Genomic DNA, 105,413 nt, shown 5'->3' with positions numbered 1-105,413 from the left:
GCTCCAGCAGCCAGGAGAGTCAAACCCCTGCTAAGGCCAGGCTGGGTCTGGACACCAGGCAGACTCGCTCTGCTCAACGCAATTAAGAGCTTGGGGTTAATTTGTGTTTAATTATCAAGGATAAGCCTTTAACCCTCGGCATCTGACGCCTCCGCCCGTGATTCCGCCTGCTGTCTACACATTCCCAGTTTCTGAGAGAAATCCAATGGGTCAGATTTGCAAGCCTTCTTCTGCACATACATCTCGTCTAGGTCCAATTCCAAACTTACTCAGTTGCCATCATTTCAAAGTGCAATTTCATAACATATTAAAAAAGGAACAAATATTAAGAAATTGTACCTATTTTTTTTGTTTGGATTTTTTTTTTGCTTTTGTTTTTTTTTTAAAGTTATACCTAGAATACGGTGGAATATTTTGGCTTTTTTTTTTTTCTTATAAATAATGAAGACACTGACATTTTGGTGTGTGTGTGTGTGTGTGTGTGTGTGTGTGTGGGGTGTGCTTGTGAAGCTAAAGATCATCTCCACGAGACAGCCAGCGATGATGAACTGCGATACGTTATTACGGAAAGGGGAAGGTTCAAGCCAATATTCACACTGCAGTCAATGAAGAGGACAGGGAGGGAAAGCAGTGATGTTCTGGAGAAAGGTGGAAGCCACATGGTATTAGCAGGAACAGCCTCCTTCACTGACAGGCTGCTCTTGAGGCTTTTCCAGTTTTATGTCAATCACTGGAAGGAGGAAGTTAAGGCAAACAGATCTCCAACTCTGTATCCCTACCGAGAGCAGGATTTTGAATGGCATTTTCAATGCTGAAATACTTGGAAAGACCAGCTCCAAACCGAAGGTTTTTCACCTGCCCTTTTTTTTTTCCCACCACTTCCTGGGCACATTGCTCACCTCCAGAGCTCTGGCCGTGCCATCCTGACCTCCTCACCAATCCTTGCTCAGTTCAACCTCTCTGCTCCCTCCAGCAGCCAGCAAAGCCCCGCCAGCAGCCTGAATTCCCCCTTCCAGTGACAGCTGATGTCCCACAAGGTCACTGCAGAGCTGGCTGCTCAGAACCTGCCTGTGATAAGCGACTCCCTCTGCAGCACTCCAATTCCCAGCGGATGCCCTACAGCTACAGCCTCACGGAGCCTTTCCCAGGAGGAGCTTTGAATGCTAATCCCCAGCTCAGAGCTGTTCACCACAAGTCTCCAGCATTCCCCTTATCAGAGAACACAGAGGCAAAGAGATCACGCAGCTGGTACTTCCAACTTATTTCTTTAGGGGGTTGAAGTTGCTTTTGAAAGAGGTCTGGAGAAAATAAACACGGAAATGGAAACACAAGACCAGCAATTCATCTCTAGTGTTTGGTCCATTTAAAGCTTGAAGTGTGTTTAAATTGGAGATGCCTGTCATGAGCCCTGCCAGCTTCGTCTCAGAGCCTGAATGGGTCAAGATCCTTGAACCCTCCATGTTTTGCAAAAGTGCAATTAATCCTAATGCAGCTGCCTGGGAGAGGATCCTATCCACCCCTGCTATCTGCAGGCTGCAGGAAGCCCAATTGCCAGTGCCCTAAATGCACTCCCATTTAGAGACCGGCGATCAAACTCCCTGCCACAGTCCCTGCCTGTGCACTCTACCCCGCCCCATTAATAAAGATGGATGCCCATTAACTTTTTGTGTAACAAAATATTTCTGATCACTCAAGTCCTATCACACAAAGCTTGTGCCTCAGCAGCTGAAATCCCCAGCTTCCCAAACCCTTATTTTCCCCATGTATCAGATGCTCTGACAGAATTCCAGGGCCAGGCTTGCCCCACACTCCCACAGTTCCTGGGACTTCGTTCCTCCAAGGCACAATTTCTCCTCTATCTACCAGCTCCATGATCCGTGCTGCAAATAAAACCAACAACCCTGGAAAAGCTGCTATTCCAAGCACACCCACCTGGCCAGGTCAGTGATTCCAGTGTAGCCATACTGTTTTCAAGACTTTTCCATCCCTTTTGGCACCTGCTTTCCCTTGGCTGAGACTGATCCCATCAGTTGAGTCTTCTCCCTCCCACCACAAAGATGCTGCTTGGGGTCCAGGGTGTGACAAGCTGCCCTGGGAGGTTATGGGATCTCCATCCTCGGAGATTTCCCAAGTTTCCCTGAATGTGACCTGGAGAAACTGGCTCAACACGGGAGCCAGCCCTGCTTTGAGCAGGAGGGTCAGAGAAGGGGCCTTCAGAGGTCCCATCCAGGACAGTTTGGTTTTGGATTCTGACGGTCAGATCTGCAAGAGCCACAGGGGTTTCTGTTCAGACCTCTTTGCAGCTGTTTTCTCCCACCTTCCACATGTTCAAACACCAAGCAAAGAATCCCTTTGGATCAGCATTCCTTCCCCTGCTGCCTCCACCCTCGACACCCCTGCTCCCAGCCTTCCAACCACCAATCCTCCTTCCTCAGCACTTCAAGCTCCAAGGTTACTTGCCCCTATTCCCTCTCTTTCCGGGCTGTCCACGAGGGCTGCAGCAGACTCTCCTCGTCCAGGGTAATGCCTGGCACAGGCACAGAAAGGATACTGTCTTCTCTACTTTTGTCTTGTGTGCTTTCCATCCCAGGCAAGGCAGCTGCCACGCGTCGGAAAAGCTGCAAAGAACCACACGGGGAACAGATGAAAACAACGGCTCCCCCCGGCTGAGACAGTTCAAACAATGATTCAACACATCCCCCGGCACTATTTACACTGCTCAGCCCCAAAATCCTGACACCAAATATAACCTTTATTCCTTGAAAAGGGCAACACACAGCTCTTGTTAGTGGACATCAGCAAAACTCCTGCACCCTCTCTGCAAATAGGAGGGGTAGGATCCAGCATTTCACCTCACACATGCCACAGAGGTCCGCAGACCCCAACAACCTCCCTGTGGCAGGTGGGAATTAGACTTTCCCCCTTCCCCAGAGGATGACAGAGGAGCACGGACACACTGATGAAGGCAAACACACCACCCAGAAGCCTGCCATTGCATCAGCCGAGCTGACACACATGGAAGAGTGTCAAAAAATGGGATGTATGGAAAGGATTTCTTCCAAGCCTCACCCATCTGTGGCCCTTCTCCTATGAAGCAGACAAAGGAAACGTGCCCAAACCTAATCTTCATCTTTTTTGGTGCCCACTCCATGGCTATCCTGTGTCCACATTCAGGGGATAAAGCACAGAACAAACGGATCCAAAGCCTCTCACTTGAACACCACCTCCAGTTTCCCAGCAAGGTCTGAGCTCCAAACTCTCCTCACGGTTTTATTCCACTTGAAGGAGGAGAGATGGAATGGGACCCATTCCCTCTCCCGCATTTCCCACCTTTTCCCCTGAGGTTCAGACTTGCAATTCCCACCACACGGCTTTTCCTCGGCCCTCTGGGTGAGGACCCTAGAGATGTGCCCACTATGAGTGCAGGAGAATTGCCCTGCATTCATCTGCCCGTTCCCCCCCGCACAGGAAGCTCTCCATCCACCACGCGTTCCCACAGCATCCCGTGCCGCGGGTCTGACGTCAGGCCCGGCGTGTTCCATTCCTGCACGTTTTCCTGCCTCTCCTCAAACGACACAAAGCTAAACCACTTATTCCCAGTGACCCACTTTCTACAGAAAAGCCAGCCAAGCCACTGCCAGCCTGTTTACATCAGGAGTGTGGGTACCCGAGCAGCCCCGCGGGTCCCTGCCCAAGGGCTCTCCCCACTTTGGCTCCCAGAGTCCCAGTGATGCTGCAGAGACAATTAATATTTTGTTGGCCTGACAGCCCCCTCCAAGCTCACCATGAGCAAGCCCCCAGGTCTGCCTGGGATCTCTCTTGGCAGGAATCTGGCACACACACTGGAATCTGAGCCAAGGACAGGGGTCTGAGAAGCTGGAACTTCGTGTAACTCCCTAATTTCAGCCAACAATTCCAAAGTAAAAAAGCTTAGAACATTTTCCCCCCGCCCCGCTCTGTGTTTCTGTGAACCTTTCCCATTAACCTGGACCTTCCAGCCTCCCTGAAAACCTCAGGGAAGTCCTCATAGGCCAAACAGGAAGTAACAAAATTCCAGATGCTAAACTCTACCTAAACCAACAGCAGGAATGCCCACACAGAGGAAGGGTGAGGAGTCTTTAAAAAATCCTCAGCTGATGGAACCAACTGGAATTGAAACCACACTGCTGACAGAAAGGCTGTTTAAAATACAGTAATCCTTTCTTTACATTAAGGCCGGGAATAAAACGATGCTTTTAGCAGTATTTCTCCACTAAATTATCAGAGTAAAACCAGGAATTTGGCAACTAAGAAAAATCAACTTTATTTCTTATTAACCTTCTGCTTATCAGCCCCAGCATATGCGAATAAATCCAATTAGGGAAACTTCCTGATGGTTGGAAAGCAGCCTTCCCACAGGGCCCTCTGAGCTTCCTGGTGCTGTCAGCCCCGAGCCAGTGTGTGTCTGTACACACATGTACATGTTTAAATGTTTGTGTGGATATAAAAACACAAGCATTGATGAGCATCCAGGACTTTTTTTCCAAGGCAGGAGTTAAATGCAGCAGCTGAAAGAGTAAAAGCCACACAAACTCCCTTTCAGCGTTCAACTCTGCAATCTGCTTCCTGATAGAAACTCTGGAAAAAAGCCTCATCTCTCACCATCAGTTTCAAGTCATTTGCCAAGCTGTGCCTTTCCTGCTACTCCAGCCAATAAATCCCAACAGATCAGGGTCACAAAGGACTGCAGGCACAAACCAGTTTTCAGCCACACTCCAGCAGCAATATGGAAAGGACAGAAGGATCACTGTCCAGATGGAAAAGCCGGGCAAGAAACCTGTTCCTCAACACAAGGCAATCAAAAATCTTTCCCCAGTTCTCATTCTCTGCAACTCTGAGGATAATTCTTGCCCATCAGATGGATAAGCATCAGAAGACAGGAGGAAGAGCCCAGCTCTGTGAGAACAGGGTCACAGAGGGGCTGTGCTCAGAGAGCCTACGCCGTGAGAAAGTTCTTCTGCCAAGGACCACATTCATCCCCTGGCTCTTTCCAGGGCCGGCGTGGAGTGTGCCAGGTACTGCTGGAGGGAGGAATTCAAGGGGTCTCCCTCCCCTCTCCTTCTACAAGACAGTAAAATGAACCCTGACATATTCTGGGCATGAAACCCAGGGACTAACAATAAGATTCCCTGAAATACAGACTGCTGAGACAGAGCAGGAATCGCAAAGTCTTTTAAAGCTTATTCAGAGCTGACAGAATGAATCACAGACTGCAGTTCTCTGCATTAAAAGGAGCAAGTTATCTACTTCCCTTCTCCAGCTTAAGGCTCCCCTGGCAATCAGTCTTTGCAGGATTCAAAAGCCAATCTTTTCCCCTCTGCTGCATCGGTTTAACCCCACAATAACACTACCACCACTTGCATTCCCTAATATCCACTCATTTTTCTTTAACATCCCTGGCCCTAAGCCAGAAGGAACAGCAAGAGTGAAGGACCTTGGGGACTGCAAACAGCTCTGCAGTCACACATCCACCAGCACCCAGCACTGAGGTGCCATCCTCAGAACTCTCTCCCCTTTCCTGATACAGGGAATGGCAGAAAAAGCCTGGCAGCAGCACGGTCCCCTCTGTTCCTCTGCTGGCAGAAGATCCTGGCAACACTGGAAAAAATGGGAATAGCTGCTGTTGGAAGTACAGAGCATCTCACCTACTGGGGTCCCAGCACAAAGCTAGGCCCCTTGGACCTGCAGGACAGCTGCAGGGAGCACAGAGCTGGAGGCAGTGCCCTTCTCTCTTATCCAAAAAGAATGACCCAGAAGCTAAAAGCAGCACCCAAGGACAAAAGTCCCCTGGATTCCCACTGACGAGGAGCAGCTGGAAAAGTCACAGCCGTTCCCTCCCCGAGCAGGACAAGAAATTCAGCTACTTCTGGATGAAAATTCTGTATGAAAATTGACGTAGACAGTGTTGTGCTCTCCACAACATATTCAGGATCAGAATATGTTGTGGAGAGCTGTTATCGGTTATGGGAAGGTCAAATTTGCATTCAGCTTATTAAGGATTTTACACAGGTTATGGGAAGGGGATCCATTCTGCAGTTTTACTTTCCTATTTCACTGGGAGAGAATTTATTGCTAAGCTAATAAAATATTGCTAAGCTAATTTAACAGAGAAGCTGCAAGGAAACAGGGAACTATCTAAATGGTAATATTAAAAGTCTCATCCTTTGATAATTGCTTAAACAACTACTTATTAAACTAATAAAAACCGAGAGTTACAAGTATTCTAGAATATAGAACAGTTTTGAAATCCTTGAGCATCCCAGTCCACGCCTGCAACACACGGATCAAAACTTGTTAGAAATATCCATTTTAAATTTTTTGAATATCCACTCAAGTCTTTGCACAGCATCAAATCCTCAGGGTTCCAGCTGGCCCTGAAAGCCACAACTCCCTCATAGGCTTGGCTACAGAACCTCTGGAAATATGTCAGGGCACAGAAACTCCCTCAAGGAAAGAAGGAGTGTAGAGCTCCTTCATCATCATCATCATCATCATCAGTCAGTGAGGCAACTGCTCTCAGTGCACACCCCCAGGTCTAAGCACTCATTAAAGACTGCAGCACAGAATCCAAACCTTAATTACCAGGCAAGCTGTGTTGTGGCAGGATAATTGGGGGACCCTGGAAGCCAACATGTCCATGGTGGGTGATGCAGTGAGGCTGCTCTGAGTTAACACTGCTATAATTATCCCATTACATAGGGAATCATTTTGCTACTTAGAGACAAAGTCAAGGGACATTTTAATAACAGACTCTTTAGTCCTGTCTAGAACGTGAAGTAGTTTATAACCCTATTTTATTACTCCTGGTACCCTTCTGCATAGAAACCATTTGTGTAACTACATATATAAAATATACATGGAATGTCATCCATACACAATGAATCTCTGATGGTTTGGGTGGGAAGGCAGCTTAAAGCCCATCCAGTGCCACCCCTGCCATGGGCAGGGACACCTTCCACTGTCCCAGGCTGCTCCAAGCCCCAGTGCCCAGCCTGGCCTTGGACACTGCCAGGGATGCAGGGGCAGCCACAGCTGCTCTGGGCACCCTGTGCCAGGGCCTGCCCACCCTCACAGGGAACAATTCCTTCCCCACATTCTATCTATCCCCCTGCCCTCTGGCAGTGGCAAGCCATTCCCAGTGTCCTGTCCCTCCATCCCTTGTCCCCAGTCCCTCTCCTGCTCTCCTGGAGCCCCTTCGGGCCCTGGAAGGGACTCTGAGCTCTCCCTGGATCCTTCTCCTCTCCAGGTGAGCACCCCCAGCTCTCCCAGCCTGGCTCCAGCCCTGGAGCAGCTCTGAGGTCTCCTATGGACTCTCTCCAGCAGCTCCAAGTCCTTCTATTCCTGGGGGACAGGGAGCTGAGCACAGCATTCCACATGTGTGTGTTTGCTCTGTGGAGACACCCGTGAATTTATGGCTTCTCCAGGTTTGAATTTAAAGAGCCCTATCTCATCTCAGGAAATCAAAACCCTCATTTATTCTGCAGTCCCATCAGTTCAAAAGACCTTTCACTGCTTTGCCCAATTCAAAAGCAACTCATCATCTACTAGAAATAAATAGCTCTGGCTGTCCAGGAACATTCGTTGGCACTTCCAGTGCCTTACAACAGAGTGGGAACAGCAGTTGCTCTGTCTCCCTGGGCACTGGAAGCATTTTAAGCCATCACGCTCCTCCTTCACTGCTTTGTTTCATTCACTGAAACAGAATCACAAACAGTCCTCAGACCTGTGCTCCCCCAGCCCTGTGTCCCAGTCTCAGTCTGAACAGCAGATCTGGATTACCAAAACCCCAGGATTCTGTACTCATAATGCTTCTTCCATAACCCCTCTGTTATATAAGGGGAAGGAAGCCCCAAATCATGTGATGCCAGGTCTGAGATCCTTCAGAACCTCAGCCAACAATTCAGCTCTGAGGTGCTGCTTGCTGTGTGTGGACTACAACTCCCACGGGCCCCTTTTGCCAAGGCCTCCCAAAATGCAGGGAAGTGCTCCTCCCACAAGGGTGTGTTATCAGCAGCCACTCACCTGTTTTACATTGTATCCTGCCTTTGCACTAGTCTCAATGAACATGACATTCAACTCTTTGGCTTTCCTTTCTCCTTCCTCAATGGACACTTGTCTGGGGAAGAAAACACAGAGTTAGGGGGGAAAAACCCCAAACCTGGACAAATACTTTATGATTATTTACACTTTAAAAAAAAAAAAAACCAAAAAACAAAAACATGCTTTATCTGAAAGCCCTTAAAGGTTTTTCTCCCTGCATGGAGTGTACAGCTGCTGACAGGTATCACCACTTCCATGGCACACCAGGCTCCCAAAGCAGAACTCAGCATTCCAGCAGAACAGCCAAGCGTTCAGCCCCAAATCCCAGGAAAAAAAAACCCAGCCCCTGTCCAGGAAACCGTGCTTTTATGTCTGAACGCAACAACAGTCCAAAAATAATCATCAACACCAAACTGTTTTAATAAAAGTCCAAGTATAACCATCTCATATAGGAGGAATGCTGTCCCATTTTTCCCTGGATACATGTTCCACCCAATAAGCAGAACATTGTTAAGAACAAATATTTGTAACCAGTTCATTCATTCAGTGGTGTGGGCTGTAATCAACAATCCCTTCTCTCCCGACATCTGTACAAGATGGTGATGGCTTTCCAACACATTCACAGCACTGTGATGGAAATTTGGCTTAGCCTAAAGAAAGAGGGTTTAAAACTGAGACTTCTCTATTCACAGCCATCTCGAGAAAAAAAAAAAAAAAACAAAACCAAAAACATTTATATACAGTCCTTAAAATAAGAGCAAACAGCAGCAGAGTAAGAACAGAGCATTTGAAAGCTGGATTATTCCTCCGTACCTCTTATCTGCTAGATCTGTTTTATTTCCCACCAGCATGATGATGACATCGCTGCCCCGTTCCGTTCTGACGTCATCGATCCACTTTGTGGTTTGCTGGAAGGAGTTTACATCTATCAGAGAACAGTGGAGAGGGTTATCACTGCAGGAGTCCCTCACAGCTCACCAGGAAATACATCTGGACTTGGAAAGAAAAGCTTCAAATTCTGTGGAGTCGGTGGAAGAGGGTGATGAAGAATCAGCGAGTGAAACCCTGAATGTCCCCCACTAAAGGACACGGAAACTCCGGCATTAATTTCACAGGGGCAACTGCTTCATTGCAGGTGGGTTCAAAGCCAGAGAGGGAACTGAGTCCGTCTATAACTTGGTTTTGACAGCACCTAAAATGAAAAGTCTTATCACTGTGTTTCAGTTCCTTATTTTTTAGTTCAACATAAAGTATTTTCTACAGGGATTGAGGATTAATTTTTGCACTCTACACTGCTTGTGGCCTGTGCACCTACAGAGGTACCTACAGTTCCACTGCTTCTCAAAATCCTCAATCCCAGCCTTGCATTTTGTACACTTGAATCAGTCACTTCTTATTTTCTCTAGGGAATCCTAGGGTTATACAACACAGCAGCAACTCCCGTGGCACTGAACGCTTGCCTTCAAAACAATTTCTAAATCTTTGCATAAAACCAGAAGCAGAAATTTAACCTCTTCACAGGCACTTAATGCTAAATCCTTAAAAGCTGCAAGGTAAGAATTCCAGACCGTATGGTGCTTGAGAAGTTGCAGCCCACAGGGAAAAGGGAGCTGGAGGGAAGCTGCCACAGAGCTCAGCATTTGCCAGTTAGTGACACAAAGAGCATCTGAGCAGCCAAAGCAGTTCCAGTACTTGAAAAGGGAGGGGGGGGCCTGTGCAGCAGTTCTTGAAAAGTATTGATTTTTTTTAATGGCTTTAACTGCAAAGTAATATATTGCGTGCTAGACAGCCAAGACTTGATCACTTGCCAGTCTTAATTCTCTTTACTGCTTGGCAATATTGAATCTGCTGGGTCAGGAAAAAATTCAGAGTTCACAGCTAGCTTGTAATTTTAGCTTGAAGGAAAGTGCCATTTTTAACAATTAGAGCTTTTCTAGGTAAAGCCCCTATTCCTGGCTGTAATCTTCCAGTACTTATAAATCAAAGGACAAGAATTTATGCATTTGTGTAGAATTAGGCCATTGTTCTCAGTCAATTCTGGTTCAGAACTGAAGTTATGGGACGGTTTAGTTCCCCTAAAACAGAGTTTCTGCTCTTTGCCAATGCAGGAACTGTACGTTAAAGGGTGTCTGGACTGAGGAGAGGGACAGAAGGAGCAGGGCTGAAGAAGCACTAATATTTTAGTTGACAAAAATGTACATACCTTAGTAAGAAATGAAAGAGCAATTGTTAAAGGGTAAGGGCTTAGTGCTAAGTTTTACATCTCGCAGCACGTGAGAGAGGCTGGTTCCAAGGAAAATGTGATGTTAATGCGTTCTCCCCACCAGCCCGTGCCCAGATTTCGTTTGGTGGGGGAGGGTGAATGAAGTGGAGCAAGCTACAAAAGTCTCCAGTTTGAGAATTCAGATACCCACGGACACAAAGCCCAAAAGTCACAGGTGATGTTACGACCGAAAGGCAGATGGAAGAGTGCAACGAGAGCAGGCAGGACTGGAGGACTGAAGAAAATGGGATAGGGAAGGGTTCAAATGGTATTTTTGAGACAGTCGATACATTACAACAGCAGCAACCACGGGGCTTGCGTAAAACAAGCAAAGAAACCACGTTTTTGTCATGCCAGGATGAAGCCCAAGCAGATGACGTGAGAGGACATGCAAAGCTAAGCTAGAGGATGAAAAGGGCAGAGTATTAGAAATGCAGAATTCCCCCCACTCACTTGTGATATCATAAACAACAACTGCAACAGTGGAGTCACGAATGTAGCTAGGAATCAAGCTCCTGAACCGCTCTTGACCTGCTGTGTCCCATAATTGCAACCGTACCTAACAAAATCAGTCAAACAAGCAAGAAAAATAAGAAAAAAGGTCAAACCCAGTGCAAAATACCTACTTGTGATATCGTAAACTACTACAGCAGCAGCAGAGTCACGGATGTAACTGGGAATGAGGCTACGGAAACGTTCCTGACCCGCAGTATCCCACAGCTGCAACCTGATCTGTGGGTGGGAGAAAATTAAAAGAGCCAAACTGCCACTAAAAATAAAAGAGTCAAGAAATGGTTTACTTTTTTCTTTTTTTCCAAAAAAGCTAAATAAAAAGGATGAACTCATGCAGGAGGTGCCTGGGGACTGGGAGCAGCAGGACAGTCTCCTTACAGCAATCTCTCCCGAGGGGTAATAGTAGCCAAACTGGGGGGGGAGGGGGGGGTGGGTGGTGCAGCTTCCCAAAAAAATGCTTCCCTTTCAAAAGGGGACGAGTGGACCGGCTCAGCTTCCAAGCTGAGAGGACCAACAAGAAAGCTACAGCTGAAGCGACGGAATTATCATCCCTGGAAGTGTTCAGAAGTGTGTGGATGTAGGCTAGTGGTGGCCTCGGCAGTGCTGGGGAATGGTTGGACTTGGTCTGGGAGGGCTTCTCCAGCCTCAGTGATTTTGTGAAATGTTCACCTGCAGTTCTCCCTACACGAGAGATTCATGCTCTGCTCTCCTTCTTCAGGACTCACACAGGCAACCTTCAGCAGCATGAAGGATGGCTGCTGGTGGAAAAGCTGGAAAAGCTACTCATGTCAGTTTTTTGAGGATAAAATGCTCGTTGTGACTCTAAACTGCAAAGTAATATGCACAGAGAGGCTGGATGGCTCTTACCAGCAAGGTTCTGGAAGAACAGGCAAGACACACTAAAAGCAATGTGTATGGCAAGGTGTGCAAGAGCCAGTTTGGCCATGGAAAGCACATCTCATCCCTCAAGCACTTCCCATGAAATCCCATTTAATGGGGGTTTATCCAATCCCATTTATTGGGAGTTTATCCAGTACCAGAAGCTTCCGCAGCACTGCAGTTTTGTTTCTGCAAATAGCTCAACTGAGGCTGAATTTCTTAATTAAGAATCTGAGCTCATTTTAAACCACAGCTTTGCTTGCACAGAGCAGCGATTTCACTTGATGAGCTAAAACTGCACCAGGCAAGGAAACGAGTCTCATTTGTGAACTCATCAGCGGCCACCTTCTTTTTAAACAAGGAGCATGAAGAAGACAGAGCCAGCTATTAACTGGCCACATCTGGCAATTTGTGTTTTACCTTTCTGTCTCGTGGCATCAAAAGCTGAAGGGGTTAAGCATGGCTCCCCTTTCTCCAAATTCCCACCGTCATTCACCCCTCAAATTATTTGTACCACCTCTTTCTTCCCAGAGGATGACACTAAAGCACCTTGTGCCACTCCCAAACTGCACCTGAGAGCTCTGCACACACGAACCAAATGATGACTTCCCAATCCCCATTCCCCACTGCTGTGTCTCCACAGCACTTGTCAGTCTGGAAGCAGCTGGGAGATGAAGGCTCAGCCTGTGCTTCTGAGTGATCTCAGAAGTGTGGGCTGCACAAAACCAGATGCTGGTCCTCATTCCTACTGTTCACAGAGAAAAGCAACAAAATCTTACTCACTGTTCGATCCTCCAAGTACATGGTTTTCGATAAGAAGTCAATGCCAATTGTTGCCTGTAAAGAGATGAAAAAACCAAGAGCTCTTACAAAAAATGTCGTAACACCTGCAGTGATTTTCAGGGGAGCAGCAGCAGCTGCAACAGAAACAGGCCGGGTTTCCTATTTTTAAGATACAGCTTTATTCAATAAGCAACTTGTTTAATATCTCCATGACTAGAACAATTCCTTGAAGCCCAAAAGGTTTTAAGCCCGACTCCAGTTCATGCATACTGACAGTTTAATCCACACATTTATTTGGGTAGAGGCAGGGATTATTATGCCGTTGACAAATTGGTGTCCCTCAGTTCAACCAGGATATGTGGGCACACTGTCTTCTTCCCAACTGCCAGGTATCTCCATGGATCTTCACTTTTCTAGGCAGGTTAAGGGCAGACACCTACATGATGCCTAACAACCACTAAAGCTTGGCTCATCCTAAAGCAGCATAGCTGCACCCCAACTTCCCAACACCAGTGGGAGCTCCCTGAAGAACATCTTAATGGCAGTGGGAAGCCATTCCCTGTGACCTGTCCCTCCATCCCTTGTCCCCAGTCCCTCTCCAGCTCTCCTGGAGCCCCTTTGGGCCCTGGAAGGGGCTCTGAGCTCTCCCTGGAGCCTTCTCCTCTCCCAGCCTGTCCTATCACAACACAGGGAAGCAGCACTATCAAGGAATGGATTCCAGCATGTTCTATATAACAGACTTTTACTAAAATAGATCTTCTTATGATACGTGACATGTGGGGCCGCAGCACAAAGGAAATCATTCCCACCATGTCCATGGAGGAGAATCACTCCTGGTAAAATAAACACCTCCAACCACAAGGTTTTATTCCAGGTGTTTGGGTTTCTGACACAGTACAGCAAGTTCTTACTGATAAGGCAGAGGAACACAGCTGAATTCCTCTCATCCAGCAGTGAGCAAAAGGAATCCAATGCACAGCACGGATTTTATTAAATGGCAGCTTTCTATTTTTAACAGCTGAACATAAAAACCCCATGTTCAAATGATAGGTTTCAGAAAAATGTGCATTCAAAATCTGCCAGAAATGTCCGGAACAAGCAGATCGTCCCTGAACTCACCTCCCGCTCCATTTACCCATGATCAGGGTGTGATGTGCACTGGCATTAAATACTGGCTTCTCAGGGGTCTCTAGAGAACCCTGGGCATCCAAAAATGCCTGCTTTGGGTTGACAACAACAGGCAGTGTGATTTTGGCCAAATTCCTGGACCTCTTGTGACTGATTCCTTCTTCCAGCTACAGCACAACAGGAGGAGGTACGGCCCCACCTCAGTCACAGCTCCAGGAAAATGAAGAGGTTTGCATGAATGGCTCTGACCCAAGTCCACTGACACCCAAACTGGGCAGGCAGCACTGATGCCTAAATCCAAGTTATCTTGGAAGCCCTTAGGATTTCTCACTGTTTTAAGTGCCACTCAGTGATTTTGCAATAATTTTATGTATTACATCAGACCACTTTTCCACGGTGGCACCCATATCATCCTAAAGCACATAGGGTGAAACCTCCTCAAGGAAGAACTGGGACACAAAGTCAATAAGGCAAAGGAGCAGTCCTAAAAGAAAAACATGGGGGGTGGGAAGGGGGAAATCCCATCTTAAATAAAAGAACTGCCTTCAGTGTCCATGTAATTACAGTGGGAGGAGAGCAGTGATGTGGGCTCCAGCCCTCCCACATTGTGCAAGTGGGGCCCTTCCCCCAGCTCAGGGAGAACCTCCCAACTCGTTTTTCCTAGCAGCAGCAAGGAAGAGTTACTGAAGGAGGCAGGAGGGAAATCTCTCCATTCAATGAGATCCTTGGGTACACACCGAGGAACAGGAGAATCACAACGTTTTCTTTTAATTCTTTTTTTTTTTTCTATTACCTCCTCTTCCCACCCCCCTAAAAAAAAAAAGCTTTCCCAGGCACCAGGGAACATATTTTCTCAGTTTCATGTGTCCAGAACATCACCAACTGTAACCAAGCCATGAAACATATTCTGCTTGGAGGAGACACACTTCAAGAAACTGAAGTACTTTTGTATCTCACATTTTGAGCTCACGCTAAATTCTGGAAGTGGGCAACACTGTTCTCTTAACAACTGCTATTCCCTGGCAGTGCCTTGGGTATTCCTTTAGAACCACAGCTCATCCTGCTGCAAGCAGCAGGTAAACTCCTGGAGCAGAATCCAACCCAGAAGCGGCACTCTGGCAGGTGGTAAAATTAAGATTTCACAATTGGGAATTCCATGGTCAGTGCCCCAACTTGTCTGGAATGACTTTTCCTGCAATCAAAGACACAGCAGCAGAGGAGTCTTACACAAGATAAAAAATATGGATTATTTTACCTGGTAGGTGTTGTCAAAGCTGTCATACATGAACCTGGTGATCAAGGAAGTCTTCCCCACTAGAAGAAGAAGAAAAAAACATGGATTCAAGGACCAATTCCAGAGCAAGTTTTAAGCAAGTGATTTAAAAATGGTTTACTGTGTCCAACAGATCCACAGTGTGCATTCAAACTTCCTGCAAGGACAAGAGCAGTTATTTGACTTTACAATTGGAAAGTCCCTTTTTCCCCCTGTACCATTCCCAAGCATCAATTTTACTCTTAAATTTTTGTGATTTGAGATGAAAATTAATTTCATTGCTTTCTTTTCACTAAGTCATGCAGTAATTTTAGTTGAACTGAATGATTTAACAGCCCCCATAACTAATTATGAGCAACAAAAACCTTTTCTCACTCATAAAACACAGGAATCATTCACTTTCAGACCCCATCATCCTCACAACACTTCCTTTCTACTCTTTTAAGACCAACAGCAGAGCAGAGCTAGGCCAAAGCCAAACTCATCATTTACAGGCTTTTTCCTTCTTCTACATCCTCACCTGGAGGGATCAGCAAGACACACAGGAACTGGAACATCTCCAGCTGCCTCATTTTGATATGTATAAATCCTCTTAATTGTAGGCCAGTTATTTAGGAAGCAACTGAAGTTACTCAGGGCTGCATCACCCTCCAGTGTTTTTTCCAACCTCCTTGCAGCTGGAATTTGCCATCTCTCAGTGGCAGAGGAGAGGACCTGTGTGACTTGTGCTGGACACCGAGCACTGCACGTGCTGATAAAAGGTAAGGAGGAGTGCTCGGGGCAGAGCTTATGTTCTCCAAGCAATATTCCAAGGATTTCAGCTCTTTGCCAGAGTGACCATCCAGTGAACACAGGGATTTAAGGCAAGATTAAGGTCCCTTCCAACCCAAACCATTCTATGATTTCTGGAGTAAGTTTTGGGGGGGTTGTCTGTTTGCTCTAGATCTTAACAGAGTCACCAAAAACTCCAGTTTAATCCCAATTAAGCAGCATTTTCATCTTTGGTCAACTCGGAAAAAGGGGCTAAACAAACAGGAACCCAGCAGACAGCCTCGGAGAGATGAGAATTTCCCCAGTCAATACCTGAATTCCCACGTGAATTTCTAATATATTCTGCTCTGGAGGCAGAATCAGGTTTCCCACAAAGTTAAAAAGCTGCATCCACAAGGGTAGAGCAGGCTTTTGGGAGCAGTGCACCCCAAATGGAATGATTCCTGAATCCCTGACTCAGATTTGTCCCACGGACGTGCTGAACAGCTCGAGCTGGTGCAGGACAAACAGTGAGGGGAGGAGGGATTCATTCCAGACCCAGTGACAATCCTCAGGAGATAGAGACAGGCAAAGCCAATCCCTTCCCACTGCAGCAGCAGAATCCTGGGAATTGATTTGCAGCATCACAAACAAGCTGGTTTTCCTCACTTGGCCACTGATGCAAACAGCCACATTTAACTCTTCACAGGTCCAATCTACCCCAGGAAATTATTTTTTTTGGTAACTCATGACCCCTTGAAGGACAATGAAGTGTTCCAGAAATTTTTTCCCTTCTGAGTGACATGTCTTGGATGGCATCAGTCCACAAATCACAAAATATGAAAATATTCTGTTTATTCCTGGAGCCTCACTAACCTACCTTCACTCATTTCACAGAAGGAGGGGGGAAATAAGGTACTGCTTGGCTTGTTTATCTTTAAATATCTGCCTCAGCCAACAGTTGGAGAGAGCATCCTAAAGGACTTAGTTCCAAGACATTTCTTCTCCCAACAGACCCAGGTTTATGTTGACAGGCACCAGATCAAGATGGTATTAACACCAACTGCTCACAGTTTTAATTCCATGAATACTGAGGCATTGCTGTTCCTCCTTTCAAAAACCCCAAACTGACTCCTTTTTAGAAATCCTGGCAGGAATGAAAGCCCACAGTTCCCACTGTATCTCTAATTTCTGTTCTGTCTTGCTGGCTGTATGTTTCTTGAATTCCCACAAGGCATTAATTTGGGAGTGACTGCAAGCAAAGGAGAGGACAGATTCAGAATTCAAATTCATTTTGGAAAATGCCCTCAGCAGGGAGAAGCAGAACAAGGTAATACATGGAGACAAGAACAATCAGCTGCTTAAAATCCAGATGGGAAACAACTGGATAAGTAATCCAGGGGTTATAGCCCAAGGAACAGATAAGACACTTAAGACTTCAGCTTTGTTTCATTAAGATGTTGGTTTGGGGTTTTTTTTTAATCTAGTGAGTTAATTTAATCTCTTGGAAAAATTTCCACACACAAGTACATCCAGGGCAGCACTAGTCAGCAATGCAATATCCTTTAGGCCAAAATATTCCTGGTACGCTGCTGGAACCACTCCACAAAAAAAGGCAGTATCACACCCTTGGAGGGACAGAGGTGGGGGAGGAAATGCTGGGAATGGGGTTTGCTTTGGCTGGACACACTGACAGCTCTGCTACAGGAAGCGAGGGCCAGTCTCAAACAATTCAGGAGCTGAGAAGGAACTTTTTTGGCAAAAAAAACAGGCAGCTTGCAGAGTTCACAGCAAGCAGCTGAAAGGTGAGGGGCTGAAGTGACTTACTATTCAGAAAAAGTTGTCTCCAGCCACTTTTCCCTCTGTAGATCAAGATCTAACAGCTGAGTCCAACCACAATCTGAGCAGGAAGGGCATGGAACTGGGAAACTGAGGCAATTAAACGTCAAAATAACTTATTCAGCTGGGCAGCAGATTCTCCTCCCTCCCTTGGCACGCAGAACTGTCAGATGTCATTCCACTCCAGGAATTTACATCCAAGGCATCTGAGAATCTTTTGAAGAGGAGGGAAGCCATGTAAGAAAAGAAACCATTTATTTCAACACCAACCTGGACATTTTTCTGTCTTTAAGGGGTTGAACAATGACTTCACCTGATGAGTTCTTGGGTCCTTCCAACTTTCCATCCAAGGAAATCTCTACAACAAACAGCTCCTAATCACGCAGTTGTGCCTCAGACACCACTGCTCAAGTAATTGCTGTGATTATAAAATCCTAGAAGGTTTTGGGTTGGAAGGAACCTTGAAGACCAGCTCATTCCAACACCCTGCCGTGGGCAGGGACACCTCCCACTATCCCAGGCTGCTCCAAGCCCCAGTGTCCAGCCTGGCCTTGGACACTGCCAGGGATGCAGGGGCAGCCACAGCTGCTCTGGGCACCCTGTGCCAGGGCCTGCCCACCCTCACAGGGAACAATTCCTTCCCCACATTCCATCTATCCCCCTGCCCTCTGGCAGTGGCAAGCCATTCCCTGTGTCCTGTCCCAGCTCTCCTGGAGCCTCTTTAGGCCCTGGAAGGGGCTCTGAGGTCACCCTGGAGCCTTCTCTTCTCCAAGTGAGCACCCCCATCTCTCCCAGCCCTCAGAGCACCTTCTATCATCTAATTATCGATGTACACTTCTGAAGGGGTCCAGCTCCAACAGGAATTTTTAAGCTCAGATCTGTCTTGCTCAGATGGTTTTCTTCCCTGGATCAGCTCTGGAAGAATCTGGACGTGGTGGCTCCCATCATGAACTGTCTGCTCACCTCAACCACATGAATTCTGGAAGGCTGCAGTGTTTTCCTAAGTTCTGGGACAAGAAGAAGTTGACTTTTCCGATACACAAAATTGGGAAAACTCCTAAAAGGAAAGGTTTGATCCCTGGTTCAGCACAGAAAGCAGCAGATGCCCAAACGCCAACACGCTCCTGAATCAGCAGCTGAATGGTGGCAGCAAACAGCCCAATCACGACTGAGTGAGAAGACAGGACTCAGCGGAACTGCCCTGAACCGGGAGAGACTGAATTCCAAGCCATCAATCAGCTCATGGAGTCATCCTGATCGATGCCCTTTGTCTGGGAGCCTTGAGCCAGTGCCCGGCAGGGATTTCACAGCAGGAATTCAGCCGCAAGACGGAATCAATACGCTGATCTCGTGCTTCCAGCCACTTTGATCTGACGGCGGCCGCTGGAGAGATTCCAAGGTCACTCCAGCTGATTCTCGCAGTCCGCCTTTTCCCAGCTCCCGGGGAGATCTGTGTGTCCAGCAGCATCCCCCAGGACCGACACTGATTGATGGTGGGCTCGCACAGCTCCCGGCGCCGGCGGAACGGCAGCAGCGCTGGGCTCTAACCGGGGAGCAGAGCACAGACCCATCACATAACACAAATCACCTCCCTGCCGGCACTGCATTACGAGGTCATTTGCTGCCAGAGTCTGCAAAGGGCTCGGGCACCAGCCAGGAGTGACCTGCAAGGAAAAGTAGTTGGGATTGTGCCACTTGTGATGCGCGAGGAGCAGCTCTGACATCCCCCTGTCGTTTTCTTAGGCATATCATAGCAGAGATTCACATCTTGTGCAAGCACTCTTCTGGAGGATTTATCCACATTTAGATCACTGATTTCATCCTAGTCCTTCGTCACCCATTTCAAAACATCAGCAATCAGGAAAAAAATACCGAGAAATACTCTGAAAGCAAAATAACCTTAAAGGTAATCAACACGTCCAGCCTATTTAACTGGAAAACTGTACTTGGCCTCTCCCAGCTCTCAGAAACAGCCTTGGCTAAGAGATCCAACCTGCTGACAGCCAGAGGTAAAGGGAAGAAGATGAGGAAAGCCTTCTCCTCACATAAGCAGATAACTCACACAGTAATCCCAAAATTTCACTTGCCCTTTGCATGACTCCTTTCAGATTTGATTGAAGGATTGACACCAGTGACTACAGCTTTATTTCATGGATAAACCTCACCTCAAAATCTTCACTGGAATTATTTTGCAGGGAAAAAAAAAAAGAAACCAAAGCAACGCAAGGCACCAAAAGGAAAAGCATTGCTAAGAACAATATACTGAATTATGAATGCCTCAAACCCAATTTTAGATTTGTGTTTAAAAAGAAGCCCCAAAAGGAAAATGCACAGAGTTGGCTTTAAATGATCTGTATCAGCCAGTAAGAATATTTTTAGGTGTGTCATTCCCAGCACTGGAAACAAATGCTGTATTAAAGTGATTGAAGCAGCTTCTTTAAAATATAATAAAAACGTCCCCCATCCTCCTCTGCTCTTTGCTGTCAAACTATGGAAATTTCACCTGGCTGCCTCAAAACAAGAAACAAAATTCATTCATTATCCGACAGAGCCGGGAGACTGCATCAATCCAAGGAACTCTCAGTCAGGGGAAGTTTGTTCCAGTCTCAGTGAGGAACTCGGAGGATGGAGCCCAGTCTAGTCCCAGGGAGCAGAGGCAAAAGCCACAGTCAAGGAGGTCTCATCTCTTCACTCTAATTAAAGGATATTTTACCCTGATTTTTTCCCCCTATTGATTCCACTCCTGCTGAATTGTCAAACCTATTTTCTATTTTATTCTGCCATTTCTTTCCTGATGGGAGATGTGATGAGACCAAAGGACCACCTGAGCCAATTTCTTACAGTTTTAAGTCATCAATACATTAAAAAAAAAAAAGCAAGAAAAACTAAGATTAGTAGAAAGCCTTCAAAATATAAACCTTCTTGAAATCCATATGTGGACCCCTCTAAGCAGTATAAACAAAATGGTATAAAACAGTCCCTTTTAAGATAATTTATTCCCAGCCTAGTTAAAGATCTAGGTTATAAGTTGTACTGTGGTCCTATTATATGGATGTGCTTCTTTAAGAAGGAATTTAAGATTCTCTTTAGGAAGTTAATGCAGAATATCCAGAGAGCTACAGGGAAACAAGACCCAGAAAAACACGGAACAATTCAGGCTTGTTTTACTTTGTCCTTAGAATTCAAGAGATACTCCATCATTTTCTACCTTAAATATATTTCACTTCATTCCTCCTAGAGAACAAGTCACCTTGACTTCAGCTGATTCTGGGTTTGATACTCATTCCAAGCAGAGCAAACAATGGCCTGGAGCTCGAGGCAGAGATCAAACACGGAGATCAGGCAAGGGAAATTAAAGCAGTGACAGTGAATCTGCCGGCTGGGGGGGGGGAGCGGAGTGCAGAGCACCCTCTGAACACAAAGCCCCCTCAACACTTCATTCCAGTTTTATTCCTTCTGTTTCACTGGCAACTCCTCTGACAAAGGACATCTGCAGCTGCATTGCTACCCACACAACCACAGCCCAGCACACAGCGAGCTGATGCCAAATACTGGTGCTCAGGTATTTCTTTGGCAGTTCAGGACACATTTTGTATTATCCACAAGGATACTTCTAAAATGGAAGAAAACAAACCATAGAATCGTAGAACCATCTCCCTCCAAGATCATGGAGTCCAACCATTCCTCCAGCACTGCCAAGAACATCACTAACCCGTGGCCCCCGAGTGCTGCATCCACAGGGCTTTAAATCCCTCCAGTACAGGGATCCAGCAGCTCTCACAGGGCTACAACACAACACCCACATGACAAACCTCAGCCCCAAAATAAGCTAAAGCCCCCCAAGAACCTCCAACTCAAACTGCTGGCAGCAGATTGTCCATGATTTTAAGCGAAAGGAGGACAAACAGCAGAGCAGCCACCTCCAAAAGGGGTTTTTGGCATTTATTTGTGGTTTTATGGCATCCTATCTCGAAAAGGAACTCTAGAAAGGCAGACACAATCAATAAGAATGTCAGACAACTGCAGCTGGCCTTTTTAGACCAGTGAATCCCTGCCAATCCTTCATTTCTTTTCAGGTCACCACCACAACAAAGCTTTTATTTTGCCTTTTAATTAAAAGCACTACTGAAAACTGTTTGATATAGTCCTGGATCAATTACTTTGGCTTCAGGGATTGCTGGCAGCCTGGAGCTCTCAGTTTGAGAATTGCTGGCCTGTACCCACAGAGCAGAGGAGAAAACACACAGAAATGCAGGCACTGGCAGTGGAGGATTCCCACAGCCCACTTCCATTGCCAGAGCAGCCTGTCCAGCCTTGGTGAAGTACAGGAAAAGGTGGACTTGGCCTTTTCCTATTTTCCATTTCCATTTCCTAGCCAGCCCTTGACAACACCACAGTAATTCCAAGACTATTTATGGAAGAAACAATCAAAATTTAAAACTCTACAGAAACTCACCAGCGAACAAGGAGACTTTTGGAAGCTCAAGATAATCCTGAAGCATATGGATACCCTGGAAGTGTCCAAGGCCAGGCTGGACAGGGCTTGGGATAGTGGAAGGTGTCTCTGCCCATGGCAGGGGTAGGAATGGATGGGTTTTAAGGTCCTTTCCAACCCAAACCATTTTGGGATTCTGTGATTAGTGGGAGAATGTTGAGCCTCTTAACATTCTTTTTTTTAACCCAAGTTTTAACCACTTTCCAGCTGATCAGTAATAGCACTGTCCCAGTGCTCCATACAAAATGAGGATGAATTTAATGAGATGCAACATGTGATCAATGAACCAATGGAATAACCAAATTGGCCTCTTTCCTCTGCCCTCTATACACAGCGATGAGTATTTTAAAGTACTGAGAGATCCTGAACAAAAAGTTGATTATTTGCTCACTGTAAATTCAATTCCCTTAGTCCTTGCAAAGATTCTATATGGACTGGACTTTTCAAGGCAAGATGAGACAGTTTTATTAGAGCTGAAGGTAGAGAGACGAGTTTTAGTCATTTATTGAAGTAAGAAACAGCACGGCCAGAATTTTGCTGCTGCTGAGAAAATTTCCATTTTCCTTTTACCCTGTGACAATCAGGTGCCTTGAACCTCAGTCAGCTCTTTGTGATGGGAGAATTTCTGAGCAAAACCTTCTGAAGCCTTAACATCCCAGCAACTTCCCAAAGCAGAAAGTGTGACATCAGCCTTCAGCTCCCCAGCCAGCCCTCAGCACTGGTAAAAAAAGCTGCACTTAGCAAACTGGAACAGACCCTAAGCCAGGGATAGGAGCCTAAATGGATGGTGGGAAGCGTACATGAATATTTATGAGTGTCTGGTGCAGAGCAGCAGGAAGGCAAGCATGGAGTGAACTGGCATGATGTAACAGGGAATAACAAGGAATGACACCTACCCAGCAGATGAACACACAGAAGGCTGTTCAGGGAATGGCTGGGATCATCTGCAGCTCGTTCCCACGTGCTTCAAGAACAGGGACACAAAGGAAGGAGCCAGGCTCTTTGCACAGGAGCACCACTTTAAACTCCAACGATGTAAAAAAACAGCTGTGGTAACCCTGCATTTCACATGCTTTTTCTTCCCGAGACAGATGGTATAACTTGCTTTTCCTAAGAGATGCACCAAAAAATATCTGCTCTGTTCCTTACTCAGCCCTTCTCCCTGGCCCCTCATTTGTAATGGTTTCTAAAAGGAATTCGTAACACTCATTTCAAGCCACGCCAAAAATTAAGTTTCACACACATCTGGGATCCTGTTTAAAGACCTGCCCTTGCTACTGAGAAGCAAAGAGGAAAGAGAATTTTGTTGCAACCCAGTTGTCATTAGAGCAAAGGGGTTTTAGTTCTAGTCAATCTCTCTGGGCAATAATCCATGGAAACAAGAGTTTCACGCCTGCCCCTTCCTGTCAGGCATTTCCACCATTTACAAAATGGACCAATTACTCCTTTATCTACAACAACCAGTAATCAAATGATTAACACTTCAGTAACTTCCTTATAAAAAAGATAACTGTGAAAATAAGTGTTAGCCTGAAAAGCTCATTAATTCTCATTCCTTCTTCCCTTTGGTCACCTCAGAGCACGTCCACAGCGCTGTTTTCCACAACAACTCATCCAAGACAGAAGGAAAGGGAGGCTGATGCACTTTTCTGACCTAGAAAGTGTTTATTCCCAGGGTGTTGCTGACAGCAGTGCCCAGCAAGGCCTATAAATCCACTCCCCAACTTTTCAGTCAAACTCAATACAATGCAGAAATCAAGGATTTTCTTTCTTTCTTTCCACGAGATGCTTTTCAAAACCTTGCTTTAGATCAGATGTACATCTGGATAGAGACAGACACTTGGGATTAAACCTAGTTGAACATTAGTCTCTGTAACTAGGAATGCAGAGCTAGTTATATAAAAAACCTGCTCTCTTTTTTCCTTAAATGAGAGGATTTTCATTTTATTCCTAATCTTGCAGTATACATTTTCCTGGTCTAATTCCTGCTGTACACTACTGCAGTTTCCTTCAAATATTTTGATAAAAAAGTTATCACAGAATGGGAAAGGAGCTCTAAAGATCATCCTCTCCAAGCTCCCTGCTGTGGTTTTCATTCTAAACAGTTCAGGTGAAACTTCCCTTCCTCAAGGGAACCCGAACGGTATTTCTGACATTGCAAAAGATGTGAGCAGACAGTGCCAAGTGGCCAAGTCCCTTGTTCCTCACGGCCACATCTCACCTGAAGATTCCTCCTCCCATTCAGACAGCTGAGCTGGCTCACTGGTATTTACTGGTCCATCTCCAGAGGACAAGAAATTGTCTCTAACAGGCAGGGCAGCAATTCTCCCAAAGGATCCTTCTTTTTACGCAACCAGTCCCAGGCATGCTATGTAAAAACCCAGGAGGGTTTCACAGCTGTCAGCTACACAGTGAAGGACAACCAGAAAAAAGCCTGCTGTGCCACTGATCCAAGTATTCAGTGCCATATGGATGTATTTTATGCAGTCCCCGGGCATTTTAAAACCAGCAAGAGAAGCAAAGAATTGTCACTTGTATTTAAAGCTCGGCAGTAGCTAAAGGGAAAAGGAAGAGGCAGAAGAGAGAATTTTCTATTATCCATCTTTTTCTAAGGCAACATCAGCCTGTTAGCTGTCTGTAGGCAATTTAGAATCCTATTTTATTTAGCACCACGCTTTCTTCTTGAGGGAGATGCCAGTTAGGTTTACCTGGTATCTGTATTTCTCAGAAATAAAATAAGGCACAAGTTAAGACTGATCATGACTGGCCCCAAGGTAGAAGGCACAGCCTGGACACAAAAATCTGGAAAAAGCTCCCCTTCGAATTTTGAGATGTGAAAGGATTGCACAGATCAATAAAAATGTGGAGACTCATAACAAGTTTAATGACAAACTCAGAACTCCTTCCCACTAAGCAAATCCTAATCAGCACTGGCAGAGTTGATAAAAGTGGAACAATATCCCTGATTATTAATGCACAGGCAAGATTTCCTTTGGGATCCGCACCAAGCCTTGTGACGGGGACAAAAATACCCAGTGATAAATAGCTTCATTAACTCTTGTGGGTTTTGTCAGTAATTAGCTTGACTCTTCCTCCCAAAATGGGAAATAAATGAAAGAGCACAATGCAAACAAATCTTGCTCTGTTTGCTCAGTCACAGCCACAAAGAAATGAAACAGTAAAAACGGGTCAGCCCCTGGTTCTGTCTCAAAATCACACTTTGGAGGGTTTTTTTTAAACGATGAAGCTGCACACTGGAAAGTTTTCATACATAAACTGGGGTATTTTTACTATCCCATTGTAGAAAATAATAAGCAAGAGTAAACCCCTCACTGCTGAACAGGAAGGAGCAGATTTATAAAATATAATAATTCAATTACTCTGTCAGTATAGTAAAATTAAAAAAAAACATGGAAATGGTACCTCCTAAGCACAGCTATAAAAACTCATTTTAAAATCTACGCCTTATGTTCTGGAGATGAAACCTCTTGTCTGGTTTTCTGCAGAGGAATTCCAAGCCAAGCCTGTAACATAACCAGTGCTATTTTCACAGTCTGAAAGGTTTTTAAAAGCAACAGAGCCAAAATAAGTGTCACAAGTGGAGGACCTCCAGGCAATCCCAGCTCTCCTCCCCCAGGATAACACCAAGCCTCTGGGAAGTGACACAGTGCCACGTGAGGAGCCAGACTCCCAGCTCTCTGTTGGAGGAACAGCTGTCACCTCTCGTGTTCTCATGGGAGAATGCTGAATCTCCCATCATTTCATACAGAAAGGGGCAAATATTCTGATTAAATATGGATGAAGGTAACTGAGGTCTGCAGAAGTCAAGTCCTGCCCATTTCTGAATGCCGGATGGGTTGTTTTAATTTAATTTAGGTTAAACTGGTGTGGAAACCAGAAACTGTCTTCAACTTCCTATAGCCAAGCAAAGTAGGAGTTTTGGCTTGGAGGAAGAGCCTTGGAATTCTGTGAAGAGCTGAAACCAAAATGCTGCAATGGAGTAAATGAAACATGTACAGGAAGACCTGGAAAAACAGGGAACAGCAGGAGCAGGAAGGGAATCTCACCTTGCCAATTGCTGCACAGCATGGTGGTTTCATTCAAATGAGGAAGAACAAACCCAAGATAAGGTAACCAGAAGATCAAGATTTGGAGTAGCTGCACAGATAAGGAAAACAAAAGAACAGGGAGACACGAGAATTTTTCCCAAGCCATAAGGGATGAAACAAATCACCTAAAGGAAAGGACTGGAGCAGTTTTGACTCCTAAGAGGTGCAGGACAAGTGTCGCAAAAGCATGGAAAGCCCAAAAGACAGGAAGGGCACCCAGCTGTGTCCCATCCTGTGTCACAGCATCGGGGCAGGAATCACGGCCCTTTGGAGGACAGGGATCAGAGTGAACAGTTAAGATCTACACTGCAGTGGCCATGAGGGAAATCCAGCTTAGGATGCCTTTCACTTCCATGTGCATGAGTTTAACACCAACCAGAGAACAGCAATTGTGGATGATGCACTCATGTTTTCATGGATATCGAGCTTGCTTAATTAACTAAAGGGTACTCACAGGCCACCTTTACATTTCAAAGACTTCTGTGCTGTCTCTCATTATTTTCCAGGAATGGAAAAAAAAAAAAAAAAAACTTCAGAATTTACAGACTCACGAGGGTATTTTTTCCGTGTAGCCTGAGGATTTTGCTTTCCTTCATATCTTACATAGTTAAGGTTTTTAAAATAGTTTCCAATGAGGTTTCAAATATTCTCCAAAGGACTTTACTGCTCAGAAAATGCCTCTGAACCCTCAGCCATAAACACCGCTAGCACAAAGCAGCACTTGGAAATATTGCAAAGCATATCCCAGGGACCTTCTGACCAGGAGTGGATGACCATGGAGCTAAGAAAGAAGGAAGATTCAGTAGTCCAGAAGTCCATGTGACCACAGCCTCTGCCCAAAACTTCTTAGGAACGAGGCACAGCGAGCCGAGGAAGGAGCCCTGAGCTGTGGGAATTCCAGGCGGACCTGATGAACAACTCAGCTGGCATGTGCAGCACAAACTGGAAAGAGGAAGACATTCCATGCAGGAGATGTTATTGGGAAGCTGCTCTTACATCTCAGAAATTCTTTTTTCTAAACGTGATGAACATCAGCAGGTCTTGCAAAGTCACCTCTTTTGGACTCTTCACTCTGGTTTTAAACACTGGGTTTTTCACCCTGGAAAGACATATTCCACAACTGGACCAGATCCTATCCCCAATATTTAGCTAGGTGGTATTTCTAAGTACATTTCTGAGAAAAAAAACCCCACATTTAAGAACATATTTGTGAGGCAGAGGAGTTGGAAGATGACTGGGAAAAGGAAGGAGGAACAGCGTCAGATTCTGGCTAGTGACATCCTCTTCGTTCCAGCTGCAGTTTAGTTGGGAATGGCTCCCTGCCCCTGAGCCAGAGTACAAGGATTCACAAGACTCAGTTTAAAATCAAAGAACAAACAAATCTTATGCACCCCATTAATACAGACAGGCACAGAGAGAAGCACATGGAAAAAAAGCTCCAGGAAATCCCAGTGGAGAAAGTTTAAATGTACTTCATATTCCCAGCAAGTCAGTGACCAAAAGTTAATTGAGGCTCCAAAACGACACCCGGATGCTGAGGCAAAATATGGCAGGCTCTGGTACTGCACAGCTGTCTCCTGGCTGCAATTCCAGTGTCCTCCAAGTGGGAAGGGCTGAGCCATAACCAAGAGTTCAAGGGGTCAGGTGACATTCACTATTTCCTTCTTCCCAAAACAGCCTGCTCATTACTGCTCCAATAATCCCAACAGCACCACTCCAGACAAACATCGTCTTAGTAACTCAATTTTTGGATAAAGTATCAATTCTGGATTGTGGTGTTCGGGTTGAAATTTCAGAAAAACTCAACTTTATCCCAGGTTATTACACCTTTGCTACGAGCACAATGAGACAAATTAAATGGTTTTAGAGATACCTCCAAAAATTCCATTCCATTCCATTCCATTCCATTCCATTCCATTCCATTCCATTCCATTCCATTCCATTCTCACACAAAAATCTGACCTACCAAGTTTCAGAGCCCGATACTGAAGTTTTATTATTGTCATGCAAGGGTGGCTCAATAGTCACTTTATATATGATGGCAGTTAAAGCCCATGGGGGTTGAAATCACTTTTTGAAGCATCTACTGCTTCCAGGTTCTATCATTCCAATATTCCATTAAAAACCAGTGCAGGTCTGAGCAAAAACCCACCAGGAGACCTTCAGTAATTAATCATTCATAAGATCCAATTTTTACATCCCAGTATTTTATTTTTAAACACCTAATTATCTGCTTGTAAAAGGCTTGAAAGAAGTAAAATGCCACATATGGAGATCAAAAGTAATTAAGCCACTCTGGACAGAGATTAGGTTGGAAGGGTGGATCTGTTCTGCCAGGAGTGGTTCTGGGAAATGCAACTCCCACATGGGCGAAGGGGAAGGATGCAAGAGCTCCTCCATCATCTTAAGCACAGGGGATCCCTTCAATTGATTTACAGCCACTTGAAGTCCTCATGTAAGTCAGAAACTAAGTGCTACCAAACCATTTGGGAAAGAAGCAGCAGACATCAAAACCATAATAGTGAATTTCTGGTTTAAATACCTTTAACACGGTATTTGTTCCCATAACAAACCATATACTTGAGCAGTTTAGACAAAAATCTGCATAAAAATCCTCAAACAGAACGATGTTTCCCAAAAGTAACTTTTGTTAAATAAACTGAAAATGATAGGCTATTGCACCATCTAATATGGAAAGTCTCCTGGATTCCTCAGAGTGATATTCCTGAGGCAGGAGAGAGAGAGGCAGCAGAGAGCAGCCACCTGAGGATGCATTTCTGGAGGGAAGCATCCCCTGCTTTGAGCACTGAGCATTATCCCCATGCAAGCTAAACCAGCAGATGCCAGCATCCAGCTGAGGGAATCCAGGCATCGCTTCCCTGAATCATGTGCCAAATGGAGCCCTTGGAACAAGCTCCTGCTCTCTTCCCAAAGATGTTTTGCCCTTGAAAGCACAACAAGAACTGCTAAGTCAGCCATTTCCAGCAAGGAATTAGAGAAGTTTCAGGAGACCTATTAAAATGCAAGGGATTACCAATCCCCTTCCCTCCCCTCCATCCTTTGACTCAGTTAAATTTTGCCTAATGTTTTCTCAGTACCATTATCCCATTGGACAAACAAGCAAATTCTTCCTCCTGCTCCCTCCTCTCCTGACTCCCTGCACTGCCACGAAGAAATTTCTGCTCTCTCACACTGCGGTGACAATTTTCCTGCTGGGGGAAGGAGAAAAGGGAAAGAAGGAAAAGGAGGAGATAAAGAAGAAAAGGAAGAAGGGGGCAAGAGCTCCATATAGCATTCTACTCAGTGATTCCATCTTATTCCCACAGGTTACCATCTCCTGTCCTCTGCTCTTCCCACACAGGAGATGCAGAACAACTTCCACAGGAGCTCCCTCAAACTCACTCTCCAGGCAGACACACAGGGGAGTGTTTCTTCCCAAACGAGTTCGGACAAAACCCTAAAATAATCCTGATTTAAGGTCGATGCAGCCTGGCTTAACTTGCAAGGAAAGAACTGCCCAGAGTACACTGATGAAGCACAGCTCTCTTCCAGGCATCTGCTGATCTGAGCTGACAGGGATGGCTGTGGAGGACACCTGGAGACTGCTACAAAAATAACGGGAGCTGCACGGACACAAAGGGCTGTGTGCACATGATGCAACTCCCCGGCCAGGCAGAGGGAAAACAGCTGGTGTAAAATACAGGACATGGACACCTGAGCAGCACAGAACGGTGGGGCTTTGCACAGGGAAAAAAAATAAATAAATAAAAAAAACCTCAACCACAATTTGGTTTTTAGCAACAGAAACCCAAACCATGTAGAAACTGAGATCAGCACAGCTGAAGGAGCTGCAGGCTCTGGGCTCCTCAGACATTGGTGTGGGTCCAGGCAGCACATGGCTACAAATCCCTGGCATTAAGGATATCCTGACACCACACCATCCTTTTGTCCTTCACATCTCCTGCTCCTGAGCTGTCCCAGCTCTTCTGCTGGGAACTGGGACATGACAGAGGCCATTAGACACTCGATGCTCCTGCTGCCTGCACTGCAAATTAGCAACTCCAAGCTTAAGGGATATTAAACCATTACATCAGTTCCCAACTTTTCAATGGGATACTTTTTCTCCAAAATCTTCCTCTTTCCCCCTAGCTTCTTCCTAACTGAGACACTGACCTCTCCATATGGAGTTTCAGCCAGCTGACAAAAAAATTGCTCCTTCCCAGCTGCGCTTCACAAGTGCCTTGGAAAGAGGCCATGGAGCCTGAAGGGTCTGCAAACCCAAGGGCTGATATTCATCTGTATGAATTTCAAAAAAATAAAAATAGCTAGTTTTTAAGAGGTAGAAATTTGGCTCCAAATAGTAAATGGAACAAGTTCTGTAGGTGTTTTATTCTGATCTTTTCTAGATGAATGGATATTCCAGAAGGAATTGTGAGATTCAACTACAGAAAAAAAAAAAGCCTTTATATGAGAAAGTGGGTTCAGAGCAGAAAATTCTTTAGACAAGAATTATCTACATTCCAACTGGAATACAGTATCTTGAAATAAATACTCTCCTCCAGCATTATTTTCCAGAAGAATAATTCCTTCATGTTAAGGACATATACTAGTTAAGCTCCTATTTAATTCTGATATTTATTCTCTAAGACTTGTTTCTGACTTGAGCAATTCCTTGCATAAACATGCACAGAAAATCTTTTGGGGTCTTCAGGCTGCCCTACCCAAAACCAGCTTTAAGTGCACCACAGGGTTGGCTCAGATTTTTAGGCAAGCAGCTGAGAAGCATCAAATCCAGGGAAAAGCACAGAGCTGTTTGGAGCCATCTTAAAAACATCCCATGTAGGACACTTCTTCCTCTCCTCCAGTTTCAAAAGGTAAAGCTAAAAAGCCTTTGCTCTTCCTGGGATCTGGAACCGGGCAGGCAAAGCCAGATCTCAAATCTCTGCCTTGCTCTCAGCCATGCAAGGCTTGTACAGACTAAACAACCATTTAAAACATCAGCCATGCAATCCCCCAGGGAAATTTTTCTCTAGATGGCAGAATTTACTGGAGGCAATGTGTAGTAATTCACACAAGGTTCCTTCTCAGGCTCCTAAAGCTCTCTCACATTTTTTGGTGAAAATGTAGAATTCCTAAGGCCAAGGAAATTATTTTTAACTGTAAATTACTCACTGTGACAGTACAGAGTCCACCAAGCCTAAAAACAGAGGCAACCTGTGAGCCCTTTGCATTTCACCAGAGAGGAGGGAAATGTTTTAACACCAAACCAGCTGATGAGTCAAGATTGGAAAAGCTTTTTTCAAGTCTGCTGTTGCACTACAGCATCCAAATAAAGAGGTCAATTTTATGGGACATGAGTGTTTGATCTGCCTCCTGTTTATGCAATGTCAGGGAAAAAAACCAACCCATCCTCTTCTCCAAGTCACACTGTGGTTTAAGAACAACTAAAAATAAATTTTAAAAAAGTGGAAGAGAATTTTGGTCACGATTGCACAGTGGTGGATAAAAGCCACTCTGATGACTGCCCAGTGAAAGAAGACCAGATAACTCAGCTAGGGAAGAAAAGTGGGAAGCTGGAAGAACAGAAAGAATAGGAACATAATTATGATTTGAATACATAAATATTGAATATTAAGAGGCAGCTGGAAAAGCTGAGAAGAGATTACAAGAACCAGTGAATGAGTCTGGCAGTGAGAGACTAGAATAGACCAACACTGTGAAAACCCTCTTTGTAAAGCATTCCAAGGTCAGAAGAAAAAAAAAAAAAAAGGAAAAAAAAACAAAAAAGGTTGGGATTTCCTTGTGATGATACTCCCACTGTCTTCAGCCATCAGGCTCTCCTCCAGCTGTGTCCAGCTGCTCTGCTGAAGGATTCACCTCTGGCTTTATCCCAACCAGCAGCACCAGCTCAGCTCCATGAAAGCCATCCTGGGTTTTATGTGGACACAAGTGACTTTTCAGCCATTTTGAGTAAGCCAAAGACAAAATGTCCAAAAGCTGCTCCAGAAGCAAGTAAGGGGAAGGCAGGGAAAAAAAAATAATGAGGTACTATAGACAAGACAAAGAAGGCAGCAAACCTCTAGCATGAAGACCTGCCTGCTGCGGCCAAGGAAAAGTCAGAAAGGAGTCAGAACTTCCTTCCAAGGAGAATGCTCTCCATCTCCTCCACCACTCAGACATCCACTGGATGATTCCATCACCCAGTCAGTACAGACTTCTCTGCTAAGACTTCCTTCCACCAGGCCATTCCAAAAAGCCCTCCTGTCACTGACACCAAGGGTTCTCACAGCCAATTCTGCACCAGCAGAGAAGGACATGAACGAGTGAATATTTTGTACTCCCAGAAAATGCAACATCTCCATTAAAAAAAAGGAAGCTGCAGAGAAACTCCTCCACTCACATTAATCCAGTGCCGTCTGCCCTCTCCTGTGCAGCACCAGAGCCTCGGCAGGACTGAAGTCCCAACCTGTGAACAGGAATTCTCTTTTCCCAACTCCAGCAGCAGCTACCTACACCCCTTGGCAAAGCCCACACTTGCCAATCTTGCATCAGCCACTGCTTGGAGCTTTGCCACGGATGCAAGGACCCCTCTCCTTTTAGCCACACATCTATTCCAGTTTTAATCCCCCTTCTCTTTGTGTTGGACATATCAAGAACATTATGAAAATTAACTTGCTGTAACTCAAACCTAGACAGGGGCACGGACAGGAAGCACAGCAGGAAGCATTTAGTGGAATGGAATAAACTGGCCCTTGCATTAATTACAGAAACGCTGGAGTGGGTTGTTTTTTACTGCAGCAATTGCTGATTTCTCCTGAAGAAGCAAACCATTAAAGGAAAGTCACTTAGAAGGATAAATGGCACTCGTCTATATGGTGGAAATGTTAATAGTACAGAGGTTTAAAGGGTCACAATTCAAGGCAGAGAAAAGACCAACTGAAAGTTAAGACATTTTCTCATTAGCAGGTTTAGCTGCCCCTTCCTGGTTCTGGCCATGTCTGAAGACAGCACACTGCTCGTCAGTATTGCTCCAGTATTTCTTCCCAACTCTTTCAATTCTGGGAAAATGTGCTTTAGAGTTAAGGCAAAGCCTTAACTCAGTGTGTTGGTAACACCTACACATGTCTGGACGAGAGAACACCACGAGCCTGCGAAATCTCAGAATAGCTGGGTGGCATCTCCAGGGGATACTGGCAGCCACTCAAGGCACAGAGACTCTCCCAAGTGAGCCCCAAAAACCCTGCTCGTTCAAATGGCAGGGTGACATCAGCATGTGCCCATCCTGGTTTACAGGGGGCCAGCAGAAACGACACTCAAACCAGGGACAGAAACAGGCAAGTTACACCCTCACCCTAAGAAGTCAAATTCATTGACATTTAATTTTGCACAATAGCTGCTTCCCAGATTTTTATTTTTTTTTGGGATGCAGTAGGCTTCATTTGGAAAAGAGTTAAATAGTACTGAAGCACACAAAAACGTCTTTTTTTTTTTCCAGTTAATATCACTCAAATATTCCAGAACATGCTTTGAACATAAAAGGAAAATATCTGACATAAAATAATTGATGGAATTGTTCACTGTCCCTGGGCCTTTCATTATATTCGAGTCAGAAGAGTTGGGTTTATGCTTAGGGGAAAACAAAGAATTCATTTAGCTTTCCCACTTTGTGTGAGCTCAGTAAATAAATCAAGAAAAGAGACCTGAAAAATTTGACTTTCACTGCAAGTCCACATTTTCGCTGCTGTTTGTTTGCCAAGACACACATTTTTCACTTAAACTACTTCCATAAATAATTTATATTAACATGTCAAACCCATCATCATTTTGATGGTATCTGTTAATTTTCAAAACAGTGCTTTTATAGAAGCTCAGGAGCATCTAGGCTGGAAAAGACCCCTGAGATCACCAAGTCCTTGATCAGCCAAGGGTTGGACCCAGTGATCTCGGAGGTCTTTTCCCTGCTCCATACTGGGAGAGATGCATCAGCATTTCTATACCTGTTCAGAAACATTCCCGTATCACAGGCTTACGGGTTACAGGCCTTACAGGTAAATTTTAGAGGTTGACTTGAAAAATCTGATGGTGTTGATGTCAAGACAGCAACGTGGGGGTTTTTCTGAGCCACGTTTCAAAGAAGGGAAGGGTTTAGCTGGCGTGTTTTGGTTGGTTCGTTTGGGGTTTTATAATCAGTGTACACAACAGGTACTCGTATACGCATGAACACAACAAAATGCCTTTAAACATCTGGACTAAATTAGCAGGTAACTAAAAGGCAGCTATTTCTTCACAGACTGATTACAGAAGACAGATTTTTAACCATCACTGAAGCTGATAGAAATGGCTGCTGGCTCTGATAATTCCCAAATGCCACATTATCTGCTAAGGTGGGCTCAGATGAGCTTCCCTGCCTTTGTTTCTCCATTAGTCCCACTTACAGCTTCAGCAAAAGCTTTCAGACATCTGCTTTGCAGAACCTGGATCCAGTGCCAGGTACCACCACCACCCCAAGAGCTGCAGACAGCAAATCCATTATGCCACATCAAGGAAAAAGATGATTATTTCCTTCCAAATCACAGATTATTTCTGAGATGCAGGGAGAAAAGCACAGCAGAGTTCAGAAAGGCACAGTTATTCCTCCTTTCAAGAACAGACACGGCTCCTTCAGAGGCTTCCACAAATAGACAGGGATCAAAAGGCAGTGTGAGAACAGGCATCACAAAACACTGATGTCTTTTTCTCTGTGCTTCTTCCACACATTGCTGCAGGAAGGGATTTTTCCAGCAATAGGAGAAGAGAAAGAAAAGAAATGGTGGAGTTCAAGATCTTCATGACAGCCAGGAAGCATCAGACACCAAGCACATTGTGCTATGAAAGAATCCCAGAGTAGTTTGGGTGGGAAGGGACCTGTCACCAAAAAAGATGTTCAACAGTGCTGACCCCACGACTGACCCCTGGAGAACACAGGTGAAGACTGAGGCAAAGGAAGCCACTGAGTACCTCGGCCTTCTCCCTGTCCTGGGTAACCAGCTCTCCTGTTTCCTTCCAGAGAGACCCCACACTTTTCCTGGTCTTCCTCTATCGCTACAGAAGCTTTTCTTGTTGCCCCTGATGACTGGCCAGACTTAATTCTATCATGGCTTTGGGTTTCCCAACGTGATCTCTGGCTGCTCAGACAACTTCTGTATGTTCCTCCCAGGCTGCCTGTCCCCACTTCCAGCCTTCCAGGCTTCCACTTTGCATTTGAGGCTGTCCAGGAGTTCCTTGTTCATCCACGCGGGCCTCCTGGTGTTCCTGCCTGAGCTCCCCTTTGCTGGGATGCACTGCTGATACTCCACTTCCAGATGTGAAGCCCAAGTTTAGAAACTCATTGAACATTGATACAGTCCAAACAGAACCCCAAATATCTGAAGGCCCAGCCACAGGTAAACCACAGTGTTAGGAAATTACTGAGAGGGGAGAGGATAAGCTTTTAAACCACCAGTGCAACAAGGTGATAGCTCCCTGGAGTTTGTGAAGCTGAGAATTCCTCAGAAACATTCCTGGAGTTTTAGGCAGCACAGGGATGAGTCTATGCCTACTGTGAGCAGTGCTACATGAGCCTCATGTCACACATGAAGCACCTGCAGCTCCCCACTTATCTAATGAGACACATCACACTGCTCAGCAGTGCCTGTACCAACATCGTTATGCAACAGAACAGCTCATTAGTGCTTTCCAAACAGTTATATTCCAGAAGTTATTACACTGCACTTATCAGTGGGTTTTCAGTATTAAAAATCTCTTTTATCTCCCGATTAAAAAAAAAACAACAAAATGCAACTAGTTCTCATTTCCTTCAAGATCTTATGCAGAAATGCTGGCACAGAGAGACAAAAGGGAGCTCTTTTGCTTTCTGTACATGTTGGTGCCCTTCGGACCCGCTCGCCAATGAAAGCTGCTGTAGAAACTCATGTGATGAGTGTGCCTCAGCATCTCAATTAAAAAAAAAAAACATTTATTAAGAAGTAGAGGTGTCCCTGTGCTAAGGAGAACTTAAGAGGTTATTAATATTTGAATGTGTGTCGTATTTACCACAAGTTACTCCAATGTAGGTGATGTGTCCACTCCCTGATGTGACCCAGAAATCAGAATTCCTTAAACTTGATGTATTAGGACTGATGAAAATCACCAGATAAAACCAGATCAAAAGCAGTAAGAAACATACTTCCCCACACACAATAGCTCCATCTAATCCCTCAGCACAGAGCTCTCCCTGCCTTTTTAGCAAAGATTAGCATATTTAAAACTGCTAAACTCTGTATAATCTTCAATCATTGAGAAAAGTAATTCAATTAAAGAGAATGCTGGTGTAGTTGCCTTCTTGCTAGCCAGCTAATGCTGCTTCCCTGCACAAGTTAAGAAAAACAGAGATGGAAAGAGAGGAGAAGATTCTTCTGGCTGGGCACAGATGATGTTGCAGGCTCATGATGCACCCACAGCACATGCAGCAAGTCCCCAGGCTGGGCCGGGGAGGGGTGTGGGGGACACAAGCCCCAGAGACAAGGAGATTTCAGGGATTGTGGAGCGAGGAAAATCAGCATCTTAGCATGGGAAAGAGCATCTGCAGCTAGTGATGAACAGCACGAGGCAGAGCCACTGCAGTCCATGCGAATGCTGAGGGATACGGCACTGAACTCCCACAATATGGCTGAGGAGAGCGGAGAGAAAACCACACACTGCATCCACTGTGCAATCCCACTCTCAAACGGAAATAAAACGCCAGGGATGCTTCTAGATTTGCCACGGAAGGGCTGCAATGCCTGCCCAGTAAGGAACTGCAGTTTAGATTTCCTCAGCCCTAAGACACACGTTTATTGGCGAGGCTGTGTACAGTCAGCACAGCTCTGCCATCAGCCAGCTCGAGATGCTGAGGCAGCTAATGGCCATCGCAGCCCTTTGTACCATTTCATTTGTCATCCTGAAATCCCTGGATGCAAATGAACCCAGAGCACTCAGCCTCCCCACCAGCAGCAAGATATCTTTAATTATGGCCTTCCAACAGGGCAGAGAACCTTTCATCTGAACAGGAAGCAAACGCAGCAATCCAGCGCAACAGTTGTACAAAGATCTCCTGGCTTATGAAAGCTGCTATCCTAAAAACTTTTATTTCTGCACCTCCCTCAACCTTCCAGACAAAGAACAACAAGGTGTGAGCGGAGCCCACTCCAGCTCCCTTTCTGCAACACCAGATTCTTCCGCAGTTTTCTCCAAACATTACGAGGGCGTTTATTCCTCCAGGAGCCACTTGGAACGAGAGCTCTGCATCCTTTGGGTGGTAAAAAAAAAATAAATAAATAAAAAAATGACAGGGAATGACATCATGACAGAGACATCTGAAGAGCTTCAATCCAGGAAGGGACGTGTCTCCATCAGAGGCAGAGGCAGACTCAGGGAGCGCCGTGTTGGAGCATGCCCACGCTGCAGCATCCCGGACACGGAGCTGGCACCGAGTCATCGCCCAGCATCCCAGACAAAGGCAAAGGCAGGGCTGGAGCCCACCCTGCAGCTGCCAGCCCGGCCCTGGATTCCAGTCAGCTCCCACCCATGCCTAAGCCCCAGCCCAGGCAGCAGTTGCAGGGCTGAGAACATTCAGTCAGGAGGATTTCGCTGTGCTGTACCCACAGAATCCCTTCTCTCCTCCTTAGCTTTGATGCTATGACTGGGAATTATCTAAAACCTTCCAGTATAAAAACAGATTATTAGCTGAGAGAGGAAAGAAAAAAATTCCTAGAGAAAGCAGATATCTGATGTTACATCTGCTAGAACAGACAAGAAATCGACATGTAAATGAAGAGATGCTGAGATTTAAGATCTGCACCAGGTGCCACAACCTTCCATGGAGGTATTTGAAAAGCTCTGTGATACTGAAGCTCAGAAATACAGGTAAACAAGCCAAGGATTTTGCAAAAGCATTGCAAATATTTCAGATTCCTGTTACCAAACACCTGGGGGAAAAAAATAGCCCAAAAAAACCCCCCAGCATTTTCCACACATGACCCTCATCCAAAATCCTCATAAAATGGCTGGCCAAATAGCACCTTACCAAACAGATCAGGTGACTTACCCAAAAAATAATAAATAATCAAGTTGCATTCGTGCTCCCCAAATCCCTGACACGCAAAGAGCTGTTTCAACCCCAAAAACACCAAATAAAAAGAGAATGATTCAAGGAACAGACTAAAGGAAATTGCCAATGTACAGATAAATAATTTCAACAGCAGCCTTATCACCAAGCTCATCCACATCTGAGTGAGGAAACACCAGGATACAACTAATTTGGCCAAAAAAAAAAAAGTAGTATTTCATCATGTCCTACCACAGGGAGCAAAGGTGGCTGAGGGAGCAAACACCCCGCCCTGAGACAGAAAATATTTTGTATCTATTCATCATGTCATAGATCACTCAGTATCTACCCAGGATTACACAAAGCACCTCATAAAGGAGCTTTCTTTTTTTCAGACAACTCTTCCAAGGGGAAGCTTTGGAATGCAGTACTGGAGATAGAGGCCTTCCACTAAGGAAGGAGGAGAAGACATTGTTTAGGTTTTTATGGTTTTTGTTTTTTTTTTTCATTCCAAACACAGGGAAGAAAACCTCATTGACTGAATTAAATATTCAGAACATCGCTCTGCCAAGACACAACTCTATTATGGAAAAACGCTCTATTTACACAGTAAACACTGCAGATTGAGACTCCTGCCCCCCAAAAAACCAGAGGAGCTGGGATTGAATGAATCAGCAACTGTTTCTGGAGATGGGCTGTGGTGGATGGGGGGGTAAAGACCAGAGCTGAACCCCACGCACCCCCACGAGGGTGGGTGGGTGTCAGGGACTCTCATAAGAGAGGCTGGGGAAGGGTGAGGAGGGGGATCCCATCAGACCCCATGACAGTGGGTGGGTGCAGGAAGGGTGAGGAGGGGGATCCGACCCCATCAGACCCCATGAGGGTGGGTGGGTGCTGGAAGGGTGAGGAGGGGGATCCGACCCCATCAGACCCCATGAGGGTGGGTGGGTGCTGGAAGGGTGAGGAGGGGGATCCGACCCCATCAGACCCCATGAGGGTGGGTGGGTGCTGGAAGGGTGAGGAGGGGGATCCGACCCCATCAGACCCCATGAGGGTGGGTGGGTGCTGGAAGGGTGAGGAGGGGGATCCGACCCCATCAGACCCCATGAGGGTGGGTGGGTGCTGGAAGGGTGAGGAGGGGGATCCGACCCCATCAGACCCCATGAGGGTGGGTGGGTGCTGGAAGGGTGAGGAGGGGGATCCGACCCCATCAGACCCCATGAGGGTGGGTGCCAGAGACGCTCATGAGGATATCGGGGAGGATGACGAGGGGGCCCCTTCGTGCCTCCAGGAGTGTCGGGGTGAGGGTCCCGGCCCGAGCCGGGCGGTGACTCACCGCTCTGCTCGCCCAGGAACACCAGCTTGAATTTCCGCAGCGGGTTCCCGAAGTCCCCGCCCGACGACATGATGGAGGAGCCGCCGCCGCCGCCGCCGCCGCCCCGCGCTCGCTCCGCTCCCCGCGGCGGCACCCGCGACCGCGACCGCTCCCGCTTCTCTCCGCCTCCGCCTGCTCCTGCTTCTCCTCGTCCTCCTCCCGCCCGGCGAAGGCTGCGAGTCCCGGTGAGCTGCCGGTGCCGGCGCCGCCGCTTCGCCCCCCCCTCCCCGCGCTCCCGGAGCCGGCGCTCCGCCCGCCCCGCGCACGCGCTGTGGGCGCTTCCCTCCCCTACGGGCCGGGAATGGTTTGGGTTGGGTCGGGAGAGTTATCCAGTTCCACCCCCTGCCGCGGGCCGGGGCGCCTTCCGCTGCCCCCAGCTCCATCCGGCCTGGCCCGTGGACACTGCCAGGGATCCGGGGGCAGCCACAGCTTCGCTGGGCACAGGGCCTCGCCAGCCTCATCTCCGCAGCTTCGGGGTAAGGGCCGCAGGATGCGCCCAGCCCGCCGCACGGCCGTGAGGGAGGAACCAGCGAAGCCCTTAAAACCAAAGGCTGAATCCCGAACCGATACAGATACTCCTTTCGGAGGAGCATGTGTGGGGAGCAGATCCCTCGCAACAGGGCGATGTTTCCCAGGAAGGTCTGTGATCCCCGCTGTCATCCCTTGACAGTGGCTGAGGGCCCTCCACCTCCAGCTTTCCCTTCCACCATTTTTTGCCCGTCTTTCCCCGCTCTGTTTCAGTGCTCTAGGAGGTTCCCAGGTGCATCCTGGCCCCTCCAGTTTAAACCTTGGCTGGTAGATTGTTCAGCGCGTCTCTGCTCTAACAGTCAGGGAAATGGCATCTGTACGTGTTTAGTTTTGAAAACCTTTCTATTTTGATAGTTTCATTTATACTCCCTCAATGCAATTGACTGTTTCACCAAGGGCTGGGTTTTTTTCACCCAGGCCTTGAAGTATCAGAGAACTAAAAGAAGAAAATGTATCCTTAAACAGGTGATTAAATTTAAGCAAGTTTTCATAGATATGAGCAGAATCTCCCATCCAGCTATGCACCTGGTATCTGGGATGCTTCCACATTGGTTGTGTGGCTGCTCCCCTGCACCATGGAGAAGGGGAATCCAGACTGGCAGAGACTGGCCTGACGTTATTTCAAATATTAAATACAGATATTGTCCTTGTTTTTGTGTCAGGGTGCATTCCAGGATCTTTCCCACAGGTCCCAGGGAAAAACAACAGCTGAAGGCAGAGGAGCAGACATGCAAAACAGATTTTCTTCTAAGGTCTATTTGAACACTTCTTGATTGTTTCATCACTGGATAGGTCTGAAAAGAAGTGGAGGCAAGGCATGGGAAGACTTAAAAAGGAGGAAAAGCTTCCTGGAGGTTTAGTTTTGGTTTTTGTTTATTTTTTGGTGTGTCTGGTACAGAGAAAGGGAGTCATCAAGTCACCTCAGCTTCTCCATGTAAATGTCACAAAAACGTTTGGAAGTTCTGGTCCTGCAACAGGGATTTGGATCCTTGGCTTTGAAAGGATGCAAAAGGCAAAGAATGGAAAAATTCCAGTTGGAAGTAAGAACTGTCGAGTGGACCCTTTGTGAGAAAAACTCTTTCACAGAGAGAGGAGTGATCTGCTTCCACAAAGCTATAAGTCACTGGAAACCTATCAGCTGCAACGTGCAGGAGAGTGAATTTCCTGATCTAACAGTCCCTTTTGGCCTTTAAATGTATCCATCTATGATAGATGCCGGAGACATTCCTCAGTGGAGAGGTGGACTCCTTTCTCACTGAGACACAGAGGACAACAGCTTGTTGAGAGGGGGGATCCCTGCAATCTGTTACTGCTGTACCCCAGACTCAGCCTGGGGCAACGCTCCCTCCTCAGCCACCTTTTGTGGGTGGAAGAAAGGTGAGTCCTCAGGAGGGGCAGAGGGGATTAAGGGGTGCGGTCCCACTCCATGGGCACACAGCGTTGGAGGGCAGGGAATTAGGAGTCATCCTCGAGCTGCTCTTAATTGTGATGCTCATCACAGCTTCCCCTACAAATACAGGACCAGCCAGTCCCCTCCAGTCACAGCAGCCCCTCCTTATTTTCCTCTGTGGCTTCAAAGATCATGGGAGGAAAAGCCCAGGTTTCCTGGAGCTGGAGTGCCGGCCTTAACCCAGCTCAGACTCCCACAGTGATCCTTAGTCAAGTGTCATTCCCAGGCTGGCCCTGCCTGGGGCCCGCCAGGCAGGATCAAAGGGCAGGATAACATCCACGTGGGCAGTTCTGTCACATCCTGAGAGCACCAGGAAAACACAGCTTGGAGCTGGGAACATGTGTCCTTGCATTGTGGAGCAAAGGTGCCATGCATGGATCCCCTCTGCTCTCTCCATGTGCTGGGAAGGTGGAGACACAAACCTTGTCCTTTCACATTCTTTCTGTCCCCTCTGCGTGCCAGTGCAGATGGACATCAAGGGTATCCAATGCGTCTCCAGGCGCTCAGAAATGCAGGACAGGGCTGGATGTCAGAGCAGGAAATGAACTTGCCACGTGGATGAACTGGAGGGAGAAAGTCCATCAGGAGCTGTGACAGCTCCGGCAAAAGCAATTGGAGTGGCGATCAGTCAGCAGAGCAGGAAATCTTGACTCAAAATCCATCCCCAGGGCAGGGAACAGCTCTAAGAAGGGGGGCTCAGGGATGTGGGCTTTCTGCTGTGGAATAAGGGGGAAACTGGAGCCAGACTGGAGAGAAGGGAGCCAGGAGGAGGGAGAAGAACCTGTGGGAAATTAAGGTTTTTGTGGAAGAAGTAGTTGGACACGGAATGGGTTTTCCTGAGCCAACTCCAGACAGTCGGGCCCGGCAGGCAGAGGCCCACAGGCCCATCTCTTCCCAGACAGACCTCGTGCCCACCTGCTCTCCCCCTGGGAAATCAGGGAGGAGATCCTCGCCAGCCCAGCCTTCCTACGCTTATGATTTCATTACTGTAATTTTTAAATTATTATTTTACTAAAGAACTAAGTAAATCCCCTAAGTAAATGGCCGCCGCGACGGCACTCTCAAGGTGGCCGCTGCACCAGGCCGGGGCGGTGCTCTCGGCCCCGCCACGTGGCCGTGCCACACTCAACATGGCCGCCGGGCCGTGACGGGCGGGCCGTGCGGGGATAGGCCCAGGGCAGGGCGCGCTGTGCAGCCGCTGCCGCGTGGGGGCGCTGCCCGCTGCGTATGGGCGGGCAGGAACGAGGAGTCCGCCATTACCGCCCGCACCCCGGTGTCCACCCCGGTGTCCTCCCCGCTCTCCTCGTTGCCTCCTTCAGGCCACCAGGGCCCCGCCAGTACCGCGGGTTGTCCAAAAGTTGCTGCCTATGGGAGTCCTCGGATGGCGGATTGGGGAGCTGTCCGAAAATTAGAATTCCCGGGAAGCATAGGTGGTTGGAACGTGGGGAGGGAGCCGCGGGACCGGGGGGGGAGTCGAGTGGGGCCGTACCGATGCGCGGAGGGGGAACGCTTTGAGCGCCGGACCGCGTCGGATGATGGCGGCGGTGCCGAAGGTACCGGGGATGGCCACGGGGAAGGACGGGGGGGACAGCGGGAAGGAGAGGAACAGGAACGGAAGAGCAGCCCTGGGACAGCTGAGGCAGCCCCAGCCCTACTGCTGGAGGCCTTGATCCGACTCTAGATTGGTTTCGGAAGGAAGTGTGGGGTGGAAATTCCCAGTTGATCTGCCCCCTGTTGTGTTTTAACCATTGCAGGTTCTGTGCTCGGAGAAGGGAGTGTTGCTCAGGCAGGTGTTTGCCCTCAGCAGGTGAGAAAACACACATGACCAAAACTCTGTTGGGTTTGGGATTTTTTTTTTCCCTAGGTCTTCTAATAGTGGTGGTAGGACTTTGAGCTGGGAGCTGAAAGGGCTGTGGGATAAGAAAAAGGGGTAGTCTTTGTGCTGGTGGGATTAGGCCGTGCTTCTGCAACAGCCTTTGCAAAAGGACATTGGCCACACATTTTTCTGTGAGTTGTTAATTACTATCTTGTTTCTTACAGATTTTTAAGTCATGATCTTGTTTCTTACAGAGCAGCAACAGCTAGAGAAAACCGCCTGTGTGCTGCAGGTAAGATCTGTTGTCAGTGTAGCTTTGAGGCAAAAATTCACTTCCCTCAAATAAATATTAAACATTGGAGCACGTGTGTTTTGTTTTGGTTTTTTTAGCCAATTTTGGACTGGTTAAATAACCAGAGCTCTGTCACTTCCATGTTTTTTAATAAGATTTTTTTTTTTTGCCTTGTTCTTGGGTAAGTGAATGACACCACCTGTGGTTTTAGGTGACCATGATTTGGGGCTCTCAAAGCACCTACAGATGTTTGTTTTCAGCTGGAAACACGTTTGCTCTGCTTTCATTTTCAGGTGATGCATTCCTGGGTTGCCACAGATCCTACAGGTCCCGACCTACACATGGAATTGGGAGGTTTAAATACCTGCTCCCAAAGGAGGTAGGCAGAAGGACTCCTCTCTGTGCTTGCTTCCCTAAAGCATATGGATGGCCCATCTCAGAAGTTCAGGTTGGATGAGGTTTGGAGAACTCTGGAATAGTGGAAGGTGTGCCTTCTCAACAGCACAGGGTTGGAGTGGGATGAGATTTGAGGTTCCTTCCAATCCAAACTATTCCATGAAGTACCCACTCACCACACTGCAGTACTGCTTCCTTTTGTCCAGTACATTCCTGTGGAAGTGAGTGAGTAGCTTTGGAAGGGAGGAACCTCTTCCTGATGCAGAATTTAACACCTGAACTATTCCAGAATATTGTGAGCAGATGTTACTTATATGTAACCTTTCCACACTCCCTGAGATTTGGAAAGACATACATTTGTGTGGAAGGAGGAAACAACAAGGGGTCAGCTGCCTTCTAGGCAGGAACTGAAATAAACAGCAGGTTTATTTCTACTGGTTTAACTCCTTTCTTTCTCCCTCTGGAAGAAATTAATCACAGCACAATTGTGTTTTCTGTGTGATGCCATCCAAGAGCTGAACCTTTCTTTACTCCCAACCCTTCCTATTTTATTTTATTGTCTTTTCCTTTGGAAAACAGGTTCCAAAGAGGAAAAAGGAAAAAGTGCAGATGAAAGAGATCAGTACTGGCACTGAGTACCAGTATGGAGATATCAACATCCAGATGACTTCCTATGATCTGTGCCTGGTGGAGCATTTTGCTCAGTATGTCCATAGACTCTGCAACCGTCTCTCCATCCGAGTCAATGAGAGGTATGAGGAAATCTGTCCCTCTGGATTATGACACCCTGCACATCAGGGCACGCTCCAATCTCCCTGAGAGATTCCCATTGGGATGTAAATCCGAGCCTCTCCCCTGCCCTGTGTTCTCCTTTTGTGTAGATGTACAGTTTTGGATGCTCTATTTACACCAGGAAGGCTGAAGTTGAGTTTTTCAGGCACTGACTCGAGCAGATTCCAAGGAAGAAAATAGCTGTTACATCTCTTTGCTCTGAGGAAAAGGCTTTAAGCCTGTGGGTGCAGAGCCTGGGAATTGCTGACATTAGCTGCTGGTTTTCCTTCGTGGTCTGTGATCCAGGCTCTGCACGCCACCCTGGTTATCCAAACTGGAATGAGCTTGGGAAGGCCCTGAAGGTGCTGGGTCAGCTTCCTGCTACTTCAGTTTAGGAGGAGAGGATGCTTCAGGAGCACGCTGGTTCTCCAAAACAGGTGTATTCCAGCAGCCACTCCACTGGTTTTAATGCCTGAGCAATGTCAGGCAGCACCTTGGTGCCTGAAGTGCTCCCAGGGAGCTGCAGGCACTGGGAAAAGCACTGAGCTGCCACCAGGGAATAAAACCAGTGGTGACTCTCTAAAAGGTGAGGTTTTCACTTGTACCCTCTGAGGCTGGACACGGTTCAGTTTGTAAAGGAAGGATTTGCCCTTCAGACTGGACAATGAGGGGAAGAGGCAGGCAGTAGGATGGAGCTTGGATGGAGCTGTGGGAATGGGGATGAGGAGGCTGAGATCTCCGAGTACCGATCCGCTCCCAGTCACGTTCCCATTAAATTTGAGGTGTAAACAATGTATTTGGAGTGGTGCATTGCAGTACCGTTGCAGATTTTAGCTCTGTCCCAAAAGACAGAACAAGTTAGAACTGTTGCTTTACTTGAACTATGAAGAAGTTAAAACTTCTCAGGCTGGTGTTTGGAGCTAATCCATGTTTTTTTAGGGAGCAGTGCTGCAGAGCTTCGCCTTATCTCCTTCCAGCAGAACACTGGCCTCTGCCAGTGCCTGATTTGCAAGATACGTCCTTTGCATAATTAATTTCCCATGACAAGTTCATCTCCTTCCCCGTTCTCTGCTGTAAAGGTTGATTCATCCCTGTAAAATGGTGCCAATATCCTGCATGTCCTAAGCACTGCCCTCTGGCTCCTGCAGCTATGCCATGCCCACCAAAACCAACGAGGTGCTGTTCCTGGAAGAGAGGGGATCCAAAATGCAGCTGGATGCAGTCCTTACCACCCACCAGAGGGTTATCCAGGTAAGAGCTGGAGTTTGCTGCGTGTGCTGCAGCACTTCCCATCACAGGCTCCCCAGACCCCTCAAACATTTAACAGATGAAAGGCATCATTTGGGCATAAATGGAAGCAAGAAGTCTAATTACGTTTTCTGCTGAATATTGCTCCTAAACTAGAAGCCCAGGAGGATTTCCTGGCTCTGTGTTTCATGCAGAAGATTTATTACCTATTTTCTGCAGAGTAATTGATATGAGGGGTAGAAAAGTCGTGTTTGGGGATGAGTGATTGGACAAACTCACAGGATTAGATGGGACATTGGGAAGGAATTGTTCCCTGTGAGGCTGGCAAAACCTGGCACAGGCTGCCCAGAGTAGCTGTGGCTGCCACTGGATCCCTGGCACTGTCCAAGACCAGGGTGGACACTGGGGCTTGGAGCAGCCTGGGGTAGTAGAAGGTGTCCTTGTCCATGTCAGGGGTGGGACTGGATGAACTTTCAGGTCCCTTCCAGCCCAGAGTGTCCTGGGATTGTTCTCCTGCAGCTGTGTCATTTCTGCTTTCAGATCCGTGGTTTGAGTTCGACGTTTGCTCCCATACTGCTGGAAGTCATTCAGAGTAACCAGCCTGAGGGGGTCCATCTGTTGATGAAACAGGTAGGGTTCCATTTCCCAATGCTTTCCTTCCCTTTAGGAAGCAGGGAAAGGGTTTGTGTCATCCTGATTCGTGGTGCTTTTCCCTCCCTCCACAGCACACGGAAGCCGATTTCAAGAGCCGACTGAAGTCTCGACCAGAGCTGGAAGAGCTGCTGGCAGAGATCTCCTGAGGTGAGGAACAACAGTGTGCCCTCCATGGGCTGTTCCAGCCTCCAGAGGGTGCTTCCATGAGCTCTGTGCTGATAACTCAGTGAATTGGATGGAATTCCCACTGCTGGCAACCAGCTTGTCTCAATAAAAATAAGTAATATGTTTATATCTGACGGGTTTGTACTGGGAGCGAAGGTGCCACAGTGGAATGTGGGTTTGCCTTCCTTCGGTTTTGTTTTCAATTCCTGCCTATTTTGCTTTTGATTGGTGGTAATTTCTGCAGAAAGCTCTGTGCATGAATAATGCTGTGCTGCGATCCCAGGAATTGTTATAACCAAATTTGATGGATGCCAAGAGAAACTGTTCCAGAAACTGGTTTGTTTGGAGGCTTCTTCTCCCTGTTTCTAAGGACCAGCTTGTGAAAAAGAGGGAAAGTTCATTTATTCCCCCCCAGCTGGGGCTGTCCAGGTGTTGCTTTTGCTTCCCTGCCCAGCCCCATGGTGTTCCCAGGACCCACATCCCTGGGAAATAATCTGGAACATTCTTTCTGGCAAAAGCCGTGCAAAAAGCAATTTTCTTTCTCAGGGCTCATTTGCCATCACAGGGTGGTCAGATGAGAATACCTTTTTCTCCCATTCCTAATTTTTCTGTGGCTTCCCAGGAGATAAATCCCATCTTGTGGGACATGAAGTTATCACTGCTGGGAAAAGCCTTAGGATGGCACAGACGACAAAGAGTAAAAATCCCCATAGCAGGGCTGTTCTGGACCCAGCCTGAGTGCTGTGTATGCTCCTGGATGGGGATGTTTTGGGCTGGAAATGCACAACCACAGAAGCATTTGGGTTGGAAAAGACCTCTGGAGTCATTGAGTCCAAACTGTGCCCAGTCCCACCTTGGCACCAGCCTAGAGGACTGAATGCCATGTCCAGTTCTTGGACACCTGCAGGGATGGGACTCCCTGAGCAGTCACTTCCAATGTTTAACAAATTCCTCCTGATATCCAACCTCAACCTTCCATGGCACAGCTTGACACTGTATCCTCCAACCCCGCCACCCCCTCCAACTTGCAGTTGTCCCACTGGCACAGATGGATGACAAATTCCAGGTTTAATTCCCCAACAATTCCACAAGCAGCTGGCTAGAAATAAACCCGAAAAGGGGGCGGTCCGGGCGGTGTCAGTCCGTGGGCTGGTCCGGGCCGGGCCCTCGATGCTGCCGCTGCCGCTGCGCCATGCAGGCTCCGAAGGCGCGGAGCTCTGCCTGGCAGTGCCGCCAGTCCCGCCGCTCCGCCATGCACTCCTGCAGCTGCCGGTGCTGCTCCAGGCACCCGGTCCGAGCGATCATGGCATCCAGGGGATCCTCGCCCTCCTCGGCCTCGCCCTGCTCCGCCGCCGCGCGGCTCCAGGCGTGCCCGGCCTTCGCCATGGGCAGCTGGGCAAGAGGGGCGCGGTGTCCTTCGGGGGCACCCGGGGCCCTCCGCACGCTCCCAATGCCCCTGACCCAGCCGTGCCCTCACCTCCGCAGGGTGCCCAATCCCCCGTGCATGTCCAGCACCCTCCTCAGTCCCATCCCTCACCTCCGCAGGGTGCCCAATCCCCCATGGATGTCCAGCACCCTCCTCAGTCCCATCCCTCACCTCCGCAGGGTGCCCAATCCCCCGTGCATGTCCAGCACCCTCCTCAGTCCCATCCCTCACCTCCGCAGGGTGCCCAATCCCCCGTGCATGTCCAGCACCCTCCTCAGTCCCATCCCTCACCTCCGCAGGGTGCCCAATCCCCCGTGCATGTCCAGCACCCTCCTCAGTCCCATCCCTCACCTCCGCAGGGTGCCCAATCCCCCATGGATGTCCAGCACCCTCCTCAGTCCCATCCCTCACCTCCGCAGGGTGCCCAATCCCCCATGGATGTCCAGCACCCTCCTCAGTCCCATCCCTCACCTCCGCAGGGTGCCCAATCCCCCGTGCATGTCCAGCACCCTCCTCAGTCCCATCCCTCACCTCCCCAGGGTGCCCAATCCCCCATGGATGTCCAGCACCCTCCGCGATCCCCACCCATGGGTGCTTCCCCTCCCCAGTAGGCAGCCCCCGTACCAGCGCAGCGCGGGCCCTTTAAGGCGGGAGAGCGGCACGGCACTTCCGGTACGTGGCTCGGCAGCGGCGGCCCTCGTTGATTGGCGGGTTTCTCCCCTTCCGCTCGCGCGGGGGTCGGCGGGAAGTAAGGAGGCGGAAGTGTGTGCGGTTACCGCGACAACGATGGCGGCGACGCTGCGGATCCAGAGCGACTGGAGCCGGGCGTTGAGGTGGGAACAGAGCGGTCCCTTTCTTTGTCTCTTGTCTCTCTTGTCCCGCTCCCTGCCCCGCTCACGGCCGCTTCTCTCTGCAGCAGGGACGAGGGCGAGGCCTGGCTGAGCTGCCGCAGCCCTGGTGAGTGGCCTGAAGAGGCCTGGAGGGAGCCGTGGGGATGAGAGAGGATCGGGGAGGATCGAGAGCGTTCTGGGGATGAAAGGTGTTTAAGGAGCCTGTGGAGCAGAAACAGGGGCGGGTGATTGGGGGACCCTGTGGGATAGGGGCTGGTGGGGGTGTGCCTTGTGGTTCAAACGGGTGTGCAGGTCCCTTGGTTTAAAAGGGATTAGAGTGGTTTAGGGATTCCTATGGTCTTCAAGGGGATGGGGTCATTTGGGGCCCTGTGGGGGGTTAGGAGGGGATGGGGGTGTTTGAATTCTTTGTGGGCAAGAAGGAGGTGAGGGTGGTTGGGGTTCCTCTGAGCTGGGAGGGGACAAGGACGAGGTTTGGGGTCCCTGTGGGTGTCGGGGCTCTGGGCTGTGAGGATTCTGGAGCTGACGGCTGCCGTCCCCCAGGGAAGCCCACCCTGTATGGCAGCGTCACCCGGCGTGGGCTCAGCTCCGACGGCATCCCAGACATCGTGGCCTCCGAGGGATTCGTGGTCGGGGAAGTCACCAAGGTGCCAGGGCTGGGGGGAGAGGGGTTGGTGAACAAAGGGGGTCGCTCTGACAGCCTGAGCTGTCACCCTGCACAGTCCTGTCCCGCTATCCCAGCTTCCTGCAGTGCAGAGCCCTTGAGCTGCTCCCTGCCACCCCCCAGGGCTGTGGCTGGCCAGGATGGAACAGCCATCCCTTCCCACCTGCATCCTGAGCAGATGAGCCCCACGCTGACCCTCCCATCAATGTTCAGGCTCTGGGATCTCACAGCTGAGTCCAGGCCACAATTCTACCTTGGCTACTTCTGTTTCAGGACTGAAAGCACTTCTAATTCCTTTTTTTCCCCCTGGTTTCCTCCCCTAGAAAAGCATCCTCATTTCCTGTCCTCATGAAAATGTGTCCACAAAGTTCCTGGCTCCATACACAAGTTTTTCTAGGATTCATCAGAAAAGTGTGAGTAGCCTTGTGAGGTGGGATTCTCCGCGTGTGGTTGGCAGCTCTCACATCCCTCTCTGGTGTCCTTGCAGCGAGGGGTTGGAATGGAGATGGAACTAAGATCTTGTGGTTTAGGAATGGTGAAACACCCTGGACCACGTGCCATTCCCTCTCCCTCCTCCCCCTGCAATGGGATGGAAAGGAGGACTGGGGGCACAAAAGACAAAGCTCAAGGCTGAGATAAGAGCAATTTCCTGAAAATAGCAATGGAGTAAGAAAATAAACAGTGACAACAATATTAATTGACAAAATGTACAGGATAGGGAAGAGATCAGCTCACCACAAGGAGCCCAAAACCTGTGCCACCAAGTATCCCAAATGCACATGCATTTGCAGAGATACTTCAGACATACACAGTGAAATGTAACACATTCAAGTAATTTCCATCCACGTTACATGAGCCCCTTTCCCAGCTCCCTCAGCTTCTCCAGGGGCTCCAGCCCCTTCCCCAGCTCTGTTCTCTTCCCTGGACACACTCCAGCCCCTCCATATCCTTTTTTCTGAGGGGCCCCAAGTTTGTATAAAGAACTAGTTTTGGTTCAGTGTTTCAGCAAATTTAGGCTGTGAATTTGGCTTCATAAATATCTGAACTTTTTCTTGTGGGCTTGTGAGTCAAGCTACTTACCATAAACTCTTTTTTTATTTTTCATCTGTTTACAGGAACTGTTAGAAAAGTCCAGATTTCTATTCCACTTGGGATAAACCTGGAATTCAGCTGCTGCTTGTGCAGGCTTCTGCCTCAGCATTCCTTTTTCTCCTTGCCTTGCAAAGTCACAGGCAGAGAATGTACTTAGCAGCTCTCCCCCTGTGCAGAATTAGGCTCTCGAGCAGAAATATTTATATACAGAATTATATAAAGCTAATTCTTGGCGCTTTTACCTTCCTGCAGATTACCTGCCTTGATATTTCCAGTGGTGGAGGACTCGGTGTGTCTACCAGCACGGATGGGACCATGAAAATATGGCAGGCTGCAAATGGAGAAATAAGAGTAAGAGCATCTGGCTTGGATGTTTTGTGTTGTCTGTGACATTCCTAAAGGCCATGACTTCAGTCAGACTGCCCACACCCTGTAAAGAATCTGGCTTTTTAATGAAAAGCTAATTGAAATTTGGCATCTAGGAGGCTTTAAGTCATCTCTGTTGGAAAAGGTGGCTTCTCCCGAGGGGGGTATTGCTCAGAGAGGTACTCGGGAATAACAGGTCACTGACAGCCCCTATCCTGCATGGTCAAAGCAATGAATTTCTTGTGAAACAGTGAAGAGGGGAGGAAAAGAGATTTTGGTGCTGCATTAGCTGCATCCTGGCTTGTGGCCTTCCCAGTAAAGGGGGAAAGCTCCTTCTTGTGGAGCTTGGCCTGCCAGCTCAGTTTGGCAGAGGATAAAGACATTTAACTTGTAATAGAAGCAAAGTTTTGGGGTTTTTTTTTTGCTGTACAATTAGCTGCTCAACTGGTAGAGGGAGGCCAAAGTCACTTCTTTGACTGCCCCAAATTCAGACCAGTCCATTCCAGCAATGCAGACCCAGAGGATTTGAGTTTAATCCTTTGGCCATGTGAGAATGCCAAGTTTTCCAGTGTCATAACTCAACAGCTGCTCGGCACGAGGATGGTGACAATGGAACTAGCACGTAGTTCTTTGTTTTTCCAGAGACTTTTGGAAGGCCATGTGTATGATGTGAATTGTTGCAGGTTTTTCCCATCGGGCCTCGTGGTTCTGAGTGGGGGAATGGATGCCCAGCTAAAGATCTGGTCAGCAGAAGATGCCAGCTGTGTAGTAACATTTAAAGGTCACAAAGCAGGTACAGAGCCCTTAAAATGCTTCATTTGCTGCCTGTGTACTTGCCTTGCGCTCCAGGACTGATGTCCAGGCAGCAGCGTGCTGCACTCTGTGTTTGATGTCTGGAATGTGGCATCAGATGCCCCAAACACTACCCCAAATTCTCTCTTTCCCAAGCTACCAATTGCTGTGTCCAGGCTCTGGTTTTCCCTGTCCCATGAGGTGCTGGACTTCACTGAGTGGTTAATAAACCCTATGGCTGGCTGCCCTCAACTTGATTAACTCAAAAAACCATCTTGTGCTGAACCTGCCATTGTTCTTACACGATTTGGGGGATGGAATTTGATCTTTGAGGTCCCTTCCCACCCAAGCCATTCTATAATCTGTTTGTGTGCATTGAAAATGCTTTTGCAGCAATGTCCCCTAACCAAACCAGGTGGTGTGGCAGAACCTTGGTCAGAGTGGTGCTGCCAGTCACTCTTTAGGTGACTTTAGTCACTGCTTATTCCTCCAGCCCAAACTGCTGCAGTCTGTTTGCTTGGCTTATCCTGTCCTTTGAGCTTCTGTAGGGAGAAGTGCCTGTTAAATCTTCTGACTACCTCTGCTAAGAAAACCACTGTCATTTTTCAGATCCAAATTTGACAGCCCACAGCAAAATAAAGTAGTTAAGGGATCTTAGTGCCAGCAGACACTGCTCTTTGGATGTTGTTCTAGATGGATAACAGGGATGCTGCTTTTGGGATTATCCAGGGGTGGACATGGGAATGTTTTAAAATGCCAGGCTCTTTTCTGCCCAAATTAGAGATTAATTTTGTGTGGCACCAGCTTGGTTGCTGATCATTGATGATACTTTCCTTTTGTGCCAGATGGTGGTTCTGCTCTGTGAGGTTTTCTGGGAGCTGCTGCCTTCCACAGGCACTTTTTCCTAGAAGCACGACTTGTCTGTGTGTCACTGCTGTCACTGGGGACAGTGGCCTGGAGCCAGTGGTCGAGTTCAGCTTGGGAAATCAGGTGCTTTGTGAGTCTGTATGAACACAGTCTTTGGTTTCACGCAGGTATTTTGGACACTGCCATTGTGGATCGGGGAAGAAATGTCCTGTCCTGCTCCAGGGATGGCACTGCCCGTCTCTGGGACTGTGGGAAATCTGCCTGCCTGGGCGTCATTGCTGACTCTGGCTCTCCCATCAATGGCATTGCTGTGGGCACTGCTGACAACTCCCTGAACCTGGGCACACCTGAGAAACCTCCCAGTAAGGGCCTTTCCCTTAAAATCCCCCTTCTTTTCCCTGTCCCAAACTGCTTAGCTTTGTCACCAGTCATCCCAAGTGTCTGGAATGCTGCTTTGTGTCCTTGTACCACCTTGGGAAGGGAGAAGAGCACTCCAGTCCTGGGTGGAATTCAGCCCTATCAAGTAGTTTAAGTGATGAGCTCTGCTTGGTTACTGGCCTTTCTGGTGTCTTGGGAACTGGAGGAATCTTGCCACAATTCAGCTGGGGTGATCCAAGATGTTGGCTTCTGATCCCACCACGATTTGTTGTGTAGCTACTGCTGGAATTACCTGTTGTCCTTCTGCCAGGTGAACGTGAGGTCGGGACAGAAGGGAAAATCCTGCTGCTGGCTCGAGAGGACAAGAAGCTTCAAGGAGTGGGACTGCAGAGCAGGCAGCCAGTAAGGATCTGGGACTGTCAAGACCACTGGGATGGGGAATTGAGCCAGGTTAAACCTAAACTGGAGGAAAGGCCAAAGCCTGGTGCAATAAAGGGATGCTCTCTCTCCTTCCTCCGGGACAGATTTTATGTGACGAGTAAAAATTGCTCAGGATTTAACTTGGGGACGTGGAAGACAGTATTTAAAATGAAACAGTGGCAGCTGTACCATCTTCTAAATAAACTGGTGCTTCCCTCTTGTGAGTGTCCCACATGTCTGACACTTGGTTTGTTCCCAAATCCTCAGGTGTTCCTCTTTGTTGGATCTGATGCCTTCAACTGCTGCACGTTCCTGTCAAGCACCTACTTTCTGGCAGGGACTCAGGATGGGAACATCTACCAGCTGGATGTGAGAAACACAAAGTGAGTGAGTACCTGGGGCAATCAGCCAGTGTTTTGGTTGGAAAAGAGAGTCAGGCAGAGAGAGTGCTGCCAGGCAGTGCCATTTCCAAGGGGTGCATCCCATTGCACCAGGAGCTCCTGAGCATCTTGCATTGTGTTGATGTGCTGTGTGTAGTCTTGTATAAACATTTTTATTATTTTATATTTACATAATCTGTGTGGAGATAAATTCGGCAGTAAACTTCTTAACATCAATATTCCCCCCTCCCACGCAGCTCATTTCTTTCCCTTACGTGCGTGTCTTCGTAGGACCCTGACATTTACCCTGTTCCTCATTCCAGCATAGAACTGGAACTGAGCTGTGTGTTTTTTCTGCTGTTCCCTGCTAACTCAGTCCATAGGAAAGAACCATGGAGTGATTTGGGTTGGAAGGGACCTTAAAGCCCATCTAGTTCCACCCCTTCCCACCTTTCACTGCCCATGGTTGCTCCACGCTCTGTCCAGCCTGGCCTTGAACATTCCCAGGGATCCAGGGGCAGCCACAGCTTCTCCGAACAGCAATCCTCATCCCTTGTTCCTGCTCTTTTTCCTAGTACTCCAATCCAGGTGATCCATAGATCAGGAGCACCAGTGCTTTCCCTGCTCCCATACCGAGATGGATTTGTTGCCAGCCAAGGTAATTCCAGGGCTGTTTTGTGCCCATAGAAATTGTATAATCAAGTCAAGGAGCTTTGTGGTCCTTGGGCATTGTCCTCTTGTGCCTTTGCTTTGGGATTTCCACATCCCTCATGTCCCTCCAAAACGGGGCCTCCAAGGCACCGTCTCACCCACTGGAGCCTTTTCCCAATGGAATTTCTGTTCTCAGTTAAGAGTGTGGCTTGTTTCACCAATGGGCTGCTGTGCCTTCCTTGCAGGGGATGGCACCTGCTTCATTGTTCAGCAAGACCTGGATTATGTCCTGGATCTCACCGAGGCTGACTGCGACCCCGTGTACAAGGTGAGGCTCTTGGGGGTTCCCTGAGGAGAAAGTGGGCAGGGAAAGCTGGTGCCAGGCAGGAGGCAGCTGCCTTCACTTCAGGTGTTTCACTTCAGCAGGCTCCTTCACGCAGTTGACTTTTGACTTTTGTTTTGTCTTTTTTTTTTTTCTACCTGAATAATCCTAATATTTTGCACAAGCCAATCCTTTGCGGAATTCCCTGGCTTTATCTCCGTTGTGCAGGAGCTGACTGGAATGGTGAAGTTGGAGCAGCTCTGGCATAGCTGTGTTCCTACGGAAAGTGTGGATAAAGGGTGTTGGGAGAATCCTGAGGGTAAAAGCGATGGTGCTGCCTGACCCATCTTGTTCCCTGGGGATTTGGGGCCAGGAATGGGGTTTTGCTGTGTGTCGCAGACATCCCACTGTGCTTGCACACATCAGGGAGTGCAGCCTGGACTTTCAGCCTGGGGATGGACTCTCGTTTTTAACCCATCCTAGCTCCACCGTCCAGTTCTCCGTTTCCCAGCCAACACAGCCCCTCAGATGAACACACAGGGCAGGACTGAGGTTTGGCCTGCGCAACTCAAAGCGGGAGAAACTCTTTTCCACGCTTTTTTTCCCCTTTGGATCTGCTGGAAGAACGCTTGTGTGAGGACACATGTGCTCCCTAAACTCTGGTGAAAGCTGGAAATGCCCTTTAAAACCTGCTAGTGGTGTTCCAGGAGGAATTCCCTCTGTGGGAGTCCAGAAGGAAAGCTCATCTCTGAGGATTTCACTGGCAACCGTCACTTGGAAAAAAACTTTGTGTAACAAACACTGCTTTTTTTCCTTCTTCAGGTGGCTTCTTGGGAGAAGGAAATCTACACGTGCTGCAGGGATGGGATAGTGAGGAGATACCAACTTTCTGACCTTTAAGTGGTTGAAGGGGCCATATAAAGGAGAATCGTGTCGGAAAGGCTCTTCCAGGCTCATTTTCCCAGGATGTGTATGTACGAGTTTGAGGTGGTTGTCATGATCAGGCTCCGTACACAGTGTTTTTGTAGCAGGTCGTATTTTTTTTTTCCTACTGCACAACTGGGATCAATTTTTAATGTGGAGAGGATCTTGTGTTGCAATGATGTTGTGGTTGCATTTCTAGTGCTGAAAAAAATGCTGTTTGTACTGGGGGGAAATAAATAAATTAAGGGGAAGAGGGGCGTGCAGTGAAAGTGACTGTCACAGTATGGAGTGAAATAAACCGCTGCTTTGATACCACCTGTGTCCATACATGTGTTTCCATGAAAAGTTAGGGATTTTGAAGGAAAAAAGAGATGAAGGGCGCGGGTTGAGCCGGTCCGGCAGAGTGCGGAAGTGAGCGGGAGAACTACGTTTCCCGTGATGCCCCGCGCGGTGCCGACCGGAAGCCCTGCGGCTATAGCAACGGGACGCCATGGGGCTGGACTACTACGCCGTGCTGGAGCTGGACCGCGGGGCCACCGCCGACGACATCAAGAAGGCGTGAGGGACCCCCCCGGCAGCAGAGAGAGCCCCTGGGCCGGGAGAGGGGGGGGGGGAAGGGTCTGGGGGCTGTGCGGGGCCGCCCGGGCTAGAGGGGGGAATGGGGTGTCTTCTGTCCCCGTCGGTGGGTCTGGAGGGGCCGTGGAGATACTCTGAGGGCTGGAGCCCCTCTGCTCAGTGGAGCCACGCTGGGACAGCTGGGCGTGCTCACCTGAAGAGGAGAGGAGACCTCGGAGCCCCTTGCAGGGACTGAAGGGGCTCCAGGAGAGCTGGAGAGGGACTGGGGACGAGGGATGGAGGGACAGGACGCAGGGAATGGCTTCCCACTGACAGAGGGCAGGATTAGGATGGGATATTGGGAAAGAAATCGTGGCTGTGGGGGTGGTGAGGGCCTGGAACAGGGTGCCCAGAGAAGCTGTGGCTGCCCCTGGATTCCTGGAAGTTGCTCCAAGCCCCCTCCAACCCGGGACAGTGGAAAGCTTTCAAGTTCCCCCAGCCCAAACCATGCTGTGATCCTTAGTTATCGGAAGTTGGCCCTGAAGTACCATCCATTAAAATGCAAGCAGCCCTGGGGGCCGAAGAGGTTCCAGCAGCTGGCAGAGGCCTACGATGTGCTCAGCGACCGTAAGTGGGGAGTGTCCCCTTCTCCTTGACTGGGAGGGGTTGTGAATTCCTGCTCCCTGGCAGGACCAGCTCTGGGACCCACAGCCCAGCTGGGAACTGGCATGCACTGTCATGTCTATCCCCCCTGCTCCTGGGAACCTTCTTCTCCAGCCAAACAAAACCTGGGGCGCTCCCTCAATTCCCAACACTTCCTTGATTCCTAAGCTATGAAGAAAGGCATCTATGACAAATTTGGGGAAGAGGGGCTCAAAGGTGGCATCCCCTTGGAGTTTGCAAGCGACAACCCTTGGAGCGTCGGATACGTGTTCCACAACAACCCTGAAAAGGTCTTCAGGGAGTTCTTTGGAGGGGACAACCCCTTTGCAGGTAGGCTGGGAGATTTGGGGGTGGCTGCTGTGATTCCATGGCAGCTGCCAGCTCAGAACATGAAGATTTCCAGGAATGCTTTCCTGCCCAACTGCTCTCAGATCCCTCTGGTGCTTGGAGGAGAGATGCTGACTTCCCCTAGTCCTGGGTGTGGGGGAGGCCTGGAGGTGCATGGTCAGGCTTTCCCCAGCTGCTCCTGTGACTCTTTCTGAGATTCCCATAGAAAAGAGGGATTAGGGAGGCGAGGCTGCCATAAACACTCCTGGAAAGAAAACACTTGGGCTGGTTCCGCGTGGGAGAAGATGGGAGGTAAAGAGCCCGGAGCTCTGACCCCAGGGAGGGGCTGTCCCTGTGCTCCCTCACACAGAGTTCTTTGCTGAGGATGGCTCGGAGGTGCTGCTGCCCTTCGGAGGGCCCCGAGGCCGGGGGGCCCTGCAGCGGGACCCCCCCATCGTGCGGGACCTCTACGTGTCCCTCGAGGACCTGTTCCATGGCTGCACCAAGAAGATTAAGATCTCCCGCAGGGTAGGGGCTGTGGGGTGAAAGGGGAGGACTTTGGGGTGAGCTTTGCCCTCAGTGTGGTACATCGAGGATTTGGGGATGGCCCTGCCTCAGGAGCTTCTCGCGGGGGGGGGATTAGCACCAAACCCAGAAGGACCCGAGCCACTGTTCTCTCCCACAGCTTGGTGAAGGGAATTCAGTATGGGAGGCAATGTGGGAAGCGAGGGTTGATCTCAGAGAGGGGTGGAGAAGGAGCTCAGCATGTTCTGGGCTCCCTCTGTTCCCCTCCTTGTTGTCCCAATCTCCTGGACCCAGCCCAAAGACATGAGGAAACACCTCAAGCTGTGCCAGGGTAGGTTTAGGTTGGACATTAGGGAAAATTCCTGCACTGAAAGGGGGGTCAGGTATTGGAATAGGCTGCCCAGGGCAACAGTGGAGTCCTCATTCCTAGAGGGATTTAAAGCTGCGTGGCTGTAGCACCTGGGGATATGGGTTAGAGGTGGCCTGGCAGTGCTGGGGGGAACTATTGGACTCCACGATCTCGGGGGTCTTTTCTGACCTAAATGATCCCACGATTCTATGATCTGATCCTATTTGTACCCACAGCCACTTTGGTGTGGAGTACAAGCCACCCTGAGCACTCCTGAGCCTCCCACTTTGGGCCCCTGACTGTGCACTGCAGGTGATGAACCAGGATGGCCAAACGAGCACCATCAGGGATAAAATCCTAACCATTGATGTGCAGCCCGGCTGGAAGCGTGGCACCAGGATCACCTTTGAGAAGGAAGGGGACCAGGTAAGCACAGAACCACAGGAGTCAGGTTTGGAAGGCGCCTCTGGAGATCACCATATCCAACTTGTCCAGGTGGCTTTGGGATGTCTCCAGAGAGGGAGACTCCATGCTCCCCTCCCTGGGCAGCTGTTCCAGTCCTGTGCCCACTCCATGGAAAACGTTCTTCCACAAAGAAATTCTGGTTTCCCATTGCTGAGGGCACTTGGTAACATGACCAACAGAGAGACTCAGCATTACTGTGCTCAGAAGCTCTGAGGAGCCATCCCTGCCTGGATTTTCCTTAGAACAGGTTAAAGGAAAAATAGTTGAGAAAGGGGTGGTTTTCTTCCTGGCAGAAACACAGTTTTGGATTTGCCCTTGGCTGAGCAGGTGTCTTGCATAAAAGACTCCTTTCTCTCTTAAGGGAAGAAAATACCTTTCCTTTCTTTCTAGCCAGGAGGAATTTGTGTCAGTTTTCCATGTATAAAATAACTTTCAGGTTTCCAAGTACAGGTTTGATGTGGCTTGGGGCAACCTGGTCGAGTGGCAGGTGTTCCTGCCCGTGGGAAAGGGTGACACCGAGTGAGTTTTTAATGTCCCTTCTATCCCAAACCATCCTGGCATTCCATGATTCTGTGATCCTTTTTCCCCTCCATTAGGGCCCGAACATCATTCCAGCTGACATCACCTTTGTTGTCCAGGAGAAGCTTCACCCAAGGTTCAAAAGAATCGACAACAACCTCCTTTATGTTGCCACCATCCCCCTGTCAAAGGTAAAGGTCCCGGTGAGGGGACAGAGCCTCACCTCTGGGCTCTGAGGCTGCAGCAGCAGCTCCTGGTGCCACTCTATGCCCAGCAGGCACTGACTGGATGCAGCCTGGATGTGTGGACACTGGATGGGAGGCTGCTGAACATCCCCATCAACGACATAGTGGAGTAAGTGCCAGGGGAAAACAGGGCTCAGAGGTGAGAAGGCACTTGGCAGGAACTTGGGGGTGCTCCAAAGCCTTTTCCAGCAGGCTTGGGGCTGCAGGAGGAGGAAGAGGATGCCCACAGTGATTGACTCTTCTGGTCTGGGAGCAGAGGCAAGGAGAGGGCTGGCTGTGGGTGGATGAGGGTGGATGCTGGAGCCTGGAAGAGGAGGACAGACCCTGGTTGAAACTGGAGGAGCAGAAAACCTGAGAAACCTACATGGGGCTGTGCAGGTGGGGCTGGGGACCATGGCTCCCACGCGGGGGCCATCCCACAGCTCCTCTCAGCCCTGTCCTTTGCTTGGCAGCCCCAAGTACTACAAGATGGTGCCAGGGGAGGGAATGCCGCTGGCCCAGGACCCCCAGCGCAAGGGGGACCTCTACATCTACTTTGACATCCTCTTCCCCAAGAGGCTCAGCCCTGAGGTGAAAACACTCTTGAGAAGCATCCTCCAGCCCTAGGGACAGTGACCTTCCCCCTCTCCCCCTGCCATTATCCCCCCAATAAAGCTTTGTAGCCTGGGTCTGGGCAGAAGTTCTTCCAAATGCTGGGAACCCCAAGATACCCTAAAACAACTCTAGGATCACCCTAAAACAATGGCCCCGAGGCCTGGCCTGGGTCCTGCTGTCTTTGTGGTCTCTGCTTTCCAGCTCCCACCCTGCAGCAGCAGCTCCACAGCCGTGAGGAGGCTGAGGGAGGATTTGGGGTGTGTGGAGGGAGGCAGCCATGGCAAAGACCCCACGCACCAGCCTCAGCGCTTTACTTTCTAAATCCCAGAATCTGTCCCTGCTGAAGCTGAGCCCTGACAGCACAGGGAGAGGTCAGATAACATTTGTGTTGCCTTTTCCAATGGCGCTCCAGGGCTGGGAGGATGCCCTAAAGAGGGAAGGAACCCCTGACCCCGCTGCAATCAAACCCCATAGGGGTGGTTTACTGCAAATGCCAGTAAGGAATGATGGGAAGCTGTGCTGAAGGGAAAATGTCGGGGATATCCCCATCTCAAAGCCAACGTGGGTTGGGATATTTGGGGTTTAGTCAGCACAGTGAGGGTGTGGGTGCTCAGTGGGGCATCCCCCGTTCACCCTTCGGAGACGCCATCCTGGGTGAGGGATAAAGGCACCTGGGCGCAGGGGCTGCCTCGTCACCAGGCAGGAGCACGTCCAGCCACCACCTTCTCCTGCTTTAGAGTATCAGCTGGAGCCCGAGCTCAGGGTGGGTGAAATCAGCTCCGTTCCAGGGAATTCCCTCAAGTCTCCCACAGGGGTATCAGCGGGGCTTGTGGGCATGAGGGTTGTAAGTAGCCAATTGTATGGGGCATAAACCTGTCATTGTCCTGATCCCGGCTGAGAGCTCAGATCCCCAAACACCACAACTCCGTCATCCCAAAGGAACTCTGGCATTCACCACTTCACCTCTGCTCTTTCCCAGCAGCCACAGGCAGGCGCAGGCTGTTAGAAATGCCTTTTCCCAGGGAGTTAATCCCAGCAGAGAGGAAGGAGGAGCCCCGTCTCCCCGTGCCTGACCCCCCAGCGGCTGTCGGTGATGCTGGGGAGGTTTCGGGCGCGTTCTCCACTCGGGAATCCCTCGGGAATCCCTCGGCGAGGGTCCCGGCACCGCCGGGGCTGCAGTACCGGCCTTTGGCCACGGGAGGGCGGCACCGGGCTGTGCCCGCTCCGGTCCCGGCTCCGACCCGCGTTCTGCCCCAGTTCTGACCCAGTGCTGTCCCAGTTCTGCCCCAGATCCACTCCCGCTTCTTTACAAAGTTCATCTCAGCCCGGAAAAAAACAGCCCCTGCTGCACCCAGCACCAGCCCGCAGTGATCTCCAGTTCCCTGGAAAACACGCTCCAGCCCCGGTCTGTAGCAAGGTGCGCACGTCTGGAAAGGTCAGAACCCTCACCTGGACTGCTGCACTTGGAGCCAGATCCAGCTACCAACGGAATTCCAGAAACAGCCTCCAAAATGTTCTATAATCATATCTTGAAAATGGCTCCAAAGGGCAGCTGCTCCTGTTCAAGGCCAGTACCTGCACAAGTCCTCGTGCCAGCCCTGGCTCACTGAAAAACACAATAAATCAACCACCACACAGGTATTTTTTTAGCAAAATTCCCAGTCCAAACCCTCGCATGTCCTGCCCAGCACCAAGGGAAATCTGACACAGTATTAATAAATAACCTTTGCTGAGAGCAGTTGTCAGCCCAGTCCTCCAGCCTTGGCAAGTTTTTGCGGTGAATTGACCCAAATGCTAATCCTAAATCTAAACTTCTAACAGATTTTGTTAGAAAGACACTGGATAGGAAATCCTACAGCAGAGTGAAAACATTGCACGAGAAATAATAGGAGATCTTCTGTGAATAACCAAGCCCTCCATCACTGCTCCACTCCCAATTTGGGTGAAATATTGATATAGGATTTGTGAAAATGACTGGAACCAAGAGAGGCAAGTTAACCGAGTATTCCAGGCTGACTGGAATTAAAAGACGCTGGCCAGAGCATTCTGACTGGGAATTTCATGCAAGAACCTGAGGAACATGAGACACACACTGGAATGGGTTGAACATGGATAATCCAGCCAGGAGAGGGCAGTGAGACCCAGCTCGTAGTGAAAAAGCATTCACTTAGAGAATGTCTAAAAGCACTTTGGGCTTTGGCCCTGCCAGTCTGTCCAGTAAGAAATTGCTTCAAAATTCCCACGACCTCTCTCTGCTGCGGGGCAAATCAATAAAAGGGCTTGCTCCTGCTCGTGCTGGGAGGGGAAATGAATCCCAAGGCAAGAAGCCTTTACAGCTGATGGGAAAGGTTAAAAACAAGTAGACAACACTGCCCTGTGTGTTGCTTGTTATTGCAGCCATGCCACAGAACCTCTTCCAAAATATCAGAGAGCACCCCAAAACCGTAAGCAGGCGAACTTCAAGGGCTCCCCATTCACTCCTAGCTCAAATTGCTTTCCTTGACATACATTTTATGACCAAGAGACCCCATAATTAACTATCTTATCCCCAGAATGTTTTTTCTCTCCTCTCTGGATCACATCAGATTTTCCACTCCAAAATGTTTATTGTAGCTTTATAGAGCTACTCAAGTTTTACTCACAAATTTTCCCTATCTCTCCACTACTGATCACCTTGGTTTACCTCAAAATATTAATTCTCTACCGTGCAGATTACCTCAGATTTTACCATAATAATTTTCACTACCTGTCAACTTCTAATTACCTCATTTTTACTTTGATATCTTCATTGTCTCCCCTACAGACTCTCTCAGATTTTAGGCCCAAAATGTTCATTTTGTCCCCAATAGATTACCTGAGTTTTTTCCTACAAGATGTTCCTTGTCTCTTACACTTTACAAAAAAAAAAAAAAGTATATATATATTCCATCATTAAAAAGAGGAAGTTGCTGAAAAGCAGTCAAAATTCTCAGTGAAAAAAAAAAGAAAAAAAAATAAAAACAAGATGGAAATAGCAAAAGGAGGATCTAAGTGTTGAAGATAATTTTTGGCTCCAAGTCCTTACGATCTACAAGAACTGATAAGTTTTCACTGGGAATGAACACTTGGTTCCTCCTAAAGGGAGGACAGAGTTGCAATGTATTGTCACTGTCACGAACTGTTTTACCACTCTAAAACCTTCCCAATTCTCTCAGTATGGCAAGCAGAAGGTTCAGACGAGGAGCTAAAAACCCAGAAATGCATTTTGCTTTTGTACCTCGCCATCTAGCTGTGCCAGAGTGCCAAAACGCCATCACGTTCACCTGGGTTCTGCTCTGTTGGTTGAGCTGCGTCACTTGAAACCTCCCAAAATAATTTTCCTTTTTGCACCTGTGTCACTTCAGGCGTTCCCAGGGAGGCCGGGGGAGGGCACATCTCCACAAGGGATTTATTTCACTGCTGCTCAGCAGTGCCAATGAGGATTTTCCAGCTCGCTCTGCTCACTCAGGACCTTGGGGTTTCACCACGTAATGCTGAGGGGGTTTTTGTTGTTTGTTTTTTTTTGGTTTTTTTTTTTTTTTTTGCTTTCCTTTCTCCCCTTCTTTGCTCCTCAGTATGAATTTTCAGCTCTGCTTTGCCACTTGGAAGCAGGAGGTTTCTGGAATAAAGTCTGTTTGGACTCCAAATTGTTCAGATGGGGCCACAAAGGAGCCTGCAGGACTCTGATCTGTTCCTTTCCCGAGGTTCCTTCCTGCGGGATGATGTGCCATTATTACTGGGATGCTGTCTATGAAAGCCTCAAAACCCTAAAAAAAGGACATTTTTTCTGATCTTGCGAGCGCATGGGAACTCACATCTGTCTCTCGTTTCTGATACATGTTATAGAAGTAATAAAACGTAGCAAGCATTCATTTAAGCCGTACTGAGAAGCAAATTTTCCTGATTTGACAGAAACTCAAACCATTGCACTTATCTTTACGGAGTGAGGTCGGAAACATGAAAACTTTCCTATTAAAAGCTTTTATAAATAAACCCTAATTGAGTTTTCAGTGGCGCTGCGACGCTGTAGGAATGGAGCCTAAATGTGGAATGGCAAACTGCACAGCCTTCAGCAGATGACCAGTCCTGGTGAATCTCAACCAGACCCTAAGAGAACCAAATCATCTGCCCGCTGAGGAGCTATTTAAAAACACCTGGGACAAATCACAGCGAGTTCCCGCAGTGATTCCTGTGCGAGTAACAATCTTTCCCAATTGTTCGCTGCGATTCTCTTCCGAATCACCCGTTTCTCGAGCTGGGAGCAGCACACATCCAGAGGGGAATGCTAGGGTTAGGGGGTTTATCTGAAAGCCCCACCGCGTTTTGCTGGCTGCTCTCTAAACCCCGCCTAAGCGGAGCTCCGCTTTGCGCCACACCAGAGGGGCTGCTGAGAAAGGAGAGATCATCTTACAAAGCTCCGTGTTTGAGCGGGGATTAACAAGGCTTGGAGGCGATTTGCAAACAGACCAACTCTTGCTGGCTGCTGCTTTCTGAAACCTTTTCTTAGAGCGTCTCCTGGCCAGCCCCAGGGACGCAGAGGGCTTGGCTTAAGCTGTGCCAGTCCCCCTTCACAGGCTGCTGTGAAATTCCAGGCTGTCCCTTCCTTAACCCCCTTGCTGGGGTACAAACCCAGCCCCTGGCAAACCCTTTCCTACTCTGGAGTTTTGACTGCAGTGCCTGTGAGCCCCAAAGGTTTTATTTAGAAACAACCCACCAAAAGGTGTTGGTGCCACATTCCCTTCAGGGCACTTTTCCTTAACACAACTCTCAAAAAATTCCATTAAGCTGAGTGGAAAAGCCTTTGGATCAGCAAGAAAGGGGTCCACAAGGCCCCAGATAATTCAAGGCTGTGTGGGCCTGTCATTCAGATAAGGCAGACCCATTTCAACGCTGGCAGGAGGAAATGCAATTTAAAGTTTATTAAACAACACGGCGTGTGTAAATGTGGTCAGGAAACACAGAAACACATCACCCTGCCAGGACACAGAGCAGAGCTGTCCAAAGCAGAGAGAGCAGCAATGGAAAGTCAGAGATAGGGTTGTTAACTAATCCAGATAGCTCAGAAAACAGAAACCCCAAATAGTTTAAATGCCAGGGAAATCACACTGTTTCCCTGATTTTTTTGTTTTGTTTTGGTTTTGGTTTTGTTTTGTTTTGTTTTTACGTCTTGGAAAGCCAGACAAGGATGTGGCTGCTACACACAGGGCAGGAGATAGTGAATCTGCCGGTGAAGTTTTATTCAAAACCAAAATGCTAATCTAAAAGTCTCCTCCTAGCTTCTGCTTCCTCTTTTGTTTCTCGAGTAAACTCCTGGACATTTGCCTCAGGAACTACAGTGACTCTGAAACTGCTACCTTTTCCTCTGAAGAGATTTATCTGTCTGTCCTGGTGACATGTGCCAGTTTTTTGGGGGGGCACGATCACATCTTTCTCCTTGAAGACTGCTCTGCTTTGTTTTCCTGCTCTGCTTGGAAGAAAGGGATGTTATGTTTGAGGACGGACAATGCTGTGTCAGTGAACAGTCTCACATCATTTGGGAGCCCACAGCTGGCTGCTCTTATCTACAGGAAGGAGAACTGAAATTCCTGAGAATGGATCCCGGAGCCTGACTGGGACATCCTGAGGCTGCTTTACCAGAGGTCACGTTGATGCTGATCAAAGCACACAGAGGGACAGAGTGCCAAAACTCTCAAATGTCCTGTGTGAAACTGGACTAAAACTTACCTAATTTTCATCAGCATTGAACAGTGCAGTGCCTCCACGTACTTGTCTCTGCTTGGCTGTGTCTTTTGCTCAGTTTAGCCTGGCTTAAGTCTGCTTTTCCATAGGCTTGTCCCTGTTTTCTCACGGTAACTTAGGTCCGAGGTTTTTGAGGCATCAGCTCTGAAGCTCTGCTCCTGTTGTCACCAAATTTAGTGGGGATGTTGCCAGTGGTGGCAGAGGAGCAGGGATCAAACACTTTGAGCCTTCTGCTGAAGTGAACTTTGAAACTGCTCCCTAGTTCAATCATTTAATGCCCTCTGGTTTCTAGCACAGCCCTCCCTCCCTCCCTTCCTTCCTTCCTTCCTTCCTGGTGAAAACCAGGACACTCGGACAATCCGATGCCTTCCAGATAAACTGGCATCACACAGCAAAGTAATTGCTTTGTAAAAAGTCTCTCTGCTTGGCGTGCTAGGAAGTCTTGGAAGCACCCAGGAGCCCAAGGAGATGCTCAGCACTCGGCGCCACGTGTCAGGCAGCAGGAGAGCAGCACGAGCTGCCTTTTCCTCTGGGATCTTCTGTACATCACAGCCATCATGTTTCATCAGGCTGCTGGAGCTGCTCCAAGCTGCAGGGAAGGTGTCCTCCCCTGGATGTTTTCTTAGCAGAACAGAGCATGTTCTGAGTGTACAGCTTCCAGCTGGGTGCTCCCCGAGGTGAACTCCTGACCAGGAGGGAACAAGGAGGCAGTTTCCTTCCAGGCTGCTCGACTTTTGTCTGCAGCAACCCCAGGGCCTCCCTCTGGAAGTGTGGGGGTGGCTTTTTCACGGGACACTGGTGGCCCTGCCTTGTCACACGGCTTTGGGTCCCCTCCAGTTCTGGCCTTCGGAGGTGTTTCACGTGCACCGTGCCAGTCCTGCCCTGGGATTTATTTGGCCTTACCCATGGAGATGGGCTTGCCTGTCTGCCTGTTGATTTGTTTCTCCCTGCAGGAACTTCTGATGGGAATTTCAGCCAGGTTTCAGGAGTCTCCGAGGTAACCAAGGGCTTTGTGAAACTCAGCAGTGCAGCGAGGAAATTACACGGTGTCCTATCGAGGGAAAAGTGGGCAGAATTAAATTGTTATACATTCTGCACCCATGGAGCCTCAGAGGAGCTGCAGCACATGACAGATTTCATCTGCTGCGGGTGTGATGTGGGATATGGAGCAGCTGGAGCTGCTGCAGCATCAGCAAAGGGAGTGGGGATCAGGAGCTTTGCTCCATGAGAAATCCTGCAGTTTTTATAACTGTGTTTGGGTTTGTGGCCCCTGTTGCCTTCCATTCAAGCCCAAAGCCTTTTGTTTAGCTTATCACTAAACAATGTGGCAAGGCAATTAAAGATTTTAATAAGTCAACTTGGTTCGGTGGCTGCATTCTCAGATGCCATCTCAGTTCTCGTACTAAAGGAAATTAATAACTTCATGTAAAAAAAAAAATTAAAAAAAAAAAAATCAGCCACCCACGTCCTAGGGGTTTTCCTCAAGCAGAACTTGCTTTCCTTTCCTCTCCAGGCTCAGGGACCTGGAGCTGCAGAGCCTGGTGTAACACAAGCTTGGTCACAAAGAGCAGTTTTTTTCCCTCTGGAAAGGGGGGGCACAGGGGAACCACAGCCAGTTCTCATGTCTCCTATCTGTCTCTGTGGAAAATGTGAGGTTCCTGTCAGCGGTTTAATCAATAAGCTAAATAAACACCCTTCATCTGGAAAGAGTTAGCAGCTCCACGGAGCAGAGGTGAGCGGGGAGCAGAGAGTTCAGTGCTGCTGTGCGAGCTGAAGGGCTCAGCAGCGACTTGAGGAGAGCTTCCCTGACCCCCTCTCTCCATGGAATGGGAGCTCCTGCTGTTCATTCCCGCTCCCAGGGACTCCAGCTGCCCCAAAACCCGGTTGCTGTCTCTGTCTGACCAAGCCTGTGGAGGTGTGGCAGCTCTGAGAGCAGCCTTTTGTTCAGCAAATCCCCTCCCAAAACCACCCCGGGGCTGGGACGATTCCATTACTCCAACGCGAGAAGGTACAAAAGGGGAACCTTTTTTTACCAGACAAAAGCTGACAGCCCTGAGAGGTATCAAAGAGGGACCCAGCCCCGTTTCATCCTCAAACCAATCCCTTCAGGTGAACCCCAGTAACAGAAGGATTTGGCTACTCTATCTCCGAGTGAAGCTGATGCACCTCAGCTGACTTTGATGGGGTTTTGCTTCTGCCCACAGGGCTGGTTACATCAAAGCAAACAAAGCAAACTCCCTTCTGTGTCTTTTCAAAATCCTGCTGATATGTCCCATGACTGCTACTCACTCCCAGTGAGCACACATGAGGCTGATATTTTTAGTATCATTTATAATTTCCAACTTTTTTTACGTATCCAATTAAGAGATGAAATCTAGTTAACCCAATTTACGCCCTGAAGGAGAAAACAAACCTCAGTTTATTGGACAAGCACCAGTATTGTACAAGTACCATTTCCCAAATCTGAAATAAAACCAGAAGGGATTATCACACAGCCTTGGCTGAGAATTATAGACCCCATCTAATGAAAAGCAAAATAGCCATTCAATAGTCATTCTTGAGCTGGTTTTGGTTGGGGTTTTTTGGTACAGTTTCAGTCCCAAAAAAATGCACCACATGAGAATGGATGTAAATATGAGTTAGTAAAACTGTCATCATCAGCTTCCGTTATGAGGAGAGGGTTCTGGAAGCATCCAGGTGTGATACAAAACCCTTGGGAAATAATAATTCAAACAAACCAGCAAGTAAAAAAAAAAAAAAAAATCGTAGCAGATACTTGGATTGCTTATCTGGGGATACTTTCATTAAGCTTGCTCCATATTTATATGATCCTTTTTTTTTTAATCCAGATGGAACAAATAAATTTATAGGAAAATAACAAGTATTTTACAGACGAGTTCACCAGAAGGTGATGGGTGAAGACCATTTGCAGTCTTAGCTAGAAGTGAATCAGAGAAACATTATGAACAGAAGGGTCATTGAAAGTCTGTACATTTGACAATCCTCTCTGCAGCAGGATTGTTTTGTTTTCAGTTCATGCTCAGGGGCTGAAAATCAAACACAAATGTCAAAGGTTCACCTGGTTCTTCAGTCTGCTGTTTTGTTTTGTTTTGTTTCTTAAATGCTAAAACAAAAAATGACAAAAAGAAAGAGAGAACAGCTGTCAGAAAGCATCTGTGAGCATGCACCATCCTTTTCAGTCAGGTATTTTTCCTTCAGACATCCGAAGCTTTTCTTCCTGCTCGGATGTCATTAGCATATAATTAAGGTGCCAGATCTGTGCCATTTTCCTGCATGCTTAATGGGGTGAGTTCCTGAGGTTTCCTGGGAGGTTTCTTCCTCCCAAACTGAGGTCAAACAGTTAACCAGTCATTCCTTCCCTCCTTCTATTTATAAGCCATAAGGAGCAGGATGTAGTAACATTCTCCTGTGGTTCACCATAAGGAAAAAGATTCCATTTCCCTCCGGAGACAATCCTCAAGAGCCCCCGTGGCAGAACTTCTTTTTGTGGTGTGTGTGTGTGTGCCCTGCCTGCCCGGCAGGGCCAGCAGTCCCTGGTGAGAGCCATCCTCCCCTTCTGCCCTACCCCACCTCTCCTTCCTCCTGTCCCTCTGTCTCATCCCTCGCTTCCACACGCAAGCTCTTGCTCAAATCCAACTCCGTGTTTTCCCCCCCAAATCTATGCCCTGGTCCTGAGGATTGCAGTGCTGGGAGAGCTCTGGCCAGAAGTTTTAGCCAAGTGTTCGAGCATCCACAGAAGTTCTAGAGAGGAATGACTGCAAGGGCACCTGGAATTCTTGCAGAGTTTCTGTCAGAGACCTGCCAGGGCCGTGTCAATGTCCTGGCCCTTCTCTGAGTGACTCTGTGTCCAGGGTGAGTAAACAAAGGAGCCATGAAGGGCTCCATAAAGTCTCCTGCTTCACAGTGTTCCTGGGAAGAGCAGGGGATGCTGCCGGGCAGTCTGGCTGGAAAAGCAATTACTGCCTTGCCCAGCAAAGGAGCTCAGGGCTCCTCTTCAGCTGCAGACAAAGGGACAGACTAGAGGCTCTCTGAGCCCCAAATGCCTTTTCAGTGGTGAGGAGGAAACGTCCCATGGGTTTTGGTTTTCCCTTTGGGACGTCAGCATCCCGTCCTTTTGACATCTTTGTGTTTTGTGTTGGAGCTGTAGTCCCCACCTCCACTCAGCACTGCTTTTCTCTGGGAAGAACTGGGGGGAGGAAGGAGCACAAAACATCACTGGTTTTCAGAAGACATGACCTCCCCCGAGGTTGAACAGCCTCTTGAGATCACAGACTTCAGGCTGTCCAGCACTTGAAGCTCTCCTGATTTCTTTTTTCCCCTTCCAAGATGCTCCTTGATGTCTGTGTCCACCCCTCTCCCTTTATTTAAAACTTGAGGTCTTGCAAACCACAGCAGCTCAGAAAGGAGCTGGTGTGTCCAAAGAAGGAGCAATTTGCTTTAATCTTGCATTTCAATATCTGTGGCATTAACTTTGGAACCTCACAATGAAAACGCAAATACTGGCACTTTTCACTCTTTAGCTGCTTCTAGTTTTAATGGGAGAATCTAAAGTATGGGCTCATTCCAGATATATTCTTATGTTCTCGCAGTTAAAATAAATCTCAACCTTTCCCTCGTTGCTAGGCTAAACATCCAACTCTGCGTGGCTCTTTTCCATGCAATATCCAGCAGCATGTTGAATACAAAACATGAGGGGGGGAACTTTCAATGAATGCAATTAAATAAGACACAGAATCATGTTTAATGCTAATCATTTCTGTAATCCAACAAAAGCCTGCCCCACTTTTTAATTTTTTTTTTTTTTTTTTTTCTTCAAATCTGGAGCTGCCACCGACTTTCCAGTCTGCTGCACCAGAGCCATTCAAAATGTAGGTCAGGCTTGCCAAGACCACTTCTGCATGAAACAAGGCGTGTTCCCTCCCGGGGGGAAGAATCCTCTCCACCTCTCCTGCTGCCAGGATTCGTCCTGTGACAATTCCTCTTGGCCAGTGGCTGCTTTCCTCTGTTTTTTCAGTGGGAGGTCGCATCCCTGCGGTGGCCTGGCTGGGTTTTGGCAGCAGCACCCTCAGGAGGGTGGCCATCCATCTCCAAACCCGAGCCTGCTGGTACCAAAGAGGGGCCAGGTGACACAGTGGCAGCAGCTCCAGTGATCCCAGTTGGGCACATGGCACGCCATCCTCCCAAAGGTTTGAGTGCAGGTGTTAAAATCACCCACCAGATGGTCTAAAGTGGTTCCTGGCAGCAGCAGGGAAGGGGATGAGGACTCCTCCTCAGCCTCACTGCTCGTAGCAAGGAAAGAGGGGAAGCTGGAGAGGAAAAGGCCAAGGGCAGGTCAGCCCAAGCACTCCAGGGAGGAGGCACCTGCGGTTTGGGAAGCTCGATGGGAGCTCAGGCACTGGGGAAGCACACAGGGAACAAGCAGGATACCTGATGTGCGGGATGTGTGCGCTGCCTCTCGGTGCCACAGCAGGCTTGGGATCCTGGCAAGCCTTGGACAAGGACAGGGAGATCCACAGCTGTGCCAGCACCCCCAGAGACCCCGGGGTAGCTCAGCAGGTTTGGGTTGGTGTGCCTGGAGGGACAGGGCTGTGCCACCCCCCAGCTGTGTGCAGCAAAGTTTCTCTGCCTCCAGGAGGAATTTGCCTGGCTGGAAAAGGGGAGGCTCACTCACATTTTAATCCCTTTTCATGGAGCGATGCAAACTGTAATAACTCCCTTGTGAGTGATGTCATGTCCAGACTCCCGTTTCCCAAGACAGGGGGTTGGTTCCTGGGATGGATTTTCCACACTGGTTGTGAGGTAATCAGGGGTGCCCTGAGGTCAGCTCTGAGCACCACGTCCTCCTAAAAGCCCCATTAATCAGCTGGAGCCTTTGGAATTCTGTCAAGTACAGAGATCATGTTGAGCAGCTGCAAAACCCAGGTAAGCCATTAATGCTGGGAAGGAGGGGCAGGACAAGGGGGAATGGCTTCAAAGTGACAGAGTAGGTTTAGATTGGACATTAGGAAGGAATTCCTGGCTCTGAGGATGGGCAGGCCCTGGCACAGGGTGCCCAGAGAAGCTGCGGCTGCCCCTGGATCCCTGGCAGTGTCCAAGGACAGGCTGGATGAGGCTTGGAGCACCCTGGAGGTGTCCATGCCCCATGGCAGGGGGAGGGATGAGATGAACTTTAAGGTCCATTCCAACCCAAACCATTCTGGAATTCCATGATTTAACTCTAAGGAATCATTGAAAATCCCTCTCGCGTGGCTGGGAAACTTTACAAACCAGCCTGAATTTCCTGGAGTGCATCTGTGGGGAGGGCACAAGCCCGAAGGGAGCACCAGCTCCAGGGAAATGCTGGGAGGCTGACCCAGGTCCTGTGCACTGGAGTGGATAATGAGCTCACTGAAGCTGCTTGTTTCAGACAAAATGTTCCTTATCCAGTGAGTCGGCAACATCAGGCTGTTTCCACGTGGGGCTGGAAAGCTCATCTGCACGGGCTGGGAGAGGCCAAAGTGACAGACAGCTCTGATGATGGTGCAGAAGGGAAAAAGAATAAAAATAAAGAGGGATGGGAGTTCGGGGAAAGTCCCAAATCGAACAAGCGGCCAATCTGAGAAATCCACACAGCAACTGACTTGCTCCCCTTGTCCTGTGGACTTGGATGTGACGTTGGAAGAAAAAGTGAGATGTCTTTTCTGCCTGCTCTGTTCTTCTCTATTCATCACCCTCAGCTTTGGGGCTGGAGTGCTCAGGCTTGTGGAAAGAGGAGCTGTCCTGATACTCCAGAGCAGGACCTGGAGAGGGAGCAGCATTCCCAAGGCAGCTGCTGCTGCACCTCTGGGCTGGTAACTGATGAAACACTCCACAAGAACGAGCTGCTCTTAATTAGCAATGCGTTTGTCACACGATGTGCAGAGATCATGGAGAAGCCTCAGAAAGTCTGAGACTTAGCCCAGAAGTGGCTGTGGGCTGTATTAGTAACCACGTCGTGAGGTGAGTTTTTATTACGTGTCTTTAAGCTCGTTGCAACTTCTCTCAAAATTTCCTGGAAAAGGCATAATCCCATCTGTTGGATCATCCAGCACAGGCCAATGAAGGAATGCTGAGCCTTCACAGCATTCTTTACACCGTTTCTAAGCAGACTGCAAAGTTCTCCATCGCTGGTTTTGACTGGCTGAGGTCAACAAACACATCCCGAGGAGCTGCTCTCCATGGAATCCATGCCTTGGAGCAGACAGCCATTTACAGAGCTCCAGAAAAGACCAGAACTGCTGTGGGTTATCAGTGTCCCCGAATACCCTTCGTTCACAGGACACCGGAGTCACCTTTGCAGCGGCAGGGCAGTGGTGAGTGTCACTGGAAGCCCAGGAGCAAAGCACACACTGCTCACGTGGGAGCTGGCAGAAAGCTTCCCCGGGCCTTTGTGCACATCCCGGGATCCCATCCCTGCACACGTCTGCGTCTCCATCCCTGTGCACGCCTGTGTGCCTTCAGTGCTGCAATCCTGTGCCTAATAAATCCCCGTGGCCCCGTAAAACCCAATTACTAATGTGTTTAAAATAAAAGATGAATGTGTATTTATAACCACGTGTAATATTTTGCATAACACTCTACGACAGATGTCCAGGGAGCAGCAAAATTTTAATTAAGGTTTTCTCATTGCTTTTCCTAAGGAGTCCAGTCAAAGTCCCACTGAAAGACAGGAGCGAGACATTAAAAAAAAAACCCACACAGTGACAAATGTTTATATGTATTTTATAACTTATTCTGTAAAGGACATCTGTGGCTCATCTAGAGCAAAAAAAAAAAAAAAAAAAAAAATATATATATATATATATATATATATATATATAAAAGCCAAGACTGTGTGGTATGAGGCTTTGCTATACTTATGCTTCTGTAATGATCATGCCATGAGTAGTGTGGAAAAACCTTCAGCATCCTGGACTTTTTTCATGTTTGTCACATGATTTATCAGCACTTTATGAAGAGGCAGAAACACATTTGGTCTCTAGGCTGATGCATTTTTAAGGTGGTCTCTCAGCAACTCCAGCTCTGCTGGCTGAGGGCCTTGCAAGCTCCACTGAATTTAAACCACCTTTTGGGCACAAATAAACCTCATGCCCGGTTTGAAAAAGAGGGACTTGAAGGACAAAAGTTTTTGGGGAGTTGCTCGCTGTCCCTGGGGGTGCCCCTGAGTGGACAGCGCGGTGCTCTTGCTCCTGGGAGCTCCCCGAGTCAGGTCAGAGGTGGGAAACAGGGGACTCCTTCTTCTCATGGAAAAGGAGATTTTCCTGAGTGCCAGGGGATTGCCCAGATGATCCTAGAGGCTGGAATAGTGCTGCTGGTTAACAGGTTATCTCCAGAGCCTTGACCCCTTCTCCCCCACTCCATACTCAGTCTGGGAGCTCTCCTGGTTCCCTGGGGCTGGAGACGGGACAAAGCAAAAGAGGGACAACCAGACTGCTCCCACATGAATTTTCCTTGCACGCTGCAGCAGATCCAGTCTGCCTGTGAGCCAGGCTCCCCAGGAGAGCCATCAGCTCCAAGTGGAGTGGGAGAGCACAGGAATAATTTGTTTGCTGCCCTAGTGCAGTGCCTGCTCCATTATATTTAGGTATTATTAACTGTGATTAAGTGCGCGATCAGGAGACAGAGCTGCTTTCATGAATTGCATTTAATATTCAGAGAAGGCTGCTGTGATGGTGCTGGAACATCACGGTGTGAGTGATGGGATGGAAATCCATTAACAGGTGGAAAAATAGGCTGGTACATGCAAAACTCTCTGAAAAGGGCACCCACTTCTTCCTTGGGATCTTACTCATGAGACAACAAAAGGGAACCCACACAGATGAAGGCTGTACCATTCATTTGGAAGTTTTTAATTTCTTCCCTGAGGGAAGCTGAAGAATATTTTTAAAGTGTCTACAGTGTTATAAACGCTCCTTTCTTGGTCTCAAGCACTTGTTTTTATAGTACCTTTTATATGCTAGGTGCTGGTTTCCCAGGATGGCTGCACCTCACATCCTGGTGGGGCTCAGGGAAGGCACCTGTGGTGTGACCCTTTCCAGTGAGATGGACAATCTTTTCTGAAAACTGCTGTTTTTAGGTGGGGACCCTAAAGTTTCCCTTCATTGTTTTTTCCTTTTTTTGGCTCCTGTGCTTGAACTCGTTCCACAAATTGGGCTGCTTTATGAAGAAAGCAACTTCCAGACCTGTCCTCAGCTGCCTTTCTTTCCAAACTCCTCTCCACTGCTTGTTCTCCATGCTAACCTGGGAAGTCAAGGTTCTGAGTTCCTTTCCTAACGACAGACAAGGTGACAAACGCCTCCTGAGATGCTCTGGGTGCTGCCCTTCCAGACCACTTCCCTCTCTTCCTAATATTTTTATTGCTGCTTCTTTTCTTTAGCCCGTCTCCTGCCCTGAGAGCTGCAGTCGTTCCCGGCTGGTGGAGTCTGTGCACCTGGAAATCACCTGGAAATCGGCCCTGGGGCACATTTGGAGGCAGTTTGTCACTTCCAAGGCACACACAGGATGCGGTGCACACCTTGCAGATAGTTCTGACAGAAACTCTGGAGTTCGGTCCAGGTTTCCCAGGCAGGAAACCACCAGGAATTCAGTATCCCAGCAGGTTATCTGGGAAAACTGTTCTCATTCAGGCAGGGTTATCAGAGCTGAACACGTCCCAAGAACGAGAGACATCAGGCACCATGAGGACACGGGGATGCCACTTCCCTGAGGAGCAGCTGTGTCCCGCAGGGAATTTCCACAGCCTTGCTTCCCTGTCACCTCTGGCTGTGACAGAATCATTGGTGCTGATGTCTGCAGAGAGAGAGAGAGAGAGAGAGAGAGAGAGAGAGGGTTGACATTTCTCTGGCAGAAACAGGCCACATCCACCCGGTAGGAAAAAGAGTGGCATTTCCCCATGCCTGGAAATGGGAATGCTTGGAGGAAAGCGGATCTGCAGCACTGAGGATCTGTGGCAAAATCCCCTCTGTGCACCCATTCCTGCCTTTTCCCCTCTGAGCCCTGCTGCTCCTGCCCCTCCCGGAGGCAGGGATGACTCCCGGACACAGCTCCACATCCCTGTGACTTCCCAAGCGCGCGACTCCTGACAAAGCAAGAGGGAAAACCCTAAAAAATGAATGGGAGGCAGATGGCCCGGCAGGACAAAGCCGAATCTGAGGATTAACCAGACCATAACAAAAGCTGTCAGTACAGGTTGTCATCATTGGTGAGTTATTTATTAGCTCTAAACAGCGCTCCCCTCAGACACCAAATGTCAAATGGTTTAATATGTAGGACCCAAATCTTCCCCTTCCAGCTGCTCCCATTCCGTCCCGCCAGCTGCACCGTCTCATCTTCCAAGGCCTGCCAAAGAGCCCAACATTAACATACCTTATTATGCACATTATTTTGCCAGTAGAGGCCAGATGAGGCCAAATCATGCTGGTAATAAGCCCTGCTGTCATTAAATGCTTTTATACATGCTGCTGTTGATCCCCAAGCCTTCATGGAATATTAATAAGGGCATGCTTGGCATTTGCTGCGAGGATTCTGGAGTGGATGAGTTTGGCATTTATGGGCTCTGTCCACAGTCCGAAGGGATCTGTGGCTACACCAGTCACTTCTGGAACTCAGGAGAAAAAGATGAGGTGCCTGGTAAGCAAAATACTCCCAGGAAAAGGAATCGTGGTTCGGGGTTTGATTTGGACACTTAGAAGGGAAGAAAGGAAGGAAGGAAAAAGGAGGGAATTGCCTGAGGATGACCCAAGCATTTCATTGTCCTTTTTTGAAAACCTTTTTTAAGGTCAATTTAAAATGAAAATGTCATTGCGAAATGAGGAGCTGAAAAATACCAGTGTGAAAATAGAAGCTGAAACATTTCAAATCCTCTGATGTTTTTTTGACCTGAAGCTGTGACTAGCTTTGGTTAACCTAGGACTAGATTTTTCTGTCATTTTACTGCTTGGGGAAAAAAAGTAGTCACCTGCTTTAAGTGCTCTGGCTTTTGAGGAGGAGTTATTTATGTTATAAAGTTCTTTTGACTGAAGGTTTCAGCTGTTGTTGGAATATTCTGATTTCTTTTCTTTAAGGTATTTATACTGCTAAAATAGAATTGTTTTTCCTTTTTCCTGTCCGTTCTCTGCAAGTATTTTGACAGCTTTTATGCAGCATGATTTCAACAGGGCAGTAGCACATAAAAATGGTGGGGGAGAAGTTCCACAAGCTCTCCATTGTAATATGACCATAAATTCAAGCCTCATTTCAGTTATGGGTGACCTACCACTTCTGGTACCTAAAGGTTAAAGCCTCCCTGGCAGTGATTAACTAGTCAGGATCTCAGCCAGATTTCAGTACTTGAGCAGTCACTACTGTGGAAAATAACCTGAAATCCTTCCCCTGACCCTTTTGTCAAGCTGTCACTGCCAGGGATTGATTTGAGCTGGTGCAGAGCCCGGGGCTGTCCCCAGGCTGTAATTGTGCCTTAATGTGCAGCACTGGACAAGTCAAGATGTATCTGTGCATTTCCTGGTCTCCTCCACGGCCAAAGGCACAGGGAATTGGGCAGAACTCACGGGGACGCAGCACTGAGCTGTAGAGGGGCTTTTGAGAGTCTCGGAGAGTTCGAGAACTCTCTGACCTAAGTGAGAATTAACTGAGAGCTAGCCTTTGGAAAGATGAGGGCAGGGCAGCCCTGGGAGATGGCAGCACTGCACATTCACACACATCAGCCCGGTGGAAAGCAGAGCTCCTTTTGTTAGTGCGCTCCTTCTGCTCAAAGAGAAAATTTGGGTGTTAACGCTTTTGGGACCTCTTTGCAGAAGCTGAACTGATGGCATCGTGCTGGAAAAAGGCAGGGTAAGAGTTTTTGCTTCAGCTAGCCTGCAGTCTAAAAAAATCCCACCGGAAAGCAGGCACCTGTGTTGTTTGGGTTTTTTTTTCAACAGACAAATGGTTATAGGTTAGAACATACCTTTAAAAAGCCCAACAACCCCTTAGGTAACATTTTCTGTCGCAAAAAAAAAAAAAAAAAAAAAAAGGCCTAAAATCAGAGGAAAGGACCAAAGTATTTTTAGATTGCCCGGGCTCCCAGCTGAAGCGAGGGAACGACTTTAATGAAATTTAGCCAAGCCCCAGCCACTCTCTGCGTGGCTGGTTTCAGCTGCACATGTCCCATGTTGGAGCAGCCCTTCCCAGCTGCACACAGGCAGCTTTGTTTGCAGCCTGGGAAGGATCAAATGGTCCCCACTGGAGGGAAGGGAGAGCAAAGGAAGGCGTTTTCCTCTGAGTGATCCTTGCCTACAGAGGAAGCTTTGTAACTTCACAAGCCAGGGTACAATATGCTCAACATATGTCAGTCTTTCCTCCCAGCGAGAGAGATGAATCACCTGTTTTCTCCAGAAGGGAGATGTTTAAATCCTCTCTGCTCATGGGGAAGAGGGAGCAGTTTCCTCATTGTGATGCATATTAGTAACAATCCCAGCAAGGAGTGTAGCCCCGTGCAGTTGATGCTTCACCACTGCTGCTGGCAGGAGGGATCTTGAGGAAAGGCCTGTTTTCCATGAATAATGCAAATTGTTTGCAGTTCCAGTAATTCAAAGCCCAGGGTAGGAAGCTTGCTTCATTCTGCAATGGGGTCACACTTCCTCCCCACGGGGCACTGATGGCTCCAGGGGAACTGTGTCGCCCGAGGGGGGGGAACAATCTGGCTCAGAAACACGTGGAAATTTGGGTCTGGAGAGGGGTAAGATGGGCAACACATCTCCCAGGGAAGGGGGACTTAAAAGGGGGACACCTACAGCAAGACATGCATGTGTGGGCTGCAGTCCCCCCACTGCTCGGGGAAGCGTTTCCATCCAGTGGAACAGCAACAACTCATGGGCTTCAGTGCTTGCTAAAAGCCAAGTTTCTGTCAGGAGCTCCCCAGGATAAGCGTGGTTTGCACATCAGGCTGCAGAGCTAAGGGAAACATTGCTGTGTAACCTCAAGAACAGCTATGGAGGCTCCACTGCAAATCTGATCCTTGCAATTATTTCCACGATGACAACACCCACCAGCCTTAGGTGGGACCGCTTTGTGCTGGGGACGCTGCAAAGGGGGGTAAAAAAAAAAAAAACAACCAACCAACCAAACAAACAAAATGAACAAAAAAAAAGCTCCTTCCTCCAGAGAATTTGTGAGATAAGTACGTGACAAGGCGGTGAAGGAGCCCAAGGAAACCTGAAATGAATTGTCCTGTGGAGGGTTTCATCCTTTAGGCCACTTGTTGATTCTTACAAATTGCAGCTCTTTCAGCTGGCTACACACAGCATTCTGTGATAGAGCCCGGGAGGCCCCCAGACTTATTTTACTGTTTGCTTTGAACCAGCTTCTGTTAAAATTGTCATATAAAGGGGGATATAATTCTCCCCCTGCCTGGCAGGAGCAGGGAGAAATATTACTTTGAAAAGGCCAAATGTTTTAAGCTGCTTTTGCAGCCAGCTTTTCTGGGTGCACGAATTAGTCACTCACACAGGGGGGAAACGTCCTGCTTTCGCTGAGGTGAGCACACAGCCCAAGGCAGGCTCCCTCAGAGAGAAGGTCTGTCCTTCATTTTTGTGTGAACAAGGAATAAAAACTGCCCAAAAGAGCACACCGGGTGCTCAATATCGCAGTTTGCCTCTGGTCACGGGGTGTGGAGAAGAACTGGGTGTGGAGCGCAAAAGACAAGTTGTTGTTCTAAACTCAGGTTGAACCGAAGTAGTTCAACAAGTGAAAAATAATGGAGTGTCCCGAGAATAAAAACACGGAAGGATTTATCGGGGAAGCAAGTAGTTAGTGCAAGCTTCAAAGGAAATCCATGCTTTGTGATTTAAATTGTGCCCCATACTCCCCTAACCCTCAGATCCCTGGGAGCAGAGGTGGTTTCTGGGGATGGAGCACATTTCCCCACCCTGTTCTGTGCGTGCCTTCCCCACTCACCCGTGGACAGGCAGGGTGAGCCCCTGGAGAGCCTCCAAGTGTGGATATTCAGCTGCCCAGCTGCCTCATCTCACAAACATCCCCGTGGTGCTGGGCATCAGGGCAGTCCTCCTCTCCACCCTGCTGGCAAATACTGAAAGCTCTTCCCACCCCTTGCCCTCGGTTTCATTCATTTAATGACCGATTAGCCCAAGTGTTGATTAGGCTGAAAGCTTTCCTCAACTCTCAAAGTATTTCACTGTGCTCAGGAAAAAGGGCAGATAGACCAGCACTGGTCCATCAGCACCAAGCTCCTGCTGATGCCTTCCTTTTACCCATCTGCAGCACATCCTGCTCGCGTCAGCAACTTCTAACATCTCCCGCCTGTTTTAATCCTGTGTCAAGCATTCGAGGCAGTATGGTGTACATAATGCATGACCTAGACGGTTAAAGTGTTAGGAATTCTGTTCCGATCTGAGCTCTGAGATCTTAGCAAATCCATTTGCTGCGGGCAGAAGAAAATCAATCTTTCCCCTGCCTAATTCCACCGTGTCCCTCTGCTTGTCACTGGGACACTCCCCACGCTGCCCTGGCCCGAATGCTGGAGGTGGCAAATTTCTCCCAGCACTCTGAATCCTGTCTTGAAAAGTCCAGAAGTACTCCAGAAATGTGCGAAGTAAATATGCTAGCTTGTGTCAGCATCGTTTAGAGGGTTATTCTTGTTTTCAAAACTATTCCTTCTTTGAAGGTGAAAAGTTTAATTGCAGCCCCAAGCACAGGAGTTGTGGCAGACCTTGAGGCTGAGTGTTCTGCCTCTGGATGTCAGACAGCCTGGTTTATACACATGGTGTTTTCCTTTCACCACCTCGACGTGGAGAGCTAAGGTTATGGGAGTCTGCTTCGGAATTAAATAAAACATTTTGCCTTTGCAGCCTGACAGTTTACGAGCATTGAGGTAAATGCATAGGCAGCACTTCAGATTAATACCTTTGTTATCAGCTGGGATGTTCAACCTGCCCCTGGCCCCACTGCGGCCCCAGATGGCTCTGAGCCCGTGGTGGGGAAGGAGGGAATTTAGGTTGCTTAAAAATCCTTTTCAAGATTAATTTTAGTCCATCGGTGCAGCACAGCCAACGTGATCTCTATCTTCAGAGGAATCCCAGATACATTAATTTAAAGCTGGGCTGTTTGTTTAAAAAGCCACGGTTTGACTTTTTAGGCTTCTTCAGTCCTGCTTCCTCTTCATGTAAAATTCATGGCAGGATACTTTAAAACACTGCCTTGTACCCAGGTGTGTGATTCTCATGCATTTCAATGTATAGGGGATATTTTTCTGTATGGAAAATCAGTTGAGCTCCCTACAGAAAAGTCCCAGGTTTGACACCGACCCTTGCTGTCCGTGGAGGTAGCGCAGCAGGAACGGAAAATCCTGGAATGCGTCGCAGGGATGTGGTCTTAGGTGCTTGCTGGGACAGAATTGGTGCTGGCTGCAGAGTCAGGCTCTCGGCAGGCAAAGGGTGCAACCCAGAAACCACAGGCTCAGAAATTCTCCAGGAATTATCCGGATTTACCACACCGCATTTGCTCAAGCTGATGAAGGGCTCCATTTGCAAACCCGACTTTTAGTGTCAAAATCTTCTGCGTCTGCTAATTCACTTCATGGGCACACACCAACGTTTTATGGAGTTGTAGCTTCTCCCGCTTGCTATAAATCTCCTTAGAAGGGATCAAGTCATACATGCTGAGAATTCACAAAGCGTGTTGAAATGTTGGCCCGGCTAAACTGAGTGGGAGACTTGCCTTTGGCTTCTGCGAGTCCAAGACTTTACCCATAGGACACAAAGAACAAGAGGATTTCTTTAGGCTTTAAAGTGTTTTTCTTCTCCTTACTGGCATTTAGAGTTCTACAGCACTTTTTGATTCTTCTTCTTCTTTTTTATTTTTTTTAAGCCTGATTTTGCCTTGCTTCAGGAGCAAGCAAAGGCAGTGCTCTGAAGGGTGTTCTCTAAAGAGAGCTGAGTGCCTAATCTACTAATGAACTGTAATTATCCTTTTCTTCAGTAGAAATTGCACTTAGCCCTGAGCCTTGTGGGTTGCTGATTCAGAGAAGAAACGGGTTCTGGGCGAGTTTGTACATTAGTACAAACAATGTACAATTAGCACAGCAATGCCTATACGTGCACACGGACTGGCAAAAATGGCTTTTCCTCATTTGTCTGACTTGTAGAGCAGCAGAGCAAAAATGAAGTAGAACTCGTAGCAATCTGGCTTTACCACAAATTCCTGTCAGTCTGCTCATCATGTATTTTTGTCCGTTTTTCTCTGTTTTCCATGGCTTGCACATTCTTGGTGTCAGCCCTCACTTTGGGAAGACATTGATGTGAGTCCTCAGTCACTAGATTAGACATCTTTGTCACGTGTGTAAGGCTAGGAAACACCCAGGAACATCACTCTACGCAACCAATTTCTACACTGTGCTCATCCTGAGCTCCTGTTACACGTCTAGATAATCTAATTTGCTCTAGGAGTTCTCTTCAAGAGAAATTCGATTGAGTCGTTGCGTAGTCCGGGTACAAAATTCTCTGCCCCGAGTTGGACTGGCAGGTTGAATTAGCTGGTTTTCCTCAGAGGAGAGAGGCTGAAATCAGGTCAGATCTGCATTGTGTGGAGCTCAGGAATGCACTGGACCCGCTGGGGTGCTGGAGGAAAGATCTCCAAGGTCTCTGGTTCCCTTTGATGTGCCCAGTATCCCTGGGAGAAAGGCATCACTTCCTTTCGGGGAGCCCTGCCCTTTCCTGTTACAGATGCCCACTTCCCAATAAATCCCTAGTTCTGCCACTCAAAATCCCTCACTGCCAATCCAGAGAGGTGCACTGCAGTCGCAGCCAGATTCATCTTTTGTTGCCAGTCCCTCTGTGCCTATTGCACAAGACAAAAATGAGGATTTCCAACACCAAAAGCGGCCTCAGGAGTAATTTTGTCTTCTTTTTTTTTTTTTTTTTTCCCAGAGGCAGTGGCGCTACGTGCTCATTTATGCGGCCCCTCCCAAAAACTCTCTCTAGTCCTCATTCCTCATAAAACATTACAAGGGGCAGGGATGAGCTGGACAGATTTTTGGAGGTTTTCATCTGCTTCAGACCCTTTGTGAGAATGTTGGCAGAGGGGCCTTGCTGTGCCACTGAAGATGAGCCCTTTTTCCTCCCTGCGGGAGAATGATTTCTGTAACAGGAGGACACTCATCCACAAAGTGATGCGCTTCCTATTTTATTCCCTTTGTCCTCAAATTAACTCTCACAGAGAGGCCTCAAGCTGGCTTTAAAGGCCAGCCAGCCAGGGCTGTGACTTCCCGGGGCTGTGTGCTCAGAAATTGGAGTCACTATTCATTTGCTTGTGATCAGCCCAGCCTAAAGGGGGGCTTCATTGCTTATTGAGTCCTTAAAACAACCCTCTTTATTCGCAGTCCCCTTCTCCCTGCCTGCAGAGATCACTCGGACCCATTTGCAGCACTGTTTGGTTTTAAGTTTCCGTTTTGTTTTTAAGAAGGAGAAGTCCCACATGCCTAAAACAACCTCTTTCCCCTCCCTGCTCTCATTAAACCAACTGACAATTGACAGGTTTAATTTTGTCAGTGTTAATTTTTTTTTTTTAAATCATAAAGTTCAAGGCAGGTTTATGTGTGGAAAGACTCTCCTTTCCTCAGAGAGCCAGCTGGACCAAAGCCATATCAAAAACTTCCTGTAAGGAAGACATAACTAGAAAAGAGAGAGGAATTTCTCAGTGCCCCTTTCTGCATTAAAAGCAGCAGCCCTGCAGCTGAGCTGGGCTCTGCAATGTCACAGCTGTCACTGAAAAGCCTTGAAAGGACTTCCACAGGGACATTTCTGCAGGCATGCAGAGCTGGATGCGGAGCAGGGCTGTGGATGGAGAGCAGGAGGCTCCTGGGAACTCCACGTCCATCACAGAGTGGAGAGCGCACGTGTGGTACCCGGCCTGGGATGGGACACTCGGACCCTCCTGTTGGGGAAATTCCCCTCTGCACCCCCTCATCTCCTGTGAGGACTCTGCCAGGGATGCTCCGAGCCGAGGATGCCAGCCTGGATCCCACCCCTGCTCCAAACACTGATGTGCAGCTGCATCCTTTCCACCAGGCATTTGTGCTGTCTGCAAGGATGCTCCATCCGAGCCAGGGGGAGACTTTTCAGCAGTCTCTGAGGTTTTAATCAGCCCCAGGGTGAAAAGCAGAACTCGTGACCTGAGACACAGGAAAACATCCCCTGTGTCCTTCCTGCAGCGGGGAACTCACTGCAGAACAGGGACAGAGGAGGCCTCAGCTTTGTGCAGGACATCTACACACTGTGTTCTGTGTGTTGGCTGGCTCCTAAAGCACAGGGCTCCAGCCAGCCAAACACAGAACAAATCCTTCCTGTGAACGACCTCCTCAGCCTGGTATTTGAATCACACCAGGGAGGAAGAAAAAAAAGAAGAAAAAAAAGAAAAAAAAACCCACCAAAAAGGAGCCAGTTAAAATTTGCCTGGAAAAGGAAAATAAAAGTGTGATGTAACACGTGTGCTGACTGAGCTGCTCCTCCCCAAGTCCTCACTGCAGGTGTCAGCACACACAGCAAGGCCAGCAGTGTCTGTCTGTGTGTCCGTGCGTCTGTGTGTCTGTGTGCTCCCTTGGCATAGCCAGCAGCACACTGACACTCTGATTTCCCCAGCTGCCCCTCCAGTGCCTGGACCTCAACACCTGGTGCAGCTTTAGGGTGTCCCTGGTGCTCCCCATCACAGCCTGAGGTGTGCAGGCTCTCTGTGTAGGATCTGTGCTCCTCCAGCAGAGTGCTGGGCTCACTCTGACTGCCCCCAACACCTCCCTGCTTGTGGACAGCAGACGGGGTGGGATCTCAACTTTCTGGGCTGCCTGAGATGGGTGATGCCCTGCTGGGCAGCAGAACCACAGCAGCTCTGGGGTGAAGCCACAGCTCCAGAGCAGGACAGGGCACTTGGAGGCCCCAGAGCGGGAAGGAACGTGCGAGGTGCAGCAAAGGTTTCCTGCTGGGTGAATCCGTGCCCTGGACTCCTGGTGGGAGTTTCAGCCTCGAGCAGCTGCCTTTGGACTGACTGGCACCGTTCCTGGTGGTGACACCATTTCTCCCCCAGACCAGCTTTCAGGACTGCATTCTTGGTGCTGCTGCAAATGTTCCTTTCTCCGGAAGTCACAGCAGGGATCGCAGTGGAATTCCTGGCATCCACACCAAGATCCTCAGTTGACTCAAGGAAACCATTTAAAAGTCCCGCGTTATCTCATCCTGTCATTCGCCAGAAGTTTTCAAACACAATGAGAGGTCGTGGGTCTGAATCTGTTCCTTCCTATTAGCTGGAGACACCGGTGGGGCAATCTGTTGTCTCTGATAGGTGGAAATTAATTCAAAACTACCCAAAAGCTCTTCTCCCTCTGTCTGGAAAAACCTGAATGAAAAATCTGTTCGGACGTCTGAACGGTGCATCCCCTGCAATTTCTTCTTCCCCCACCCCCCAACAATTCAAATTGGAAGTTCCTTATACGTAGAGGAAAGCACTTTAAAGGCTTATTTTGAAACCCACAACTTCTCAGCATTTCCCACTTCAGCTTGTAACCAATTTACAGCTGCAAGGGCTAAAACCCAGGTAATTCAACAAGCAATTAAAACCAACTCAATTCTACACGCAGACAACTCTCAAAAGTGGTTACTGGAGCTCCACTGAGCAGTGCATGTAGATTTTTATGCTCAGGGGAACATCACTGAGGTAATTGCCTTTCCATTTAGAATAAATATGTTTTATTCTTTGCTGCTTAACTTGTTGTTTTTTTAAAAGAACCATCGTCATTTACATTAAAAGAGAGACACTTCTCTCCGGGCAAAAAAAAAAAAAAAAAAAAAAAAAAAAAAAAAAAAAAAGGCAAGCCTGAAAGTACTTGTTAAACAAACAGAGCATCTGCCATGAACATTAACTGCTTTGTAGCTGATTTATTGTGGGTTTCCCCCCCCCAGTGTAAGCTGAGTTCATCTGCATGATTTCAGGACTCTGTGTGCAAATTCAAGCCCCTGACAGTATGAGAATAAATATCTTATTTTTCATTCACCTATTTTTCATTTCACTCACTTATTTTAAGCTCCTCTTCACAATTTTCCACCTAAAGCAGCATTCACAACCATGACTAACGCTAAGTCATTTTTTGTTGCCTGCATATGTTGCATGTTTTACAGCTTGTGGGGAGTTTTTAGTCATTCATAGTATCCGTTTGATTTGAATTAAATCTTTCTGAATGTGCATGTTCAAGTAGCTTTTTGCCTCCAATTATTGAAAGAAATACCTGCGTGGTGTCACCAGGCGTATCCTGCCAAAATGAAAACCTGGATAAAAAAGGATGGATGATGGGATGCAAAAGGAAGAAAGGAAGGGGAAGGCTTGGTGTCTCTAAAAGGAGAAGAGCAGAAAGATGGAAAGAATTCAAAGGGAAGGCAGCAAAACCCCCACCAGATACAGCTTGACTTAGCTCAAGTCTTGGTTCTCTGGAATAGTCTCCACCTGCCATCCTTCTTGGAGAGCAGTCCCTAAATCTAGACAGAGCAGACCAGCCAACAGCACCACAACTCGACCCAGCAGTGTGAAATGATTATTTGTGTTGGTCTTAACTCATGGTGCTCCTGCCTGTACCTCTCACCACCGGGTGCTTCCTTCTCAGCAGTTGGTCATTACTGATCCAAGTTCACGCTGCAGTCACTAAAGCACCCGAACTTCTGCTGCAAAACTTCTCCGCAGGTGGTTGTTCTGCCCAGTGTTTGTGGGGACAGCCACCCGGGCTGACAGCGAATGGCTGAGGAGTGTTCTCTCACCACCTTCCTCTTCCTTCCTCTGTTTTGGGAGCTGTGGGGTTAAGGTGACCCAACAGGAAACTTCTGGCCCTGAGAGATAAGGACAGATAAAGGCGAGGGAAGTTACAGAACAGGGCTGGATTCTGCAGGTGGCTAGGGAGGTGTCCAGTGGGCAGAGAATCCCTGGGGGAGCAGGGATGAGCAGGTTGGCACATCCAGGAGCACCAGGTGAGGACAGCATTAGCCAGGGACCAGTGACAGAAGCACCAGACTGGGTGCAGAGTGAAGAAAAAGCAATTAGAGGTGGGTGGAAGAAAGCACAGCGCAGGACAAGGACTGATGAGCAGGTGGGGGGAAAAGGAGGATGGAGAGCTTCATGGCAGGCCATCCTGAGCTTGGTTACAGCTCGTGCAGGGCTGTGTCCCAGACCTGCTGCCCTCATCATCCCTGTCTCCCTGGTCAGGAGGATGGGCACAAGGAGGGCTGCCTCTCCTGCCAAACCCAGGGAACACGCACAGCCAGGACAAGCGTCCCGGTGTCACCCGGCTCCACGCCCGTGCCAAAGCTGATGGCATCACCATCTTCCCAGCGACTTCCCAACACTCCTGCAGAGCTTTTATTCTGAACTCGACGGCTTGTTCAAGCCTCTTTAGGACATGGCTCCACAGACCCAGCGTGCTGCTGCTCAGGAGTGGGAATCAAAGGTCAGGAGAGGCATTTATTTAAGGCAGCGCTGTCAGTAAAGCCTCCATTCCATCAAACCTTGGCTCAAGAATACAAGAAAATGATTTTACGCTGTTGCCTCGTCCTAGCCAAGATTCAGACCCTTCTGAGTGAAAAGTTATGTGTTCCTGCCTCTCATTTCCTCTCTTTCCTTTTATTCAGACATTTATTTATCTTCCCTAACCAGAAACCTGGGGATTAATTTATTCTTTACAGAATGCAAAGAAATGTGGGGATTTATTTTTTTTTCTTTATAACTTCCAGATCATCCATGCAACAAGGAAGGAATATTTGTCAGCTACTAATTTTCCCGCATTCTATTTATATTTGCATTCTTTCTTTCCGTGATACCCACTTCACTTCACCCTCTGACATTTCATTAGACAAAAAGGGGAAACTCTGGCCCCACTGACGTCAAGAGGAATTGGGGTATCAATTTCCCCAAAAAAGCAGTTTCAAGCTGGCAGCCTGCACAAATGCGTGCCCGGGCTGCCTGCGTGCGGGGGGCTGTCGCCCTCATCACACAGCCCTTTCATTTTCCCCTTGCCCAGCTCTAGATCCAGCTCAGAAATACTCATAAGAACCAGTAACAGGCTGGAAAGATGTGAGCCTTGATATTAACTCTCTGCTTTTATGGTTTCTCTGATGTTGGCTTCAGCTCCCCCTAACTGGGGGTCGTGCTTGGCTGCCAAGTCACCGAGCAACTTCCTCTGTTTAAACAGAATACATAAGCCTTACTCTTTGGCAGAGTTCACGACTCTTTTTGTAAAGTGTTTTATGATACAGTTGTTATAGAATCCACCACCACAGTAACAGCTCCAGACAAGGCCTCACTGTGGGCCTGGCTTCGAGCCCGTTTCCTTGAATGGAGGTTTTTCCATCGGCGCTGTATCGGAATAAATGCATCGAGCTTCACCACGCACACCCCGCTGCCGTAGCAGCACCACGGGGTTTGGAGGGGGACGTGTCTAGTCCTCGTTTTTTTTTTTGTTTGGTTGGGTTTTTTTGTTTGTTTTTTGTTTTTACAGAGAAAAACCAGAATCCAGCCCCGTGCAGAGCATCCTCAAGGCTTGCGTGTCCTTGGAAACACACTTTGAATTATTTCTCAGGGAGCCCTAGCTGTGGTGCTCAGCACACGAGCCCTGTGTAGCCACATAAACCTCCCAAACATTGAAGCTGTTCCTCGCATCCGTCACTTCAGAGATTCCGTTCGTGTGAGATTTAGTGCCGGCTGCTCACGGAGCAGCCCATGGAGTGTGATCCATCCTTTAATCAGCTCCATAAGCCGTGGCCTTGCAGCTGTGCATGGCCTCCAAAGGGCTCTGAGCTTCAGCTCCTCCTGCACTTCAGGGCACAGATTCCCCATTAATGGAATGGAATGGGATGGAATGGGATGGAATGGAATGGAATGGAATGGAATGGAATGGAATGGAATGGAATGGAATGGAATGGAATGGAGCTTAAGGGAAAAGGTCCATCAGCAGGTTGTACTGGTGTCACACTAAAATCATAGTTCTCTGTAAACGCTGTCAATCAGCTTTTGGGATGCCCTGTTTTGAAATCTCACAGAATAGAGTCCATTAATTGCCAGAGGGAAGCAGAATCCTGGCCCTAGGTGTTTGAGGTGTGGCTTAGCTGTTCTGTGACACTGTACATTCACAATGTTCCCATCCCCACAGCTCGGGCTGAACACCTAGGGGCCCTCAGATGGGACTTTCCCTGCACTGGAAAGATCCTGGTTTACAGGAAAAAAATGTTAATACAGCCTCACAGAGGCAGAGCTTTTGATCCCAGTCCTTTAGATTTGTCCTTTGCAGCCTGACTCCAAGAAGTGACCGATGCCAGATGCTGCAGAACGAGGACTGGACAATTTTAGAGCATTTTGGATAGAAGGAAATCCTTTTCCCAGCATTAGTTTGAAGCACCAGTTGGCCCCAGTTCTGAAGCATGTGGGGGAAGAGAAGGGGGTGAGGCTGCACTTTAATTCCCCTTAATGTAGATTTGGAATGGCAGGTTTTGCTTCCCATATGAACGCAGAGTTATTTTCTCTCCTATTAAACGTCACCAAGGGAAAAACCGCTGCGAACCAAAGGTTTTAGAACATTAAAAGGACAGGAGAATCTCCCTGGTGACTGCTGGGGCTCAGCTAATGCTGAGTGCCCGGTTCCCCTGGTCACCTGCCTTCCTAAGGCTCCCCTGAGTGCCCCTCCTGTGGAACTACCTGGTTTTCCAGCTGTTATTCCCTGTTAATCCCCGGGCCTGAGGGGCTTTAGCGAATTACTTCAATTGCTCTATTTTATTTGCTGTGTTTCTGTTTTTTAAAACAAACCAGCCCAGAGCTGGAAATCCCTTTGTGATGGACAAGAAAGTAAGGAGATTCTGGAAGTCGGTATTAACATTCCAAACCAATCACAGAGTAATTAGCCAGAACTGTTACTTGTTGGAATCCTGTCAACAAAAATAACTCACTCTTGCCCTTCGGATTGCTCCAGCACCTCCGTCTTCTTGACAAGGACTTTGAGAGAGAGAGAGAGAGAGACCACCTCCCCCCAGCCCTATCAGACTCAAGGCAGGGAACGAGACCCAGATGTGCTCACCATTGCAAACTGGGAATGCTGGAAAACCGTGGGGGAAAGGAGGACAGGACTCTCCTGGACAAGCCACGATGCCTTTTTAGGGCAGGATGAGCCCCATGGGCAGGCTGGACCCTGCTTTCCTTGGGGTCATGCTGCAGGCTGCTGCTGCATTCCCTGATTTATGCCAGCCCCCGGAGAAGGAGGCCCACTCCTGGGAAGCTTTATCTGCAATTCATTTAGGAAAGAGGCAGGTCCTCTCCTCTGACCTAATTGAAAACAGGCAGCCTCCTTCTAATTGTGCACTCTAACCAGTTCATGAGCATTAGCAGAGGAAATTGGAGAGGAAAGGGGTTCTGAGTTGGCATTCATTTCCTGCACATGAAGGTCCAAATGCCAGCTGTTTCTCTTTTTTCTTTCTATCTATCTATCTATCTATCTATCTATCTATCTATCTATCTATCTATCTGTCTGTCTGTCTGTCTGTCTGTAATTCACACTGTTCTTCTCTCTGCAGAAACTTGACTTCAGGTAAAATACAAGCACCAGGAAATGTTTTCTGTTCCAATTCTAGACAAGTATGCAGAAGGGCACTGTTTTTCCAAAAGGCACCTCAGAACCCGTTTGGTTTTGTTCATTTTTTCAAGACTAAAAGACTACTTAATGCCAAAAGAGTTAATATTTCTCATCATTACTTTCAAAAGACCCTTTCTGTGTTCCGCTCTGCCTGCCCACAAGGACCACTCCTAGAAAGTGGTCAGTTCTGGTTATAATATTGCAAAGCTGAAGGAGAGCCAACAGGAGGAGGATGAGAAATGCCCTCGTGGGTCAGCAGCTTCAGGAGGTTTAATCCTACAAAGCTATACATGTTCTGCATGCAGAGTTTTATTAAATATTAAATACATTAAATGATACCAAACCAGCAATAAGGCTTCTGGCAGGCGTGTGTTTGCAGTTCCAGTGATCAGGTATCTTTACAGTTCTCAAGTTTTGTGAACACTGGGGTAGCCAAACAACTCAGAGTTGTTTCAAAGTCACCACAGGGTTGGGAATCTTGATGGTATCTATCTGATCATGCACTGGATGTGCACAAGCAGAAATAGAAATGACTTTTAATTGCAATCAGGCAGCTGCACATACCAAAGTCACCGCAATATGCTGATGAGATGCTAATATATCCCTTTGCCTTTGCTGCAGTCTCTTTTAGGATTTCATCCCCCAAACAGGTTTTGCAGCACACATATATCAAGGCTGGGGACTTTGGGAAAATTGCTGCTTATTATGTGGAATTCTGGGGAAGCAGCAAAACTGGGAGCTTCATTTCCAGGTTGTCCTGGACCACTGGAATGGACAACACTTGAATTATTACCTGGGCTCCTTCCAGGCCCTCAAATGCATGGGGAAAAGGGAGCCTGGCTTCACTGCTACGGTTAGCTGCAGAGTTATTGATGGGAATTTTAAAACTATTTGTCAGGTGGAGGTTTTGAGGGGGGGGGGGGGGGGGGGGATGAAAAAGGGGCTAGAGGTTTAAAGCAGTTCTGCTGGGTGCTGGCCAGTCATGTAGACCAAGAAGTGAAAGTGGGTGGTCTGGGAGCAGAGCCAGTGGAAATAGGGCCAGGAGATGGTGTCATCCTTGACTCCAACACATTCACGTTTTGGCTCTCTAGCAAGGGTTATTTTTTCTCTTTATTCTGCAGTTCAACACAAACATCTCTCTCGTTTTCTAAAAATCCGTGGGCTGAGGTGTTCCACCTGCCAGGTGGAAACACAGACCAGAAAAATCCCAGCAAGTTCCTAGAAAGAAGGAACAGAGCAGGAGCAGGCCCAAGAGGAGGTGTCACACCTGCCAAGCCACCCAGCCAGGAGGAAACTTGGCTTTGGACTCTCAGAAAGGGGTGCGAGAGAGTCTTGAAAAATCACAAAATAAAGCAGTGTGATGTCTGTGGGACCTGCCCACACACTGAGCTTTGACACTTACCTTGAAGTGTTTAGGTGTAAGGTGGGTGTAAGGCTTTGGTATCATCCCCTTAATCTTCAGCAGAAAACTAAAGTTTCAAGCAGAGCAGCCTGAAATTTTCCTAGAAGTAGGAGGGACGTTTTTCTTTTTTTTTCTATTTTTTTTCTTTCTTTTTTTTTCCTTTTTTTTTTTTTGTCAGTAGGGGTTGGACAAGCGCCCATAGGTTTTGCAGCACTTAGGAACTCTTGCCAAAATCTGATTCCAGGTGGGTTGAGCTGTGCCCTGTGTCACCCTTTGGCATTGTAGGGCTCTTCCCAGGCCATGGATTTCCAGGTGGATTTCTCTTACCACTCAGTTCTACCATGGGGGTTGCAGAAACATTTTAAATTAGCCATTTAAGTTTTGCCTTTTTTCCTTTTATGTGTTCTCCGGATTCTTCACACATATATTTGTAGCTCTGTAGCCTATTGTATTAGTGACTCGTTTTCCCAGTACTTTTCCATGGCCTTTCCTTAAGCAGAAAGATTTCAAATTAATTTCTTCCATGAGGGGGGGAGAAAAAAATGATATGCCTCAAAAAGGCATCATTTTCTACACAAAATAAGGCCTCCAGATTGAGCAAAATGCTGATTTCTGGGCCTTGTGAAAGGAAAAACAAACAAAAAGGAAAAGTAGGGCATCAAAACCTGCAATAAGATATGTCCCCCATTTCAGGTTTGCAAGGATTCTTTGGGATGTGGGTAAATTTAGTTCTTTTTTCTTCTTTTTTTTTTTTTTTTTGCTTGAGCAGAATTGCCTCCCATCTCCCAGCCTTCAGGCAATTTTAGGACTCGTTTCCTGAAATAAATGGATTTTCCCCAAATAAATGTACCAGCACAGACAGTTCTCAAGCCCCTGATGATTCCAGAAAGACTAAGGCCACGTTTTTCAATGAATTTACTATTTTCCAATACACACACGTGGCTCTGCCCCCGTCTAGCACAGAATCTTCTGAATATCACTTAGCCAATGTGCTAAATGACTATTTTTATGTTGCTTTCCCACGCCCTGAACAGTGAAAAAAAAAAAAAACCCAACCCAACAAAAAACCTTAAGTCCTAGCATATGTGGAGATCATAGCTCAGGTGTGTGTGGGAAGCCTTCTCCTTGGAGGAGCTTTGTCTTCCCCCCTTGGAAGGGCAAAACCCCAGAGCTGCTTCTGCAAAAGGAGATATTGAGATACTGAGCCCCTGGCAGCAAACACCAGGCAGAGAAAGGACACAACATTTATGGGCTCCCAGAGCACAGATGTAAACAGAATCTCCTCTAGCAGCAGAGAAAGTACAGGCCAGGCTGCACGGAGAAAAAAACCAACCAAACAAAAACAACAACAACAACAACAACAACAACAACAACAACAACAAAGAAAAAAAAAAGATAGTTTTAGGTGTTGGCAGCTAAATGTTGCTGAGGTATTTATAGAGCTTCTGGAAAGGGATTTGAAAATATGCCATAATTAAACATTTGAACTGGGATAATATTGTGATAAATGATCATGTGGAGGTCCCAAACACCTTAAATAGTCACTCTGTGCCCCTAAAGCAGAATGTTATTGGCTCTGATCTTGATTTAATGTCCTCAGAAGGGGCTTTAAAAACAAACGCGGGACAGAGAAGTCAGGCATCGTGTTTTTATTTCAGAATTCAAAAGCCTAATGAGGTAAGGAAGCTACCAAGAGATCCATAAAAAAGAAAGGCAAAAGGTTGAGCAGAGCGCAGACTTGCAGAGGAGGTGCTGCAGATGTGCACACACACAACACAGGGCAATTGCTAAACTTGCTATTTAAATGGTAATCGAATCCTTTGGAAGCAGAAGCAAGGGAAAAGGGCATAATTCCTTTTCCTGTACTTCATCAGATGGCAGTGGGAGAGCCCACCAGCTGCGTAGAGTGCTTGGCTTCTGTCCTGGGAATGAGGTTTTGATGAGGAATGCACTTTGCACCCAAGAAGGGTTTTCCTCTGGTTCCCAACACAGACCCAGCTGAGCTGGCACCAAGGGCCTGGTGGCAAAAGGGACCTTCCCCAGCCCTTGGTGAATCCCTTTCCACCCCAGACACGTGTCACCTTTCAGAACAGCTGGATGAGCAAAAGAATCCAGAGCACAAGAGGTGATGGGCAGTGAAAACTCGAACTTTTTCGGCACGTCCTCCCTCGGCACAGGGCTGCTGAAGGAGCTGTGACAATTTACATCTCCTAAGAGACTTCCCAGACATCTCTTCTTTACTGCACCACTTAAAATAGCCCAGCGTTTTAGCTGTTTTCAGAGGTGGGATGGTGGGCAGGCCTTTCCCAGCCAAATGCTGCCTTGACAATGAATTTTCAGCTGGGTGCTGAAAATGCCAGGGAGGTTGTCACGAGCAGCCTTGCCTCTCCTCTTGTCTGCTGGCCTTCCTGGCAAATCCAGGGCTCTGTTCTTCGAGGTGTCCAAGCAGTTGCAGTTTTTCTCCCTCCACAGCAAAGGCTGGGGGGGCTCAGACACATTTCCCCGTGCCCCACAGAGCCACTCGGAAAGAGCAAAGGAACTGGGGAACTCACACAATGCCAGGCGAGGTGTGAGAGGTCTGTCTCCCCTCAACACGCGTGCCAAACAAATAGCCTGACATCATCTTCATTCACCACACAAAACTCACAGCAAGAGCAAACACCCTTTTCCTTCCTCTTGGATCAGCTTTAACTGTGCAGAACCTCATCCCAACTCTCCACAGGGGAGATGGTCTGTGTGTATTTTCCTCTTCCTGCTCTTCTATAAATAAGCTGAGTTTTACATCATCGTCTATTAACCACCACTGTTTGTTTTGTTTTCTTTTGTTTTGTTTTGTTTTTTTTTTCCCCCTCACCTCTTTGACAGAAAAAGTGGACAGGATGTAGCCCTTGGTGCTGTTATTTACAGCAAGTCCTTAACTCCGCAAGCAAAGTGCTGCTCAATCCAAATGAGGATATCAAATGTGGATCCTAAGGAGACCCATGCCTTCAGAATATGAACAAGGCTGCAAGAGCATCGGATCTGGATTCTCCTGGCTTTCTGTGTATAGAATCAGTCTTTGGTGTAGCATTACATTCCTTTTTGCTCTGTCATTCAGATGCACAAACCAAGCGTGCCAACGTGCCCATACAAATCTTAAGGGTATTTCAAGTTCCTCTAAGATTTTGTAAGCACGCGGAATAAAGCTAAACGGAACAATTGCTCCAGCACAGTAGTACACACAGCAACCTCCTGAATAATTCCGTATGTGTGGCGCCTCAAAGCAGTGAAATCAATCAGTCAAAGGCAATCGGTCCGGCGGAAATCGCGAATGTGTGTGTGGAAATAAAAAGACACGAGGGGCTTTGACCACTCCTGTGATTTTTTCTGAGGGCTGCTAGACGTCCTTTGTTTGGGGTGGGCTGTTCAGCTATCACCCTGGCTCTGCTTGAACAGCCGGGAGACTTTCAGGCATGAATTAACACCGAGAAGCTGACGTGGCATATTTTAATTTCCCTTCAAGACGCCTGTGTGTACATAGCCACAGGTGTGTGTGTGTGTGTGTGTGTGTGTGTGTGTGTGCGCGTGTGTGCGTGTGTGTGTGTGTGCACCAAGGGACAGAATGAGAGATCTGTGTGTCCTGATGGGATCAGTTCACAGGGATTTCCCTCCCCTGAGCTCCCTGCTGGATGGGGAAGCTCAGGTACGGTTTCCATGCAGCTGCTGCTGCTTTGCTGTTCGCTCTGTTTTCTCTCTCTGTGAGGCAGAGCAGGGTGCGGATCTGCCCTGGCACCCCCAACTGGGGGTCGTCTCTGATCCTCAGGAATCCTTCTCTCTCTCCTCTACCTCACATCCCTCTGCACGGATGGGGCCTGGATCCCTCTCCTGGATGTCTGCACGGGACTGCTCAGCGCTGCATCACCCCTCCCTCCCCAGCCTCCGTGCTCCCCCCAGCGCCTCCCCCAAGAGCAGCTTGCAGCCCCTGACCCTTGCTTTTGGCAGTCTGAGGTTTTCTTTTCTTTTCTTTTCTTTTCTGGACTCACACCCTCACCCTGAGCAGAAGTGTCTGGGGAGAGCTCTGGTTCACATCCCAGAGGAAGTCAGGCTCTTGCTCACGTGCAGGTGGGAGCACAGTTGCACCCGTGGACACAAAAGCACTCGGCCTCCAGGGAAAAGCAGGGCTCAGACTTACTGCTGGCCCCTCTTTCCTAGTCTGAGCTCAGGAGCAGGTCTGGGTCTGGGTCTTGCAGCTGACTGCGTTTATGACACACTTAGGAGGGACAAAACCCCATTCAGTGACCGTGAAGGCGAGCATTACAGGAACACCACAGCATTGTGTCCCACTTTTCCTGGGTTATCATGGTTCTGTGTGTCCGCAGCACTTCCAGGACAGCAAATACAACGTATGGGCTGTACTCTCGCTGTCAGTGAGAGGGAGACTTTATAAAGACGCAAATGCGCGCAGTGCGCGGGCAGAATCTGTCCTGTGTGCGGCACTGGGCATGTCTTGCCGGCAGCCCAGGGGGCAGCTGTGGGGTCAGGGTGGTGGCTGTGGTGGCCATGGAAAGGCACCCCACCTCTCCCTGTGGCGAGGTCTGCTCCCAGTGACGGGCTGGCTCTGCAGCTCGGTGTGGGAACGCGGCTGTCACGTCGCCCTGTCCTGGTGACGCCACTAACTTGGCTTGAAGGCGTTTTCAAAGCAGCAGCCACGGGATATTTTTAACTGTCTTGTGCTCGCAGGAAGAAAATACGGTCCCTTTTATTTAACCACAACCTGAAATTACTCAGCCCACGTTGATAGGGCATGTCAGGTGGGATGTGTAATGCCAACAAGTCCTACAAGCATCATGGCATGCCTATATATAGTGGAGCATCCATTTCATCTGAAAATCCCTGTGCTGGGCATGAAGCAAATGACTTTTCCACACCTGATGCCTGGAGGGGGAACACCATTAAATCGGCTCTTATAGTGGTCTCTGACCTTTCTCCTGCCACACCAGGCTGTCCAAAAGTACCTTTCACATGCAGCAGTTTAACATCTCCTTGTCTTGAAGGCGACACCTTGCACAACGCAGAAACCCTTCCACATGGAGGTTTTGGGAATGAAACCTTTGCATTAATGGCTGGGCTATCTCCAGCCAGACCCTGGTCATCTGCTCTGGGGCCATCTGAAAATATCAGAACCCCTCACCTTCACCTGTGGTTAAAAGAACCCAAACAATGAATTACAGCGAGCTGTTGAAATTGTCACCCTTCCTCTTCCAAGGCAAAACGTACCCTTGGAAACAACAAAAACCCCCAACCCACACAGAGCAATCCTGCATGCTCCTGTCAAGTGCAGAATCGGCCCAAGCTATCATTATGCGTGTATTGCACCTAGCAAATCCAGGAAAAGATGAGGATCTGAAGCAGAAATCGCAGGCAGGTTGGAGAAAGCCAGAGGCACACAGAGACACAGTGTACCATGGAGGGATTTCTCAGGCTTTGGTGACAGGATATACTTGGATTCAGAAGGATTTTGCATCGCTTGCTGGGAAGGCTGGGACTGAGACTCTGATTTTCTTTCAAGGCAGCCTGTCGAGTGTGTGGCTGTGCAAGGCTTCAAGTTGCTGAGACAAATGTGGTTTATAATCCATACGATAGTTGAAATTGTATTTCTGGCTTTTTTTTTTTTGCGGCTCTATTATTGCTCTGAGCTCTTTTCTACTCCGGTGGATCCTGGCCTAGCCAGGGATGTTTTTAGTGTATGACTTCCTGCTTAATAAATGCATGTTGGTTGATTTGGGGGGAAATTCCCTCTGAGCATCTGTAAAACTAATTTAGACTTTTCCTCCTAACCCCCATGCAAATGCTCTTTTTTTTTTTTTTTTTTTTTTTTTTTTTTTTTTTTGCAGGGCCTGCAAAAAATAGACATAGCTCCTGGAGTATTATCACACTAACCAACATTAACTGCTTGTTATCCTGCTCTTCTTCTGTCTGTTTGGTGCAGGGTGCAGGATCCATCTTGATCACAGCAGTAGCTGGCAGAAATCCCTTGCTGATCCTTGTGGAAGTCTTCCAGGCGTTCCAGCTACTCGATAAAAGCAACACAGGGCTTGGCTGGGACAAGGATGCATTGCCCATTCCTCTGAAATCCCGCTCTCCTTGTTTCCTTCCAAATTCTGAAATGAACAGTATTTGAATTTCAGGCTCTCTCTTTCCCAGAGAACAGTGCCAGGATTCCTGAACCCTGATGAGCATCCAAAGGTCAGCCATCCATTGCTGCTGAGGTGAGGCTGGGATTGGGTCGAGGGTTCTGAGCGAGCCCAAGGCTGCTGGAAAGGGCTTGGGAGGATGTGCCAGAGGGAAGAGTGGGCTGTGGGGAGAGCTTGGCTGTGAAACAGATTGATCTGGGATGCATCCATGGGATCTCATCCAGCACTCTGCCCTACACCAGTGCTGCAGCTGAGACGGAAAGCCTCGTGCTGCTTCTGGGAACGGGCCACCTCAGGAGAGCCTTGGCAGCGGGTCAAAGGCAAATAGCTCAGGTCCTCCCCTTCAGGTGCTCCTTCCACACAGCCCAGACCCCACATGGAGCCACTGGTGCAAGCCTGGAGCAAATCTGAACCTGTTTGTGTCTATTATTTTTTCTTTTTTTTTTTTTTGTGTCCATATGCGAATAACAGAAAATGGTAATTTAAGGTGGTGTTTTCTGTTGAACCTCCTCCCAGTGTCCCAAAGTGTGCTGCACAAAGCCCTTATCCGGATTATCTGGAGTGCAGGGCAGGTTTGAAGATCGGCATTGTTTCTCTCAGTCACGATTTGAAAGTGAAGTGGTGGGAGTTTCATTATCAAAGACTGCCAAGTTTTAAACAATTCTGAGATCAGCTCAGTCTGCCTCCCTGTCCCTGCTTTGAAGTGACTTTTTGAAGGAGTTAAGTGCAGAGCTTCCAGGCTCTCCTGCAAGCCAGGCTCAAGCATAACCCAAAAATCTAAGACTGTGAGGGCCATGAGGGGCTTTTCTTTTTACCCTGCTTCACTGCTCCTAATATCCCTGCTTTCCCCGAGTGTGCATTTACCTAAAAAGAAGTGTCACTTCACGTTTTGGGGTTTTGGGCTTGGATTTGGGGAACTTTTTTTGCTTGATTTTGTTTTTTCCCCGTGGTGAAGGAAACCAGTCCCAATCCAGTAGAGCACCTGCTAACATTAAATTCACGTCTACAACTCATGCTTTTCAGGATTGGAGCTAACACAGATTTTTTTCTTAGCCAGTCAGTGGCAGCCCTACATCAATTAGGAGGATGTGGCAGCCCAGGAGGATCTATTTGACAGACATGCCCTGAGGTTTAAAGTTCTTTTACACAAATTGAACAAAGCCCACAAAGCTGCTGTTTGGCTCCTGTGCTGCAGTTGCTCTGGGGCTGTGTCCTGCTGCCCTGAAGTGAGGCTGAGGATACCTGCCAGTGCTCTGGGAAGTAGGAAAAGCGGGAGAAGGGTGATTCAAATGCTTAACACCTCCCATGAATGCAATTTGCATTGTAGAAAGACTCGGTAATTCCTCACTGTGACAGATAGAGATGAGATGCTTCCCCATTTTACACATCAACAAAAGGAAATCAAGGTTGTGAAAGCCCTGTTTTCCTGCCTAGTCCCAGTGTTCCTCTCAGAGGCAGGGGAAACTGCTGGGTTTGTGTCTTTGGAAGCATCTTAGGAGGTACCTGGTGGGGGACACAGCCAGAACCTGGTGGGACACACAGACAGCACCTGGTGGGACACACAGCCAGAACCTGGAGGGACATACAGACAGCACCTGGTGGGACACACAGCCAGAACCTGGAGGAACACACAGCCAGAATCTGGTGGGACACACAGCCAGAACCTGGAGGGACACACAGACAGCACCTGGAGGGACACACAGCCAGAATCTGGTGGGACACACAGCCAGAACCTGGAGGGACACACAGACAGCACCTGGAGGGACACACAGCCAGAATCTGGTGGGACACACAGCCAGATCTGACCCTGGGGAAGGATGACTGTAAAACCCCTCCTGCAGGCATTCCTTCCCCGTGTTCCCACCTGCTCCCTTCTCCAGACAGCAGCAACTCATCAAGGGATGCAGGCTGCTCCCTGTCATCATGGAAACGCTGTTCTTCCAGCAGAAATCAAGTGGTTGTTCTCCCACAAGTGCCAGAATTTGGGCTGGCCCGTGTTTCCCTCACGATCTCTAACAAAAAGTGATGCCTGACTCATGCCTGCACTGATTCACACCTGAGAACTCCCAGTACTGGGAAGAGCCGTGCAGACAGTCAGGGAGAGAGGTTTTTGGGGGGGTTTAGGAGAGTTTGCATTTCTCCTCACACAGGCTCTCGTGGGCTGTGCTGGGGATGAGTGTCCAAGGGGGGAAACCTCAAGGCCCCTCACCCCAAAGTCACAGCACTGCTGTCTCTGAGGAGCCCCTTGGATTTTCCCTGGTCAGAGTACCTGGGAGAAATGGTTGCTTCCTTCTTGTTCATGCAGCCCCAAAACATCTGAGCTTGGTCCATGCATTGCTGTGCCCTGCTAAGCCATGCTCCAGGGCCAGGGGATCCTGTAATCTAAACAGGAGAAGAATGACAAACAAGACAGGAGCATGTCCCCTCAAGAGAGAGGGACGTGGGGGTGATGGATGAGGGGAGGGGAAAGGATTGATTGCAAAGAAAGGGTTTATGGCAATCCCCAGCCTCATAAAACTCAAATAGGGCAATTTCTTATTCCGAAATCCATCAGTGACCTTTGGCAAATCAATTCATCTCTGTCTGTGCCTCTAGTAAATGGGAATAATACAGCCTTGCTGTCTGGAAAACCCGTGGTAATTCTCAGATGAAAGATGTTTTATTGGTACCAGTACCATCCTTCACTGTCATTAGCATGATAACAGATCCATCACCTAGCAACAGAGCAGCAACTCCTGCTCGGCTCGTCCACGGATTTCTCTTGGATTTTGCCTCTCTAGCAACCTGCTTTTTCATTGCAAGAGGTTTTACAACCTGTGACTGCTCTTCCCTCGATGCTGACTGCTGCAGACGAGCACATCTGCCACGCCCCAAGTCCTCCTGCTCCCTTTCACTGCCCCCTTTCACCTCTCACCATCACAGCCAACAAAATCTGCTTCAGCAGAAGTTCTGAACTTCGAAAGATGCATAAAAATGCCGTGCAGCCTTAGTAATAGACGTTATACAGCCATTTATCAGATGTGCACAAATTACAGGGGGAAAATAACGACCAGGAGGCTTTACAATTTTTTGCAAAAGCCACCATTTCCCCAGACGATCCAGTCCTCCAGTTTCAAAGGACAAAGTTGCACATACACGAATATCACTAACCACTGAAGATCAGGAGTCCTGCCAAGTCCTGTGATGCCTTTAGACATGTGACAGGAGCAGTCCTTCCACCCTAAAGTGGTGCACGGACCAACCCAAACCACTAAAACCAGCCTCAGCAGCCACTTGGAGAGAGGATCAAAGGGAAAGATAAGGACAGTAAAAGCATTGTCCTGGCTTATCCCAGACAAACCATCCCTAATTTTTTTTTTTTTGTCTAAGCCCTCTGCTCAAGCAGGGCTGCTTTGGCAAGGCCCCTTGCTGCAGGAAACAAGAGGAAATTGAGCACCAGGATTTTTTTTTTAGATATTAAGGAGCAGTAAGATTCGTGTCTATTAAAATACATGAATTCATGACTGCAACCCTAGGTTTACGTGGCTAGTTATTAAAAAATACCGTACAGTCAGATTCTGAAGGCACAGCAGCCACTCCAAGGCATCCATACCTTTTTCTTTCAGAGATGAAAACGGCCCCACAGCCATCTCATGTTTCCAGGTCAGTACCTGGGGGCAGGCCTGAGCAGGGCTGTCACCATGGGAGAGTGTGACACTGTGACAGCGGTAATTGCCAGCAGTTCACCTTTCTTGTCCCTCATCACCCCAGCGCAAAGTACAAACCACAGCGTGTTTAAGAAATTGACTTTTAAGGTTTTATTTACCATTCCTGAAAGGCTTTGGGGACTGGTCAGTGTGAAATTGCTGTAAGAATTGTTTCTGAGATGTCAGCATCCCTTCGAACAGGTGAGTCTGATCTTCCCTAATTGCTGTGTAATCCCATCCTCAGCCTGGGAGGCACAGGTAAATAAGAAACAAAACCAAAAAAAACAAGCGAACAAAACCTGGCAGTGCCTCAGGGTTTGGTGTCTTCATTCAAAGGGGACTGGAGGTAAAACTGAATAAAAATTGTACTGTCCATGCAAGCTGCTCTCTTGGCAACCACAATTCAAGCAGCAGGAAGCATTCTGAGAAAAGGGTGGGCTGGGAAGAGAAGGAATTGCCTGAGCACACAGCGTTAGGCTCTCCCAGCAAAGACAGAAAGGTGGAAGGTATTTGTTTCTTGGCGTCCTTTCCTCCCTGGAAAGTTTGAGCATCCCTAAATCAGTCTCCCAACACGTTGGCTCAGGTGTCCCACGGCACAGGCAGCGAGAGGGCTCAGGTGGGTGCCACATCCCAGTTTCCTGGAAGGATTGCTCAGCACAGGCAGCGGGGAACAGCAACGGGAGGATTTCCATCCTCCGGCGCTGACAGCCTGCGCCTCCTCGTCTCCTGTGCATTCGGATCAGGCGTGGCGGGCAGGGAAGTCTCATCTCCCATGAAATCACTGGTTTGGGTGGCAGGGGGAATTCTCCATCTCTGTCCCAGCCCCGTGCTGGCACCTGAGCACCTTCCTCAGGGCAGGAGAGCTGTGGGAGCTACAGGGCAGGTCTGCTCTGCCTGCCTTATTCCTGGCCACGCTGCCCTGTCTGCAATTAATGATTCATTAATCACTAAGGAGACTGCTGCCACCCCCCAGCCTGGGCTCAGGGGCTCAGCCCTGCACTGAGCAGCAGGTGCTGGGAGGCTTTTTGGGAAGGAGCTTTTTTCCAGGCCTGTGTGCAGCGCCTGGAGGCAAAGGGAGGTTCTCCCCTCCGTCCCTCCCTCCCTCCCTGCTGACTGTGGCTGTGCAGGTGGACCTTCCTGAGGCAGAAAAGCCCCTGTGGCACTGACCGGGTCCCTGTCACTGGTGGGAATCGAGGGCTGTTTGCCAGGGGAACGGCTGGATTTGGACCTCCGGAGGCTCTCCCATCCTTCGTGCCAACTAAGGGTTCCAACCTCGTGGAAAATCCTGCGCTGTGCGTAAAGCCTTGGCTCAGGGGGTCAGTCAAAACAGGGAAATCAGTGGAAACCACAGGTCCGTGGGTGTGTCCGTGTCACCTCAGGTCCCCGTGACAGGACCAGAGGCCAGACAGGCACGGTAGCTCCAGACCACGACCCCAGCACATCCTGCCCTCCCTGAGGTGAAAGGTGGGATCTGAACCCTGGAAAAACCCGTGCTGGGGATGGGGAGGGCAGCGTTTTGCCAACACTTAGAGACACAAGTAAGTGTTTTACGTGCTCTAGTCCCAGCTCCAGGCCACCTGCCTGCCCAGATCCTCACTCAGAATGGGCTGAGCCTGGCAGGCACCTGAGAAACAGCAGGAATGCTCAACTGCACCCAGACAGCGTTTCCCACCGGGGGCAAAGCCACCAGGGCGGCTCCATGGGAAGCTGCCAGCAGAGCCGAAGGGTCACATCCCTGCCCAGGCACCAGGAAAGGACAGAGGGGTCACAGCCAGCTGCAGCTGTGGATGAAATGCCCAACTGAAGTGCTGTAAGGGGGGCCCCTGGGGTGCGGTGATAGTCCTGGTCAGGGACCAGACCATCTGCTCTGCTTCTCCCCAGTGACATTCCTGCACACGTACACAGCGGTGACATTCCTGCACACGTACACAGCGGAGGCAGCTGGTACAGCCCCCGAACTACCGCCCACCCCCCATTTCCCAGGAATTTCCTGGTGGAACAGACAACACTGAAACACCTGTCCCCAGTGCAGTGAGCTGTGCTGAGCATGTCCCAAAGGAATGCTGCGGGACCCACCCTCCCCTGCTTGCAGAGAGGCACCCCAGCCCTTAGGGACAACACCTGTGTACCTGTGATGCCAGGCAGCTCTGAGCCCCTCTCCTGACAGCTCTGGAAAGGCAGCTCCCTTTCCATCCTTCGGTGTTGCACCAGCCCTGAAGCTGCAGCGGGGCTGCTCCAGCCAAACCCTGCACAGCAAGCGCTGCTCGGAACGCTGGCTCAGCAGAGAAACCCCAAACACAGCTGCTGGGAGGGGTGCTCCCAAAAGCACCATTCCACTGACGTAGGAAAGGGCAAGGGTTAGCATAGAACTACTTCCAGTTGGGGGAAAAGCACCAGATGCGTTCCTGTTTCACGTAAATCTGAGCTCCCAGTCACTTTGCTTCCCCCCAGCCTTTCACTCTGAGGTGCTTTCCCTGCATGAGCATCCAGGTCTTTTCAGTCAGGGCTCTGCACCCAGACATCCAGCCCAGTTGCAGAGTCACTTCCCACAGAGCCTTGAGGCTCCAGGGATGTCACCAGCACATTCAAACCTCTCAGATTCCCTTGGGAGCGTTGCAGGCCAGCAGAGCTGGTGACCTGTGACAGTTTTGTCACTACGTGCTGACAGAGCGAGGGCCCCGTCCCTGGCACTGCAGGGACACCTCTGCACAAACCTCCCTCTACACTGGAGGAACTGAGAGAATCTCCTGTCTCTGGGGCCAGGAATGGGAAAGGTTGGGTAGCTTTTGAACCGAGGATCGAGGCAGACCCGTTGCAGATCAGTGCTTTCACAACTGAAATTTCCCTTGGTGTTTAAACAAAGAAAAAGGCCTTGGGTTTCTGTTTATGAGCTGTCAGAAAAGGCCACGCCTGACAGCACCTGTCACAGACCCCATTCCAGCATCCCTCAGCCTCCTGGAGAGCTTCTGAGCCCTCCTGGCTGCTTTCTACCAACAGGAGTCTGAAATCAGACATTTTCCAGACATTACGAGGGTTGGTGACCAGGTAGAGGAAACTGCAGTCGGCTCATTGGGATGCACAGGAGACATGGCTCCAAGTCAACACACGGGAAAATTGTCTGGGAGCAGGCAGAGATGGGAGAGGCAAACCTCATGTTATCTAACAGCCATCCTGTGACCTTTCTGTGCTCTGGATCCTGTCCTTTCTGCCTGTGAGAGAGACAAGGAATTGGGGTTTCCCCCCTTGTACAGGTAGGAGAGTGCTCTTCATGCAAACATTAATAAAGACCGTATTTCTTTTAGTTTTAAAGCAAGCTTAGCACCTCAACCTTACTCGATAACCATCTTACTTCTCTCCTGGCATCAGCAGGGAGACAGCAGAGATGCTCCTGCAAACTCCAAACTCACTCTAGGCTCCATCCCTTTGTTCTTCTGATTG

At 48.4% G+C, this 105,413-nt stretch overlaps 5 protein-coding genes across 10 annotated transcripts; 3 read left to right on the top strand and 2 right to left on the bottom strand.

The window, feature by feature from the left end:
* Positions 1 to 527: 527 nt before the first annotated feature.
* Positions 528 to 39,792, bottom strand: RAB6A (RAB6A, member RAS oncogene family). Of its 4 annotated transcripts, XM_062515286.1 has the most exons (9): positions 39,547 to 39,792; positions 22,018 to 22,049; positions 14,901 to 14,959; positions 12,518 to 12,571; positions 10,969 to 11,074; positions 8,893 to 9,004; positions 8,062 to 8,155; positions 2,552 to 2,618; positions 528 to 730 (listed from the first exon to the last, which is right to left on the bottom strand). In XM_062515286.1, the coding sequence occupies exons 1-9, from the start codon at positions 39,618 to 39,620 to the stop codon at positions 666 to 668; spliced, it is 663 nt and encodes a 220-aa protein (XP_062371270.1). In that variant the 5' UTR covers positions 39,621 to 39,792; the 3' UTR covers positions 528 to 665. The 4 variants fall into 4 exon arrangements, with proteins under 4 accessions (XP_062371270.1, XP_062371269.1, XP_062371271.1 ...); XM_062515285.1 differs by lacking the exon at positions 22,018 to 22,049 and having other exon boundaries at positions 39,551 to 39,792; XM_062515287.1 differs by lacking the exons at positions 10,969 to 11,074; positions 22,018 to 22,049 and adding an exon at positions 10,796 to 10,901 and having other exon boundaries at positions 39,551 to 39,792.
* A 3,282-nt stretch (positions 39,793 to 43,074) lies between these two features.
* On the top strand, positions 43,075 to 47,036 carry MRPL48 (mitochondrial ribosomal protein L48). Of its 2 annotated transcripts, none has more exons than XM_062511120.1 (8): positions 43,075 to 43,120; positions 43,322 to 43,374; positions 43,638 to 43,675; positions 43,969 to 44,054; positions 44,651 to 44,823; positions 45,991 to 46,093; positions 46,631 to 46,720; positions 46,816 to 47,036. In XM_062511120.1, exons 1-8 carry the CDS (start codon positions 43,100 to 43,102, stop codon positions 46,888 to 46,890), a joined length of 639 nt encoding a protein of 212 aa, XP_062367104.1. In that variant the 5' UTR covers positions 43,075 to 43,099; the 3' UTR covers positions 46,891 to 47,036. The 2 variants fall into 2 exon arrangements, with proteins under 2 accessions (XP_062367104.1, XP_062367096.1); XM_062511112.1 differs by having other exon boundaries at positions 43,608 to 43,675.
* Positions 47,037 to 47,763: 727 nt separating this feature from the next.
* LOC134055000 (cytochrome c oxidase assembly factor 4 homolog, mitochondrial) lies at positions 47,764 to 49,009 on the bottom strand. Its single transcript, XM_062511099.1, has 2 exons — positions 48,960 to 49,009; positions 47,764 to 48,301 (listed from the first exon to the last, which is right to left on the bottom strand). Exon 2 carries the CDS (start codon positions 48,293 to 48,295, stop codon positions 48,047 to 48,049), a length of 249 nt encoding a protein of 82 aa, XP_062367083.1. The 5' UTR covers positions 48,296 to 48,301; positions 48,960 to 49,009; the 3' UTR covers positions 47,764 to 48,046.
* Positions 49,010 to 49,118: 109 nt separating this feature from the next.
* On the top strand, positions 49,119 to 56,351 carry PAAF1 (proteasomal ATPase associated factor 1). The gene is made up of 12 exons (XM_062515282.1): positions 49,119 to 49,168; positions 49,252 to 49,292; positions 49,727 to 49,830; positions 50,171 to 50,260; positions 51,192 to 51,290; positions 51,948 to 52,098; positions 53,132 to 53,326; positions 53,653 to 53,744; positions 54,030 to 54,145; positions 54,718 to 54,800; positions 55,039 to 55,121; positions 55,938 to 56,351. Exons 1-12 carry the CDS (start codon positions 49,122 to 49,124, stop codon positions 56,013 to 56,015), a joined length of 1,179 nt encoding a protein of 392 aa, XP_062371266.1. The 5' UTR covers positions 49,119 to 49,121; the 3' UTR covers positions 56,016 to 56,351.
* Positions 56,352 to 56,529: 178 nt separating this feature from the next.
* DNAJB13 (DnaJ heat shock protein family (Hsp40) member B13) lies at positions 56,530 to 60,293 on the top strand. Of its 2 annotated transcripts, none has more exons than XM_062515284.1 (8): positions 56,530 to 56,597; positions 57,118 to 57,221; positions 57,426 to 57,587; positions 57,955 to 58,112; positions 58,771 to 58,884; positions 59,520 to 59,633; positions 59,720 to 59,796; positions 60,140 to 60,293. In XM_062515284.1, the coding sequence occupies exons 1-8, from the start codon at positions 56,530 to 56,532 to the stop codon at positions 60,291 to 60,293; spliced, it is 951 nt and encodes a 316-aa protein (XP_062371268.1). The 2 variants fall into 2 exon arrangements, with proteins under 2 accessions (XP_062371268.1, XP_062371267.1); XM_062515283.1 differs by having other exon boundaries at positions 59,717 to 59,796.
* Positions 60,294 to 105,413: the final 45,120 nt, after the last annotated feature.

Source organism: Cinclus cinclus, chromosome 2 (genome assembly GCF_963662255.1).
Source record: "Cinclus cinclus chromosome 2, bCinCin1.1, whole genome shotgun sequence".
In the NCBI taxonomy this organism is placed as follows: Eukaryota; Metazoa; Chordata; class Aves; order Passeriformes; family Cinclidae; genus Cinclus; species Cinclus cinclus.
This window is presented reverse-complemented; position numbering and strand designations above follow the sequence as displayed.

Excerpts from the sequence above, each read along its gene's own strand:
- RAB6A (XM_062515286.1), bottom strand. The coding sequence starts at position 39,620 with ATGTCGTCGGGCGGGGACTTCGGGAACCCGCTGCGGAAATTCAAGCTG. Across the intron at positions 8,156-8,892 it reads ACAGATCTAGCAGATAAGAG|ACAAGTGTCCATTGAGGAAG; the intron begins GTACGGAGGAAT and ends TTTCTTCCCCAG. Across the intron at positions 731-2,551 it reads AGACAAAAGTAGAGAAGACA|TGATTGACATAAAACTGGAA; the intron begins GTATCCTTTCTG and ends TCCTCCTTCCAG.
- MRPL48 (XM_062511112.1), top strand. The coding sequence starts at position 43,100 with ATGATGGCGGCGGTGCCGAAG. Across the intron at positions 43,375-43,607 it reads CAGGTGTTTGCCCTCAGCAG|ATTTTTAAGTCATGATCTTG; the intron begins GTGAGAAAACAC and ends TGTTTCTTACAG. Across the intron at positions 44,055-44,650 it reads AATACCTGCTCCCAAAGGAG|GTTCCAAAGAGGAAAAAGGA; the intron begins GTAGGCAGAAGG and ends TTTGGAAAACAG.
- LOC134055000 (XM_062511099.1), bottom strand. The coding sequence starts at position 48,295 with ATGGCGAAGGCCGGGCACGCCTGGAGCCGCGCGGCGGCGGAGCAGGGC.
- PAAF1 (XM_062515282.1), top strand. The coding sequence starts at position 49,122 with ATGGCGGCGACGCTGCGGATCCAGAGCGACTGGAGCCGGGCGTTGAG. Across the intron at positions 51,291-51,947 it reads CTGCAAATGGAGAAATAAGA|AGACTTTTGGAAGGCCATGT; the intron begins GTAAGAGCATCT and ends TTGTTTTTCCAG. Across the intron at positions 53,327-53,652 it reads CACACCTGAGAAACCTCCCA|GTGAACGTGAGGTCGGGACA; the intron begins GTAAGGGCCTTT and ends TCCTTCTGCCAG.
- DNAJB13 (XM_062515283.1), top strand. The coding sequence starts at position 56,530 with ATGGGGCTGGACTACTACGCCGTGCTGGAGCTGGACCGCGGGGCCACC. Across the intron at positions 57,588-57,954 it reads AGGGGACAACCCCTTTGCAG|AGTTCTTTGCTGAGGATGGC; the intron begins GTAGGCTGGGAG and ends TCCCTCACACAG. Across the intron at positions 58,113-58,770 it reads AGATTAAGATCTCCCGCAGG|GTGATGAACCAGGATGGCCA; the intron begins GTAGGGGCTGTG and ends TGTGCACTGCAG.